The sequence below is a fragment of the Vulpes lagopus genome, chromosome 6 (genome assembly GCF_018345385.1).
Source record: "Vulpes lagopus strain Blue_001 chromosome 6, ASM1834538v1, whole genome shotgun sequence".
Classification (NCBI taxonomy): domain Eukaryota; kingdom Metazoa; phylum Chordata; class Mammalia; order Carnivora; family Canidae; genus Vulpes; species Vulpes lagopus.
Genome location: NC_054829.1, coordinates 949,620 through 1,065,368, shown reverse-complemented (window position 1 = coordinate 1,065,368; position 115,749 = coordinate 949,620). Strand labels below are relative to the sequence as shown.

Below are 115,749 nucleotides of genomic sequence, written 5' to 3'. Positions count from 1 at the left end.
GGAGCCCCGAGGCAGGCAGGAGCCGTCCCAGGCCTCGGTGCCCCCAGGGGGACACGCTTCTCCAGGCGAGCGGGCCGTCTGGCCACAGCAGAGGGATGCACGCCTCTGACAGCCACCCAGGGTAGGCATTTTCCAAAAGAAAGAGAAACCATTTCATTCTGTATAAAAAGCTACAAGCCTGGCTTTGGAAGGCTGACCCGCATATTTAAATTAGCTGCCAAATTTTCAATTCTCTACCTTGTAGTGGCCGCTAAATCCTTCGCTTGAAGATTTTGTTCCAGCTCCGGACAAAATCTTGCAGAGGCAGCCTCGGGCGATGCCCTCACGTGACTAGCGTTTTGCAGGCTGAAAAGACCAATTTATGGGGGCGATGATTCCTGCGTGGCGCCAACTTCCTCACTCCCAGGGACGGGAGGCCGTCCTGAGGGGTGGGCGGGGGCACGCAGCCCCCCTTTGCAGCAGGTGTCGGAGGGTCTGAGCGATGGTAAGGTGCTCTCTGTTTTGCACCCGTAACAGCCCCAGCATGGAGGGGCCCGCAGTGGTCTCAGCTCAACACACGAGGGAGACAAATCCCTAATCGATCCAGGTTGCTGGGCTCTTCCAAGTGCCCTGAAAAGCCGCCAGTTCTCTGGACGTTCACTTACCTGCACTCGGCCACCCCGCTCCGAGGCGCTGACCGGTGAGGGGAGCTGGACGGCCAGAGACATCCTTAGAGGGGATCCAGGGGAGCTGCCTTCGCCAGAGCCCAAACCGGGCGCCAGCCCAGGTCGGTCAGCAAGTGAGCGAGCGGTGGTGCAGCACACACCCACCTCACTCAGCAACGAAGGAACCTCGCCGAGGGGCTCAAAGTCGGCGCGCTGAGGGGCCCAACACGAACGCACACGTGCGTCTGCAGAGTGAGCTGCCCGCGTGCTGCGAGGCTCTAGGACAGCGGCTGCGCTGCAGGGAGGGGAGCGGAGCCAAGGCCTCCTGTGGCCACACAAGCCTATGCGCTTGTTGTCACGGACGCCACGGTCCCTCGCTCATCCGGGCACTGCTCCGGGAGCACATCCGTTTGACTTCGCCGTAACTAAATTACGCTGCAACTTAAGTTACTCACAGGGATGCAAGCGCAGCGACTGCCCAGCCCTGGGATGGCTGAGGTGGTCATTGCTCAAAACCTTAGGGCCCCGAGGCCACCCTGACCAGACACGGGCGAGAATGCACCTCCTGCCAGCCGTGTCCGCGGTGTCTCTCGGGCGGGGGAAGCGTGTTCCCTCCTCAACCTGGTGGGCGTTCCTTTCCACAACGTCCCACTTTCTGAGGTTAGGCCGCTCGGCACCTGCTTCACACTCAGCCTGACCCTGGGCGGCAAGTGTTCTCGGAGCATCCTCTGGCCTGGGCAGGGCGGGTGTCCTTACCTTGTTCCTCCACAGGCCCCTGTACTTCCCTTTCGGTGACATCTGTCCCAGCCGGGGGGAGGGACCCCGCTGGCTGTCCTCAACGCCGCTCCGAGAGCCCAGCGCAGAGCCCGGCATGTTACGGGCTGAACCGTGTCCGCCCCGGGGATTCCTGGATCACCTGATTCCCTGCACCTCCGAACGGGACTGTAGCTGGAGAGAAGCTTCTTTCTTAGCGTTGAGACAGAACTGACGTCCGGCACAGGCCCTGCTGGCACACGAACCACCGTGGGCACGGGGTGTTCGGGGCGACGAGCTGATGCACGCACAGTAGGATCTTTACCACCCGAGCTCGGCTAACACACGGCAGCCCATCTTCTGGCCGCCGCGGCTGCAGGGGCAGCAGCTGACACCTGCTCCCAGCACCTTCCAAGCGCAGGACCGTCAAGGGGGGGCTGCACAGATGGCCTCGGCCAGCACCGCCGATTCCCACCCCGATTCCCACCCCCATCCACCGCCACCCCCTCTGCTGCTTCTGGGAGCCTGACGACGTGAGGTGCCTCGGGTTAGCGGCACAGTCCAGCATCCGTCCTTCAGGCTCACCCCACGCAGCATCATGTCCCCGGCTTCCTGCGCGCTCCTGCAAATGCCGCGCTCCCCGGGTCGGCGGCCGCCCAGTAGGGCCGCAGGGTCCCTCGGCAGCCTGGACAGGGCCGCGCTGACCCGCTCGGTGCATTCGAGCCCGGGGGCCGGGGCCGCGCGGACCCCGCGGTGCCTCCCTCCCTCCCTCCCTCCGTGTCGCCAGCCTCAGCACCCGCCGCGACCCCGGCCGTGACCTCGGTCGTGACCCCGGCCGTGACCCCGGCCCGGGCGCTGCCGGCGGGTGGGCATGAGGCGCGCCGGCCCCCGACACCCACTCGGCCCCGCGTGCGTCCTCGGAGGCCCCGAAGCGGCTCCAAGCGCGGCCACGCGCCCCCAGAGAACGTCCCGAGCCCCGGACGACGAGGCCCACACCCCGCAGGGGCCGCCCTCCGCCGGCCGGAAGTGACGTCGCCGCCCCGGAAACGCGGCCGACCGGCCTGCCCACTTCCGCGAGGACGAGGAGCTCCTCCGACCTCGCATCTCCGAGAGCGCGGATCCTCCTCCCGCGCCGGCGGCTTGGACGAAGGCGGGGAACCAGTTTCAACCCTCGCGTCGGCTCCGCCCCGCGCCGAACCCCGAGCCGCCCCGCCCCTCCCGCGCCGCCCGCCGCGGCCCCGCCCACTCCACCGCGGCCTATCCCGCGGCGCGCTTTACGCAAGGCCCGCCCGCGGCGCGTAGGCCCCGCCTCCAACCTACGCTCGGCCAATCCCGCGCCGCGGCCCGCCCCCCGCCCTGGCCCCGCCCATTCCACCGCGGCCTATCCCGCGGCGCGCTTTACGCAATGCCCGCCCCCGGCGCGCCGGCCCCGCCTCCAAGCTACGCTCGGCCTATCCGGCGCCGCGCTCGAGCCCCGCCCCCGGCCTGCCAGTGCGGCGCACCCTCCGAGCCTCTCTCCCCACGCCGCTGCCTTCCGTGCGTCCCGCTCCGCGGTCGGACCCCGCCCCCGCCCAGGCCTTCGGCTTTTCCCGCGCAGCCGGGTCCCGCCCCCGTCCTCTCCCCCAGCCTATCCCGCGCCGCGCCGCCGCCGCGCTCCGCCCCCTTCCTCGCTGCCAGCCTATCCCGCGCCGCGCCGCGTTGGCGCGCGGCTGTGACGTCACGGGTGGCGGCGAGGCGCGCGGCGGAGCTGCGCCGCTCCGGGCCGGCGGCCATGCCCAAGCGGGGCTGTCCGTTCGCGGACGCGGCCCCCCTGCAGCTGAAGGTCCGCGTGGGTCAGAGGGAGCTGGGCCGCGGCGTGTGCGGCGAGCAGCACTCGCGGGAGGTCTTCGGTGAGTGCGGGGCGCCCTCCCGCCCGCCGGGGCCCGAGCCGGCGGCGTCGCCCCGGCCCCGCTGCAGGCCCCGGGGAGGGGGAGGGGGAGGCGGAGGCCCGGCGGGCGGGGGCTGCGGGGGCTGCGGGCGCCGGGCCGCGCCGGTGAGTACCCGGAGCTGCCCGAGGTGAGGCTCCCCTGCCGCCGCGCTTGTGGCTGCAGAGCGGGGCTCGGGGTCGCCCTCCCCCGCTGTCCCCGGCCCTCCCGTGCAGCCCTGGGTCGCAGACGAGGCTTTCTGAGCCCTCGAGTGATAAAGCTGAGCGCAGCCTGGGGCTGACCCGGTCAGGGCTGGCAGGCAGGCAGCTTACCTGCAAGCGGGGGACAGTCCGGCAGCCCTTTCCCGCTGCCTTGAGGTCCTGGGCGTTCCAGCCGGGCAGTCCCCCCGGGCCACTGCCGGGCCGCGGGATCCCAGGACAAGGTGAGGAGGAGCTGCGTGGGGCAGGGCCCACCAGCCGCCCATTTGAGTCACCGTCCACGACACACGCAGCCAACGGCTTCCAGGGCCTGTTGGGCCTGGCCTCGTGGGGAGGAGGCAGGAATCACAGAGCATTTGGGGGCTGGAGGTGGGCATTTGATCTTGTGAAAGCCCCCGATGGCGGACGTGTGGCGCGACGGAGAGCCTCTGCTGCTGGTGCCGAGCCACCAGTTCAGCTCTCAGGTGGGAGTGTCCCGGGCCCACAGGCGTCTGCAGAGCTCCAGGACCGCTTTGTCAGGAGCCGGTTTCTGTCGTGCTCTGTGGTAGGTGAAGGGGGTGCGCGCTGGCCGGGGCTGTAGGCCCAGCCCTGAGCCTCTGGTGTGAATGAGTGATCTGAAGCCCAGAGCGTCCTCTGTGCTATACACCAGCCGGCTTGCAGGGTGCCGGGCAGGAGAGAAACAGCAGTGACATGAGGCCACTTGTCGGGAAAACCGCATGGAAGGTCATGAGAGGGAGCCTGGGGAGGGCTGCGTGGTGCAGGATCATCCTGGCGGAGGTGGCCGCTGAGCCCGGGTAAGGAAGGGCGAGCAGACCCAGTGGTCCCCAGCTCACCAGGGAGCATCCTGGCCCGGGGCGGCTGGATGACAGCACGGTGGAGGCCTGGCCACGGCAGCTGGCAGGATGAGGGGGCAGTGCCAGGGCTTCCACGTCGCAGGGCTGTGAACACTGGGACTGATTTCTCTTCCTCAGAGAAAACCAAGCAACTCCTTTTTCGAGGGGCCCAGGCCTACATGGACCACTTGTGGGAGGAAGGCTGTGCCATTGTTGACCTGCCGGAGTCCCCAAAGCCTGGCCCCACAGAGGCCCTTCGGGTAGCCCGTGGGCAGATGCTGATTGGACCAGATGGCCGACTGACCAGGAGCCGAGCCCAGGCCTCTGAAGCTGGTGAGTGAGGCCAACAGCAGGCACTTGCCCAGCCATGCGCTAAGGGTGGATCTGAGCACTTGACTCCTGACACTGTCTGCCTGGGAGCTTCTCCTCCCCTCCCTGCAGGGGCAGGAGCTGGTGAGCACCAGGAGGCTCCCGACCTTAGGAGGTTCTAACCCCCACCCACCCCCAGCTGATATGCAAGCATGCAGGTTGTGAAGCAGCTTTTAGCTGGGGGATCAGGAGCCACTTGCAGCAAGACCCAGAGTCTCAGCTGGGTGGCTCCGCCGGTCCGGCGCCTGTGTGGTGTGCAGCTCAGACGACCACTTTTGTTGCTGGTTAAGAGCCATAGTCCCTGCTGTCCTCCTCCCCAGGGCCTGGACTGGGGCCCAGGAGCTCTGTTAACCAGTGATGCAGGGCCACACTTTGAGACACGGGTGCTGGATACACAAGACGGGGCCCACAAGAGTTCTCATACAAGCCACAGTGGGGAAGAACCGATCCTTCCAGTACCGACATTTGAATAGTGGGAATGGAAGGAGCGCTCAACCCAGAGTCACGGAACCAGCCCTGTAACATGCTCCCGGGCACTTGGGGTCTCCCTAGTGAACAAGGGTCTGTGAGCCGTGCTTTCTTGTAGGGTGTCAGGAGGACCCGCTTGCAGGGAGTCCGGTCGGGATGTCGGTGGCCCCACAGCCTCCAGCACTTCAGATTCCTGCAGGGCTGACGGATGGCGTTTCTTTCTTACAGACCCCTCCGGGGCAGCGACCAGAGCCTGTTCCTCATGTGTGCGAGCCGTGGACGGGAAGGCAGCGTGTGGCCAGTGTGAGCGTGCCCTCTGTGGGCGGTGTGTGCACGTCTGCTCCAGCTGCGGGGGCGTGGCCTGCGCCCTGTGTGCCCTTGTGGAGTAAGTGGTTGACTGTGGGGTGCCCGTGCAGGCACTTGAGCACCCCTGTGACATTGAGGCCTGGAGGTTGGGAGAGCGGATGCCTGGCACTGCCCCTGGGGACGCGGTGGTGCCGATAACTGCTTTGCCTGGTTTTAAGTTTTTCTGAAGACTGAGCTTTCGTCACGGAACTGCAGATCACGTAGACTGCCAGTTCTGCCTTGCTCATAGTTTTCTGTCTCAGTAACTTCGTGATCTGATCTTTCAGGCTCTGACGTAAGGACTGCGTCACATGGTTTTCTTGTTGGTCTGCTCGCCAGTGCAGGAAGCAGGGGTGGGGGTGGGGAGCAGGCGCAGGCCTGTATGTGTGTGCTGGGTGCGGGCTGTCTCGAGCCAGAACGGACGTCTGCTTAGTGTGTTACTTGAGTGCGCGTGTCTGCTTCCGCTGTCTGGATCCCGCACCTGCTTGAGAGGCACCAGGTACCATTCCCACCCCAGTGGCCACTTCTGGCGCCGGCTGGGAGTGTAAGACGAGGCCCCCACGCAGACTTGGAGCTGGTTGTGCAGACCTCACACTAGCTTAGTCATAGCAGCTAAAGCCAAATGTGGAAGGCAGAAGCCCACCTCAGGTGGGCCAGCCGGCAGAGCCTGGGAAAGCCAGGGGCGGGGTGGGTCCTGGGAACCCCTGCTGTCCTGTTTGGGTTGTATGTTGGCCAGTTATGCATGTGGAATACTCTTCCCTTTGCTTCTGCGAGCTTATTTTTACTTTCCTGTCTCCGTGCAGACTGAAGAGGGCTGGGCCCCCGTGCCTCGAGGCCATTTCCCTGGGGAGGGACCCAGTTGGGCAGCGTGCAGGTTTAGGGAGGAGTTCCTGGGCCCTCCCCCTCCCCCTCCGTGTGTGGCAGCCTTCCTCCTGTCCTGACGGTGTCCTCCTGGCCTTTATCTTCTGCTTCCTCTTCCCCAGCTACCTACAGAGTTCACCCTGTGATGGGGGAGGGAGTGTCCATTTCTTAGAGCTATGGCCGGGGGACGGGCTCCCTGCTCCAGGTCCCAGGGCTGAGGTGGCATCCCCAGGTTTAGAAGGCGGCCTGGGCCTGCTGCTCCCTCCCCTTCAGGGGCAGCCCCTTTGGGTCCTGGTATCCGGGGCCACAGAGCTGGGAGCTGTGCAAGGCTCTGCTTCCACTAACAAGTAGCCCTGCGGCCATCGGCGTCCTGCCCACAGCTGGTCGCCTGTGGCACGTCTGTGCTGTGGGCCACGGGCTTACCATCTCCCCTCCCCGCCTGGTAGCAAGCTGCGCTGCCTTTTTGATGGCGCATCTCAGACTGAGGCCTCTTTCCAATTTTCTTGTTTTTTCATGGTCTCTCCTGAGGACCCTCCTCTGCGATTTGCTGAACTACTGTGGTCCAGTAAATCCTAACTGGATGCCGGGAGGTTCCCGTGTGGGGGGCCACAGGTGGGCCGTCGGCTCTCAGTCCGGTAGGGCTGCTGTGACAGACAGCAGTGGGCGGTAACTTCGCGTGTGGGGTTAGGGCCCACCCGCCTGCGGTGTGGCCCTGGCTTAGCTAGCTCTGCCTGCGGCTCCCGGCTCCGTCCCCAGATACAGTCAAGGGACTGGGGTCAGCACCACAACATACCAATCCAGGCGGACACAACTGAGCCCCTAAAAGCCGTTTTCTCTCTTCCCTGTGACATTGCAGCTGTGGTGACGTTCACGAGTCGGTGCTCTGTGCCAGCTGCGCCATGTTCGAGGCCTGAGGGCTGGCCTTCCCGGATGGACTGCACCGGTGTCGATGCCGTAGAACTGTGGGGGGTGGGGGTCTGTTTTATATTTTGTACCGAGGGCAGAAGTGAATAAACCTTTTATATTTGGACAAGAGGACTCAGTTACCGGTTTGGGGGCGTGGCCTCTTGGAGCAGCGCCCCACAGGTGGTGTGCTGGCCCCCTGGGCTTCCTGTGAGGTGTATAGATGGGAAAAGGAAACGGGCATCCAGAGTCAGCTACTGCAGCCCCTCCAGCCAGTGATGACGAGAGAGCATTTGGATCCAGGCTTTCTGACGCTAGAATGCAGAACCATGGTGCCAGAGCAGCTGGGGCGGGACAGGATGTGATGTCCCACACTGCCCCTGAAATGCCACCACTACGTGCCCCCATCTGGGTGTCCACTTGGTTTTTCAGATGCCTGCGTGGCCTGGCTCCAGGTGACTGGACAGTCCCTGCTCTCCAGGGAGGGGTAGCCAGCTGCGCCATGTCCTCAATGCATTTGGGGCAGTGGCCTGAAGGGAGGGGAGTTAACAGGAGCAGCAGGGTGGCCAGGAAGACGGCAGAGGAAGCCAGGGGAGGTCACACAAGCAGCCTGTGGGTCTCCCTCTCCTGGTGCCTCCATCCTGGTCCCCACACATGGGGGTCCCCTGCAGGGCAGATATGTCCGGGGATAGTGGGGTATGATTCTTAGAGGACACAGGGTGGCAGGCTGGAGCAGGGCCCAGGCTGTGACTTGCTACTGTGGGTGAAGCATCAAAACCACCAAAGTTCAGATGGGAAGGGCCACACACAGAAGAGGCTGATGTGCCATCGGGGCAAGCTGCCCATCAGTCATCATAGGACCACCTCCTCTCGTCTGGCTTCCTGCAGAAGCCCTGGGACCTCTCTCCAGGCGTCACCTACAGGCCGTGGCCCAAATAAAGCACGTCACACTGGTCATCTGGGAAATGCAAATCAAAAGCGCAAGGAGACACCACCTCCCACCCATCAGGATGACCATTAGTAAGAAAACAAGGGTTGGCGAGGATGCCGAGAAGCTGGAAGCCTTGTGCACTGATGGGAGCGTAAGATGGTCTGACCACTGTGGAAAACAGTGTGGTGGTTCCTCAAAAAGTTAAAAATAGCAACCCTGTATGATGCAGCCACCCCTCCACTGTGTGTGTTTACCCAAAAGAACTGAGAAGGAACACGAGCAGACGTGTACACTCCCGTGCTCACTGCGGTGTGAGTCCCCGTGGCCAGAAGAGGGGAACAGCCTGTGTGTCCATCGACAGACCAGGGGGTCAGCAGACCAGCCTGTCTGGGCCGCAGGGGGGTATCCGGCCTCGGGGAAGGAGGCCCTGACCCCTGCTGTGGCCTGGATGGACTGTGAGCATGTGGGGCCCATGAGATGACCCGGGCATGGGAGGACCAATCCTGTGATCCCTCATGCTGTCCCCTCGCAGAGTCCGATTCATGGACACAGTAGGATGGGGGTGCACCAGGGGCTGCGGTGGGAGGTGGGGGGGTGGTCAGACCTTCACTGGGACAGTTTGGGAAGGTGGGTGGCGGTGGTGAGAGCCGCACAACAGCAACTTGCTGCATGTAGAGCCACTGAGCTGCACACTTAGAAATGGTTAAAGTCGGGTCAGGGCACAGCGGGTTATGCGGCCGACTCTTGGTTTGGCTCAGGTCGTGACCTCAGGGTCCTGGGATTGATTCCCATATAAGGGTCCACATTCAGCAGGGGGTCTGCTGGAGAGTCACTCTCTGCCCCACCCCCTGCTCACACACATGCATAGTCTCGCTCTCTAAAATAAGCAAATAAAAAATGTTTAAAAATTGCTTCTAAAGAGGCATGTGTCATTCTGCATAGTGACACATGTACCTATATTAAAAAAAAAAAAAAACCAAACAGTTGACTCTTGAAAGCAGAAGTAATAGGAGTTTAGTTTTGACATCTGTGGACACAGAGCTTGGAAATGGGAGTGTGCCCTGCCCTGTTGCTGTGCATGGGGCCCCAACGGCACTTGGAAGGCAGATGGAGAAATACGGGGTGTGCGCTGGGCATCCCAAAGCCACGGGGCTTGGGGGCCCTCAGAGCTGCTCAGCCGGGGGGCTGGATCCTTCCATGGACACGGAACGTCCGTGGGAAAACTGGTAAGCAAGCCAATAAAGGAGATAAGACGGATGTTTGGAAAAAGTCCTTTAATCCAAAGTCAGGCAGGAAAGATGAAAGGAGTGAGAACAAATGGGACCCAGAAGAGCAGCAAGAGGGTTCTTCGGCTCTGTCCCACCTCAGCCGCCTGCAGTGCGAGCAGCAGACCCAGCGCCTTGGTCAAGGATGACGTATGCAGACAAACCTGAGGGCTGATCAACTCCGTCCGTGCCCACGCATCCCCGGGCCCGCCGCCCCCCGAGAGCAGGCCCAGCCCGACGCCCCCAGCTCTGCGGGGCATGCCCCCGGCAGCGCACCCCACGTCGCCCGCAGCCCCCAGCTAGCCCAGGGGCTGAGCACCGCTTCCCACCCCCCACCCACGTCCCTCCTGAGGCTGCCCTGGGCCGGCAAGGCAGGTGGGGGTGGGCCAGGAGAGGTGGTGCGGCCTCACTGCCCCCACCTGAGGCCCCCACCCGCCTGCCGCCTGCACAGGCCTTGCCTGCTGGGACAAGCTGGGCCCCCGGGAGTTCCCTGAGGTGCCCATCTCCTTGCACCCCCTACTGCTCCCACCCACAAGTTCAGGGCGTTCACTCGTTCCTCAGCACCCCCCATGGGGTGCCATGTCCATGCCCTCGGCCTTGACACCTGTCCTGGGACCGATGGCGCCCCGCATCACCTGTGGGAAGAGGTGAGCCGCCTGGCAGCGGCTCCAGGCACCTCCCTCCTCCCCCCACACCTGCCACTTGTAGTCACTGTTTGCTCCAAGCTTGAGGCCCATGGAAGCATCTCACTGGATTTCCTCTTATTTCCTATGATGCACTTTTGCCTTTCCTCTTCACGGTGTTAAGTGTGTTAACACCTAAGTGTTAACCTAAAATGCAACGATCTCTTGTGTCTAATGTCTTGAGGAACTGCCGTAGCCTGCTCCCAGCAGCCGCACCACTTCACACCGCGGCGACGGAGCGCGGGGTCCGACGGGATGCCCGTTCCTCTTACCTCTGAAGCTCCCTGTACTATGTAACGTTTGTGTGTGTTTGTGGTTCTAAAAAAGCTGTGTGCCCCCGTGTCGGGGGGCTACGCCAGATGTGCCCCCAGCAGGAGGGGCAGCCACCCCACCTGGGATCACCTTGGAGTCCAGAGAGGGAGGGGCCCTCACCCCACCTCCAGGCCTATGCACCAGGACCTATAGACGTCCGGGCGTCCCGGCCACACCTGCAGGGGGAGTCCCCAGGTGAGGAAGCCAAGGCTCGCAGGCACTTGGACAGTTGGCTCTGCTCCGAGCAAGCGACCGCCGGGCATCCACCAGGTGGCGCCTGCAGCGCGTCCCACTGGGTTCCTGGGCCCCATCTGGGCCACCTGCACCCCTCTACCCGGCAGTCCCAGACCTGCTGCGTGGCCTCCCCCAGGCCTCCTGGACTGTACGGGGGTGACACGGCTGGGCGTGTGGACTGCCGGGGCATGTCCCCGCTGCGTGAGCCCTGCCACGGAGGGCCGTCTTCCCTCAGCGGGCTAGGCTGATCTGGGGGCGCCCCCCGACGCACCGGCCGCCTCACTCTTTACCCGCCACCCACCAAAACCAGCCACAAAGTTGAAAAGCAGTGTTTATTGAAGAATTCGGAGGGAAAGTCTCATAATAGTAAAAATAGTAAAGTTGAATGTAAAAAGCGCCCCCGTGCAGCACAACGTCGGGCCGCGAGGCGCGGAGGGTGCTCCGAAGGCCCCTCCGAAGGGCACTGGGCGCCCGGCGGGCCAGTGAAGCTGCTCCGGAGGACACGTGATACCTGGGACACCACCGAAGTGGGATGGCCCCAAAGGGACAAAAGGGAGGGAGGGGGGGCTTTCTTGTCACTAAGATTAACAAAACCCCACGATGCACGTGAATAGCATAATACACAGCAACGGATTGCAACGTCGTTCCTCTGCCTCTCGGGCGAGCCCGGCCTGGCCTGCCCCGGGAGGGGACCAGGCCAGCGTGCCATGGCCAGGCTGGGCCAGGACAGCCGGCGGGAGGGACGGGGGCCGCAGGTGCGTGGCTGCGCGAGTCCTCAGCCTTTTCCTACGTGAGGCTAATCGTTCTGAAGGCCAAGGCCGTGTCTGGAGACCCGGATGAAATAAATTAGAGAAGCGCGCAGGACCCTTCCTGGGGCCGCCGGTCTCCCCATCCCCGGGGGCGCGGCTCCTCCCAGCGCATCCGGGACTAACACGACATCCTAACGGTCCCGCCGGGCTTCCTCGCCGGCGCGGGGCAGCGCGGCGCGGCCAGCGGCCTTGGTCACGCCGTGCCGCTGGCCGAGTAGGAGAACTGCGGGAAGTGGGGCCTCCGCTCGCTGTCCTCGCCCTCCATGTTGTCACCTGCAGCCGGGCGGGCGGGAGGCGCGCTCAGACCCCGGGGGCACTGCCGGGCAGCGGGCGGAGGCGGCCCCAAGGCCCTCCCGGGGCAGCTGGGCGGGCTTCCCTGCTCACCTTGGTCGGGCGGCGTGATGGTGATCATCTGGGCCGTGAACTCCTCATCAAAATACCTGGTGTCCGTCTCCGACGTGACCTGAGGCTTGAAGGGCGGACTGAGCTGTGGGGGCGGTTAGGGGCGGCAGGTCAGGGGCTGAACTCTGCCCTGCCCCCGGGCCTGAGCTCTCCCCCTCCAGGAACCCCCGGGAACGGGGCTCTGGCAGGGAGACACACAGAGGGGGCGGCCCGGGCCCTGCACACGCGGCCCCCCCACTAGGGGCCCCCCGGGCCGGGCTCCCGGGTGCCCCGCAGCTGGCCCCGCAGCTGGCTGGCTCTGCAGGCCCAGGCCCCCGCGCAGAAGGCCACAAGTCCGTTCTCTTTTCTAGCTTTCATGACTTTCTGGTTCTCTGACGAGGTAGGAAGGAGATGAAGACGGACTCCACAGGCCAGGATGGGCTCCCAGCCCCATCCTCGGGTGCCATGCACACCCCTTCCTGACCAGAGAGCCACTGGCCCAGCTGCCAGGGGCTTCCACTCTGATCATTCATGATAGAGGGCCAGGCCCATCCCCACGGCCCCCTGACCCCCCACCAGGACCAGTGAGTAGTATTCCCGTGCAGTGGCTGGGGGGGACCCAAGAAGCAGCCAGTGCTGGGGTATGAGGTGCACGTGACATGCCCCAGGTCCACACAGGGCTCCCAGGGCCCTCCCTGCCCAACCTCCCACCAGGAGAGGAGGCCAGGCCTTTCTCTGCAGGAGCCCTCCAGGGCCTCGCCTGGCACAACGGGGAAGGGACAGTCCTGAGTGCGTGGCCTGGCTGGCCTCATTGGTGGCTCCAGGACAACAGCGCAGTTGGCTGAGTCAGGCTGCAGAGGTTGCGAGGGGAACTGTAGGGGACATGCCCGTGGGAGGGCCCCCCAAGCAAGCACTGCCCTGCAGTACTCCAGGCTGTCCCTCGTGAGCTAGCAGGGGTCAAGGTTGGGCAGCAGCTGGGCTGTCGGAGGGCAAGGCCCGGTGGTGGCAGACCTCAGGGCAGGGAAGTGGCTGGGAGCTGAACAGGGTGGGGGCGCCCCATCTCGCAGATGGGGCGGAGGAGAGGGGAGGGGAGGATGGAAACCAGGTGGGAGTCTATTTGGTGACAGGTGTGCAGCATGCCCTGGTACAGGCTTCCTGACCTGCTGGGCCACTGCGCCCCCCAAGTCCCTCAGAGGGCGAAGGACAGAGGGATGGGGGCAAGCAGCAGCTGCCTCGCTCCTGGGAGGCCTCCTGCATGCGCTAGGCAAGCGGGTGCTGTGCCCTGATCCCGCGTGCTCAGAGCGGCAGGACGGACTGTGCACGGGCAGCCTCAGGGACGGGGAAGCCTGAGGCCCAAAGCTGACAGGGCGCCGGGTTCGGGGAGTCCACGCCCCCACACTCCCTCTGGGGGTTGGACCGAGGGAGGGCCCTGCGGGAGGACCCTGTGCAGGGCGTGGGAGGAAATCCCACCGTGCAGACCCTGTAAGCCTGGAGAAGGGGGGAGAAGGGGGGAGATGCGCCAGGCCACCGCACGCACCTTCTTCTCGTACACGTCCTGCCACACGATGCTAGCGAAGAAGCGGTGCTGCATGATCTCCTTGGCGTCCTCTGAGCCCCCTCCGAGCCTGCGGAGGGACACGTCAGGTGCTGCCATGCCTGGCTCAGGGCTCGGGCCCCTCACCGGGCCCTCCTCCTGCTGGGGTCTCGGGGCAGCAGGGAGGACGGTGCAGGGGGCACGGGAGAGGGGAGCCGGTTTGAGGGTGATGGTCGGGGGCGAGGGATGGCATTGCCTCCCTGGGGGCTGTGGACAACACCAGGCCATGGGCCAGGCTCCTGCACGAGGAGGACACCGGGGAGGCAGGGCAGGGTCTTCCTGAGCAGGTGTGAGAGGCTGCGAGGTCCCCACCGGCCCTGGCCGAGGACGTCACACATCAGCCACCAGCGTGGCCCGGAGGCTGGCCCGCTGGCCCTGGGGGGCACGGGCACGGGGGTGGGGTGGCCCACCAGCCCCCTGCTGGCTCAGGGCCGCGGGCTCACCTCTGCTTGGGGTCCTTTTTGAGCAGCCCTGAGAGCAGGGACTTGGCCTCGGGGCTGAGCGTGCGCGGGAAGCGCAGCTCCTCCATGAGGATGAGCTCGAAGAGCTTCTCGTGGTCCTGGTTGTAGAAGGGCAGGCGGCCGCACAGCATCTCGTACATGACCACGCCCAGCCCCCACCAGTCCACCGCCCGGCCATAGTCGTTGTCCTCCAGCACCTGGGGACGCAGGGGCGCAGGTCACAAGCCGCCCAGGGGACGCGGGGGCCCAGGCCCCCTGGGGACGCGGCAGGTGCGCACCTCGGGGGCCAGGTACTCGGGCGTCCCGCAGAAGGTCTTCATGGTGGCTCCGTCCTTGATGCCTTCCTTGCACAGCCCGAAGTCCGTGATCTTGATGTGCCCGTCCTTGTCCAGCATGAGGTTCTCCAGCTGTGGGGGGGCGGGTCAGTGCCAGCCCACCCCCTGCGGCGCACCCCCCAGGCCGCTCCCGCCCGCCCACCTTGAGGTCGCGGTAGACCACGTTCTTCTCCGAGTGCAGGTAGTCCAGGGCCGACACGATCTCGGCGCCGTAGAAGCGCGCCCGGTCCTCGGGGAACACCCGCTCCCGGGACAGGTGGAAGAAGAGCTGCGGGACGAGGGCGTGAGGGTGTGCGGGCTGCGGGCCGAGACCCTGCCTCCCGGGCGGGGACCCCAGGGCTCGGGGCCAGCGCCACGCCCGCCGCGGCCACCCTACCTCGCCGCCGTTGGCGTACTCCATGACGAAGCAGAGGCGGTCGTGGGTCTGGAAGGAGTACTTCAGGGCCTGCGAGGAAGCAGAGCTGGTACGCGGCCCCCGGGCCCCGCAGGACGCCCCACGCCCACGGGCCGGTCTTGAATCTCAGCAGGTAGGGTCCCGGAAGCTGGCGATCCTGGGGACCGCGTGGAGGCTGCCCCCGGGCTCGGGGCCCAGCCCGGGACGGGGTACGGTCGGCAAGGGGAGGACACGCCTGGGGCAGAGCTTCCCGGCCGCCTGGCCGTACGGGGACCGAGTCGTCCCCACAAGTGACTGACCCCGGGTCTAGCCCAGCCGCCGGGGAGGAGCCCCATCCACGGAAAACACAGGACAGGCTGGTCTCTACCGGCCACAGGCTCGGGCAGCGGGGATAAGCTGTGCCCCGTGAGCCCTGTCCCCTTGGAGAACCTGCAGGAGGGGGTGCCACCGCCAGGGCGGGGGGGGGGGGCAGCGTGCACGGACCCCGGAGGCCCTGTCGAGCGCGGCAGGGTGCTGTGGTCGTGGGGGTGCGCTGAGGGGGAGGGAAGGACCCAGCTTGGACACGAGCAGCAGGAGCAAGGTGACACAAATCTGAGGCAAAGCCAGCATAAAGAACGAGTCCGGGCAAAAAAATGAGACCTTCTTCTAAAAATGTCGGTCACTTCTCCTAAGAAAACGTTTTAAGGAACAGAAACTTCAGAGAAGTACAGCCCCTTCCCTACTCTGCTCCTGCTTTGGATCAGGCGGTCCCCTGGGCTGAGGACACCCTGAGTAGGTGACGCGGCCTGGGAGGGGGGTCCCAGGGAGAGCCCGCCCGGGTGGGGGCAGAGCCCGGCCAGACCCTGCAGGTGAGCGCGGGCCCATCCACACCTTCCAGGAGCGGGCCGAGCCCTGGACGGCGCTAAGGCTAACGGCTTTCCGGACGCTCCTCCTGGGCCGAGGGCCCCCCAGGATGAGACCCTCCTGGCTCCAGCCTCAAGGGGGGAGCAGCCGGAAGGGGGCGTGCAGGGCAGGCACGGGGGCTTGGGGGCCTCCCAGGGCCTCGGGCAGAGCGGGGGGAGGAAGACCCCATTCCGTGCACGGGGGCACAAACCACCCCCGCCTCCCGGCATCCTCGCAGGTGTGCCCACCCTCGGCCAGGCACGCGGGGCTTCCGCGGACAGGCTGGTGGCAGGGAGCCCCCGGCCCAGAGCCTCACCCCCGCAGGCAGCCCGGCGCCTCCAGGACTCACCGTCAGGAAGGGGTGCCGAGAGTTCTGGAGAACACGGTTCTCCGTGAGCGTGTGGGCAACCTCGTCCTGGAAGACAGAGCCCGGTGAGCCCCGCCTGCCCCTGCCCGCCCCCACACCCCGGCCAGGCCCCGGCCCCGTGCCCCACCTTGGCCACAATGACCTCCTTCTTCAGGATCTTCATGGCGTAGTAGCGGCCCGTGGCCTTCTCCTTGACCAGGATCACCTTCCCAAACGTGCCCTTCCCCAGCAGCTTCAGGTACTCAAACTCGTTCATGGTCTGTGGGGCAGCGCCTGGGGTCAGGGGGGCCCGGGCCCCCCCACAATCCCGCATCCCAGCCCTACTCCTCCCACAGGGCTCCCGGTGGCCACAATGGGGCGGCCAGGCCCCTCCGAGCTGGGGAAGCGCCTCACCACACGGTGCTTGGGCTTGGCCAGGGACACCTCCATCTCCTCAGCCCCCGAGTTGTCACTGGGCGAGCCCGACCGGAAGTCCATCATCTCTTCCTCCTGCCTCTTGAGCCCGTCGGCCACTGTCTGGATGGCAGTCGTCCACTCCTCCCTGCAGGGCCGGCACGTGAGGCCCCGTGACCCCGGCCTGGACACGGGGGACAGCGAGGCCTGGCTCCCCACAGGGCGTGTGCCCTCCCCACCAGGGAGCAGAGGCCCCGGCACCCAGCCGCCCCGTGCATCCATCTCATACCGCTCCTCGGGTGTCTCCACGTGGAAGGTGCGCTCAATGACCGTGGTCCACTGCAGGCAACGGATGATGAAGGTGTTGGGCCTGGGCCGCTCAGTCTTCATCAGCTGACATTCTGGGGGCAGGGCTGGCAGGTGAGTCTGCACCCCCCCCCACAGGGCCCACCTGCCCCCGCCCCCGGGACCCCACCACCAGGTCATGCAAAGCCCTATCCCGTTCCCACTCCACGCCTTGGCTCCCCTGCTTGTAAAACCAGGGGTGGGACCCCTATTCCAGCCCTGACACTGTGCTTGCAGGCAGTGAGGTGCCCCCGCAGGGCTGGCTGAGGCTGGGTCACCTCGGCCCCATGCCATCCTCTCCCCGGGTCCTTCGGTCTCTGAGCCCATGCTGCATGCCAGGCAGCTCAACTGGCCGGAGGGACAGGAGGAGGGATGCCCCAGGGGCGGGACAGAGGAGGGAAAGCAGCTGGCCCCCGAGCAGGAACCCCCTGCCATTTCCCCAGCCATGACTCCCAGCCCCGCCCCCAAAGAAGGGCCAGTCCCAGGGCAAAGGCCTCTGGGGACTCACCCTTCAGAGATGTCACCTGTCCTGGGCAGGCAGCTGGAGAACATGACCCTCCCTGGAGGCTGCTCAGGCTGTACCCACCCCACACGATGGCATTCCCCCACCACCACCCGAGGCTGGGGATTCCAGGCGCATGGCAGGAACACGGAGACACATATCCAGAGCACGCACACACCTGGAGCATGCACACACCTGGAATGTGTGCACACCGGGAGCTCATACACAGCTGAAACACATGCACACTAAGGAGCTCAGAAGCATGCTCATGGCCGGAACAGGCACACACTTGGAGCAGGCACACAGCTGGGATGCGTGCACACCGGGGGCTCGCACACAGCTGGAACATGCACACGCCTGGAGCACACAGCTGAAATGTGTGCACACTGGGAGCTCACACAGCTGGAACTTGCACACGCCCGGAGCAGACGTACAGCTGGAATGTACGCACACTGGGAGCTCATACACAGCTGAAACGCGGGCACACCTGGAACACACGCACACTAGGAGTTCACGCACACTAGAAGCTCACACACAGTTGGAACGCACACACCAGGAGCACGCTCATGGCTGGAGCACGCACACACCAGGAGTGCACACACCTGGAGCGGGCACACACCAGGACCAGACACACAGCAAGAGCACAAACACACCAGGAGAATGCACACGCCTGGAGCAGGCACACAGCTGGAGCACGCACACAGCTGGAGCACGCACGCACCTGGAGCAGGCACACAGCTGGAGCACGCACACACCTGGAGCACGCACACACCTGGAGCAGGCACACAGCTGGAGCAGCCACACAGCTGGAGCACGCACACACGCCAGTAATGCATACACACCAGCAGCACAGGGGCTGTGGGGATGCAGAGGCCCCAAGAGGGGTGTGAGCCAGTCCGGGGTACCGCTGAGAAATTCTAGGGTGACGCTGGCCCAGTGTGTGTGAGGGCCCTAGCAACCTCAGGGGGCCCTGGCCGGGCTCGGCAGAGGTAAGGAGTGGTCTACCGGGGCTGGGCCTGGCCTATGTCAACATGGGGATGGGGGACAGAAAGCCTTGTGGCCTGTGTTCTCCATCCCGCACACCTACCTCCCACTCGCTCATCAGAGACCACCAGCTTTTCCCAGGACCTAGGCGCCTGGTGTCCGTCCCACCCTGGCTTCCTGTGCCCCCACCCCTGGAATCCATCCCCAAGGAGAAGCCCCTAGCCACAGAGGCCCCCACCCAGCCACCTCCCCGGCTTCAGGGCCCCATCCCCAGCCCCTCTGAATGGCGCCTGCCTCCCGAAAGCCTCTGCAGAGTCGCCCCCATCCCCCCTGCACTCTGCCCGCAGGGAACATTCCCCAGGGTCCCCACAGCCCTGCCAGCAAGGTGCCACCCACCCCAGCCAAGGAGGCACTGGGTGGAGCCCAGCCAGCCACCAGGCTGCAGGGACAGGGGTGCCTACCTCCTTGGTCTCCTGTCACCCTGGAGCCCCTACTCTATGGCTGCTCCGAGGAAGCCTGAAGACGCGGATGGGGTCAGGACTCAGTGGACCCAGGTCATGGTAAAGGTCCCCTGGGAGACCCCCAGGCGGGAGACTTACAGGGCAGGGGCTATGCTCCCCACCGGACAGAAGCCCTCGGGGGGGTACGCTGGCCATGCCCCTTGCCCCTACAGCACAGCACCGGCTACACCGAGAGGGTGGGCAGGACAGCCAAGGTCCAGGACCGCCCAGCTCTATGTCCCTGCCGCCCGCACGGAAGCCGTGAGTTCCTCCCCATCACCCCTGCCACCTCCCCGAGACTCTGGACCAGACCTGGGCCAGACGTGGGGGAGCTACAGGACCCCAGGCTCCCAGGCTGAATGACAGGGAAGGCAGAGGGACCCGGAGCGTGGAGATGTATAAAGGAGCCTAGGGTGGAGGCCAGACCCCCACAGCGGGCACCTCGTACCCCGGGTGGCATCCCAAGAGGGACCCAGAAGGTCTGTCAGTTCAGGAGCCCATCACTCAGCCTTCCCCCCACCGCTCCGGGCCGTGTCCCGGGTCAGCCCCGGGCGGCCCAGCTCCAAGCCCAGGTCACCCGAGCCCCACAGGTGGGGTCGCACCAGCTGTCCCCACCCCTGCAGGTACAGAGTAAGGCCACCGGAACGCAGAGTTTAGAGAAAGCACCAGGCTTTCCAGCATTGCAGGCTGCCCCAGGCCCCTTGCGTGGCACTGCCCCCCACAAACCACCACAGGGCCCAGGCCTCTGGGGGCTCCTCCTGGGGGACAGAGGCTCCTGGAAGCCGAGTGCCCCTCTCGCACTCTCGTCCTGCCTCCACACCCAGGGCCGTTGTGGACAGACCCCGGTGAGCTCCAGGTGGCGTCCAGCCCGCTGGCTGTCCCCAGGCTGTGCCCCTCGGCCAGGCCCTCGGACGCCAGAGCAAGCGGGCCCCGGGACAGGTCTGGGTGGCCCGTCTCGGAGCTCCCGGCAGCCAGAACCAGCCGCACGCTAGTTCCCACGGGGACTCAAAGCCAGCCCTGCCGCCCTGCCCTCCTGTCCAACCAGGGTGGCCCCCGCGCCCAGCGGTGCCCAGCTGCAGCCCGGGGAGGCCACACGCACTTACGTGCCACAGAGAAGTTGTTGAGGGGGGACTCTCGCTGCTCCACATCCTGGGGCCGCTCCTTGTAGCCGATGAACGTGCCGTCATTCTTGAGGAGGAAGTACCGGGGCCGCCAGGTTTTGATGTACTCCCCTGAGGACACGGCACGGTGAGGGGCCACGGCCGCCGGACCCTGCCCCGTCTGCCCACGGAAACCCCGCTCCTAGCACACGCACCCAGGACACGCTAACCCGAGGACGCTGCCCTCGCTGCCAGCAGGGCGGCCGGGGGTGCCGGCGTGGCAGGGCTAAGGGCTCCCCCCACCCACCTGGGTCCAGCCAGGCGGCGGCCCCCGGCCTGCAGGATGGAGCCTGGCTGTGGCATTGAGGGGACAGCGAGTGGGACTCAGGGCACCGTCTGCAGCCGCCCCCTGCCCCCCCCGGGCCGGGCACTGGGACAGTTGCCTCCCACCCTCCCCGCCACCGTGCACAGCGCGGGCATCACAGTGAAGCCAGGCCCAGGTGTCCGCGCGCTCCCCGGGCTGCGACCTGCCACCCTTGACCCCCACGCCCACGGATGGGCTACCCAGGTACACGGGGAAGTGCTCCCCAAGTTTCGCCACATCAGCCATAAACAGGCGTTCACACTTAAGAAGCAGAGCAGATGTCCTCAGCGATGTTCGAGCGACTGTCATTTTTCATACTGACACCCGGAAAAAAAATGTTTCATTTCCATTTTGCCGAGCAAGGAGTTTGCACAGCGACGAGAACTTACTAATTAGACAACTGCTTTATCGCAGGGGCCACCGGGCAGCAGGTGGGGGGAGGCCGGGTCCCCGCGGCAGGGGCGCCAGCACAGGCCTGCTCAGGGCCAGGCACCGGGGGTGGGGGGCTCCCTGCCTCCCTGCCCAGCGCCTCCACCACCCCAGTGGCCTCTGAGACCCAGCCCTGGCTCCACGACACCGGGTGGGGCCGGGGGTCACCCCAGCCCTACACGGCTGGCGCAGAGGGACCCGAGGGAGGGCAGCAACCCGCCCGGTACCTCTACCGGATCCGCCGAGCCCCCAAGCCCGCGACCGGTCGGCTGGGAAGGCTGGGGGGGCCTCGGGGGCCCGGGACCCGCCGCCGCCCGGCTCCCCCACACCCCTTCCCCACCAGCGCCGCGGGTGGGCGCGAGCGAGGAGGCTCCGGGCCGTGTGCAGCCCACCACCCGCGCGGGCCGGGCGCGCTCCCACCCGCCTGCGCGCAGTCTGGCGCTGTCGGCCCCTGATGGAGTGCCTCCCCTCCCGCCAGCTGCCGCTCCCCGGGACGCCGACGGGGCGGGGGAGTGACGAGCGCGGCGCCCGCGCCGCCCCGAAAATCCATCTTGACTCACCAACTGCCGCCGGCCCCCACCGCGCCCGGCACCGTGCCCCGTGCGTGCAGCCGGCACATGTGCGCCTGCTCAGCCGCACCCACACGCCGGCCGGGGCCTCAGTTTCCCCACGGGGTCCAGGATCCCTGGAACGGGGGTGCCGGTGCTACAGTACCCAGGACTCACCCGGCCACTTGGCTGCGCACCTGCAGCACTCCAGCAGCCTTCACCCCACCCCACTCCAGGGCCAGGAAGGTTCTGGAACCCAGAACTGGGGGATGGGGGCCGGGAGCAACGCTGGCAGGCACGAGGCTGAGCCCTCCACCAGCCCCAGACCCAGGGCATCAAGGGCGGCCACGGTCGGCCCCCAGCTGTCCCCCCGCCGTGCCCCATACAGCTGAGCCCCCCGAGGAGGAGCAGGGACCCCAGGGACGCTGGAGCCAAGGCTCTGAGACTCGCAGACCCCCTTCTGCCGGGCGGGGGGCCGAGGCGGTGCCAGATGCGCCCCGGGCTGGGGCTACGTGGGAACACATTCAGCCACATGTCGGGGACCCCAGAGCCCTCCCCCCAGCGCTGGGCTGACAAGGACGGAGGGAGTGGGGTACGCAGCCGCCCTGTGCCTGTCCACCGCTGTCCTCGGGGGCTGGGGCCGTGGGGTCGGGGCAGGGACACACACTCCAGCCTTCACTGTGGCAGCTGAGGACCACGGACGCCCGAGTGCCGTCAGGCCGCTGCTCCCGACGGGGGCCCCCGCCACTGCCTCGGGGAGACGCCTGCCCGCAGCCAGGCCACGACCCCCGAGGGCTCTCCGTCCACGGCGTCCACCACGTCCACCGCGTCCACCGCGTCCACCCCACACGGGGTCCCAGCACAGCCCCGGGACCAGCCTCCGGGGCACTCGGCACGGCTCACCCTGCACCCCCGCCACGGGCGAGGCGCCCCCCCGAGACAGTCTGCCCCTGGCCCCCGGCGGGCAGGCAGGGCGGGCGGCGTCTGGCTCCCCGCCCCGACTCGGCCCTGCAGCCCCACACCCGCCCTCGGAGGCCGCGTCCTGCCCGGCCAGCAGAGAGGACTCGGCGCCCCAGCTTCACCCCACGCCTGTCCACCCGCAGTAAGGGCTCCAGCTGCCCTGGCGGCGTGGAGTGGGGCGCACGCAGGCCCGCGGACCAGGGCTCCCCACGCCCTCCTGCCCCCCTCAGGGCCCCACAGCTCCGGCACGTGCCCCGCGTGTCCTCCACTATAGGGGCCCTTCAGACACTGCTCATCTCAGAGCCAGCGGATCCGGAGGCTGATCCGGATCCCTCTCCCCAGGGAGAGGCTGGGGACCCCAGAGGGAGGGGCTGCCTCGTAGGCAGCCCTGGCCTCCCGCAGCCCAAGTCACACTGACAGGGCTTGGGGACGGCACGGGCAGGGGCTGCGGGCCTGCGCCCTCCGGGCCACCCGGGCACGGGTCCCGAGCCGCACTACGGCCAGGGCAGCCCGGGCGGCAGCACACGGAGGGCTGGCACCCACGCGGGGGGCAGTCGGGGGTCGTGCCGCACGCTCAGCCCAGGCCTGACGCCCGAGAGTCCTCCACGCTGTGACCCGGCCCGTCACCCCTGGGCCCCGGCCCACTCAGCCGCCACGCCCCGAGCCCCGCGAACGTTCCCTCCCAGTCCCCAGTTTTTGGGGAAAGTGCTAGATAAACACTTTGCCGCAGCAGCGGTGGCGGTGGCAGGCGGCGGCTGGCGGGGTGCCAGGCGGCGCCGAGCTGTTTCTCCACAGCAAAGCGAGCCCCAGCAGGCCCGGGGAGCGGGCGCCAGCTGACAGCGGCGACCGTGCGGTCCCCTGCCGCCAACACATCCATCGTGGGCCGACAGCTGCCGGGCGCCCATTTACCTTCTCCAGCACAGTGAGCAAACGGCCCCGCTGACGGCAGCCCATCCATCGCCGCCCTCCAGGAAGGGGCGGGCACGGGTCATCTCGGGGGGCCCGGCCTGCCAGGCCTCTGCCGGTGCAGCAGCCGACACACCCCCACTCACGCGGCCCCGGGCCTGGCGGGGCGAATCACGCCAACCCGCCCCGTGACCCTGAGCCGTCCCGAGGGCAGCGTTTGTGGGGTCGGGCCCTGGCAGGGCACGAGCAGCCGCTGGAGGAGGGTATACGCTGCCCTCCCGGGGGGCCCGCCTGGCGGTGGGGGCTCCTTATGCCCCTGGCTCCCTGGGGAAACTGAGGACTCTCACGGTCACCGATGCTGAGCAGAGACCCGGTCCTGCGGGCCAGGCTGAGCTGCTCACGGGGCTTTGGCTCTGTCCCCACGCAGGCAGGCCCCCGAGTCACGGCCCGGTAGACACAGGCAGCCTCAGGAACACGGGAAGGCACTGGGGGCCGCCGGGCGCTCCCTCCTGCCCAGGACGGTGCCCCCCACCAACCTCCACATCGTCCAGACCCACTCCCGGGCACGGCCACCCGCCCATCACCCCAGCCGAGACGCCCCTCCAGCCGCCGTGTTCCCCGCGCACCCACCTCCTCCGTGGGCACCACCTACATCGGCACGCTGGCCAGAGGAGGGGCCGCCTGAGTCCAGCCCCTGGGACATGCCCACGAGGCGTGATCCCCTGGCCTGCGCCCTGGTCCGGGGGCCCCCGCCCACACCACAGGCTCACTGCTGGTGTCCTGCCCCCGCGGCCCGGAGACCCTCACCCACATCACGGCTCACTCGGCGCCCCCTCGGAGAGGCCACAGCCCCACTGCCCTGCGGCCAGCTGCTAGGCCCCTGCTCATCTCCCTGCGCGCCCCCGCCCCCTCCCAGTGTCCCCCAACGAGCCAGCCACGGGGTCACCCGCCTCACCCGCCCGCTCCAATGGACGTGCACCTGGTCCCACCGCAGAGGGGCTCAGGGAGGCTGGGTTGGGTGGGGGGTTCAGGGGCAGCCGCAGCCACTCCTCTGCCTCAATGAGCATCCTGGGGGCTGGGAGGGGAGTGGGCAGCCGCCAGGCTGTGGGTCCACCAGCTTCCCCCGTGTACGCCAGCCTCTTGGGCCACAGGCCTGGGGACGGGGGCTGCGGTCATGGGGCCCCCCTGGGGATCTGGGAACCACATCCAGAGTCCGGAGACGCCACCTCAAGCCCCCGGGTTGGCAGAAGCAGCACGGAGGAACCCCTCCCCTACAGGGCATCAAGTCTAACACCCCAAAACGCAGGCCGACTCCTGAAGGCTGGGGACACCTGACGGCGGGAGCAAGTATGGGCCCAGCCGCAGGGGATGCGCAGCTCCCGGAGCTGTCCTGGCTCGCCGCCCCCCACCCCACCGCGGCCTGGGACCCCAGGGACCTGGGCCAGCCGAGCACAGGAGCCCCGGGCCGGGGCCGCCCATGCCGAGCGACAGGAGCGGCGGGCACCAGGCCGCTGTGGGGAGCAGGCACAGAGCCCCCGCCATGGGCTCCGGTTACGGGGGGACCCTCGGGGGAGGCACACTGGCCCCGAGCCCGGCCGGGTGTGCCTGGGCAGGAGGGACGCCAGGGGCGGCCGAGCCAGGCCCACCCCGCACCGCTCCTCAGCACTTCTAGGAACCCGGCTCGCCTCTCCCGAGAGCTGGCAGCAGGTGGGGGTCTGGGTGCGGTGCTCCGGGCCGCCCCCCCGCATCCCCCCCGCCCCCCAGCCCGGGCCTCGCGCCCCTCCTGCATCAGTGCGCGGTGCTGCCCAGGGCCCGCTGCAGGGAGCACGGCCCACCAGTGCCCAGGCCCCTGCCCCGCCCCTGCTTGTGACCCCCCTCCCACCCCCTGCACGGAGCCCGCCCCCGCAGGGCAGCCCTGCTCAGACAGCACGCCACAGCACGGGCCCAGGCACCCAGGGCCGGCGGGCGGTGACCCCTCACCCCCCGAGCGAGCCACCCCAGCTTCCTCTTCTGTTGTTTGTTCTGCACGGAGAAGCCAACATGTTCACAAAACAGGAAACAGCCCCCAGTGGTGGTGGCCACGGCCACGGCCACACGCCAGGGCCAGCAGGCCCTGGAGCCCGGTTCCCGCCCCCAGGCCTGGCCCCCCTGCACCGAGCTGCCCTGGGGCAGCCCCGGGCCCCCCACCCCACCCCGCACGGCACCAGCCGCCTCACGGACCGGGGGCTGCCGGGACCGAAGCCACAGCCACCTCACCAGAGAAGCCGAGGAGGGGCAGCCCTGCCCTCCAGCCAGGCCACCGCGCCAGGGGAGTGGATCCCCGCTTGCTTCGGTGTCCTGCTGAGCCCCTCACCCCGGGGGGCGGCCAGCCCCCCCCCTCCAACAAACAACAGCTGACCCCAGGGCGGGATGTGCTCAAGTGTGTTCAACAGGCCCATCCGCTGGCGTGGGCTCGGCAAAGCTGCCACCCCCTCCGAGGGGAGCCAGGCTGCACCCTCCACGGTCCCCCGCACCCACACGGGGCCCGCAGGACAGGGACGGGGTAACGGACGGCGTCACCACTGTCCCCCACCTCAGAGCCACGTGGGGCACACAGGTAATGCCAGGGCCCCGGCAGGAAACAGGACCAGCCACAGCTGAGGGAGGGGCGGTGGGAGAAACACGGCCCGGGGAGCCCAGGCCCCACCAGGGCGCCCGGACCTGGAAAGGACTCGGGGCACCGCAGGGCGGGGACAGGCCAGGGCCAGGCCTGCTGACCCCCGGCCACACAGGTCCCGGGAGCAGCGGCGCCCGCACCCCCAGCGCAGCTCTCCCCCACCCCCCCACCCCGCCACCCTCAAGCCCAGCTCCCAGACTGGGGGCCGCAGGCCAGCCGAGCGGGCTCCCCGTGGGTCCCTCCTGGCCGATGGCCGGCCAGGGTCAGTGCAGGGGTGCCCGGGGCTCCCCGCCCAGGCCCAGAGCCCCCCTCCATCCGCCCAGCTCCTCACTGCCTTCCTCCCCTCTCCTGGTCCCCCGGGTCCTGCTGGCCTGACCCCCAGGAGAACCACAAGCCGGCTGGGCGGACGGTGCCCACGCTGTCCTGGGCTCCGAGACGGGGCCCGGGGGGCAGGGGAGCCCCAGAGCAGCTGCAGACACGCAGGCCGTGACCTTCGCGCAGGGTGGTCGGAAGACAAAACTGGACGCCGCAGGCCGCTGCCTATACCTACACCCTGGAGCACACGTGGGTTTTTAATTGTCAACCTTTAGAAATCAGGAGAATGCACATAAGGGAGCTTTGAGAATGCACATTTTTTGAGCAAAATGCCAAGCCCACCAGCCTCCAGCAGCCAGGCCTGGGCTCGGGTGTCTGCTTATCACTCGGCTAACGTGTGTCAGAACAGCCGCCTCTGCTCAGGAAGCCCACCCGGCTCTGGGGTCCCCGTCGGCCCTGCCTGCCGCCCACTCACCCGAGCCTTCAGCAGCTTGGGCTCACTCTCCCGGGGACCCGCTCCCCACTGGACACACGGGGACACTGAGGCCCGGAAGGCTTGCCTGGCCCCCGGAACGGGTCAGTGCAGGGCTCAAGCCCCGGCGTCCTCACCCAGGCCGGCCTCCCCGCTACCCACCACGAGGGCTCCAGCCCCGGCACGTGGCATCAGGTCACCCGGGAACAGCCCCAAAGTCACTCCCCACGGGGAGCTGGGATCCCCTCTCCTGGCCTGAGGCTGGGGCCTGGAGGCCGCTGAGGCTGGCTGCACCCTGACTGGAGGCCCCCCACAAGCCGCGTGACAAACGTCAGCAGGCCGTGCCCTGCCACCACTCCTATCGTTTACATGGGGAGACCAAGGCCCTGAAAGCTCAACAGATTTGCCCTGGGGTGGGGGGGGGGACAGTCACAAAGCAACCAAATCAGATTCAAACTCAGCTCTCCGGATGCCCCCTGGCCGGACACCCCACAGCCCCTTCAGAAGGCACACGCCCTGAGTAGCAACCGGAAAGGCACCCCTGCCCCAGCCCGGCTGGCAGGGGACGTCCCCGTGCCTGGCTCAGGGGCCCTGGGCAGCCCCGAGGCCCAGGACCTCCTGGGTCAGCCCTTCATCTAACAGTCGGTCAGCAAACGCTTATCAAGGATGAAGAGGCACCGGTCCCACGAAGGGGACTGTGGACACGTGCTGCTGCCGGGCCCGGGGCAGGTGAGGGGGAGGGCTGGCCAGGGGTCCTGGGGGGCCGAGGACGGAAGCGGGGGGCCGGGTTCTTAGGGGAAGCTAGGCGGAAGGGCTCCCCCGGACCGCAGGGCCCTGAGCGTCCTGGCCTCTGTCTGCAGTCCCCGTGCAGCGGCCACACAAGCTCTAGAAACACAGCTGACCACATCCCTGCCCCTGCGCCTCGAGCGCTCGGCAGCCCCAGCCCCTCCCTGCCCCTCCGCGCCTCCCCCCGCCGCTCCTGCGGCTCCCCGGCCTGCTCCGCTGGGGAGCCCCTGTGCACCCTCCAAAGCCCAGACACCTGCTTTTGCCACGCCCCCTGGCTGCTTCCCATGTCTGAGGATCCCCCTCCCCACAGCCCGTGGGACCCTGCGGTGGGGACGGGGCACCCTCCTGCCATCTGCTGCAGGACGCGCTCGAGGAGTGGCTGACTAGCCAGCTGGGGTCACCAGAGCCTGGGCAGGAACAGGTCCGGAGGAAGAGGAAGTGGGGTGGGGGCAGCTAATTCCCGCTCTGGGCCAGGAGGCAGTCACTCGCCAGGGGCACCTGGACGGGAGGCCTGTCCGTCCGCCGCTACCCATCCCGGAGCAACAGAGGGCCGCGGGCCCGGGGCCCCGTGGGTGCGGACAGGGGAGGCCGGGCAGGCGCGGGCCAGGCGGCTCGCTGCTCCAGCACATGCACCCCCCGGGGTGGTGCGGAGCCCCCCCAGCCCAGGCCCGAGGCGGGCAGCAGGCCAGGCGCAGCACCTCGGCCCTGGCCTCAGGAGCCCTCAGGCAGTGCCCCGGGCCGCCAGCGAGCCAGGCCTTGGACGCGCCCCAGTGTCCTCCCTGCCTTCCAGGAAAGCGGGCAGGGAGGTGGCGGTGGCTCTCCCGCCCTAGGGACCCGGCCAGGCAGCCACTACGCCAGCCCGGCCTCCCGAGGGGAGCCGGCCCCGGGAGCCCCTCCCCAGCCCCAAGCCCCGCGGGCACTGACCTCTCTTGTGCAGCCAACCCTCCTTCACGATGGCCACGTCGTTCATGGCGCCCTGCTCCAGCGGGCCGGGGCCACCCCAGCGCCCCTCGCTGGCCCCTCTCAGCAGGGTCTCCTCGAGCCCAGCCGGCGTACCCAGCCTCTGGAAGAATCAAGGGGCAGCGTGTGAGGTTGTGTCCACCCCTCCAGCCCCACGGTGAGGCTGGGAGGCCCTGCGCACCCAGGGTCTCCTTCAGCGTCCTCCCGCCCCCTCGCAGCCCTGAGCCACAGCCACCCCCCATGGCTCCCACCACGGCCCCCGACAGAGTCCAGGTTACTGGCCCTGCTCCCTGGGGCCGAGGCTGCAATCCCCCTGCCACCCCTCTCTGACCCCCAGGTCCCCAGGGTCTGCTGGCCCTCCTACAATCCCACTTCCCCCCGCCTGGCCACAGACCATTCCCCACCCCAGAGGCCCTCCCTAACCTGCCACCTCCTCCAGGCAGCCCCTCTGACTGCTCTGGTCTATGCTGCTTGGCCTCTCCAGGGCCCTGGTGAGTGCCCCTGAGCTCCCTGCCCACAGGCCGGGGTTCCTCCTTCTCGCCCCAAACTAGGAAAGAGGAGAAATTCAAACAGAACAAAGTAGGGCCAGGAGACCAGGCGGCTGGTGCAAATGAGAGCCCGGAGCCCTCCGGGGTGACATAAAATACCTCCCCCCAAGAAACCCCAAGCCCCTCCTAAACCACAGCACCCCTGCCGGTCTGAATCTGGTTCATTCATCCGACCAGCACGGACCAGGCATCTCTGGTTTCGCCAGGCTCAGCCCCGGGGACAAAGAGAGGTTCTGAGAAGCACCCAGTCCAGGCTGGTCACAGACCCATAATTACAGCATTCAGGAGGCAACAAATGGGGGGGTGCTCTAGACAAATGCAGAGGCCCTGGCACCCGCCCTGGCCCACCAGCAGCCTTCCCTGGAGCAGACACTTTGGCCATTGAACCTGAGGGGCCCTCCCCATCGCTCCCTGCTGGATGAACTCCTAGGCATCCCTCAGAACCCAGTTCACACCTTCACCCACTCTGTGCGTCCTGGGAAAGAGCACTCTTCCCAGGCGCAGTCCTCTTCCCAGGCGCAGTCCTCTGCGAGCCCTCCACGCGAGCACTGCCGAGGGCAGCCCGGGAGCCTCTCGACTCGGGGACCTCGGGCCCAGGACGCCGGGGACCTCCGCAGCGAGCCCAGCACGGCTCTTCCTACAGCTGTCTAGGCACCCTCTGGCCGCGCAGCTTCCCGGCCTCCTGGGGCAGGGTGGGGACCCCGAGGCGGCTGCTCGGAACCTGCGGTCTTAGGCTAAATGCAGAAGAGCGAGAAGCCCCCGCTGGCTGTGTGTACCGCCAGGCCGGGGAACACACTTTGCCCAGGGAGAAAGTGCCCAACGTGCCCCGCAGGCCACTGGCGGCCCAGCGCGCGAGCAAGACCTCCAAGGACAGGGCTCCGAGCCCCCGCGGCAGGCCGGCCCCTCTGGGGACACACGTGGGCGTGGCCCGGAGGCAGAGGCCTGGCCTGGACACCTCTGGAGGTCCCCCGCCCCCACCCTGGCCTACGTGGGGCTGACAGAGTCGGACAGCTGTCGGCCCGCGTGTAAAAATACATCTGTGCGGGCACAGGCTGGTGAGGCTGGGGCATCTGCAGAGACGCACGCGCGGGCCGGCGCGGGCAGCCTCGGGGCAGCCTGGGGCGCACTCGGGGCGCGCGGCCGCAGCGACGGGGTCCCCGCTTCCCGCGGCTTCCGGACCCGGGGCCTCCACCCCGAGGGCTGTTCGCGTCCTTACTATCTAGGGGTGGCTCACGGGGCGCTGCCTGCTCAGGGCCCCGGCCTCTGCCCCCAAACGCCGCCGTGGGACCGCGGGCTCAGCTGGCGCAGGGCAGGGACCCAGGCCCGCCCGGCGCCCCCGCCCTCCCCTCGCACCGGGGCGCGGGGCGCGGGGCGCGGGGCTCGGGGCACCCCCGGCCCCCAACCCCCGGACACCCGCCTCCGGGCCGGTGGGCGGCACCCCCAGGCCTCGGCTCAGGCGCAGGCTGCAGGCCCGCAGGGGCGCGGCCTTTGTGGGCCGCCGGGCACCTCGCCACCGCGCGCAACTTTTTGTCTCCGGGCAGCGGAGGGCTCGGCCGCGGGCCCCGCAAACTTGCCGCGGCCGCGCGCACCCCGCGAGCGCCCCGCGCCCCGCGCCCCGCGCCCCGCGCCGCCTCCAAGGTCAGGACGGAGGCGGGCGCACCCCCGCCGCCCCGGCCCGCCCCGGCGCTCCCCGCCAGGCCGCTCGGCCACTTCCTGCTCCGCTCCCCGCCCCCCGCCGCGCCCGGGCCGCCGCCGCCAACAAAGCGCCCGCGGGAGGAAGTCGGGCCGGGGCGCGGGCGGGGCACTCACCGGGCGCCTCCGGGCCGAGCGCGGGCCTAGCCGGGCCGCGGCCTCCGGCGCCCGCCGCTCCGCATCCCCGCGCGCCCGCCGGGCGGGGCCGGGCTGGAGGCCGCGGCGGGCGGGCGCTGGGCGGGCGGGGCTCCGCGCCGCCGGGCCCGGTGCTCGTGGCGGCCGCCGGCTCGCGTCCCCGGCTGCGCTGCTGCGCTGGTGCGCTGGGCCGCCCGCCCGCCCGCCGCGCTCTCCCGCCGCCGCCGCCGCCGCCGGCCCGCCCTCTCCCCGCCCCGCGCCGCCCCGCCCGGCCGCCCGCCCACATCCGCCTCCGCCGCCCGGGGCGCCCCCGGCGCGGCCGGGGCGAGGGCGCGGCGGCGGGAGCGCGCGGCAGGCGGCGGCCCAGGCTCCCCGCGGCCGCGTGCTGCCCGGCCCCAGTCTCCCGGCGCCGCCCGGTTCCGCCGCGGCCGGTGGGGCCATCCCGGGGCTCCTGCCCCGTGCGCGGGGGGAGGATGCTGGGGGGGGGGCGCAGCCGAGGTGACCCTCAAAGGCCCCTGCCCCCCCATGGGGCCTGGGACCCTGCTGCAATGGGCGCACGGGACAGGGCACAGGGGGGCTGCGGAGGGAGGGGCCCCAGGCCCGGGCTGCAGAGCCACCTTGCCCTGGGCACGACCCCCCATCCCTGGTCGGGCCTTCCCAGAGCTGCCCGTGGCCCCGAAGCAAGACACCGGCAGCTCTACAGGAGCAGATGGGGGCTTCCGACGATGACAGCGGGACAAGCAGGCCACAGGGACTGTGGGGCGGTGGGGGGCATCCACCAGGTAGGCGGCTTCCACCGCACACCTGGCGGGGGAGCCTGTCCTGCGCTGGGACAGGCACCCAGAGAAGGGCTGTCAGAGGGCAGCCCAGGCCCCAGCCTGCCGCCCCAGTGGGGCCCCGGCCTCCCCCCGTCCACTGGGCAGGGGTGGGCAGCAGAGGCGCGGGCGAGGCGGGAGGACACTGCAGATGACCCCTCCCCAGGCCCTGCTAGAGCCAGAGATTTCTCCAACAGCTGCCCCTCCCCCCATCCCCGAGGCCTCCAAGTCGTAGGGATCCTTCTGTGAAGGGAAAACTCCGTGAGTTACCCTCCTGGAGTCGGCCTGTGTTCTGCGGGGGAGAGGCCCATTTCTGTTCCTTATCCAGGGTCAGAGTTCAGCCCGGGGGGTATAGATACTTCATCTGGGTCAGAGGCAGGTGCAGCCCAGCTGAGCGGCCAGCAAAGCACCTACACCCAAAACTGGGGCTCCTGCCAGACTCCTTGGGGCTGAGGGACAGTCATAGTCCTTAGAGGACTCTCCCCTGCTCAGGGGGACACTCCTCCTCGCTCCCCACCAGATGTCCCGCATCTGTCCTTCCCTTACCCTGCAAACCTTCCCCCTGGCCCCCTGGGACTCCCACCTACCCACTGCTGCCCCAGGAAGGGTGTCCGTACCCGCCCCCCTGGCCACACACGCACGCTGTGGAGAAGGCGGAGGACAGGAAGAGAACGGGGTGGGGGTCGGTGGTGTCCGGCAGCCGCTGGGGAGGGGGGTCTGGGAGGGTGCCCTCTCATGGAAGATGTGGTGACTCCCCAGCCACTCCAGGGCCCAGTGGCCGCGAGAGGACAGGCGTCCTGGCCAGGAGGCCGCACCGCCGTAGTCCTACCGTCCTAAACCTCCGGCTCGTTGGCCGCCAGCCCGTCTCCAGGAGGCCCCCCTGCCGGCTCCGCACGGAGCTCCGGTGCCCACCAAGGGCCCAAGACGTGCCGGGAGCCCTGCGCCCGTTTCTGCGCCCCCTGTGTGCCTGTCCTCAGACCTCCCGGAGGGAGAGCAGAGCGCTCCCCTCCAGGACACCCCCTCTGCACCTCAGGGGGAATGGCAAGACGAGGCCCCACTCCTGTCTGCCCGCCCCGGCCCACGCTGGGGCCCCTGGGGATCCCTCGGCCAGATGTTTCCAACGAGAAGTGCTGCAGCAGGGCCCCGAGGAGGGTGGCTGCCTGCCCCTCCGGAGCTCCGCGGCCTCGGGCCTGTCACCTTCTGCAGCTGCCAGCCGTCGGGCTGCCTGGTCTCAGCAGCAGCTGGAGGGCGGGGCCCGAGGGCAGCTCCCAGGCCAGATGGCCGCCCGGCCAGCTGCGTCCAGGGAGGCTCCGCCTGCGGTGGCCTCCTGTCGTCCTCACGCCCAGGGACCTTGTGGGGCCAGAGAGGGGATCCAAGGGCTACGGAGGGGGGCACCTCCCGGTGCCATCTTCCCGGGGCTGCCTGGGACGGCTCCTCCTGGGCAGTGGGGGGTGGGACAGGGACACCCAACTCAGGGACATGACTTCCCACCTAGAGGCACAGGGGCCCCCTCTCCCCGCGGGGATGCCCCTCCTCTAGCTCACGCCCAGCTGGGCTGGCCTCTCAGCTCCCACAGGCAGCGTCCGAACCTGCTGCGGCCCCTCTCCACGCCCCACAGCCTCGGTCAGGGCCCCAAGGAGCACTTTGTCCCACCAGCCAGGCAGGACAGGCCAGGACACCCTGCCCGCCCCGGGGCCTCCCTCTGGGCTGCCTGGGGAGCTGTGCGCCCAGAGCCCCAGGAGGGCCGGCCTCCCTCCTCGCCTCCGCAGCCTCGGGGGCCCCATTGGGGAAGCAACCCTGGACAGGTAGGCCGAGGAGCAGCCAGGATTTGGCGGGTCGTCCGTCCCTCACGGAAGCCACCGCACTCACTCCAGAGGCGTGTTCTGAACCCCTGTTTGGTGCTGAGCCGCCTCGTCAGCGTCAAGGATAGGGCGGGAAAGCCACGAGGTGGCGTGGTCACTGGACACGGGGAGCGCTCTGGAGAAGGCCAAGGCCGCGGAAGGAGAAGGTGGGCTGGGGCGGCGCTCAGCTGGGGTGGTCGGGGAAGGCCACTGTCTGGGGGGACCCATGGGAACCCCGGGGACTGGGTGCCGGGCCCGACAGCTCTTCCTCCCACTTTGCAGATGAGGATCTCAAGGTTCCAGGGGGTCCTTGGGTGGTATGCAAGGTCGAGGGGGGGCAGGGGGCAGGCTGAGAGCCGGACAGGACCCCAGGGGGCAGTCCCACCAGGGTTCACCTGACCTGCCTGAATTCGGCTCCTCCTGCTGGGAGCCTGCTCCAGGGGGGCCGGGAGGGGGGCTGGCCCTCCTTGAGGTGGGGGGGAGGGGCCAGGGGTTGGGGTGGCCAGAGCGGATGCACCTTGGGAGCCAGGGCAGTCTCCATGGCCGAGTGCCCCGTGGGTTCAGGGTTCCAAGGGTGCTTGGATTTCCCAGATTTAGGGAAAGAAAACTGCAGGATGTCCAGTCAGATTTCAACTTCAAATGAATACGGAGTAATTTTTTAGCGTAAAAATGTGGCTTTCCTTGCCATAGACTTGAGGTACTAGCTCCGCTGGACTAGTCCTCAGATCTCCCCCCCCCCAGGATTTGAATAGGACCCCTGGGTGGCTCTGTCCCTCCCACCCCACAGGTGCCACTCCCTCCTCCTGAGGAGCGGGCTGGAGGCCTCCCCACTGATCCGCAACCTGGGGTCCCAGCCTTCGCAGTCCAGCCCCTCCGCCAGCACCTCCTCCACCCTAGTCCAGGCCTCTTTCCACCTGCCACCCACCCCTGGCTGGGTTTCCTCTTCCCGAACCCCTTCTCCATCTGTGGGGCTGCGGGGCGGTGCCGGTGGGATCTCAGGAGACCATCAGGATTCGAATCCTGATTCAGGGACGTACTGCCTGCTGGTGGCCTGCTGCGTGGCCGCCGACCTAACTAACCTCCCCCATCACGCCAGTGCCATCACCAGAGCACCGGGCTAGCCGGGCTGCCGTGAAGGGGAGCTGCGCAGCGGGGCGAGGTGCTCCATCAGGGCAGCCCCTTTAGAACATTCCCCTGGGAAGAGACCGCCAGAGACCGCCCGGCCCGCAGTACGTCCCACCCCTGGGGCCCCAACTTCTTCAAAATCTTCGCTTTCTATTTCACTCAGGTTATTTCCGTCTCCCCGCAGACCAGGTGTACCCTGACACCTTTGGGGCTGCTCTTGCACCTTGTCCCCAGGATGCCAACTCTGCAGTCCACAGGGTCTCCCCCTTCCTAAACACTTTTGTGCCTGCGCTGGACCCTCGGGCACTCGGGACTCCTCCGTCCAGGTGTGTGGCACCGACTCCGCTGGGTCTGCTGACAGGTACCCTGTGCCCGGGGCCCTGGGACACGCAGCTCAGGGCGCCTGCCCCCCCCCACCGCAGGCCTTGCACTAGGGCTCCCCTGATAGGGTGGGGACCCCAGTGCTCGGAAGAAGGTACCAAATGAGCCGCATTCAAAAACAGGCTTTGAAAGAAGAAGGGGGTGTCACGCGTGCAAAATTTAGGCCCCCCTCCGGGTGTCGCCTCCTTCGTCCCACGGCCAGCGCCCCGCCAGGTGCGCCCTCGGGTCACAGCCCCGGGGGCCCGCGGAGGAGCGGGGCCTCGGACGCGGTTGCCTCGCCGAGGGGCGCCGCGGGGTCCCGTGGGGGGCCCGACAGGCGGGCGCAGGCGGCAAACATCGCGAGAGGCCCCGTCCCCTCCCCGCCGCGCCCTCGCCCCTCCCGGCCCGGTGCCCCAGCTGGCGGCTGCCGGGCCCCGCTGGGCGGGGCGGGGCGGGGCGGGCCGGGAAGGGGCGCGGGTGACCTCAGCGGTTCCGCCGCTCCGGGAAGGCGCTCGGCCCGCCCCCTCCAGCCCCCGCCCCCGCCCCCGCCCCCGCCCCGAGTTTCGCTCTCTCCGGGGCGGGGCGGGGCGGGGCGGGCGCGCGGGCGCTGTCTGCCCGGCCAAGTTGGAGCGCGCCCCGCCCGCGCCCTCCCCGCCGGGGCTCGCCGCCCGGAGCCCGCGCACCGGGGGGCCGCGGGGAGGGCGCGCACCGGGGGGCCGCGGGGAGGGCGCGCACCGGGGGGCCGCGGGGAGGGCGCGCACCGGGGCTGCGGCGGCGGCGAGGTGAGCGCGGGGGGCGGGCGCCGGCTCCCCCCGCCCCGCTCCCGCTCCCGCTCCCGCTCCCCGCGGCCGCGCTGCCATAAATGGGGCCGGCGGCGGCGGCGGCGGCGGCGGCGGCGGCGTCGGGGGGCGCGGCGGGCGGGCGGGCGGGCGGGCGGGCCCGGAGTGAAGTTCAGCGGCGGCCCGGGGGGCGCGCGCGGCTCGCGCCCCGCCCCGCGGCCGGCGGCGTCCGTTGGCCGCGGGGCAGGTGCGGGGGCGCGCGGCGGGGAGCGCGGGCTGCGCGGACGCCCCGTCTGCGCCCGCCCGGCGGCGGCATGGAGGTCCCGGGGCACGGCGCGCGGCTGCTCGTCCGCCTGCGGCAGCAGCGCCTGCAGGGCTTCCTGTGCGACTGCACCGTGCTGGTGGGCGCCGCGCGCTTCCCGGCCCACCGCGCCGTGCTGGCCGCCTGCAGCGTCTGCTTCCACCTCTTCTACAGGGACCGGCCCGCCGGCGGCCGCGACGCGGTGCGGCTCAACGGCGACGTGGTCACGGCGCCCGCCTTCGGCCGCCTGCTGGACTTCATGTACGAGGGCCGCCTGGAGCTGCGCGGGCTGCCGGTGGAGGACGTCCTGGCCGCCGCCAGCTACCTGCACATGTACGACGTCGTCAAGGTGTGCCGCGGCCGGCTCCGGGACGGGGGGCGCGCGCCGCCGCGGGCGCAGGGGCAGGGGCCGGGGCCGGGGCCGGGGCCGGGGCCGGGGCAGGGGCAGGGGCAGCCGCAGCCGCCGCCGCCGCCGCCAGCCCGCGCCCCGCGCCCCCAGCCCGCGCGCTCCCCGGAGCCCCGCGCCCCCGCCCCCGCCCCCGCCCCCGCCGCCGGGCCGCGCGCCCTCCCTCCGCGAGCGCCGGGCCGCCCCCCCTGGCCGGCCCCCGGGGACCCGGACGCGGCCCTGGACCTGTCGCTGAAGCCCGGCCCGCGGCGGGAGCCCGGCCGCCCCCCGCGCGCCCTCCAGACCCCCGCGTGCGGCCCGCTGCCCCGGGGCAAGGAGTCGCGGGGCTCGCGGTCGGACGCGGAGGACGCCGGCGGCCCCCCGCAGCCCCCCTGCGCGCGCGCGGGCGAGCGCGGGGCCGGGGCCCCGGGGGCGCGGCGGGGCGGCGCGGCGGGCGGCGCGGAGGCGGCGGCGGCGGCGGCGGGGCGCGGGGCCCCGTGCGTGTGCCCGCTGTGCAGCAAGCTGTTGCCCGGCGCGCACGTGCTGCAGGCGCACCTGAGCGCGCACTTCCGCGAGCGGGAGGGCCCCCGGGCGCGGCCGTCCCCCGACGGCGCGGCGCCCACCTGCCCGCTCTGCGGCAAGACCTTCTCGTGCGCCTACACGCTGAAGAGGCACGAGCGCACGCACTCGGGCGAGAAGCCCTACACCTGCGCGCAGTGCGGCAAGGCCTTCCAGTACTCGCACAACCTGAGCCGCCACGCCGTGGTGCACACGCGCGAGAAGCCGCACGCCTGCCGCTGGTGCGAGCGCCGCTTCACGCAGTCCGGGGACCTCTACCGCCACGTCCGCAAGTTCCACTGCGGCCTGGTCACGTCCCTGCTGCTGTGACCTGCCCCGAGGCAGGGCGGGGCCGCCCAGGTGGAACCTCGGGGTGGAGGCCGCGGGATGGGAGCTGGGGAGCGGGAGGCGCCCCTGTGCCGCGCTCCCAGCACCGCGGGCGGGCGCGGGCGGCGGCTCAGAGCCGGGGTCACCCTCCTCCTGCCTCGCTCCTCCCCCACCCGCCGGAGGACTCCTGCTCCCAGCTGTGCCCTGACCGTGAGCACTGTCTTCCTCTCCATCCCTCCAGCCACTGTCCCCTCTGTCACCTCCAGGGGGTGTCCCGAGGGCCCTGAGCCCCCCGCCCAGGCTCCTTGGCTTCAGAACGCGCTGTTGTCCTCCCACGGGGGCCTTTCCTGACCACCTCCCTGACTCACTCGGGCCTTCCCTTGTGAGCCTGGCACCGTGCTTGGTAGGGAAGGCACACATCGCAGAAGCTGTCAGCCTGTCCCAAAAAGGGCACTCGGGTGGAACAGGCCGCTCCTGGTGGGTGGCAGCAGGAGCATCCCCGGAAGCCCTGGGCGCGGGGAGCGCAGGCGGGCCGGCAGGGCGCAGAGGCAGAACCAGAACCAGCAGGAAGCTGAGTGGCTCTTGAGTTCCAGGTGCTGGCGTGGGACGTGGGTCCCCCAGGGCTCGGATCCTGACCACACTTCAATTCCGTCAGTGAGAGGAAGTCGCAATTTGGAGATGATTCTCTTCAGACGCGGAGAGCTTCCCCTCCCCGAGGTTGCCAGATGTCTGCCCGCAGGCGTCGGGCCGATGGGCCGTGCTGCCTCCCTGCCTGAGCACAGGGTCCGGGTGCCTCTGAGCACCCCAGGCAGGGGGTGGGGGGGCTTGGGTCTCGCAGGCTGCTACTGGGCTGCTGTGGGCCTCACCCTGACGTCACTGGTTTGCCTGCCTCCCTGCTGCGGGTCATTTCCAGATGCTGCTCTCTACTCCGGCGATGCTTACGGGCTTTCCCTTCCCTCCAGCGGGGCTGGGTGACAGCAGCCATCCAGCAAGCTGGCGATCAGCTCCTGCCAGCCTGGGGTCACAGCCCCCCCCGCTATCACCCACAGCTCCTGGAAGGGACTGATCTCTGCATTTGCAGTTGGTGGCCGTCACCCAGCAGATCTTGCTGCCACAATCTCTGTGATTAAGACAAGGGAGAGGGCAGGCGGGGGCTTGTCCCAGCTCCTGGGGGTCTTGCCGGCGACAGAGCCCCCCGGACTCCTGGTATCCACCAACTGGAGGCACTGAGGACAGAGTCCAGCCCAGTTTAAGTTATTTTCTCGTCTCCTGGCAACACTTGATGTCATATTTATTTGTCTGCCTGGTCTGGAGTGGAATGACCGGCGGCCTCACAGCAGGTGCACAGAAGGGGCTGGCTCCCTGCGCGCCCTCGGCTCCCCTGCCGTGTGGGCAGCCCACCCTCGTGGCAGGGCCTCTCCTGGTGCGTGGGGCTCAGAGGCCCTGGACTGGCTGCAGACCAGAGAGCGCCGGGCAGGGGATGCCCTGGTGCTCGGCCCACACCTCTGGAAGGGCTGCTGGTACCTCGCACTCAGTGTCCTGTACTCCGTGGCCAGGTGTTCCCGTGTGTGCGTGCGTGTGTGTGTGTGTGTGTGTGTGTGTGTCCGTGTGTCCAGCGAATGCCGAGGCCGAGCCATGCCCACCGCCCCAGCGGGCAGCAGGGAGACGTGGCGGCGGCCCTGGTTTTCCCCGGGGGTTCCATGGGGAACTCTCCCGTCCTGACTTATCAACACTGGATTCATTGTCTTCTGCAGTTACTGTGAAGTTAATATAAAGGGAAGTGGTTAGTTTTTAACTTGAGAACCCACACAGTCCAGAAGAAATCTCTATTTATGTATTTAACGCACACAGTGCGTGGGCACGCGTGGTAGAGGCGCGGAGATGCAGCCCGAGGGGAGCCTGCCGTGCGGGGTCCTCGGGGCCGGCCCGCCCCGTGCCCACGGCCTGGGCTGGGCAGCTCCCGGGGACCCGGGGACACCTGCTTGTGCTTAGCGCTCGGCGGGCGGTTCTGTTTGCAGGCGCCCGCCTGCCGTGGCAGTCTGGAAGGGACTGCTGTCTTCCTGTGCTCACATCATCCTCTTCATGACAGTGCTAATAAAGTCCGCCCCAGGTGGAGGTGGCCGGGATTATTCCTGGGGACAGGAGTGTGTGCCTCTCCAAGCGTGTGCGGGAAGTGTGGGCACCGCTGGGGGCAGGGGAGGGTCCCAGGTGGGAGGCAGCCACTCTGGGGCCCATGTCTCAGGTGGCATCGCCTGCTGTGTCCTGTGGGGGGGGCGGGTAGGGCAGGGCTCTGGACAGGTGACACACCCCGTTTCTTCAGGCTGCCCTCCCTGCCCTGGGGGGTGCAGGATGCAGGCTGAGACCTGGTGAGGTGGGCAAGGCTCAGAGGGGACGTGGCCCTCCTGGCCCAGCCCTCGCATGGGGACATGAAGCTGGTGGCCCTCTGGGCACTCCCTTGAGCTGTGCCTTTTTCACCTGGTCATGGCCAAAGTGTCCTCCAGAAGAGCCAAAGCAGACCGAAGGGCAAGCCAAGGGGTCCCCAAAGGTGGTGCTAAAAAGGCTGCCACGCTTGGGGCTATACTTTGAGGCCTTGACTCGTCCTGACCCCAATGCAGGTCACTGCTTCTGGAAGGTCGCGCCCGGCACCTCCCCTCCCCCACGCAGCCTGCCTCCCACTGAGCCTTCCTCCTGGACCAGGGCCACTGTCCTGCAGGGAGACCCTGTCGTGTTCCCAGTTGGGCCTGTGACTCAGCCTTCTCAGAACCAGGGGAGGAGGCTGTTGCCATGCCAACCAGGCAGGGGAGGAGGGCACCGAGAGGCCCCCTTGGGGGAGGGCTGAGCTGGGACGGGGCTTCCCGGGGCTCCTCAGCCGCCCAGCACACTCAGCTCCCTGCCCCCTCCATCACCCAAGCCATCAGCCCTGTTGCTCGAGGGCTGGAGCCATCCGGCCAGACCCACTGGCTGGATGGTAAACTGAGGCGCGTGGAAGGGCCTGGGGCCTCCTCCTCCCTCCTATCCCCCTGCCCCGCCAGCACTATCTCTACAGTAGATCCCCACAGAAAGTGACCCTAAAATCTGGGCCAACTTTCAAGTGGGGGAGGACCTAGTGCTTGGCCGCCTGCACGCTGACAAGCGGTGGGGAAGGGGTGCGCCGAGCCGGCGCCCGTTCCCCCTTCCCCTGCGGGCCCGCTTCCCGATGTTTCCGTCCCACCGCACCTCCTTTGTCCATATCGAAGGGAAAGTGGGTCTGGGCGTCCCATGCCCACCTGACCTCCCCAACACCGTGGGCAGCAGCCCTCCTTTGCCTGTCACAGAACCCTGCGGGGAGGGCCACCGGGTGCTCGTCCTCGTCCCTGTCCCCAGGGCATTTCCGTCCCTCAGTCTTCTCACGTGTCAGACGGGAATCACGGCTCAGCACTGCAGAGGGGCGTCGGGGTCGCGCCCGGTGGGCACACGGGGGCAGCGGCCACTAGGTGCTGGCCAGCGCTGCCGCCGCGGATGATGGCAAGGATGACACAGCTGGGTCCCCGTGGGCCGTCCCCAGCCCAGAGGGGCACCCGGGGCAGAGGGCCTTGGCAAGCGGGCCCCAAAGAGCAAGCCGAGCTCGTCCTGGGGGTGCTGGATGTGCTGGCTTTCGAGGACCAGTGCCGGTCCCATTGGGGCCTGGGCTTCCTCGTGGAGTCACCAGCCCTGGTCGTCCCCGCTGCGTGCCCCTGCAGCTGTCCCGGCGGAGCCCCCTGCAGGGTTCTCCACGCACACACGCACGCAGGGCTGTGGGAGGACTACGGGGACAGCTGGCCGGGCCCTGGGGCGGGCGGGGTGGGAGGCTGTGTCCAGGCACGCACATCGCGTCCCCCGGCTCCAGCCTGGCCGCCACTGGCCCTGCAGACCTGGTGGGTCTGGGGCATCCCCGGAAATCTAGGGGCGCGGGGACTCCCTGAGTGGAGCCAAATGGCTTTGTTTTCAGCAATTTGAACGGAAGCCTGTGTGCGGGGAAACCCACCGTGGGGGAGTCCGGTGCGCACTGGCCGCAGCTCACAGCGCAGGCGGTTACACCCCCGACGTTCCAGGGGCTGGACGTGTGAGACCCAGGTGCTGCAGGGCTGCTCCTGGGGCCTCCCCGGGCGTGTAGACAGCCGTCCTCTCTGTGTCCGTGTCCTGATCACCGCTCCTCTAAGGACACCAGTCCTAGTGCACTAGGGTCACCCTGGGAACCTCATTTTAACTTGATCACCCCTCTAAAGACCCGACTTCCAAATACAGTCACACTTCAAGGTGCTGGGGGGTGAGGCCTCCGACACAAATTCTGGAGAGAGACACTCCAACCCCTGACAATCAACCCCTGGGGCTCAGAGGGACCCGGAGGCCCAGGTCTGAGCCAGCCACTGCAGTTTTCTCGTCGGTGAGGTTTTCGGAGGATCCAGCTCGCCCTCCAGGGCGCCGGGCAACCCACGGGCCGCTGGGCGCAGCTGCCTGCCGTCTCCCGGGGCCAGAGCCACAGCTCGGGGAGGACTGCCCTCGATGGGCCCGAGCCCGTCCTGCCCACACCTTCACGGGGCCCACACTGGAGTCTCACCCCCCAGCCTGGGTCGCACAACAGCCGCACCCGCCCTGGAACCCCAGGGCCAGCCCCTGTACCGCAGCACAAGCTCCGTGTCCCCGTCTGCCTGACGGAGCAGCTTCTCTGTCACGAGTCTTGGCCCGCCCGTGTCTGGAACCGCCGGCGTGGCCACCTCACCATGTCTGGCCCCTTCCCTCTACCCGGCTCCCCTGCCCAGGCCTCGGTCTTCGGCGGCCTCTAACTCCCCGGGGACTCAAGCCTGAGTGGCCGCAGCCGCCCCCGACGCTGCGCAACCCGCAGGGAAGGATGGCGCGTCCGCTGAGCGCGTGCCCCCATCCTAGCCGAGTGCGGGACGCACCGCCCGCGGCACAGCCCAAGTGTTTGCCAGGCGGCGTGCAGGCCTGCAGAGCCAGGGGGGCCGGGCCCGCCTCAGAAGCTCCCGAGGCCCCGGGCGGACCAGTAGCCACGAGGGGCACCGCGGTGGGGCTCAGTCCGCGCCCATTCTGAAACCCAAAGCCCGACGCCCCGGGGCACGGGTGGGATGTGGTGCCCTGGACCCTCACACCACCGGCGGGAACTCAGGAACCGCACGCCACGTGGAGAAAGGAGGCCGGTTCCCGGGGAAGCGAAACATGCACCTGTCACGGGACCTGACGCTTCCACTTCCACCCAGAGGGATCATCGGGGGAGACGAGACGTGCGCCCCCACAGGACCTTCCCCAGGGGTCCCTGGTAGTGATAGCCAGGGTACCGGAGAGCTACCGGCAGCCCGAACGCACCCCTTGCAGAAGCCTCACCCCCCCCTCGGGACGCCATGTGACAATGAAGGGGGGAGCTGGTGAAACGACGAGGACGAAGGTCCCTGTTCTGCTGGAGAGCCAGCAGGCGGGAGGGGCTGCAGTGCCACCTGCATGAAGCCCCGGGGCCGGCGAGGAGCGTCCACCGGAAAGATCAGATATTCGGATATTCGAACGGGGATCAACTGGGGATGCAAGGGGACTCTTGGGGGCCGGTGGGCAGTTCTTGAGGTTTACAGGGTGGGATGCCACGTAGCTGCCAAAATGTACCCAATTTTACCGTGCATTTTGATGTATGTACATTTAAAACACCCGATAAAACGGCGAAAGGGCCGGAACAGAAGAGCGGGACGGGACGCGAGCCGCTGTGGGGGCGGGCCTGGGCGCGGGGAGCCTGTTGCTCCCACTACCGGCAGCGAGAAACTTCCCGTAATAAAATGCTTAGAGACACCATGCTGCAGGCTGGCGACAATGGCAGCTTGGTCACACCCTTCATCCGTGAGGCCATGGGGCGGCGGTGCCGGGACCCGAGCCCGGACCCGAGCCCGGCGGCCCTGAGCTGGCGCCCGTCTGATTCGGAGGGCACGACGGCCGCACGACGGCCTGCACCTGGCAGGTCCAGGGGTCCGTCCCACAGAGAAGCTCGGGCATGTGCGCGACGACGCGTCAGGCTGTCGTTCAACGCGGCAAAACGTCGGTGAGGGCTTGTGACCAGCGGCAGGGGACCAAGCGGAGCGGCCGCCGTGCGGGTGTGGACGGGGCGCCACTGGCCACCGTGTCCCTGGGCCACTGCTGAGAGCCACTTACAACGTCCCCCGGAGGCCCGCAGGTGCGCCCTCCCTCCAGGGACAGGGGAGGTGGGGAGACCTTGTTTTTGTTTGTTTAAAGATTTTATTTATTTATTCATGAGAGACACACAGAGAGAGGCAGAGACACAGGCAGAGGGAGAAGCAGGCTCCATGCAGGGAGCCCGATGCGGGACTCAATCTCAGGACCCTGGGGTCATGCCCTGGGCTGAAGGTGGCGCTAAACCGCTGAGCCACCCAGGCCGCTGGAGACCTTGATTTGTTTTTGTTTTTGTATTTTAGGTTTTCCAAGCGAACATTTTTTAATTGTTTTAAAAGATTTTATTTATTCATGAGAGACACACACAGAGAGAGAAAGAGGCAGATGCGGGACTGGATCCCCGGACCCTGGCATGACACCCTGAGCTGAAGGCAGACGCTCAACTGCTGAGCCACCCAGGCGTCCCCTGGTTTTATTTCGAACCACATGACAGGTCATCAGTCCCCAACGTACAGGAGTCGGGTTAAACGTGGAACCCTCACCCCTTCCATTGTCACACGGCTGCCTGAGCCCGCAAACGTCTCCCCTCCCTTGCTCCCTCCGTGGCGCCGTCCTTAAAAGCCAGACACCGGAGCTGCTTCCTCCGGCGCGTGCCCCGTGCCGCCCCACGCGCCCCTGCCTTGGGCTCCCGCTCCTACTCATTTCTTGGGTGTCCCCCAGTGTTCCCAGAGAGGCGTCACACCGGAGGAGCCGTTCTCAACGGTGTTTTTCCCTGAAAACAGAGGGTAGAGATCTTCCCGGGGCAGCACATACGCTTCCCCAACGCCGAAACTTGTAAGAAGGGCCACGCCGTGTCGCATCATGTGGTTGTCAGCACCTGATCTGGCGTGGACACCTGGATGGTTTCCAGAGGTTTTAAAATTTATTTTATTTATTCTTGAGACACACAGAGCGCGGTTTCCAGGGTTTTGCTGTTCTAAGCGGTGCTCTGGCCAGTAGCCGTGGTGGTGCAGGCTGGGCACGGCGAGGCATCAGGCACCCGTTCTGGGCAGGTGGACGTACTTGCAGTCCCGACAGACGCCCGGTCACCGGCACAGCGGCGTCCTCACCTCCCTGGCCGCGTGCCAACCACAGTGAGTTCCCACCCTGTGCGTGATTTTTTCCCAAATCTAGTAGGTAAGGAGTTGCAACTCCGTGCGACTTTGATGTGCGAGGCTCCTACTGCGGGAGACCCCGCCCCACGGCTCTTTTGTACTTCGTTGGGCCCGCGCCTGGCTCACGTCTTGCGTCCCTTTTCCCAGTGGGCATCTCCACTCCCAACGTCAAAGGAGTCGCCAATTCTTTGGGCTCAGATGGGCAGCAGCAGCATGTGTGAGCGTGGCACGGCTCCACCCCCGCCGGCACTCGTGACCCTGCACACGCTCCCAGTCATGCCTCGGCTTGTGACCTGTGCCTCCCACCGCCCTCCTACGGTCTCCTGCGGCCCCACTACTCCCGCTGCACCCAGCCCAGTGGTGACACACTCTGCTGTCCGGCGGGGCTGGCCGCTCCATCCTCTTCTTTTTTCAGTTTCCTTGACCACGTTTTGCTTGTTCGTTTTCCGTGGACTCCAGAATCCGCTCCCCTGGTTCGGGTGGGGGGGAAGCTCTTTACCCCGCGACTCCCCCATGGCTGCTCCCGATGGTGCGCTGCTCCTGCTGCCCACACTCCGTGCGTCTCCCTGCCTCGTGCTCTGCTTCACCTGTCCCACCTCACACACTGGCACCACTGCCACTGCCTGTCCCTTATCCAGTCTCATCCTTTCCTTGTGACAAATGCCATTTCTTTTAAAAACGTATTTATTATTTTTTTTTAGAGATTTTATTTATTTGTTCATGAGACAGAGAGAGAGGCAGAGACATGGGCAGAGGAAGAAGCAGGCTCCGTGCAGGGAGCCCAATGTGGGACTCGATCCCAGGACCCCGGGGTCATGCCCTGGGCTGAAGTTGGTGCTAAACCGCTGGGCCCGGGGATCCCTGGGTGGCTCAGCAGTTTGGCGCCTGCCTTTGGCCCAGGGCGCAATCCTGGAGACCCGGGATCGAATCCCATGTCGGGCTCCCGGTGCATGGAGCCTGCTTCTCCCTCTGCCTGTGTCTCTGCCCCTCTCTCTCTCTCTCTATCATAAATAAATAAAAATTTAAAAATAAATAAATAAATAAACCGCTGGGCCCCCCGGGGCTGCCCAAACATATTTATTTTGGAGAGAGTGTGTGCAAGCGGGCAGGGGCAGGGGCAGGGCAGGGGGAGTCCTGAAGCCACCTGCACCCTGGGCGTGAAGCCCCATGTGGGGCTTGGTCCCCGGCCCGAGATCTGGCCGCAGCTGAACCAAGTGTCGGAGGCCCGGCTGCCCCCGGCTGCCCCCCCCCCGGCTGCCCCCCGGCGCCCCCAGCAGGTGCCTCCTCTTGCAGGTGCCTCCTGGACGGATGCCCTGGACCCGCCGCGAGGCCCGTCCCCCGAGCCGCAGCGAGGCCCAGACCTCCCGAGCCGCGGCTCTCCCCGGCCGCCCCCTCCAGCGGCCCAGCCCGGGCGCCCGTCCCCTTCCTCGGCGCCCCCGCACGGGGCTCTGCGCGCCTCCTCCCGCCCCGCCAGCCCCGGGCCCGCCAGTCCCCGTCCCCGCCGCGGCCCGACCTCCGGGCACCCCGCCGCTCCTCCCGGGGCAGCACATCCCGGCCTGGCCTCCCTCTGGCCCCCACGCCCCGCACCCGGCTCCTCCCCAGGGTGTGCGGACCCCGCTGCGCCCAGGGCCAGGGCCGCCCCCGCCTTCCTGCCTGCGGCTTCCTCGGGGCGGGGCTGCAGCCTGGGCCTGGAGGGCGGAGGGGTCCCGGGTCCGGGCTCTGGGGCTCGGAGGACTGGGGGCCACAGTCCGGGGCTGCGGGGTCCGGGGCCGAGCGCTGGGGATGCAGAGTCGGGGGCGTGGGGTCCGCAGCGTGGGGGGCGAGTTGGGGGTGCGGGGTCCAGGGCGTGCGGTCCGCGGTCTGGGGTCGGGAGCCCCGCCCCGCCCCGCCCCGCCCCCTCCTCGGGAGCCCCGCCCCGCCCCCTCCTCGGGAGCCCCGCCCCCTGCCCCCACCGGGCCCCGCCCCCGCCGCAGCCCACCCGGAAGCGCCGGCCTTGCCGCGCATGCTCGCCCCGCCCCCCGCGCGCTCCCCCGTCACGTGGGCAGCGTGGGCCGCGCCCGGAAGTCAGTCCCCCGGGAAACGCGAACTGCGCGGCCGCGGGTTCCGCCCCGGGCGCTCGGCCGTCGGGGGGCGCGGGGGCGCGGCGCGGCCGTGGGCGGAGCCGCCTTCCCACCCCGCGGGAGGCCGGGGCGCTGCTCCCTGCGCACGCGGCTGCCGGGGCGGAGCGCGGGGTCCCGGCCGGGGGTCACCGCAGCCCCCACCCCCGCGGCCCCAGAGCTCCAGGCCCGGCACCGCCCGCGCTGCGTGGCCGCGTCGTGTGTCCCGGGTCCCGCCGAGCCCCTGCGCACCCCGAGCGGCGGGGCCCTGACTCGGCCGGTTCCCAGCAGGCCCCGCGGCGAGCAGGTGACAGGCCCGGAGCCCCCCCCCGCGGAGCGCATCACCCCGCGCCCTCCCCGGTGACCCCCAGTCCGCGGGGCCGGGCGGCGGGGCAGGAGGCAGGGTCGCCGGGCAGCCCCGGGCCCCACCCCGCCAGCCCGTCCAGCACCGCGGGGTGCGGGGGCCCCGGAAGCGCAGAGTCACCGGGTCTGGAAAACCGGTAAAAGTGGAGAAAATAGACGCGGACGTGGGGCGCAGAGCGCGGGGAGCAGGCAAAGAGGCGCGACACGAACCCACGCTCCAGCGGCCAAGACCGCGGGTGCTCAGGGCCCGGCGGCCCAGACCATGATCCCGGGGCCTGGGATCGAGTCCTGCTCACCGGGGTCTGCTTCCCGCCCCGCCCTCCCCGTCCGCTCCCGGGCTCTGTCCCCGGCTGCTTCTCAGATGAGTAGAACAAAGGACAACGGAGTTTGAACGTCAGGGACCCGCGGTCCGGCCGAGCCCGACCCGCCCTAGCCCGGTGCCTGTGCATGGAGCCGCGCCGGTGTCGCATGTGCCTGTACCTACCCACACCTTTTTTTTTTCTCCTGAGAGATGAACTCAGAAGCGTGCGCATCCGGGGCGTACAGCCGAGGGGTTCTCTGCGTCTGGACCCCGGTGAGGACTGAGGCCTGGAGAGCTGTGGGTGCAGAGGTTCCACCAGCGCCAAAGCAGACGGCTGGGCAGGGACGGCCGGGCCTGTTCCCACCCCACCCCACCCCCGGCTCCTGCCTGTGACTCCCACGGCCTCCCCCCATGCAGATCCCGCTGGCCAAGGAGCCAGACCATGTGACGTTCTGAGCCAGTGGTCTGGGGTGGGGGGAGACACAGCACCCGTCCAGGGCACACCCCTGAGCGCCGCGTGCACACCTGTCCTTCGCTGGAACGTGATGCTCGTACCCAAGGAGAAAGAAATGAAGTCAGAGAGGAGGGTCGGCGTAGGCCGTGCTTCCAGCTGAGCTCCAGGTCGTGCGTTAGCCCCAGTAATCCTCGTCTTAGGAAGCAGAGGGAAGGAGAAGGTAAGAGGCCGGTGAACCTCAGGACATGCATCGCCGCTACCAGACTCACCCCAGCATCGCTGAGCGCCGGGCTAGGGCACCAATGGGAGTCTCCACTGCACGTGGCCCATCCTGCACCCCTAACTTTGAGGGACCACGACCCAGAAGAAGGAGGTAATCGCTGGTCCCACAGCGGCTCCACCTCACTCCTCCTCGGCCCCAGGGGCTGGAGTGTGTGAGCGCCGGGACCACGCCTCTGCCTGGGTTCAGCTGCCTTGAGTCACGGGTAGGGCCCGCAGGGAGGACTAGCGGCGCGGTGGTGCTTACACTGGCTATGACACGGCTACTTGTAACGAGCCGGGTTATTTTGCTGCCTGACCCTGTGCACTGTGCCTGAGTCTGAGATGTAACACAGGCAGGAAAGGTGGGATCGGATGGGGCACACGGGGTTTACCCCCCCCACCCCGCCCCACGAGCTGAGATGCCTCCAAACAGCAGGCATAGCTGGATGACCGGACGGGCTGAGAACGGGTGGTGGTGGAGGATGGAAGGATGGACGGACACGTGGATGGACCGAGATTGGTTGATGGATGCGTGCACAGTTTGGATGGAAGTGTGCACGGGTGTTCAGGGGCAGGTGCGTGGATGGGTGCCTGGGGGTGGACGCGTAGGAGAAGATGAACAGATGGAGGGAGGGATGTCGCCTGAGAACTCTGGAAGGTTTGGAAACTCCGCCTGCGTCCGTGGAACCCTGACTCAGTGTCCCGTCCTGCGTGCTGGGGGTGCAGGAGGGAGGGAGCCTTTCTCCTGGGCGAGGTCAGGGGGCCGTGGCCGGCGTGGAGCAGAGGCAGGAACGGGGTGAGGTATGCTCTGGGGCCTGGTCCCGGGGTGCTGGGGGGTTAATAACGGCAGGTGGCAGATTCCTGTGGCCCAATAGAGAAGAAAGGAAGTCTTTGGGGTGCCAGATGCTGACGGTGTGAGGTCGTGGCGGCGATGGCCTGGCTGGCTTGAGCAGAGGCTGGAGGAGATTCAGGCCGAGCCTGTTGGGGTGCGGAGGTGCAGCGAGCTGGCCAGTATGTCTGGAGCTGGAGGAGGAAGGCGAGGGGGGCAGGGGACAGGAGAGGCTGCGGCCACTGGAGACATTTCGACTTTGGCCTTGAGTGAGTGGGAGCCACTGAACCGTTGGGTCCCTGAGTGCGAAGCTCAGACTTGGCTTCTGGCCGCATCTTCCTCGCTGCCGTGTGCAAAGCCGAAGGAGCGGGGCCGGGGAGGGGGCTGCAGTAGTGCAAGACGGTAGTGCAGGGGGCGGGCCAGGGGACTGGGGCGAGATGCCAAGGCAGGAGGACCTTGGTTCTTGTGCTCAGGCTGCGTGGGCGCTGCCCCTGGGAGGGTGGCCACGCAGCTCGCTCAACCAGGCCCTGCCGGGTAGGGTCGAGTGCTCTGCGGTTCCCAGTGAGGGCTCCTGGGGGAGAGGTTTGGTCCACTTGGAAAGCTGTGGGACTGGGTCAGCCAGGGGGCGGCTGGGGGACGGGGTCCTCAGTCATCCTCAGGTCCGGGGGAGCCCTGTACCCTTGCTCTGCGGCAGCGTGGAACCAGGTGTCTGCGGGGAGAGACCCCCTTCCTGCAGGAGCTCGGGGCTGCTTGGCAGCCGGGACGTTCCCAGCCTCCCGCGGCCCTCAGGATTGGGGGCTCTCTGCATCTGGGATTGGGGGGCTTCCGGCCTCCTCGCAGCATCCTGGGACCTCCGGGGAGGCCTCGGGCCTCGTCCCCGCGACCAGCGCGCCATCTGGCGGCCCGCGCAGGACCCGCCTGTCCCAGGGATGCGCTGCGGGTCCGCGCAAACGTCCTCCGCACCGAGCGGCTGCAGACAGCGCCCTCCGCCCTCCCAGTGCAGCTGGCGCAGGTGGAGGTTGGGGTCCCGCCCCGCGGGGTGGGGACTGGGGAGACCCGGCCCTGCCCGGAGACCCGGCCGCGGGGGCTCCCAGGAGAAGGGCAGGCACGGGGGCTTTAGGCGAGGCTTAGGCAGGTGGCTCTGCAGGCAGGGGCGGGGGGGGCGCACTGGTCGGGGCAGGCAAGGCCTGGAATCCCCCCACCACCTCCACCAAGTAGGCGGTAACAGCCTTGCTGGGCTGCCAGTGTGGACGGGAGGCGGAGAGGCCGGTGGCCAGGGCCGGGATCTTATGGACAGGGACGGAGGGGGATGGGGGGCACCAGGGTGGTGACCTGGGCTCTGACCCGGCGCTGGGGGAGGAGAGAGCCGTGGGTGGGTCCTGGGAGTTGAGGGGGGGCCAGCACAGGCCTGGGTATTGAGGTTATGGGGGCCCGTGAGGGTGGGGGGGGCCAGGGGGTCGGTGGGAGAGAAGTGGGCCCTGGAGAGGTGGTCTCGGTGGAGGAAGCAGCCGAGGGTCCCAGAGCCCACCGGGGGTCTCTGAGCAGCTTGGGGGCAGCAGTCCCATTAGGGTGGGAGCTGGAGGGGCTCCAGGACCCCCAGGACCGCGGAGGGTCCACACCCAGCTGCCCTCTGCCCCGCAGTCCTGTCCCTCTGCTCAGTTCTCCCCTACGGTCACTGCAGCCTGTCCCCGAAGCTGCTCCATCTGGGGCCTCTGGAGGGGGCCCCTCTGTGGGAACCCAGTCTACGTGCCTAGGATGCTGTCTCGGGGTGCCCTCAGGTGCCCTCAGAATCCCTCCTGGGATGCAGATCACCGCCTGCATCCTCCCCGGGGACCCAGCAAGCTGACCGGCTGCCCAGGGCCGGTGATCACAGGGCTTGCTGCCCCTCCCTGGGCCCTGGCGGGAGAGGTTTGGGGACGCGGAGGAGGGGAGAGAAGGGGCCACCAGGGCTCAGGGGCGGCCGGGCCAGGATGAGCTCCGCTTACACACCGCCTCCCCGCCGCCCCTTCACCCCGACCTGTGATGGGGGGTGGGGGGCGGCGCTCCTGGCCGCGCCCCCCGGATAAAGTGATTATGTTTGTCTAAACAGGGTTCAAGCGGATTTCACGTGTGTGTTTTAAACTTACACGAGTGGCACCGTGTTCAGAATCACGCTGCTTCTGTACTTCCCGTTTGCCTCGAGGTGTGCCTGACACACGGTGCGGAGCCCGGAGCTAGGCGTGCAGTAGGTGGCCCTGCGGACTCCCAGTGCACGGGCGCAGCGGGCTCCCTTGTGTCCACTCGGGGGCGCCCCGACCTGGACCGCACACACCGGCTCTGAGCGGTTTGGAGCTTCATCCAAGGGACTCGGGCCGCACGCTCTCTTCCGCATCTCGCTTGCTTTCACTTAGGAAGATGTGCTCGGGATGCATCCATGGTTGGATGGAGCAATAGTGTTTTGGTTTTTTTTTAAGATTTTATTTATTTATTTGAGAGAAAGAGAGCGAGCGGAGGGGAGGGGCAGAGGGAGAGGAGGGGAATCTCCAGCTGACGCCCCGCTGAGCACAGAGCCTGATGCGGGGATCGATCTCTCGCCCCTGAGATGGTGACCTGAGCCGAAACCAGGAGCCAGCTGACCGAGCCCCCCAAGCACCCCTCGTGAGATACTGCTTGTAGGCAAAGCCTGTAATTCTCACTTTTCATTCTTTTTAAAAATGTAAAAAATTGAGATAGGATTCACCTACCATAAAATTCACCCTTTCGGAGGGTACAGCTTAGGGGCTGTTAGTGTTCACAGGGTTGTGCCAACATCATCCATCACCATCATCTAACTTCGGAGCGTTTCGTCACCCCAAAGAGAAACCCGGTCCCCATGTGCAGTCCCTCCCCCTCCGCACGGGCCGCCCCAGCTCTGCTCTGTGTCCCCGGACTTAACCTTTCATGTAAATGGAGTCACACAACAGGTGGCCTGTGGCGACTGGCTCCTTTCACGGAGCACGACGATTTGGGGACCGTCCACGCGGCAGCCGGCGCCAGTGCCTCGTTCCTTGTCATGACTGAGTATGTTCGCCGCGGAGGGACCGCACGTTGTTCATGCGCTCAGCTGCGGGCGGGCATGGGCTGGTTGTCCTCCGGGTCATCGTGACTGCTGCCACCGTGGACACACATGCACGTGCTTGTGCGGACGTATGTTTTTCAGTCTCGTGACCAGGTGTCTGGAAGCTGAATCTCTGGATCACACGGGAGCTGCCAGGCCTAAATTGCTGAGGGACTGGCAAAGTGTCTCCAAAACGCCTGCACCGTGTGCTTTCCCAGCAGTGACATACGAGGGCCCCTGGGTCCACATCCTCACCGACACTTGTTACTGGGTGTCTTTGGATGACAGCCATGCCAGTAGGGGTGAAATGGCATCGCCTTGCGATTTATTTATTCATTCATTCATTCATTCATTCATTCATTCATTCATCTATTTATTTATTTAAAGCTTTCATTTATTTATTCATGAGAACACACAGAGAGAGGCAGAGACACAGGCAGAGGGAGAAGCAGGCTCCATGCAGGGAGCCCGACGTGGGACTTGGTCCCGGGACCCCATACACTTAGGGGTCCCAGGAGGTCACGCCCTGAGCCAAAGGCAGATGCTCAACCGCTGAGTCACGCAGGCGTCCCATTCTGTGTTTTCTTCTTAGGGTTTTATGGCTCTAGTCTGTACGCTTAGGTCTGTGACTTTTTTTTTCTTTAAGAGAGAGGAAGAGAGAGAGCACAAGCGGTGGGGGAGGGGCAGAGCGAGAGGAGAGAGACTCCCCAGCAGGCTCCACGCCCAACACGGAGCCCGGTGCGGGGCTTGATCTCATGACCCTGAGTTGGTGACCTGAGCTGAAACCAAGAGTCAGATGCTTAACGGACTGAGCCCCCACAGGTGCCCTTAAGATACATTTTGAGGGATCCCTGGGTGGCGCAGCGGTTTGGCGCCTGCCTTTGGCCCAGGGCACGATCCTGGAGACCCGGGATCGAATCCCACGTCGGGCTCCTGGTGCATGGAGCCTGCTTCTCCCTCTGCCTGTGTCTCTGCCTCTCTCTCTCTGTGACTATCATAAATAAATAAGAAAAAAAAAAAAAGATTAAAAAAAAATTCAGCCATTTGAAAAAAAAATCTACAAATTAAAAAAAAAAAAAAGATACATTTTGAGGTAATTTTGAACATATTGGGAGACAGTGGTTCAAGTTCACTCCTTTGGTGCAGAACCTCAGTTGCCCTGGCGGCACTCGCTGAGGACCGCTCTCGTCCCACTTCTTGGCGCTCTCGCTGGAAATCAGTTCAGGATAAATGTCTGGGTTCACGTCTGGACTCTCGGTTCTGCTCTGGGGGTCCGGTCTGCGCATCGTCACGCCGGTGCCACACTGTCTGAATTACTGTCGCTTTGCATACATCTTGAAATCAGAAAGTGTGACTTCCCTTTGTGCGTTTTAAAGATTGGTTATTTGGGGGTCTTTTGCATTTCCACGAGAATTTTAGGATCAACTTGACTGTTTCTCCACATCTTCGCCAATATTTGTGGTTTTCCATTTCTAAATCATAGTCATCCTGGTGGGTGCGTAGTGATGACTTATTGTGGTTTCACTGGCATTTCCCTAGTGACTAATGATGTTGAGCATCTTTTCATGTGCTCATTGGCCATCTGTGTGTCTTCTTTGAGAAATGTTTGTTTAAATATTTTGCTTTTTTGGGGGCAGCCCCGGTGGCGCAGCGGTTTAGCGCCGCCTGCAGCCCAGGGCGTGATCCTGGAGACCCTAGACCGAGTCTCATGTCGGGCTCCCTGCACGGAGCCTGCTTCTCCCTTTGCCTGTGTCTCTGCCTCTCTCTCTCTCTGCATCTCTAGGAATAAATAAATAAATAAATCTTTAAAAAAATAAATATTTTGCTTTAAAAAAAAAAAAGCAGGCTCCATACTCAGCATGGAGCGCAACATTGGGCTTGAACTCATGACCCTGAGATCAAGACCCAAGCTGAGATCCAGAATCGGATGTTCAACCAACTGAGCCACCTGGGTCCCCCTCTTTTGCTTATTTTTCAGTTGTCTTTTTAGTTTTGTTTTGTTGCTGTTGTCAAGTTGTAGGAGTTCTTTATATATTCTGAATATTAATCTCTTATCTGATGTAGGATTTGCAAATACTTTGTCCCATTATGTGGATTGCCTTGTCCTTTGATTTAGAAGGTTTTCTAATTTTTTTTTAAATTTTTTAATTTATTTATGATAGTCACAGAGAGAGAGAGAGAGAGGCAGAGACACAGGCAGAGGGAGAAGCAGGCTCCATGCACCGGGAGCCCGACGTGGGATTCGATCCCGGGTCTCCAGGATCGCGCCCTGGGCCAAAGGCAGGCGCTAAACCGCTGCACCACCCAGGGATCCTGGTTTTCTAATTTTTTAAAAAAGATTTTATTTATTTATTCATGAGAGGCACAGAGAGAGAGGCAGGGACACAGGCAGAGGGGGAAGCACGCTCTGCGCAGGGAGCCCGATGCGGGACTCGATCCCGGGACTCCAGGATCACGACCTGAGCCAAAGGCAGACACTTAACCGCTGAGCCACCCAGGCATCCCTTTACCCCATATTTTATTCTGAACTTAATAGCATTAGTTCTTACGTTTAGGTCTTCGATTTATTTTGAGCCAATTAATTAATTAATTATTTAAAAAATAAGCTCTATGCCCAATGCGGGGCTTGAACTCATGACCCCAAGATCCAGAGTCACATGCTGAGCCAGCCAGGGGCCCCATGAGTTAATTTTTGATTATGACATGAGGTGAGGGTCCAACGTCATTCTTTTGCTTGTCAGTGGCCGGTTTTCCCAGCACCATTTGCTGAAGAGACTGTCCTTTCCCCACTGAGTGGTCTTGGCACCTTCGTCAAAAACCGAGAGGCCTACGTGTGCAGGTTTGTTTCTGGGCTCTCTGTCCTATTCCGTTGGTCTCTACACCCATCCTCGTGCCAGGGCTATACTGTTCTAATCACTGTAGCTTTGCAGTAAGTTTCGAAGTCAGGAAGTGTGAGTTCTCCGACTTTATTTTTTTTCAAGACCGCGGGGGCTACTTCGGGCCCCTTGCAATTCCACGTGCATTTGAGGATTGGCCTTCCTATTTCTGTGGGGGAGGCTTCTGGAAGCTTCATGGAGACAGTGATGATTGCTTTGGGTAGTACTGACCCTGAACAATGTTGAGTCTTTTTTTTTTTTTTTTAATGTTGAGTCTTCTGATCAGTGGGCACAGGTGTCTGTTTATGCAGGTCCTCTGAAATTCCTTTCAGCCATGCTTTATAGTTCTCAGCATTCAAGGCTTTCGCCAACTTGGGTAGATTTATTCTTAAATAGTTAATCCTTTTTTTTTCTTTCTACCAACTTGATGGACTTATTCCTAAATATTTAATTCTTTTTTTTTCTTTCTTTCTTTCTCTATCTCTCTCTCTCTTTTTATTTTTATTTTTAATTTTTGAGAGAGAGTGTGCATGCACGTGGGAGGGGGGTGGTGCTGGTGGTAGTGGAGGGGGGCGAGGCAGAGGGAGAGGGAGAGAGAATCCTGAGCAGACGCCCTGCTGCGCTCAGAGCCCCAAGTGGGCTCCATCTCACGCCCCGGGATCGTGACCTGTGCGGTAAGGGAGAGTCAGACGCGGAACGGCCTGAGCCAGCCAGTCAATATTTAAAAATAAATATTTAATTTGTTGAGATGCTGTTGAGGATGGAACTGCTTTCTTAATTTCTTTTTGTCTCTTGAATTATTTTTTTTTGATCTTAGCACTTGCTACTGCCTAACATTTAAATACATTTTTTGTCTCTCTCTCTCTCTCTTTTTTTTTTTACTAGAATAAAACTTCCATAAGGGCTGGAGCTTTGATTTGTTTACTGCCATAGTCTTGGATCTTAAAACAGTGTCCCGCACACAGTTCCGCACGTAACTGTTGAGTGCACGAATGGCCAGAGGACGTGTCTGCCTAGGTTGGCGTTCGCTCTACTGACCAGAGTTTTCCCCCTTGTGCCACCGTGAAGGCCGCTACACGAGGCGTCGGTCAACATGCTCCGTGCAATGGAGGTTTTATTTTTATGGCAGAAATTCTCAATCGGGGGAGTGATACCTATTTGTCTTTTTGATGTTATTTGTGGTTGACAGGCTGCTTTGCGAGGCGCCTCCACCAGCCTGAAGGTCCCTGACCCCTCCACCCCAGAACCACGAGGCACTAGCCCCCGTCCAGGGTCTGGCGGCCTAAGGGTGGAGGCCTGTGTCACTGGTGCTGTACTGGGCATCTCCCCAACAGGGAGTGAATGCATGTGTGTAGTGGCCACTTGTCTTTGTCTTCCCTGAATTGTTTATTTATACCTTTGTCCATCTTTCTTTCTTTTTTTTTTTTTTTTTTTTAGATTTTATTTACTTATTCACAGAGAGAGGCAGAGACACAGGCAGAGGAAGAAGCAGGCTCCATGCAGGGAGCCTGATGTGGACTCGATCCCGGGACCTTGCGATAGTGACCTGAGCCAGAGGCAGACGCTCAACCGCCGAGCCACCCAGGTGTCCCTTCCTTCCTTCCTTCCTTCCTTCCTTCCTTCCTTCCTTCCTTCCTTTCTTTCTTTCTTTCTTTCTTTCTTTCTTTCTTTTCTTTCTTTCTTCTTTCTCTTTCTTTTCTTTCTTTCTTTCTTTCTTTCTTTCTTTCTTTCTTTCTTCTTTCTCTTTCTTTTCTTTCTTTCTTTCTTTCTTTCTTCTTTCTTCTTTCTTTCTTCTTTCTTTTTCTTTCTTTTGTTTTCAGGTGTCCCTTTCTTAAAAAAGTTCTTAAAAATCATTTCTTGGGGGCAAATGGCTGGCTCAGTCAGAAGAGTATGCATCTCTTGATCTCAGGGTTGTGAGTTCGAATCCCACACCAGTTAAGCGATGACTTAAACAAATAAAACTTTAAAAAAATGGTTTCTTTTCACTTTCCCAAAGCCTTTTCTGTATTATAGATATTCATCATTTGTCTGTTGTCTGCTTTACAAATATATGTATTTTTTCCAAAGTTACCATATTTTAAAAAGTAATCTCTACCTCTAATGTGGGGCTTGAACTCACAGCCCTGAGATCAAGAGTCCCAACTCCACTGACTGAGCCAGCCGGGTGCCCCCCCCCCCATTTATCACTTTTTTTTTCATTTACCATTTTTATATTGAACTTGTTTACTGTTTCCTGTTCTATACAAAATGCAGTATTTCCATGGAGCAAATAATGTCTACCTTTCTTTTATAGTTTTAGGGGACCTTGCTTGGATTAACATGTTTTTTTCAACCTGAGTTACATATATGCTGATCTCTTTTCTTTCCCCTCCAATTTTTCAATTTCTATATTTAATGATTTAGTCAATCTGGTTTTGCCACTGACACGCTATGGGAGATTTTCCTACGGATGGTTGTCTCGTGCCGACACCACTTACAGAGCAGCCGGGCCTTTCCCCCTGAAGCCACCTTCCTCTGCTGTCCTGGCTGAAATTCACCTGTAGATTGGTGACGATTTCTAGAATTTCCACTCTGGTCCGGGGATTTGTCTGTCTATTCCTAAAACAGTTCCACATTTACTGGGTTATAGTAGCGTTAGAGGTTGGCCTAGTATCTGGGAAGGCAGACTGTCCTTTGCCCTTTTGCATCTTTTATACTTTATCCCCTTTTGCTCTTTTCTCAGCTATTGTGGGCATTTACTTGCATGCATCTTTTTTTTTAAGATTTTATTTATTTTTAAGATTTTATTTATTCATGAGAGATAGAGATAGAGAGAGAGGCAGAGACACAGGAGGAGGGAGAAGCAGGCTCCACGCTGGGAGCCTGACGTGGGACTCGATCCCGGGACTCCAGGATCGCGCCCTGGGCCAAAGGCAGGCGCTAAACCGCTGAGCCATCCAGGGATCCCCAGATTTTCTAGTTTAAAATCTCATTACTGGAATAGAAAAAAAGGGCACCTGGGTAGCTCAGTGGTTGAGTGTCTGCCTTCAACTCAGGGCGTGATCCTGGGGTCCTGGATCGAGTCCCGCGTTGGGCTCCCGGCATGGAGCCTGGTTCTCCCTCTGCCTGTGTCTCTGCCTCTCTCTCTCTCTCTCTCTCTCTCTCTGTCATGAATAAATAAATAAAATCTTTTAAGAAAATAAATAAAAGACAGATCATTCCATATGCTTCTCTTCTTGCCAATTCACCAGATTATTCGATTAATCCCAGTAGTTTTTACTAGAGTGTCTCAGGTTGTCCAGGTAGTCAAGCATCTCATCCTCCCATCGAGGTGGCTTTGTAATTTGCAATATTTATGCTAATTACCCTACTGCCATCTATATTCATAAGTGGGATGGCTATCTTCTTTTTCTTGTACCATCTGTTACCAGCGGGCTGAGGGGAGGCGGAGGCCCGCCTTTCCCTGTGGAATGGAATAGGGTCAGTACTGCTCCTCCTGCATTTTTCCAGCCTCCTTTGCTCACCACCTGCTGTGGTCCCCGCAGGACAAGCCGTCTGCTCCCTGCCCACCCAGGGTGCTTCGGGGGGAGGTGAGACTGGTCCCTGCTCGCCTGGATCCAAGAGTCCTGAGTGGGACGGCCTGGCCCTTTCGCTGATGCCTCCCTCAGCCTGGGGTGTGAATGTGAGCCCCCAGTCGTAGGCCTGAAGGCTGAGAAGGGGAAGCCTAGAGCCCCCTGCGCAGGGCCGTGAGGAGCCAGGCCGGTGCAGCTGTTGGGTGCACTGTCACCTACCCCAGTGCCCACCCCCCTTAGTGCAGGTGGTATGTGCCACCCCCAGGGATAAGGCAAGGCCAGGGCTTCCCAGAAGCAGGCATACAGTGGTGCTCAGTCTTCGAAGTGTCCCTCCCTCCTGAGCCGGCCCTCTCGGGCTCTCCTGTGCCTCCCTGCCACGCTCCCACGGAGTCCATCATCCTGCCCACCATCCGCACCTGTCAGGCTCCCCATCCTGAGAAACCAGTGAAGCCAGTGACATCCTGCCCCTCCCACCTTCCTGGCCATCTCCACCTCGTCCCGGCCTGCCCCCACACCTCCCTGACTTCCTTGGCCCCCGCGGTGGGCTGTCTGGAACCTCCTGCTGCCCCCCCTTGCTCTCTGCAGTCTGTGGTCTTTGGCTCTTCTGAGCTACCCAGGCTGGGCCAGGGGTGCCCACGACGCGGCATAGCGGGCACGTTCCTGGAACCTCTGTCCTTGGTGCATCGGGGCAGAGCTGGCGGGGTCCCCGTTGGGAGAGTCAGGGGCTCACAGCCGGGTAGGGCTCTGGGAGTCCAGCCTGAGCAGACTGGGCCGTGGCCTTGGCGCAGAGCTTTCAGGAGGGTTCCCTGACACCTCAGCTCTCTGCCACCACGGGGATGCTGCGGTGCCCCCTCCCCTGGTGACACCCCGGTGCCTTCATGCCTGTTCACACCCCAGTTCTCCCCCCAACTCCAGGGAAAAGCAACCAGCTGAAAAGGATGAGCATGTTGGCTTTGGGACCCGGGTTTCCCTGTGGCTTTGGAAAGTCAGAAGAAGGTGACAGTTGTCCCTGGGGCCCCTCCGAGGTAGAAGGGGCTGCGTGGTTCTTGGCCCCTCTCTTATAGGAAAAGAAAGCACATATCTAAAACCTCATCTGGGACGCCTGGGTGGCTCAGTGGTTGAACATCTACCTTCCGCTCGGATCCTGATTCCTGGGGTCCCGGGATCGAGTCCCACATCGGGCTCCCCACAGGGACCCTGCTTCTCCCTCTCCTGTGTGTCTGCCTCTCTCTCTGTCTCTCATGAATAAATAAATAAAATCTTTAAAAAAAAAACACAAAAATCTCATCTGTCCCCCTTCTGGGGCCAGTTCACAGCTCGCCCCTCCCCTAGCCCCCAACTTAGGTGGCCCGGGGCTCCTCTTGGCTCCTGTGCTTGCCAACCCTGCCAGGCGGGGGCTCTTTCTGGCCCCTCCCGCCCCCTCCTTCCTTCGTCCCGGCCGCTGGCGCAGGGGCACCACGTCCAGCCTTCCTGATGGCAGGGTAAGGAAACTGAGTCCCAGAGAAGCCACGGGACTCCTCGCTGCAAACCACAAGCTGCTGGGTGGAGCACGAGTGCCTCCGGGACGGCAGGACCTGCGTCTGCGCTCCAGGCTGGACGGCCGCTCCTCTGTCCCTCTGTGTTCGGGGGCGGGGGGGCGGCCCGGCCTCCAGGGTAGCTCTGTGAGCTCAGGCCCCTTCCCCGCGCCTCTATTTCTGGCCGTGGGTTGGTCCGGCGGAGAGGTCTCTGTTGCCGCAGGTCAGGACACCGGGTCGGGACACCGGCTCACAGCGCAGTGGGTGCAGAGGGGACGTTGTGGCGCCCGGAGTCTGGGTGGGAAGGCGAAGGCGGTGACCCAGCGGCGGGACCCGCAGCCCCGGCCTCGGCCCTCCTCATCCAGCCAGGCAGGCCCTCAGGGGTTTAACGGGGGTGGATGCAGTGTGACACGCGTGTGACAGCACGGCACGTCCAGGGCAGAGCCAGGCGGGTGGGCAAGTGCCCCGCGGGAGGGGCCTTCTGCCAGGACAAGGGTGGGGGTGGCAGAGGGGTGACCCCGGCACTCACAGACTGGGGACGGGGCTGGAGGGGAGAGGCTCCCGCAGGCCCGAAGGCCACGGGGAGTTAGGTTGTGCTGCGGGGCCGCCGCTGTCTGCCGGGCAGGGACGGGGCCAGAGCCCAGGCCACCCTGGGCCCCGGGATCCGGGGGAAGAGCCCCTCACCTCGGGAATGTTCTCTGGCGAGCTGGGGGGCTCGGAGGCCACGAAGGGGGGCTGTGGTCTTCTGCAGAAGGCCGGGCTCCTCCTTCCCCACCCAGAGACCCCTCTTCCTGAGGCTGCCTCCCTCCCACACGCCCCATGCCCCTTGCCCACAGCCCTGCAGTGGCCGCCTCTCACCCCACCCTGCCCGGAGCGAGGGCTCCCTGATGCCGGGACGCCCCTGTCGGTAGGGTGTCCCCGCAGCAGACCCCGAGGTGAAGGCCAGCGTGTGCGGTGAGGGAGGTGGGGCGGGGGGGTGGGCGGCCCCGGTGGGCCACGGGAACCCCTCTACCTGCACGGCTGTGCCACGGAGCTGGGGACTAGCCTCCCAGGAGCAGGGGCGGCGGGGGGCCCCTTCGGGAGCCGCTGACAGCCTCTCCTCCAGGGGGAGTCCACGGCTAACCGGCCATGGGACTTAGCCATCGAGCTCTTAATTGCAGTTACTTGATTTTTTTTCATTTTTAAAGATTTTATTTATTTACTCATGAGAGACACAGAGAGAGAGAGAGAGAGAGAGAGAGAGAGAGAGAGAGGCGGAGACACAGGCAGAGGGAGAAGCAGGCTCCACGCAGGGAGCCCGACGCGGGACTCGATCCCGGGACTGCAGGATCACGCCCTGGGCCGAAGGCGGCGCTAAACCGCTGAGCCACCCGGGCTGCCCTACTATGTGCTTTTCAATGAAGCTTTTAGACTTGTTGTAGGCAGGTTTGTCCAGTATTTGCTATTCATCACAGCTCGAAGCAGAAGTTTTTGCTTTGTGCTGAGACTTTACTTTTGGGTGCATGGAGTTTCATGATTGTGATTAAAAATTAAATGGTCTAGGGACTCCTGGGTGACTCAGCAGTTGAGCATCTTGCCTTCGGCTCAGGGCATGATCCCGGGGTTCTGGGATCGAGTCCTGCATCAGGCTGCCCGCATAGAGCCTGCTTCTCCCTCTGCCTGTGTCTCTGCCTCTCTCTGTGTCTCTCATGAATAAATAAATAAAATTTAAAAAAATAAAATAAAAAAATAAAAATTAAATGGTGCAATAAACTATAATGAGTGCCATACATTTGACGGGGAGATGGTAAAATCAACCTACTAGATGACTTCCTGTAAGAAATTATTAAAATTATATACGTATTGTGTTTTAACTGTATAACAGAATAATGAGAGAAGTAGGTTGCATTCATTTTAGGTAAGAAACATATTAAGAAAGAAAACATGTCAAGATAGAGTATTTTTCTTTTTTTTTTTCCTCCTTATACACTTGGACCTGAGAGCAAAACCCTTCATCAGGATTGTCTGACTCCCCTGGTACGTGGTTTCTCCGTGGGAATCTTGGACTCCGCTCAGCACTAGCACAATTCCAGAATAGTCGGAAAACTCCGGTTTATCTACTGCAAAGGAGAGCAGCAGGCACGCGTACATCTTGTTCTGATACTTGGGAGTTGGGCCTTTCGGTTCTGCCTGCGTCTGGGAGGCTGCAATCACTTATCTTCACTTGGAAGCACTTGGATTTCTGCCTCATTTGATTTGGGTCCAGTGTGAGGCCACAAAACCTCGCTACGTTTTGTTCAGTACTGCCCTGTTGGAGCCATAGAACCAGGAAAACAGTGTGCGTGGCCTACGTGTTCGGGATACAGCCAACACCCACGGGCTTTGTGATGTGTGTTGAAATGGTAGAGCAGGATGCCTGATTTGGGGCAGGAAGCACGCAGAGCTGGCAGGTGCTGCTAGGACAGGGCCCGAGGAGGTGCGGCCCCAGGCCCCGGGAGTGGGGTGGGCTCACAGGGACGTCATGCCTAACGACATCCACATCTGCTGGTGTGATGCATTTTAAGAACATGTCGGCTTCCATTAGAAGTTTAAAACTGAAAAAAAAAAAAAAACTGTACAAAGAGGGGATCCCTGGTGGCTCAGCGGTTTAGCGTCTGCCTTCAGCACAGCGTGATCCTGGGGTTCCGGGATCGAGTCCCATATTGGGCTCCCTGTATGGAGCCTGCTTCTCCCCCTGCCTGTGTCTCTGCCTCTCTCTCTCTCTGTGTGTCTCTCATGGATGAATAAATAAAATCTTTTTTTTTTAATTTATTCATTTATTTTTTTAATAAAATCTTTAAAAAGAAAAACTGTACAAAGAACCCCTGTGCATGCGTCAAAATACACAAATCAATGTAGAGTGTCAAAATAAACATAAGTATCTAAAGCGTATAAAAGTAAAATGTAAATCTGAGACATGGAACCAAAAATTCCGTCATGTGAATCACGATAGAAAGGCATTTTGCTTAATTAAAAAGTGACATTTCAGTATCTTAAGAAGTCTTTGATGAGAGCCGCAGCGGAAGCCTTCTCTGCCACCGTTCAGTAAGGGATGAGATGGGGCCTTCCGGACTATAGGACTGTAGAGGGGACGTGGGCTATCCCACAGCGCCCTGCACCTGCCACGGGAGGCCTGAGCTGCAGCAGGTGAGCAGCCCTCCTTGGTCCGGGACGGCCGCCCTGAGAGGACCCTGCTGCCTTGTCTGTAGGGGAGCTGCAGGGCTGTGCGCAAGTGTCGGGGTGTGATGAGCCCGGGCTCTCAGCAGATGGGCTCTGCGCCCCACCCTGACGGCGCACGAGAGCAACGGGGCCTCCTGACGGGACCTTCTCCTAGCTCCTCACTGTCCTACTCTGTCCTATAGCCAGGAGCATGGGGGGGAGGGGCAGTGGGGACAAGGGTGTGGGGGGACAGTGGGACATGGATGCTGCCTTCACCTGTGGGTGACCTGCGCGGGGTCATGTCTGGGAGCGGTGCCAGCAGATTCTTTATTTTTAATTTTTTTTAACATTTATTTATTTATTTATTCATGAGAGACACAGAAGGGAGAGAAGCAGGCTCCATGCAGGGAGCCCGACATGGGACTCGATCCCCGGACTCCAGGGTCACGCCCTGAGCCATAGGCAGGCACTCAACTGCTGAGCTGCCCAGGCGTCCCTTTTTTTCTTCTTTAAAGATTTTATTTATTTATTCATGAGAGACAGAGAGACAGAGAGACAGAGAGAGAGAGAGAGAGAGGCAGAGACACAGGCAGAGGGAGAAGGTCCCAGATACACTGTCCTTATGGAAGGAGGCTCCGAGAGGGCCTCGTGGACACCACCGCACAGCCCGCCCCCCCCCCACCCCTTGGGTGTACCAGTCCTGGGGCTCATGCCATTCTGCTCCAGCCCAGCGCCCCGCTGCTCCCAAGCTGGACCCGGGAGGGCGGGTGGGTGCCCCCCCAGCACAGTGGTCTCAGCTGGCGTGAATAATTAAACGTGGACTCAATGCAGCTCAGGCTTCCGGCCCGGCCTCCTGCCGCGTGCAGATAATTACCTTCAGCCCTGAGGCCGAGTCCAGAGGACTGGTGTCTAGGAGGCCAGCAAGCCTGGGTTGTGGGGGGAGTGGGGGGGCTCCAGGCCTCTGTGGCGAGCGAGGCCAGTGTGGAGGCTCTGCCGGGGTCATCGTCTCCAGTCCCCGAGCATGGCCGCTGTCCCAGTGCTCAGGCCACAGGCAAGCCCAGAGGGTTCCCTAGCTGGGGGCCCGTGAGCCCAGGGCCTGCAGACAAGCGTGGCCCCTGTCCCCTCCCGGGCCAGACAGGTCCATGCAGACCGGGCAGCCACACGGTGGATGCAAACAAGGAGGTGCCCCTGGCCCCACCTCCGGGGGACCCAGCGCCTGGCTACAGCTGACCTTTGGCTTCTGGTCACCGGCAGGGATGTGCCAGGCCCAGCCGAGACAGACCGCTGGGCAGGGAAGAGCCGGTGGGGTCCGTCTGCTAGGTGTGTGTCGGCACCCCTGTGTCATAAGCTATGCAAAAATCCAAAGGCAAGGGGAGGGATGGTCACAGTTCCAGGACCCCTGACGCCACCACCCTCTCGAGGAAGACAAGGCAGCTGGGCTGACCGAGGTCCAGCTCATGAGGGCTCGACCACACTCCACTCCCGGAGCGTGGGCTATGAGGCCCAGGAGGAGGCCGGTCCAGTCCCCACCTCACCTGCAGGCTGCAGAGCCTGATGGCTTCAAAGGGCCACGGGGCCCTGGCTGGGGACAGGCAACCCTGTTTCATCTCTGACATCCCCGAGCGGAGGCCGTCTCCTCGCTCCACCTAAAGCTCGGGGCAGGCCTGACCACGAAGCTCCTGGGAGCTGCTGGGTGCTCCCTCGACTCTGCCACATTCTGCACGGCAGAGTCTCTTCCCTAAAGAATACAGCACGTTTTGTCATTTTTTTTTTTTTTTTAAGATTTTACTTATTTACTCATGAGAGACACAGAGAGAGGCAGAGAGAGAGGCAGAGGGAGAAGCAGGCTCCCTGGGACTCGATCCCAAGATCCTGGGGTCACGCGCTGAGCCCAAGGCAGATGCTCAACCACTGAGCCACCAGGCGCCCCGTGTTTTGTCATCTTTAAAGGGCTTCCTGGTTTAAAAAACGTCGAGCCGAGCCACAGGTAAGTGGTGGAAACCAGGCCTCTCGGCCCCCTGCTCCCACGTGCCGAGGCCACCACTGGACCAGACAGTGTTGAGTCAGAGGGGCTGCGGGGTCACTTCAAGGATCAAAGAGAAGGCTCCGCGCGGCCCAGGATGCTGCTGTGCCCAAGGCTGCTCACTCAGGGGTGCCCTTGCACGGACACACGCTCAGGCTGTCTCTAGCTCTGCTGGCAGGAGCAAGGTGGGGATGGGAATCACGGCTGGGTGCAGGCTCGTGGGTGTTCCCGCGGGACGGACCCCAGCAGGGCCCAGGGCTGGCCAGACACCTGCTGTCCTGGGGCTGACGGGCCCTGGCTCCCCACCCCAACCGCACCCTCCCACTCAGGGAAGTGGGGAAGTAACTGGGCGTAACTGGGCGCGCCTGTCTCTCCATCCCCTCCCCTCCTGACCCGCTTCAAGACTTCCTCAGTGTCCCTGCAGGGGGAGAGGACCGCCTCCGGGGAGCGGGGAGCGGGGAGCGCGCACTTGCACCTCTCGGATGATGAGTGAAGTTCAGCGCTTTTCGGCAAATACTATTCCTGGTTCCCTCTGCACGTGTCCAGGCTGCTGGACACTCCCTCCCCTCACTACTTTACGGAGTTCTGGGTTGGTTAGGGGAGCCCTGGGTTAGGGGAGCCGGCCCATGGCTGAGCGCATGCCTTACCGAGCCCCCCCCGCCCCCCCATGTTAGGTATCCCTGGGCCGAAAAGGTTGTATCTATGCAAAATGTTGCAATTTGTAATTTAATCCATTTATAAACTCTCCCGTTTAATGCCTCTGCATTTGTGTCACGCTGAGAAAAGCCTTCCTCATCCGGAGGCTATCAAGGTCTCCTGTGTTTTCTTGGAACGCTTTTGTGGGGTCTTTCTTCTTCTTCTTATGTTTCTGGACCACAAGGATTTTATTATGGAGATAGGAGTCCAACGCTTTTCTTGCAGATGGCTGCCAGTTGTCCCAATACGCTTAATTAAATACTGACCTTTTCCTCATGGATTGTAAATGCCAAATAATCAAATGCTAAATGGCGACACAAACCTCTGATCTGTGTGGCCAGTGAACTGCCCCTAACGAAATGTTCCGGTTGGTTCTAAGAGAGAGTCTGCCCTCCAGCACAACTAGAGCCTTCTGTTACAGAATTTTACAGGATTTTCTGCGGCTTTTTTCTTTTTTTGTTGTGGTAAATATATATGACATAAAATTTACCATCTGACCCATTTTTACGGGTACGGTTCAGTGGCATTCAGTACATCCACATCACTGCGCAAGCACCACCACCGCCCTTTTCCTGAACCTTTTTCATCTCCCCAAACTGAAACTCTGTCCACTGAACACTCCCCGCCCCATCCCTCCACCCCCAGTAGGGATGGGTCCCCTTTTGCTCCTCCATCTGTCCATCAAGGGGCACCGGGCGCTGCCACCTCTTGGCTGCCGTGAGTAATGCTACTGAGCATAGAGACAGACGTCTGTCCCTGTCCCCGCTTTCAGCTCTTGGGTGAACACTCAGATGTGGAATGGCTGGATCATATAATAATTCTATTTTTAAGTTTTCAAAGAACTGCCACACTGTTCCCCGGAGCGGTTGTACCATTTTATATTCCCCCCGACAGTGCACAGGGCTCCAATTTCTTCACATCCTTGCCAGTACTTATTTTATCTGTCTGTTTATCTATCTACCTACATTTCTTTTTTTTTTTTTTTCTACCTACATTTCTTGATAGTAACGATCCTAATGGGTGTGGGAGGTTTTGCGCCGCCCTAGAAGGGATGGTGTTGAGCCCCTTTCCATGTGCCGTGGCTGTCTGCGCATCTTCTTTGGGAACACGTCCGGTTCAGCACTTTTAGTCTATTTATTCTTTTTATTTTTTATTTTTTTTTTTATTTTTTTTTAATTTTTTTAAATATATATATATTTTTAGATTTTATTTATTTATTCATGAGAGACACACAGGGAAAGAAAGAGAGAGGCAGAGACACAGGCAGAGGGAGAAGCAGGCTCCCTGTGGGGAGCCGGATGTGGAACTCGATCCTGGGACCCCGGGGTCATGGCCCGGGCTAAGGCAGGGGCTCAACCGCTGAGCCCCCTGGGTGGCCCTATTTTTTTTGAAAGATTTATTCATTTGAGGGAGAGAGAACAGGGGGAGGCATGGAGGGAGAGGGAGAAGCAGACTCCTCGCTGAGCATAGAGCCTGAGGACAAGGACGCAGGGCCCGATCCCACCACCCTGAGATCAGGACCGGAGCCAAAAACAAGAGTCGGAGGCTCAACCGACTGAGCCACCCGGGCGCCCCTCAGCCTGTTTATTCTTGTACCTTTACTCGCCACGTGAACTTTAGAACTCGTTTATGCAGTTGTAAAAAAAAATATCTTGTAGCTACTTCTACTGGGTTGTATTCAGTGTACAGATCAGTTTGGGGGGGCTGTGGCCCCACTTGCCCTGTTTTCCTTTCCGTCGCTCCTCTGTGGGTTCCTGGCTGGTGCGCCTCATTCTTTCCAGCCCTTCCCTGTGGCTCTAGGTCTTCCCCCATACCTCATGGCGCCTAGAGCTGCTCCCCAGTTCTGTCCTGGCCTCCCAGATGTTACTGGACGGCTCACCTGCTTGTCCTCCGGGTCCTCACCCCGTGTCAAACTCTCAGCGGCTGGCCCCTGCACACCTGGTCACCTGTTTCCCAGGGACAGCAGGCTGTCCAGGTCACTGCTGGGAACCGTACTTGCCTCCCCTCTCCCTCTGCTTGGAAGAAGTCAGGATCCTGGCAGGAAAAAGACACAAAGAGAGAAAAGGACTTTTATTTAGGGCCATTTACCAAGGTGGGTGAAGCTCTGGGTGAGGGCTGGCCCCAGAGCCCTGACAGGGTAGGAAAGGGCCACTGGGCAAGGGCTGGGGCCTCAGGGAGAGGCTTGGTCTGCGTCCAGCAGGTAGTTGGGGAAATTCCCCAACCTCTGGGCTGGAGGCCAAACTCACCCGGAAGCCCGGTGGGGGATGGGGCCACTAGTGTAGTCGGGAGCTCAGGGCAGGGTGTAGGGGGGCAAGCCGGGAATGCCCAGGCCAACCTCTTCCCTCTCCTCAGTCTCCACCTTGTCCAGCCCAGGGCGTCTGGCTGGATACCTGACCCTCCCCGCCCCCGCCCCCTCTCCCGGGCACCCAGAGCTCTCTAATACCCTGGTCGGGGCAGGTCTTGGCTGGCATCAAACCCTCCTGCGGCGCCACGTTGTCCTTGGGATGGAGTCCAAGCGTCTTGATCCCCCCTGCAGGTCCCTCCCCGGGCCTGCCCGCCCGCCCCCTCAAGCCCGCTCCCACGGGGGCCCGGCTGCCCGAGCTGGCACAGGGGGCCTCGGGCTGCCAGGCTCAGCGGCTCCCAGGCCTTCCCTCCACTGCGCACCCGGCCCTGGGCCAGGCCTTCCCCACACCTGGGAGGCATCGCTCCGCCAGGCGTCACCCACGCTGCCCCCGCCCCAGCTTAGTCCCTCCCCCTCCCAGTCCCGGTCCCCGAGCCCTAACCCCGGGAGGGGTGAGCACCGCGGGTCCCGCCCCACCCCGCCCCTCGCCCCTCGCCCCCCACCCCGGGCCTCTGGGACTCCCCCCTTACCCCAAGCTCCCCCTCACTCGGGCGGGCGGGGCTCAAGGTTAGGGGCTGGGGAAGGCTCCCGAGTCCGAGTCCGGTTAAGCGATAACCCGCAGGCCCAGGGCCAGGGCGCGGGGGCAGCTCCCGGACCTAGGTTCTAGGTTCGTCCCCGCAAGCGGGGGCGGGTCCCCCAGCCGAGGCCCTGGCGGGGCGAGGCCGGGAGGGGACGGGGGGGGGGGGGACGGGATGGGGGGAGGGGACGGGGGGGGACGGGATGGGGGAGGGGACGGGGGGGACGGGATGGGGGGAGGGGACGGGGGGAGGCGGCTCGGGCGGGGTGGGAGCCAGTATGGGGGGCGACCCCGACCCGACAGCCAGGGAGGTGTGGGGGGAGGGCGGGGGCGGCCAGGCGGGAGGGGGCTCCCGCGGGGAGGGAGCTAGCATGGGGGGGCGGGCCGGGGGACCCAGACCCCGACGGCGAGGGGGCCTGGGGGCGGGGCGGGGGCTCCGGCGCGGAGGGACCCCGACCCGGGCGGCGTGCACCTGGCGGCGGGGCGCGCCCTAACCTGGCTTCCGGGGGCGGGGCGCGGGGCGGGGCGGGGCGGGGCGGGGCGGGGCGGCGCGGGGCGGCGCGGGGCGGGGCGGGGCGGGGCGGGCGCCCGCAGACGTCAGGGACCCGCGCGCCAGGCCGGGGCCGCCGCTCGCCGTGGGCTCGGCCGGGGCTGCCGCGAGCGTGCTGGCCGCGCCGGGCATGTCCTAGGCGGCGGCCCCGCCCAGCGCTCGGCCGGCGGGCGGGAGGGCCGGGGCCGGGGCCGGGCCGAGCGGGGCCGCGCCGGGCCGGGCGAGCCGCAGGTAAGAGCGCGCCCCGCGCCCCGCGCCCCGCGCCCCGCGCCCCGCGCCCGCCGGGGCCTCCTGCGCCCGCACCTGCGCCTGCGGGGCCGCGCGGGGGGCGGGCGGGGCGCGGGCCGTCGCGGCCGGACAAAGACGTGGGCCGCGGCGCACCTGGCCGGGAGGGTCCCCGCCGCCGGGAGGGGCCGGGGCGCGGGTTGGCGGCCCGCGGGGGGGCGCAGGCCGGGCGCCGGCGGATCCAGAGGGCGCCCCCGCCCCGCGGCCCCCCGCGGCCTCCCGCCGCCCTGTCGCCGCCGCCCCTGCCTCCCGGCTCGGCCGGGCCCGGCCTCCGCTGCGGTGCCCCCGCCGCCGGCCCTGCCCCATCCGCCCCGCGGCTCCCCCCTCCCGCTCCCCCTCCCTCGGGCCGGGGCGCGCGGGGGCAGCTTGGGGCGTCGCAGCTTCCCCTGGCAGCGCCGGCCCAGGCGGTGGGAACAGCCCAGCTCGCGGCCGAGCCGCTCGGGAAGGGCTGCTGGTGGCGGCGGGCCCGGCCCTGGCAGCGCGCAGAGCCGGCTCGGGCCTGGGCCTCCGCAAGCTGCAAGGCGGCGCCCTCCGCCGGGTGGGGTCGCGGCCCGTGGGGGGTGGCAGGTGACGGAGGGGGGTGGGGGCTGGGAAGCGCTGATGGGGCCCGAGCCGGGCCCAGGCCTCCCCTCCCCCACCGCCGGGAGGAGGGGCCTTGGAGGAGGTTGGGGCTGCGGAGGCCTCCGGAGCCCTGCGGGGGGGGGGGGGGGCAGGTCCCCACCCCCTCGGCCTCCAGGGCCCCGCGCTCCGGGTGGACTCAGGCCGCGCCTGGGGCTCCGGGGAGGGGGTTCCGGCCGCGCTGTCCTGGGGCGCCGGGGCGGGGCTTTCCTGGTGTTCCCACCTGCTTGCCCCAGGTGCCCTGTGGGTGTGCTGAGGGCTCCGCGGGCACTTGGACCTTCATGGACCGCGTCCTGGTGGTGGCCTCGCCCACCGCCCGCCCGGGAGGGGGCTGGGGCTGGGCCTCTGGGCGCGGTACCGCAGGGACTGGGGATCCCCCCACTGCTCCCGCTGTCACTTCTCTCCCTCATCGTCTGACCTCCCTCTGTGCCCTGTCCTCGGAGTCCATTGTGACCCCAGGACCTCCCCGGCTGGCCACCGCACCCACCCACGCCCTTGCACCATGTGCTCTGCCCAGTGCTCCGTGCCCGGCGTCTTTGAAGTTGTTCATGACTTATAGGCGAGGCGGCCACGTTTTCATTTTGTGCTGAGCCTCCCGGAGATGAGGCAGGTCCTGGAACTACCCTTTGGCTCCAGCACACGCCCAGGACTCCCCGAGCCTTGTGACCCCCCCACATCTGCACCGGTGACTTCCTCTGCTTGCAGCAGTCCCCAGATGTTGACAAGCCCGCTTCCATCCATCTGCTTCCTCTCCTGCTCCCGCTCCTGGTGGGCATTGCTCAGATGATGCCTTCCCCAGGAGCCTTCCCAGACACCCCCCCCCCACCCCGTCCCATCCCCCCACACCCACTGCTTCATTTTTCCTCTGGGACACTCACACCTTCTCAGAGCCTCTCACCTTTGCTGTCTGCCTCCCCAGCTGGCGGGAAGGCGGGTGATGCAGGTCACTGGGGGCTCAGAGCCCAGGGCACCCCTTGGCACACAGGCAGTGCTCGGGGTGGGATCTATCCTGTGTGTGTGTGTGTGTGTTTGTGCAGAGAAGAGTGGCCAGGACTCTTGTGGGCAGTGCTCTGGGTACGCATGGAGGCCCTGTGCACACGTGTGTCCTGTGAGCATGTGCATGTTTGGTGCCCTTGCACCTGTGCTGCTGGAGCCACACAGCTCTGCCCTGGGTGAGCGGGGCGCCTATGTGAGAGCGTGGGCAGGCTGGCTGCCCCAGAGCCTGGTGTCGGGGTGGCATGGGCCCTTGCTGTCACTCAGATTGCCCCCACCGTGCCTCGCCAGCTACCATGGCGCTTGCCTGCCCATCTTGACCATATCCAGCCCCTCCTACCTCTCCTTCACTGATGCCCCGGAGCCTGATGCCCCCGTTACCTGGTGCTGTCCTGGCCTGGGGACCCCTGCGGGATGGCCACGGTGGCCACGCGGGAGTGTTGGGTCTCCTGTAAACGATCGCTGTATTGACAGCTCAGAGTTCCTGTCTTCAGCTGTCCCCCCACCCCCTGGTCCTCCTGCCGGGCCCACCCCAGAGCGTCTGGTGGGGGAAATAGGTCCTCTGATTCAGAGTTTGTGTCCAGGGCAGGGTCAGGCCCTGTACACCTGGCATTGTGGGGACCCTGATGGGCCATGGCGAGTCCCACTCGAGAGCTGTTCTTGGTTGGGTCATGAGGACGTGTGCGGCTCCACACGTGGACAGTGTGGCCGTGCCTCATGGACTCAACGCCGGGTACCTGGGTTGGGGGGACAGAGCACAAGGGAGGGCCAGGAGAACTTAGCTGGGGAAGGCATCCACAGGGGCAGGCGCACTCCAGGGAGGGCGGTGGCCTCGTGCGGCTGGGCCCAGCGTCTCCAGTGGCTGCCACGGGGGTGCTTGGACGTCAGGGGGCGGATCTGCGCTGGGCCTTTCGCGTCCAGGGGCTGGGACCCAGGAAGGGAAGCCTGCTCTGACGCCTCCTTCCCCTCAGGGCCAGACGGGCCTTGCCAGCGCCAAGATGAGTGTCACCTCCTGGTTCCTGGTGAGCAGCAGCGGCACCCGCCACCGGCTCCCGCGAGAGCTCATCTTCGTGGGGCGTGATGAGTGTGAGCTCATGCTGCAGGTGAGTGTGAGCATCTCTGGGGCAGAGAAGGCAGGGGCGGGCCCAGGGCAGGACAGCGCCCGTCCTCCCTGCTGCAGGAGCCTGCTGAGAGCCCCGGAGGCAGCCTAGTGCTGCGCGCCTCCGCCTGGGCCTCCGCCTGGGCCTCCGCCTCGCCTGGGACCCACGGGGGGCGAGTGCAGGCCTGCGTGTGTGCTCACAGACCAGTCCCGCCTCCGCGTGTCGGAGGTTGTTCAGGCTTCTGTCAGGTTCTCAGGGCGTCGGGGACCCACCTTTGGAAGGTGCTGGAAAGTGGACCTATCTGTGGTTTTGTTGTCTGGGGCCCCCCTGGGCCATGGCAGACTGGGGAACCGTGAGGCCCACTCTGGCCGTCAGAGCTGTCCGAGGGGAGGCTGGCGCCCCTTGAGGCACCCAGGTAGAAAAGGGTGGTGGCGCCAGCACCCCGTGCACTTGGCAAGCAGGACCTTCAAGCCCTGGTCTCAGAGTCTGGGTCTGGCTGTTTGGGAACGAGGACGGAGGGGAGGTGGACTGACCCTACAGGGTTCCCCTTAGTTCAGCCGTCCTTTGCGCTGTTCCCCATGGGGGTGATCCAGCCGGGCCTCCTGCAGCCCTGGCCCCTGCCCCCACGCTCACGCCCCCCATTATGGGACCCCCAGAAGGAGACACGTGTCCTGGGTGCAGGGTGAGGCCTCGCTCAGGCCCTGGTTCCCTGTGCCAGCCGGGCTGCTACTGCCCACTCCTAGGACACGAGGGGCTCGGGCTGCAGACGGGGGGCTCGGGCCCCTCACACGCAGATGGCAGATGTCGTCTGTCTCCCTCTCCTGAGGGCGAGGCTGTCCCTGTCTGGATCCCCTGGCTTCTCTGCAAAGGTCCTCAGACTTGGTTGACTAGACCGGCCAAGCCCCCGCATCTGTCTGCTTGCTGGGCCGCCTGGTGTCTGTGGCTTGGCACAACCTGTCCCCTTATTTCTCTTCCCGCCGTTGGACGCTGGAGAGGCCGCGTCAGGGACTGTCCGGGGACGGGCAGGTGTCTCTGTGAAGCCCGGGGTGTATCTCTGAGGCCTGTTGGGCACCTCCTTGGCCACCACTCAGGTTTGCCGGTTCTGGGAAGCAGTGGCCTGAGGACAGGGGAACGGCAGGCGGGTGGCGCCAGTCAGACTTCTTCACGCCGTCAAAACGTCCCTCTTCCTCTTCCGTTGTCGCCTGGCATGAAGTAGTCTTGATTTATTAAAGACCGTTTACAAATATGAAGAGCCCCCAGAGCACACGGTCCACACGGAGCAGGTGCAGGCTGCGGGGTGCACCCCTGGCCCCCCGAGCGGCCCAGGTGAGGCCTGGATGCGGCCAGCTGCTCCCTCATGGTGTCGTGTAACATGACCCCCGTTCTCTGCCATTGGAAGCAGATCTGAAAGTGTGCTGGGTCCCTGACCCCTGGCAAGGTGCTGTGGCTGTGAGGCATGTTGATGGCTTCTCCGGTCTCCCTAGGGTGGCCAGGAGGACCTCTTGGAGGAGGCGGCACTTGACAGGGGCCCGCAGATCCTGGAACGCTGTGGGTGCCCGGGGCCCAGCGTGCGTGGTCTTCCCGCCCCGTCCTGCCCTTCCTGCTCTGCCCCCCGCACCAGGCCCTCACTCTGCTTGCCGCCCTTCGCAGGTGCCGGTGGAGAGGCCTCTGGCTCGGGAGGCAGGGGTCAGGGCGCTCAGCGAGTTTGGGTCCAGTTCCTGGTTCTGGTTCGTCGGTGGTGGAGCCTTGAGCGGAGCAGGAGCAGCAGGGGCTTCTCAGCCCTTCATGCGGGGCAGCCCTTGGCTCGGCTGCACCCGTGTTCCTGCCCTGGCTGTCCTCCAGCAGTTGGGGAAACTGAGGCCCCAGGAGATCGTGCGGGTGTAGAGCGAGCACCAGGGTGCTGTCCAGCCCCTGCAGCCTCCCCCTCTGGGCCCTGAGCGTACTGGGCAGTCCCCCCCTGCGTCTCCTGGAGGTCCTGTCACACCCTTGCCTTGGATTCCACATCTGCTCAGGTGGCTCACACGGTGTCCTCGCCTGTCCTGTCCCCAGCCTCCAGCTCCCTGTGCCCAAGCTCTGTGCTACCGAGCAAAACCCATCAGCCCCTGCCTCTGCAGCAGGGTCCCCGCCAGCGGTCCACGGACGAGGCCTGACTTTCCCTCTCCCTTACCTGTGCTTGGGCATCCCCTGGTGGCGCTGCTGCTACACCCCGGGTCGGGGACACACGCCAGTGGATCCCGGCCTCGTCCTACAGCTGCGTCATCGCAGCCCCTCTGCCCGGCGCCCTCCCCTGCGCGTCCTCACCAGCCCGCTCCTCCTCACCCCCTCCCTGCCTCGTGCTCCCGGAGGGCCCGGGCCTCCCCTCTGCGGGGTCCGTGCTTCATACCCGTGTTGTCACGCAGCAGTTGTGATGGAGCACCGCACTGTCCTGCCACCGGGAGGGCCACGCAGAGACCCTGCCCCCGGGGTCACCTCGCCAGGGGTGGGGCCGACCACACACATGTGAGCAGGGACCTGATGATTCCCCGGGGAGAAGGTGAAGGAGGTGGTGCTGGGAATGGGATGGGGGACGAGGGGCCGATTGGACACTCAGGAGAACAAGGGGCCTGGGGGGCCCGCAGGGTTGAGGCCGGGGAGCAGAGGCCTGTCCAGGGGGCCCATGCCACGAATTAGGCAAGAGGGGCTGTGGCTTGGACCTCAGGGGGCAGAGGGAGTGTGGGGGGCATCCTGGAGGCAGAGCTGGCCAGCCTGGCCCCATGCCCCCCACACTCTCCAGCAGCCACCGTATCCCGTGCAGTGCCAGCCTGGCCCCGAGCTGGTGCCCCGCCGGGGTGCTGGACGCTGCACGTGCACGTGGGTGCAGGCCCAGGTCTGCCGGGTGCAGAGCCGAGGCCGCCTGCCGTGGGTCTTGCCCTGGGGGGGCGGCACTCAGGGGCACGGCGGGTGCCTGTGCATGTGTGTGTGCGCCCGCGTGCCATTGTGTGCTTGTGCACAGATGCCTGCCCTGCGACTGCCCAGTTCGCCCCGTAGGAGCGTATGGCAGCCGGGCTCCGTCTGGAGACCCCCACCCCGAGAGGGCAGGCGGGGAGTGCCCTGGGCGCTCGCAGCCCCGCCAGGGCGATGTTGGGGTGCGCTGGCAGGAGGCTGTGCCCAGAGCCCCGGGTTCTGGCCGCTGCCAGGATCAGGCTGTTCCGGGCAGGGCCCAATTTCCACACAGGGACACATAAAGTTTGGAAACATTTAGACCTTTTGGAAACAATTAGACCTTTTCCCAAAAATCTATGTTGGGAGCTTCTCAGGGCCCTTTTATTAGCCTGTTTCACAGTATTTCCCATCACGCGTGGCACAGCTGCTTTCTGCAGGGCCTGGTTTGTATCCTGTTTTTTTTTTTTTTAAGATTTTATTTATTTATTCACGAGAGACAGAAAGAGAGAGGCAGACACCCAGGCAGAGGGGGAAGCAGGTTTCCCACAGGAGCCCGATGTGGGACTCGATCCCAGGAGCCAGGATCACGCCCTGGGCTGAGGCAGACGCTCACCCGCTGAACCACCGGGCGTCCCCTGGTTTGTGTCCCGTTAAGTCTCTGATCCAGGACAAGGGGCTGCTCTGCCTTCTGTGCTGGGCTGCGCGGCCTCCGAGGTGTGGATCTGGGGCCGGCTGCTGGCTCGGGGCCCGGCCCTGGGAGGGTGGCTTCTGGAGCTGGGCCCCTCTGCCTGTTCCCCACCGGGCCTGGTGCTACCTGCAGCCTGGGAGGGAGCTTTGCAGGAGACGTGCCTGGTGCTGGAGCCCCAGCTGTGGGTGGAGGGTAGGCCTGGGGACTAGATGGGGCAGTCCAGGCTCTGGGTGCAAATGTTGGGGGGCACTGCAGGGTCCAAGGAGCCAGAAGGCAGGGAAGGGTGGTGAGGCGGGTGGGAAGGTGGGCACAGGGAGGGTGGCAGTCCTGGGCAAAGGACCCAGGTCCAAGAATGGGCATGGCATCTCCAGAGCCCACAGGGAGGTCTGGCCAGAGGACAGGGCAGGGCAGGGAGGAGGTCTGGAGAGGCCTCCGGGCCTGTGGCTCATGGACGAGGCCAGCCTTTCCTCCCGGGCTGGCCGGGGGCCTCAGAAGTTTCTGCAGAGGAACGATGGGCTGGACCGAGGGCTGGGAGGATGGGAGAAAGGGGGCCGCAGGGGGTGATATGTTGCGGAGAGGGGCTGGTGGGTGCCTGGGGCAAGGGGCTGTGTGGCAGCAGCCGGACGCTCGGCTGCTGGCATTCCTAGGGGAAGGCTGCAGGGCCAGGGGGGCGGGGAGGGGGGTCTGGTTTGGCCTGGCCAGGATTGAGCTGCCCAGAAGGTGCTAGGGTGTGTCCAGGGGCTGGAGGTCTGAGGCTTGGGGAGAGAAGAGAATTGTTCAGCCTGGGAGGTCAGCCCGGAGGCCCCTGGAGGGGGTTACTCGTTGGCAGAGGTGGCGTCCGAGCCTGAGGGATGGCGCGCCCTCCTGCTGCCCGCCCGGGCCGCCTTGGGCCAGCCTGTGTCACCCCGCGTGCTGGTGTGGAGCTGGCAAGAGCCCCGTGGCCACCCCTTCCCAGGCCTGCAGCACCCCCGAGCGCTGATACCTGGTGGCAAGGAGGCCAGGGCCCGCCCTCAGACAAGGCTGAGGTGGGTAGCTGGGCTGTTCTCGAGAAAGGGTGCAGAACCCCAGAGCCCTCACCAGTTCTCTCAGCTGCCGGGCTGGACTGTAGGAGTCGCGGTCGCGGACTCACAAGGGCGCCCAGAGGGGTGGTTCACTGGCTTGGGGGGAGACGAGCCCGAGGGCTCAGGCTCCCCCACGTGGCTGCTGGTTCTTGCCAACCCCACTGCAGCCAGGAGACCGAGGCCCAGGTAAGGGATGCCGGGGGCCCCAGCAAGCCCTGCACCCCCACCCCCACCTGTGCCAGGTGGTGGGCCTGCCGTACAGGGTCACCCTTTGGGGGTAGGTGAGCACTGGGTGGAGCCACACCTGGCACAGGCAGGGGAGTCTGATGGAGGAGGGGGTGCCTGGCATCCAGGCAAGAGGCTGTGGCTGGAGTGGCCAGGAGCTGTCTGACCGTGAGCGCCAGCTTTGGGTGAGGAGTTCGGGATGGGGGCAGAGGTGAGGTCTGGGGGGAGAGGCAGTAGGTCTCACGGTTGGACACGGGTCAGATACCCACTGCTGTGGGAGCAGATGAGTTGGCACCAGGACCCCCACCAGGCTATCCTGGGGGCTTCGTAGGGCAGATGCTTGCAGCGGGCTGTGCTGCTGACCCGTGCTTCCCTGGCTCCCTTGGGCAGCACTGGGGCACATGGCCCAGGGGTGGCCTCTGTGTCAGGGAGGCTCCGGCTGGCCCCACTGACCGCTCTACCCACTGGATCGCCCCTGCACCTCTGCTTCCTTCCAGAGGACTGAAGGTCCACGCAGGATGAGGTATGGGTCCTGCGTCCCATTCCCTCCTCGTGCCACTCCCCCAGCTCCCCCACTGCGGCAGCATCCCTGTGGGCCCAGCTGGCCACCTGGGGAGTGCAGGCAGGGCTGGAGCATGTTGCCTACTGCTTGGGCTGAGGGCCACAGCCCCTACAAGCCCTGCCAGCTGCGGGCTGCCCTCCAGGGCACCTGGCACATCGGCCAAGCTGAGTGACCCGGGGCGGGGCAGGGCTAGGCCACAGCCTGTGCTCACACCCACTGCAACCTTGCTGTGCCCTAGGGGTGTCTAGGCCTTGGGAGGGTGCTGGGGCCTCCCCTGGAAACCAGGGAGCAAGAGTGCTGTGTGGAGGGCTGGCTGCCTGGGGGAGGGAGGGTCTGGGCACACAGCTGTGAGAACTGAGAGCCCTGGTGGTATGGTGATGCAGGGACTCAGGTGTTGGGCCACCCTCTCGCGGGTTAGGGGCCATCCTGTCCCTCGCCGTGGAGAGCTGGTGTGCAGCCCTGTCCCCATGCATGTGACCTGGAGGTAGGTCTGGGTGTCCTGTGGAGGCCCTGTCTGGCAGGACCACAGGGTCCCATACTGTCATCTTGGCAGGTCTGGATCTAGGTTGGCCATTTCTGCTGGCCTCTCCAGGGCCTGGTCCCCAGGCCTGTGTCTCCTTAGGTGGCGGAAGAGGGATGCAGGGGCCACCCAGGGATGCCCAGGGCCTCCAGCAGAGTGGATGTGGGGTGGGCAGTGGTGCTGTGCTCTGTGCCAAGACCGCGGGCCTCGTGGCTGCGCTGGCCATGCCTGAGCAAACAGTGTGACCCCATGAGCCCGTCCCTGCCTCTGCACCACGAGCCTGGCAGTGGAGAGGTGTGGTGGGGACTTGCGTGTGCTCTTCTCCTGACTGAGGGGGCGGGGTGCGTCCTGGGAGCCGTCCTGGGAGGTCTGGTGGCCAGGGAAAGTTGGAAGTGTTCAGCTCTTATCTGTGCGCACTAGCACGTGTGCGCGCACGCTTGCACGTGGGCGGCAGGGTGTGCTTAGGACATGTGTGAGCCCTGTGCATGCAGGCACATAGCTGTAGGGTCTGAGACCCATCCTGCATGTGTGTGGCCATCGCTTGGAGAGGCTGTGCCCCTGAGGGGCTGCCCAGGAGTGGGGGGGCCTCTCCCTGAGCCCCCAGCCTCTCCAGCCCCCCGTGGTCTCTGCCTGCCCCCACCCGCCCTTGGGAGTGAGCAGCATGTCCCAGATGAGCAGAGGTTCTCAGGCCTGCCCCGGCTGACCCAGGGATCTGGCCCACGGGTGCCACAGAGGGCTGCACAGAAGAGGAGGGGCTTGGGTGGCAGTGGGGCAGGAGCACCTGCCCTTGGCATCTCAGCAAGTCCCTGTGGCCTGTTCCAGCGGCTGAGACAGCTGGTGCAGTCAAGCCTGGGTGGGCTGTCCGGGTGTGGGGGCGCGGGCTGGGCGCTGCGGGCTCCCAGGCCCGGGTGGCCAGTGTTGGCATTGCCGGGCGGTGGAGGAGGGGGCTCCTGTGGGGGGCTCCTGTGGGGGGCTCCTCCGCCTCCTGGGCCTCACCTCGCCAGGAAGGCCAGCTGACGGCCGTCTGTGTGTCCCCAGTCCCGCAGCGTGGACAAGCAGCATGCCGTCATCAACTACGACCAGGACAGGGACGAGCACTGGGTGAAGGACCTGGGAAGCTTGAATGGGGTGAGTGCCAGAGGTGCTGGTGCTGCCCCGCCCCCTGTGCTGGCCCCACCCCCTTCAGGGCCCCGCCCGCTCCACGTCTCTATTCTCTGTGCCGGCCCCGCCCCTTCAGGGCCCCGCCCCTTGCTGGCTCCACCCTCTCCTGGACCCGCCCCTTGCTGGCCCCGCCCCCTCCACCACATCTCCATTCCGCGTGCCGGCCCCGCCCCCTCCAGGACCCCGCCCCAGGCCCCGCCCCTTGCTGGCCCCGCCCCTCTCACGACCTTTCTGTCTCCCTCCCTCTCCTGCGGGCCCCGCCCTCCCTTCGTGGTGTCCCCCTTCAGAACACCCTGCCCCCCATAGTAGCCCCGCCTGTGTTCCTCACCCCAGCTTCTTCCCCTACCCTGCCCCCCACATCATGACCTACTCCCCCGCCTTGGCCCCGCCCCTCCTCGTGACCTCCTCCCTGTGCTGGCCTCCCCCCTCTCGGCTCCCCCTGCAGCTCTGCCCACCTGCTCTGGTCCTTTCCCCTCGGGGACCGCATCCCTCTGCTCTGTCCCCACCTGGCCTCCTCCCGGATCTCGTGCTCAGGTGGGGAAGCCACCTTCAGGTGCAGTGGCCCCATGGCCTCCTTGGGAGGGCTTCCCGCAGGGCAGGGTTGTTCTGGGGGGAGGGCCCTAGGGTGTGCAGGGGAGGCGCGCCTCCTGCGGACTGGGATACCCTGTCCTGGGGGATGCGGGACCCCTGAGCAGGGGGGTCCAGTGTGGCCGTGCTCGGGTCTGCCTGCTGCCCTGTCCCGCCCAGCTTGGGCCACCTGCCGTCTCCATCCCGAGCTGCCTCCACTCGGGGCCTCCGGGCGGCATCTGTCCCCCCAGCACCTCCTCTGTGGGCCCTCCTGTCAGATGCAGTAGCCCGACCTGAGTGGGGCTGCGGGGGCAGTGAGTGCCCGTGTTGCCCATCCCTGCACACCACGGCCCTGGCCCGGGACGCCGCCCTGCGCACCCACCTCCTGCTCGGCTCCCGGGACCCTCCTCTGTCCTGTCCCCAGTCCTCCACGCTTCTGGTTTCTTCCGCCAAACTCTGGCACAGTGGCCCTGCCTGAGCCACATCTGTCTTCCCGCTGTCACCCGGGCTGCCGCAGAGGCCTCCGGCGTGTTGGGCGCTCACACATCTGGCCACAGCGTGGTGTCGGTGGCCAGTTAGAGCCCCTGGTGCAGGGAAGAGGATCTCTGGGGAGCGGGCATCACCTAGCCCAGCCAGCCCTGCCGCAGGGCCACTGCCACCCCAGGGTCCTGGAGTGCTGGGCGAGTCCAGTCCTTCAGCGGCTGCCTGTCCTTCCTGTGGTCCCTTCAGGGTGTGAGGCTGGGTGCACGTGCATCAGAGGGACAGTGCCTGGCCCAGAGCAGCTTGGAGGGAGGGGGACCCCAGAGCCGTTGCCCTGCCCGCTGCTGGCCTGGCCCTCTCACCCGTCTCCCCCCCAGACGTTCGTGAATGATGTGCGCATCCCGGACCAGAAGTACATCACGCTGAAGCTCCATGACGTCATCCGATTCGGCTACGATATCCTTTCCTGGCAGTGGTGGGGGCCTCAGTGGGCGCAGCAGGGGCCCGCCGGTGTGAGAGGGTAGCGGGCATGACCCCAGGCGGGGCTCCAGCCCCTGTTCCCCCGACAGAAGCCCCCCATCACAGGCACCTGCTTCCTGCCTCCTGGTCTGAGCTCACACAGGACTTCAGGAAAAGTGAGCCCTCCCTGGGACCCAGGGTCCCCAGTGACCTGGGGGCTGCCCGGATGTGGCATTCTGTGCCTCCGCCCCAAGGAGCATGCTTCCCCTGGGCCCCCACACGCATGGCAGGAGCGTGTCCTCTTCTCTGCCTGCCTCGGCTGCCACTTGTGGGCCCAGCCACCATCTGAAGCCCCCCCAACGCCTAGAACCTGGGGAGGCCAGGGCTGAGGGGTGGTTTGGGGTGGGAGCTGGGGCCCCGCCTGGCTCCCGGCACATCCCCTGCCTGCCCTGCCCTGTCCTGCCCTTGCGGTGAGGGGCTAAAGGGCACATTCATGCGCGTGTGTGCTGCTTGTCCGAGCAGGTGCAGTGTGGACACACGCTAGGTGCACAGGGGGGTGTGGGGGGCAGCGCGGTCCCCCCGGGCCTCCCCTCTCCGTCTGACCCGATCGGGAGCTGTCTGGTCTCTCCCTGCGGAGAAGGCCCGCCCCACGTGACCCCATGCCCCCGTCCAAAGACCGTCCTGGCTCTTCTGCTCCGGGTTCGCCTTAACTCGCTGTCACATTCCAACATGTACGTACTGGAGCGTGTGCAGCACCGGGTCCCCGAGGAGGCGCTCAGGGTCAGTGCCCGCACTCAGCCCAGGGCCTCGCGGCCCCGCACCCCGCCGCCCCGCCCCGCCCGGCGCTCCCATATCTCTTGGCTGCCTCGGCCTGGCTGTGGTGCCATGAGTCAGCCTGGCCCGGCCTGTCCTGCAGGATGGCCCGGTCTAGCAGGTGGGGAAGATGGTCGCTCCCCGCCCTCCCCGGCCGTCGCGGCTGGCGGGCGTGGAGAGGAGCCTGCGGTACCTGGCTGGGGGCGGGGAGGACCGCGGCGAGGCTATCACAGGTGGTAGCCGGGAACGGGCAGGAGGGGAAGCCTCTGGGGACAGCCCTGGGGGGACTCCTGGGTGATGAGTGCCTTCGGGTACTCCCCGTTGGGGCTTGAGGGACCTGGGTCGGGGGCCATGGTGGGAGGCCATGGTCCGCTCTGGCTCGTTTGGTGGGAGTCATGGAGCATCGACCTGGGGCCACTGCCCAGAGCTTTGCCCAGGAACCCTGCGTGGAACCCTGCGTGGGGGAGACTAGCCTTGGCCCCGAGCTGTGGGCAGCACGGGCAGTGTGGACGGCCTGCCCAGAGTCGCAGGGCCAGTGTGACCCTGGCCCTGACAGCTGCAGAGCTCAGCCAGGTGGGGCCGCTGCACGCACACGCCCTCACACGTGTGCACACACAGGCACACGCACAGACCTACACGGTGTGCCCACATAGACCACTGCTGCCCGCCTCTCGTGGCCCCTGAGCTGCTGACCCCATGGCCTGGGGCCTGTCCCCACCCCTGTGTCTCCTGAGTGGGGGTTATGAACCACCTTCAATAGCTGCTGCCCACTCCAGGCTCCTTCCTGGAAGCTTTGTGTTCTGAGGACCCCCCACCCCAGGCTGGGGCAAGCACCCCTGGCTTTGAGCCTCAGGATGTCACCTCCACGGGAGTCATGAAGGAGACCTCCTGGCGTGAGGGGCAGTGCAGGCCGTCTCTGGACCAAGAGGGAGGCAGGCTGCCCTGGGTGTCCTCCTGGAGTGGGCCCTGCCCTCACCCCTGCCTCGCTGCCCACAGCACGAGAAGTATACCAGCCAGCTGCAGGTGAGCATCAAGGGCCCGGCACCCAGGAAGGGCGAAGCGCTGCCCCAGCACCCCCCGTACTGCGAGTCCTTGGGTCCCAGGCCAGAGAGGGGGGACCGGAGGCCAGGAACAGGTAGGGCGGCATGGCATGGGGCCTGGGAGGGAGGTGCACACGGGCCTGCCCCCCACGGGCCTCCCTGCGGCTCCCCGCGACCTGCCTCATCTGGGTCATGCTCCCCTCCCAGCACAGCCCCTCCACCCGCCAGCCTCCTGGGCTCATGACATCCCGGCGGGCACAGCACAAAGCTGCCCTTGGGTGAGCTCAGGCACCCATGCACCCCACACCTCCGCACCCAAGACACACCCACCTGTGCGCACTGCACCCCTGGGACCCGTGTGGTCCGGTCAGCCTGCGGGGGGCCCAGGCTTCAGGGTCGTCCCTCTGTGAGTTGAGTCGTTTACAGACCCTGGAAAGGGACCCGCCCTGGCTGTGGACTCTGCTGTCCTCCTGTCCTTCTGGCAGGCGGGCTCTGGGGGCAGAGGGCTCAGGCAGGGCTGGGGGGTCGCCTGCCTCAGGATGGGGCTGCTGAGGACTGTCTGCCCCAGGTGCGCCTCCTCCACAGGGAGGCCTGGGCGGGGCTGGGGACAGCGAGGGTCACAGACTCACAGTGGTCGCTCGCCACAGATGTGGAAACGGGCCTCAGGGTGATGAGGCTGGAGCCCTGGGGCAGGGGGGCCTGGGCTGAGGTGGGAGGTGAGGCCAGGGCCCCTCCAGGACCCAGGGCTTCCCCAGCCCCGGGTCTCCCCTCCTGGTCTGCGTTGGGGCCACAGCGACCCAGGGTCAAACGCTCTCCTTGTGCAGAGGCAGCGGCCTACCGCACCCCCCTGTACGGGCAGCCCTCCTGGTGGGGAGAAGATGATGGTGGCACCCCGCCCGAGGAGCGGCGCCAGGAGGAGCCCTACGCAGGTGGGTCCCAGAGGTCGCTAGAGCTCCTGAAGGCGGCCTGGCCTGGAAATGCCCGCTCTGGGGGAGACCGAGCGGACAGTCCTGGCGGGGCGGGTGGGCGGGCGTTGCCACCTGGGGGCCCCCAAGGACATGTTCCTCCCTCCCCCCAGAGCGGCCCAAGGAGCTGGCGCAGCAGGACGGGGAGCTCCCCGCGACGATGGGGGGCTTCCGGGCCTCGGTGGAGCCTCAGAGCTACTCATTCAGGCGGGAGCCCAGTTACTTTGAGATCCCCACGAAGGAGGCCCCGCCGCCGCCGCCACGGCCCCCCGAGGGGCCGGCGCAGGAGGCGCCCACCAAGGAAGGGGAGCCGGGCGGGGCGGCCCCCGTAGTGCAGAGCCACGCCTCCTTCACCATCGAGTTTGACGACTGCAGCCCCGGCAAGGTGAAGATCAAGGACCACGTGACCAAGTTCTCCCTGCGCCAGAGGCGGCCGCCCGGCAAGGAGGCCGCACCTGCGGAGGCCGTGTCTGCGGAGACCAAGGTGGCCGACTGGCTGGTGCAGAATGACCCGAGCCTGCTGTGCCGGGCCGGCCCCGGCGACGACCGTCACAGCACCAAGAGCGACCTGCCGGTCCACACCCGCACCCTGAAGGGTGAGTGCCGGGCTGGCGGGCCCAGCGGGGGGCTCCGGACCTGCCGCGGGGCGTCCCCACCGGCCTCAGTGCTTGCCCGCTGGCGGTTCCTTGCTGAAGACCTGCCTCCGCGACGGGGCAGTCCCTCGTGTTCCCCTCGCTCATCTTGGCCACACGTGGTGGCTTCCGTGGGATGGGCGCTGTGTCCCCAGCCACACGTGACAGCTTGGGCATGGGGTGAAGAGCCCCCCACCCCCCAGATCGCTGCATCCTTTCCCTCGGCCTGATGAGTTGCCGTTCCCCCACCCCCAGGCCACAAGCATGAGGACGGCACCCAGAGCGACTCGGAGGACCCCGCGGCCAAGGCGGCGGCGGTGGTGGCGGCCGGGGTCCCTGCGGAGGGCGGCGGGGCGCAGGTGCGGCTGCAGAGGCAAATGAAGCGAGATCCCCAGGAGCTGCTGCACAACCAGCAGGCCTTTGTCATCGAGTTCTTTGACCAGGACACGCCGCGCAAGAAGCGCTCCCAGTCCTTCACGCACACCCCTCCCGGGGATCCCAAGGCCGACAAGCGCCGAGGCCCCGGGCCGGCTGACAAAGACCGCTCGGGCGTCCCTGCCCCGGCGCGGGGCACGGGCGGCAGCTCAGGGCCACAGCGGGCCAGCTCGCTCAAGCGGGAGAGGACAGAGGAGCGGCTGGGGGGGCCCTCGCCCACCCCCCGGGGCTCCGCGCGGCCCTTCGGCAGTGTGGGACGCCGCTCCCGTCTGGCCCAGGACTTCATGGCGCAGTGCCTGCGGGAGGGCTCCCCGGCCGCCCGGCCCGGCCCTGACAAGGCACCCCCAGCATCACCGGCCCCCGAGACACCCCGTGGGGCCAGCCCCGTGGCCCCGGCGACCCCACCACCACCCCCCGCCGACCCCCAGCTGACCAAGGCGCGCAAACAGGACGAGGACGACAGCCTGAGTGATGCAGGGACCTACACCATCGAGACAGAGGTGCAGGACCCGGAGGTGGAGGAGGCCCGCCAGATGATCGACCAGGTCAGCACGGCAGGGCGGTGGGGGCCGGGCCGGGGGTGGGCCGGCACTGACCCGGGGGCTGGCCATCCCTCTTGGCAGGTCTTTGGGGTACTCGAGTCTCCTGAGCTCTCCAGGGTGTCCTCCGCCACCTTCCGTCCCGTCATCAGAGGGGACAGAGACGAGGCCGGCGACGGGGTAGCCCAGCGAATGGCCCTACTGCAGGAGTTTGCCTCCCGGTCAGCGGGCATGGCCCCCCAGGGGGAGCTCCAGGTACCTGGGATGACGCTGCCTGGGGAGGGGCGGGGGCCCCCGCATGGGGGCCTGTGTGAGCTCGGAGGTCTCACCTGTGTCGGATTCCAGGCCCCAGAGGAGGCTGGGTCCAACCTGCTGGGTAGCGTGTCCTGGCAGGTGGGCTGGGGCCCCTGCGTGGAGGGCTCAAGTGCGGGCCCAGAGGCCCCAAGTCAGGCTGGGCCCCTGGGTGTGTCCCGTGTACCCACAGGCAGGGCTGCGCTGAGTCACAGCGGCTGGCCTGTGAGCCCCTGAACTGGGCTCAGGTTAGGTAGTTGTGTCGGGGGCAAACGCAGGAGCGCATCGGGGTTTCCTGGCTGCGTCCATGGGGGAGTGCGCCACGGGTACAGAGATGGCATGGGTAGGGCCAGGTGTCAGGCGAGCTGCTGTGGCTGCCCGGGCGCCTCCTGCCCCCCCTGCGGGAGACACACGCTTGCCCTTTGCTCTGCAGGGCCTCACGGTGCCGGGCTCTCCCGGGAGTCAGAAGTGGGTGTCCCGCTGGGCTAGCCTGGCCGACAGCTACTCGGACCCAGGCCTGGCAGGTGAGTGGTTCAGGCTCAGCGGTGGGGTGGGGCTGGGGCTGGGGGTGGGCTCAGGCGTTTTACTGGACCTGCAGGCGCGAGCGTGCCGGCCGAGTCTGGCGGAGGGCCAGGCGTCCCGTAGGCACCCGGGGCCCGCAGCCAGCGACCGCTCCCTACCAGGCTGCCCTTGTCTTTGCAGAGGAGAGCCCTGGGCGCAGAGCCGGAGAGCTCGAGGGGACCCTGCCCGTGCGCCAGCGACGGCTGCTTCCACAGCTACCCAGCGACCGCGCAGACAGCCCTGGGGGCCCCGAGGCCACCAGGAGGAGCGGCCCCGGGCCACCGGAGCCAGGCAGTGAGCAGGCCGGCTGCTTCTTGGGCCAGGAGGACTTGGAGCCTGACAGCCTCAGCGATGCCAGCGGGTCGGACGGTGGGCGGGGCTCCGAGCGGGGTGGGGGCCCGCAAGAGGAGAGACGCCGGAGCCCCCAGGAGGGACTGGCATGGACAAAGGGCCGGCGCTCGCCGAGGGCCCCTGGAGAGCCAGCCCCCACCTCTTTCTTCATTGGGGACCAGAACGGGGAGACGGCCTTCCCCAGGAAACCCGTGGCTCCAGGGGAGGTGGAGGGCCTGGGGCGGGTGGCCCAGGCCAGCCCCCCGGCGAGGGACAGCCTCTCCGTCGGCACCAGCGGGAGGATGGTGATCCAGCTGCGGACAGGGCGGTCCCCGGAGCCCGAGAGCCCCGCCCTGGCCTTGGTCCGGCAGGACAGCTTCAGCAAGGAGCCGGCTGGCGGCCCCCCAGCGCACGGCCAGCTGCCGCACATCTCCAGCCACCCCCTCCTGCAGGACCTGGCTGCCGCCCGGGCCTCGCGCATGGACCTGCACCCCCAGGACACCCACCTGATCCTGAAGGAGACAGAGACGGCCCTGGCCGCCCTGGAGGCCCGGCTGCTGTCCAGATCCGCGGAGGAGGCAGAGGGCCCCACGGCCAGTGCCCCCAGGCCGCCGGAGGACTCGCTGTCCGGGGACTCTGACGTGGACACGGCCAGCACTGTCAGTCTGCTCAGCGGGAAGAACGGGCCCAGCCCAACCAGCCCGCAGCCCGCGGGACCGCAGAGGGACAAGCCGCCGTCCCCGCAGGCGGCACAGGACCCGGGGGGTGTCGCCTTGAACAGCGCCCGTGAGCGGCTCTCGGACAAGCAGCGGCGCCCGCTGGGCCCGAGCGACGTGGGCCGTGCGGAGCCGGGGAGGCGCCTGGCCGTGCGGCGTGGCCCCGGGCCCCGGGGCTCCTCGGACTGGCCTGACGACGATCGGGGCTGTGGCCTGGCGCCCCCGCCTGGCGCCGACGCGGTCACCTCTGACCACGAGGCCCCCGGGGCCGCTGGGGCGGGGAGGCCAGGCCCTCGGCGGAAAGCCGCCGCCCCGCCGCCACCGCCAGCTGCCCGGGAGGAGCAGAGCCGCGGCCCCGCCGGCTCCCAGAAGGCCCAGCAGGTGCTGACCCGCTCCAACAGCCTGTCCACCCCGCGGCCCACGCGGGCCTCCCGGCTGAGACGGGCCCGGCTGGGGGAGGCCTCGGACACGGAGGCTGCCGACGGGGAGCGGGGCCCCCCAGCCACCCCGGAGCCGGCGGGGCGGCCCGCCCCCGAGCAGGCCAAGAAGCTGTCGCGCCTGGACATCCTGGCCATGCCCCGGAAGCGGGCCGGCTCCTTCACAGGGCCCAGCGACTCCGAGGCGGCCCCCGCGCGGCCTGGCTTCTCCGGCCGCAGCGTCGAGCTGTACTGCTCGGGCCGCAAGCCCGTCATGGCCGAGGCTCGGGCCGCCGCCAAGAAGGCCGCCAGCGCCACCGCGGTCCCCCGCCAGCCCTTTAGCAGGGCGCGCCCGGGCAGTGCCCGATACTCGTCACCCAGTGAGTGCCGGGAGCAGGCGGGTGGCCCCGGGCCCAGGCAGCCGGGGCGGAGGGTGCGCAGCTTCCCCGTTACATAGGCGGGCCCGTCTCCACGGACGCACACACGAACCGTGTGCATGTGACCATCCTCGGGGAGCCAGGATGGAGGGCTCCGCGGCTGCGCGCCAGGCCTCGCGCTTGGGGTGCTCTGCCCTCGGCTGCCCTGCCAGGGCGTGCGGGATGCCGTGGCGGGGGAGGGCTGTGTCCACCCCCCACACCCCCAGGCAGAGGCCCCGTGCAGCCTGTGGCCTGTGCACGTGCGTGGCCAGCAGGGACAGTGCTGTGGCCGCCGGTGCTTCGCTGCTGCCCCGGGGGGCTGCGTGTGTGTGTGTGTGTGTGTGTGTGTGTGTGTGTGTGTGCACGTGCGCTCAGCCAGGCCGGTCGCCCGAGTGAGCTGAACGTAGGCTCTGCTGGCCCAGCTCCTCAGGGCTCCTGAGGCTGCCGGGGTGGGGCCCCCCCTGCCTCCTGGGTCTGCTAGGGGCGCCGAGTGCTGAGGGGCAGGGTCCGCTGGAGGCAGGGATGGGCGGGGACGGTGGTGGCAGGCTGAGGACCGCTGCTGGGTGGGAGCCCGCTGCCCCTCCGCCGCTTTTTTGGCTGCGTGTGTTTGCTGCAACCGCGGGGCCCCAGAGCAGGGTGGGTGAGGAGCTGGGTCCGAGGGGCAGGCGGGCAAGGGAGGGGGCTGCGGGGGCCGAGCTCAGCCACCCTCAGGTCCCACCCAGGCCTGGGGCCGGTCCACGTGGGGAGGGCTGCCCTGATTTGGGGCATCTCTGGGTGTAACGCTGCCCTGCCACCACGCCTGCCACCTCCCATCTGATGGGTACAGACCGTCCCCGTGGCCTCTGCCCACAGGCCGACCAGCCCCAGGCCCATGGAAATGCCAGGCTGCCCCTGCCCCCCGCCTCTGGGCCGCTGGTGGCCTCCAGGCCCTGGAGCTCTGCAGCTGCTGGCGCTTCAGCTAAAGGGCCTCTAGGCATGGGTGGGGGGCCGCCGGCAGCGTGGCTTTGCGCAGCGCTGGGCCCTTGCCTGGGACCCCGGGGCTGCCACGGGGTGCTGAGCTGCCGCTCTGTTCTGTTCTTGCTTCTGGAACCGATTCGCGCTCCCAGGCACGCGCCGCCGGCAGCAGGGCTCGGATTGCACGTCCACGTCCGAGGAGGAGTACGGCTCCCACCACGGCTCCCCCAAACACACACGCTCCCATGCCTCTACAGCCACGCAGACCCCGCGGGCTGGCGGCTCTGGCCGCGTGCGACCCCGGGCGCCTGGCCTCCGGGACACGGATGACGAGGAGGAAGACCCTGACCCCTACGGCTTTATCGTGCAGACGGCGGAGATCGCCGAGATCGCCAGGTGAGCGGCGCAAGCGGAGCCGCTGAGCGGGCCGCGCCTCCCTTAGGGCCAGAGCGCCCCTTGGGCCGGGACTGGGCTGGAGGCTCTGTCCGCCTGAGCTCTGCTTGTCGGGGGGTGGATGCGGTTATTGGGGGCTTGGATCCTGGGTGAGCGGATGGGTCCCGGGTGCGTGGATGGGTACTGGGTGGGTGGAGGGGTCCCGGGTGCGTGGATGGGTACTGGGTGCGTGGATGGGTACCAGGTGCGTAGATAGATCCTGGGTGGACGGATGGGTCCCAGGTAAGCAGTTGGGTCCTAGGAGGGCAGATGGGTACCAGGTGCGTAGATGGATCCTGGGTGGGTGGATGGGTCCCGGATGCGTGGATGGATATCAGGTGGGGGGGCAGGTGGATGGAGGCAGATCTCAGAAGAGTGCGGGTCCTCTGGTATGAGGGAGAAGTGTATTATTTTTGTTAAAGATCATGTCTCTCGCGTGGTCGTTCCCTGGGTCAGCTCCAGGCCAGGAGCTGGGAGGCTGGTGCAGAGGCGGTGGGACTAGAGGGCAGTGTTTGGCTGAGCAGGGCTCAGTGCCATGGTGGTTGGGCTCTGCGGGGCTCGTGCAGGAGCAGGAGTCCGGGGCTTTAGGGTGAACGGTGGGTGTTTGGTGCTGAGGCTGCTGAGCTCCTAGAAAGAGGTGACCAGAGGCAGGTGGTTCCTGGGCAAATGGCCCGTGGGGATGCAGGCACAGAGAGGACACAGGCCACGGTGGCTCAAGGTTGAGCAGGAAGGGCCTGCGGGGCATGAGAGGGGCCAGGGATGGCGGCTCCCAGGACATGGAGGGCGGGCAGCGGCTGACGATGGGGCGGACGGCCGAGGTGGGCTCCTCAGAGGTGAGGGGCGTGCGGGGGCGGGGGTGGGCGGCCCCTGTGGGCCTCGGGGCCTCTGCTTCCCGAGTGGGCAAGCTTGGGCATCCTGCCCGGCTAGGGGCTGGCACTAAGGCAGGGGTGCACGCCCATGTGGCATCACTGTGAGTTTGAGGGGTGTTCTGTGTTTCTCAGTGTAGGGAGAGTGGGTGCAGTTGGAGGACCCCCATCTCGAGGGGTCTAGGTCAGCCATGCTGGGGGTAGGGGGCGGCTGGAACAGTCTCCAGCCGTGCTCGGCATTTCTGGGAGGGACTGAGCGCAGTGACCGTGCCAGGCAGGGGTGCAGGTGCCGTTCAGGGTGGACAGGCCCTCAGGGCCGGCTGGGAGGCGCCCTGGGCAGTGCTGGGACGATGGAGGCCGGAGGTCAGGGCCTTGTGGGCCTCGGAGGCCCCGTTGCTGGGGCAACTGCAGGCATCCATGTGCCGAGGAAGCTTCCAGGTGGAGCTCGTAACCCCTGTCGAGTGAAGGAGGTGGTGGTGCACAGTGACAGGGGACTCCGGTACCCCAGCCTGGGCCGAGGACTCAGGTGACACAGGACAGGCTGGCTGTGGGACCTCTGTGCCTGCCCGCCCTTCCTGCCTGGCCCCAGCCCCACCCCTGCCACTCTTCCTGGGGCCTCCCTTCGGGGCCCTGTGAGGTCTGGCATTGCCAGTGGCCGGGTGGGCGCAGTTGGGGTCAGGCTGGAGGCTGCACACCCCTGACCCCTAACCCTCACCCAGCACCTGCCTCCTGGGCAGGACGCCTGCCTGCACTTGCGAGGAGAGGTTGGCCCGGGGAGGGATGCATCAGGCCGCTGCTCCCCGACCTCCCCAACACGGGCCCTCGGCCCAGGGGGACCCGACAGGACCTGCCTTCTTTCCTGCGGGCTGCAGGCTGAGCCAGACGCTGGTGAAGGACGTGGCCATCCTCGCCCGGGAGATCCACGATGTGGCTGGGGACGGTGACTCGCTGGGCTCACCGGGGCCCGCCCGCAGCCCCTCTCTCAGCAACATGCCCAGCACCCCTGCTTCGACCATCTCTGCCCGTGAGGAGGTGAGCCCGGCCGCCACCCTGCTGAGGTCTGGCCCACCCCCGGCCTTCAGGCAGCTCCTTGCACAGGCAGTCTCAGCCAGGGGCACTCGCCGAGGCCGTGTGTCCTGTGCTCGGCTCCCCACACGGCCACCCCAGAGCACAGGATCCAGGACCCCCTGTGTTTGGGGGTAGGGGCATCCCGGGGCCCGAGTCTGCTCAGTCCCCCTACTGTCACGGCAGGGGAGGGACATGGTCTGCCCCTGTGGGTGGATGCCCCCTGCCCCCAGGAGGGCTGACACCACCCTGCCCCTGTCTACAGCTGGTGCAACGCATCCCCGAGGCCAGCCTCAACTTCCAGAAGGTGCCACCTGGCTCCCTGAGCTCTCGAGATGTGGACCAGAACATGAACGACCGCTGTGAGGACCCCCTCGCCAGCAAGATGCGTCCCCGGAGCCGCGAGGAGGCAGGTCACCCCACCTACCCCGCAGAAAGCTGGCCTGGCTGCGCGCACAGGGCCCTCCAGGCTGGGCGTTGGGGTGCACCAGGGAGCAGGGCCTTCCGGGGGGTCCCAGGTGCCACGCCAACGCCTGGTCCTTGCAGGTGATCTTTGACAACCTGATGCTGAACCCAGTGTCCCAGCTGTCTCACGCCATCCGGGAGAACACGGAGCACCTCGCGGAGAAGATGAAGTGCGTGGGGCCCCCGGGCTCTGCAGGCCGGTGGGAGCTGCCCCGCCAGCCTCCCCTCAGACGCAGACGCTAACATGCGCCCAAAGCCAGGACCGCCCAGGGGGTGCTCATGCGCACGCGCGCACCTGGGCCTGGCAGCCGGCCCCCCTGCGCCCACCCCAGAGCCCCCGGGACGACCCCAGTACTCCCCACGTCAGGCCCAGAGAGGGAGACTCTGCTTCTGGCCAGCCCACTCCTGCCCCGGGCCTCTGTTCCCCCGTGGGCACGGATGGGGAGGGGTGGGGGCAGCGGGCTGGGTGCGCTTGTGTAGGTTCCAACCTCCCTGTCCTGTTTGCTGCCCCCCTCGGTGGCAGGATCCTCTTTCAGAACACAGGGCGAGCCTGGGAGGAGCTAGAAGCCAGAATCAACTCGGAGAACGAGGTGCCCATCCTGAAGACGTCCAACAAGGTGAGGGCCGCCCCCGCCGCCACCAAACAGCCTCCTGGCTGCAGGGAGTGGGGGGGTCCCGTGGCGGTCCTGCTCCATGCACCCCCTCCCGCCCACTTCCAGGAGATCAGCTCCATCCTGAAAGAACTGAGACGCGTGCAGAAGCAGCTGGAAGGTGGGTATGGCCGGTGCTGCTCGCCGTGGCGCCCGCAGAGGGAGGCCGGGTGGGTGTGGGAGGCAGGGCAGGACCCGCCGGCCGGCCTGACCCTGCACCCCCCGCAGTCATCAACGCCATCGTGGACCCCAGCGGGAACCTGGACCTGCTGACCGGGAACCGTGGCTCCGGGGGCTCGGCCCAGCTTGGGAAGGGCCGGCCGGCTGCCCAGAGTCCGTCCTCGCCCCCCTTGGCCCTGCCTCTGAGGAGCTTCCCGCAGCGGGGCACCTGCGGGTCCCCTGGCCTCCCGGACCCCGCCTTCCTCCCCGACTTCCTCCCCGACGCAGAGAGGTTCCTGATCTAGGCGCGGGCCGGGGCGGCCTCCCCGTGGCCCCGGGTCTGGCGCCTCCAGCCTCTCTGTCGGCCGCTGCGGCCCCTCCCGGCTGCGGACGGGTCGCCACAGAGACCCGCCACGTGCCAGGACCCCGTGGGCAGGGCCTCCGTGCCCAGACTCCCTCCCTCGCTCCCGGCCAGCACCCCAGCAGGACGGCCCAGCCCCTGTCGGGGCCACTGCCGAGGGCTGGCGTCACAGGTGTGTACCCCGCGTCCTCTCCACTGCTGTTATTTCTGTCTGTAGCTCTTAAGGAAAGGCTGGTCTGTGCCACGGCAGCAGCCCCCGGGCCTGGAAGGCCCTCCTCCCGCCTCTCGCGCTGGGGTGCGTGCTCACCTGTCCCTCCCTGGGTGCTGGCCCGGGCCAGGCAGGGGAAGAGGGGCTGGGCCAGGGGTGGGGGGCGTCATTCAGTGCCAAACACGGAGCCGGGAGGGGCCCTGAAGCCCCAGGACTCGAGGGCTCGGTGCGCCTGGCCAGGGCCCTCCAGCGGCCTCTGCCACCTGGGCCCGGGCTGTGGCCCGTGGAGACGTTTGGGGCCGGAACCCCAGTACTTCAAGCCTTTGGTGCCAATGCAATTGCCAAACCTGCTGAGTGTGCAGGCTGCTGCCACACTGGCTGTGCACACGGGCACACACATGCCAGACACGCGCCCACGCCCAGGCACGCGTCCACACCGTGGGGCAGGTCTTCCCAGCGAGGGCTGCGGGGCATCTGCACTTGGCTTCCTGCGGCTTTAGGCTGGAGGGGGGCAGCGAGCACTGGACCGCAGGGGCTGGGAACCAGGCTTCCGGCAGCTCCCTGGGCTGCACCCCTCCCCCAGCCCCCGTACCCCCTGACGCTGTGGGCATTACGTGGGTGCCTGCAGCCAGCTCTGAGCCCTGCAGGCTGCTGTGTTCCTGGTCCCGTGGGGGGTGGAGGGCAGGGAGAGGCCCCCAGGGACAGTTTTGCCTTCTCAGGGTTCTTTAAGCTGGGAACATGCCGGGTGGGCGGGGCACGCCTCCCCGGGGCCGGGGCAAGAGGAGGCTGCTTCTGGGGCCTCTAAGCCAAAGAGCCCGTGGGCTGGGGCAGGTGGGGGCGGGGCTGGCCCACCCCGGCCGCTCGGGGGTCGCTCCGCACCGTGCCCGGCGCCTGTGTGAGTGGCGATTGCGGGATGGGGCCCGGGGGCCAGTGGGTGTGAGTCCGGGCCGCCACGGGTGATGCGTGTGTCCGTGTTTACATTTAGCTGACTTGGAGTTGCGTGCATGGGTCCTGTCCCCCCACCGCCCCCGTGATGTTTACGTATGTGTGTGAGTGGGGACGGGGTTCCTGCCGGGACCCCGCCCCCCGGGCCTGCTGTGTCCACACGGAGGAGGCCTCCTGCATGCCCCGCACAGTCCCCTCCAGCCTGTCCCCTGGAGACCAACAGTGGCCATTCTCATCCACACGCACCCTCAGTGATCGCTGTACACTTTTTTTTATTCACAAATTCCCGTTCCTCCCCCTCCAGCCTTTGACTCGGGATCGGTAACTTATTTGTCTGGCTTCTTGGAGGTACTTCGTATGTTTGTCCTGGGTGGTCTTATGGATGTCTTTCAGAAAATGGTTATTTTATATGAGTTGTCATGGAATTTGTTCTAATAAATCATTCTATCACATGGCGAGCCCCGGCGCCTGTTGCCTCGGCCTCTTTTCTCCACCCGAGGTGTCTGAGTGGGGGCCCCTGGCCCTGTGCTCTGGGTCGCCGCCGCCTGGAAAACCCGATTTGACCCGAGACCAGGGATGCTGCAGTGCGGAGACGCTGCCACCAGGGAGCAGCGTAGGCGAGAAAGAAAACCCGGGAAATTTCAGGTGTTTCCTCCTCAAAAAGGAGTTATTAAAAAAAAAAAAAGAAAAAAACCGGCTATTTTATTCTAGCCACTGAAGGGTATGGCGACCAGAAGCACGCTCAGGGAGGCCGCTCAGGGAGGCCGTCCTGGGACAGGCAGCCGCGGGGGCGGCAGGGGTACGGGCACCGAGTGCCGAGCTCCAGCCTCAGATGCCTTCACGCTTTTCCCGGCTTTGGAGCATCTCTGACTTCGCACCGCGACCGTGGTGACGTCACACCGCCGAGCGCCTAGAGCGCCTAAATACCTATCTCTAGGTATTTTTCTTGCCTCTTGCCTTTTCTTCAGACCCGGGGGGGGAGGTCACATCCCCCAACTCTGGCCGCAGGGAGGACCTAGGGGAGGTGGACGATGGGGCTGGAGCAAGCATTGACCCGCCGTCAGCCCTCTGGCTGGCTGCCACCGACCCTGCTCACCAGGTCACTCGACCTGGCTCAGGAGTCACCAGTGTCCCAGCTGTTCCCACGCCAGCTCTGTTCCCCACACGTGCATATTTTTTTTAAAAACTTTTTTTTTAACTTTTATTTATTTATGATAGTCACAGAGAGAGAGAGAGAGAGGCGGAGACACAGGCAGAGGGAGAAGCAGGCTCCATGCACTGTGAGCCCGATGTGGGATTCGATCCCGGGTCTCCAGGATCGCGCCCTGGGCCGAAGACAGGCGCCAAACCGCTGCGCCACCCAGGGATCCTCACACGTGCATATTACACCTGCAGTAAGAATTCAGAGCAGTGAAGAGCAATAGGGAAAATGACTGTATTAACACAGAATTGTCGGGGCGCCGAGATTGCTCATCACATCCTCTGGCTTCCGCGCTCTCGTTCCGGCCCGTCGAGAGGGTTCCTTCCTTCACTCTCTCATGCTGGGTCCTGTGGGGTCCCATCAGTTTTTTTTTTTTTTAAGATTTTTTTATTTATTCATGAGAGACACACACAGAGAGAGGCAGAGACACAGGCAGAGGGAGAAGTAGGGTCCATGCAGGGAGCCTGACGCGGGACTCGATCCCGGGTCTCCAGGATCGCGCCCTGGGCCGAAGGCGGCGCTAAACCGCTGCGCCACCCGGGCTGCCCTCATCAATTTTATTATCCTCTCCATAGAGCCAGCTGTTTGGTCTTGATTTTTCTCTATGACACATTTGTTTTCTGTTTCGTTAATTTTGCTGTTATTCTTCGATTTATGTTTATTCGTTGGTTTTCGCCCCTCTCTTCCCCGTCTGAAGGTTGCTTTCTTCCTTTCTTCCTTTACGTGTGAGATGGATAATCCTTGATTTCCAGCTTTCCTTCTTTTCTGATACACAGATGTAAGGCTACGAATGTCCTTCCAAATATAACTTTAGCTGACCTCATAAAGCTGGATACGTTGTATCTTCATTATCACTTGGGTGAAAAAAATTTTAGTATTCATTATGATTTCTTCCTTGGCCCTGAGTTATTAGATATGTGTTGCTAAATTACCAAACATTTGAAAATTTTCCAGTTATTATTTTTTACATTAGTCTATATATTTATTGGTTTTGTTTTTACATTTTTAAAATTTAAATTCAATTTGTCAGGCAGCCCCGGCAGCTCAGCGGTTTAGCGCCGCCTGCAGCCCAGGGTGTGATCCTGGGGTCCCGGGATCGAGTCCCACGTCGGGCTCCCTGCATGGAGCCTGCTTCTCTCTCTGCCTCTCTCTCTCTCTCTCTCTCTCTCTGTGTGTGTGTCTCTCGTGAATAGATAAATAAAATATTTTTTAAAAAATAAATTCAATTTGTCAAAATATAACACCGAGTGTTCATCCCATCACATGCTCTCCTCACAGGTATTCTTCCATAATTCACTTCCATCCTACTTCCACTGTGGTCAGAATATATACTTTAAATTATTTCAATCATTGGAAAGGCATAGAGTGTGCTTTTTTACCCAGAATATGGACAATTGTGATAAATGCTTCATGTGCCTTTGAAAAGAATATGTTTACGTCCATTTTAAGAAAGATTTTACTTAGATCAAGCGCAAGCACAAGGCAAGCGAGAGAGGGAGAGGGAGAAGCAGGGTCCCCACTGAGCAGGAGCCCGACAGGGGCTCAATCCCAGAACTCTGAGATCATGACTTGAGCCAGTTTTTCTTTATGTGTTTTGAAACTATGTTATTCGGTGCATATAATTTAGAATTGTTACATTCCTGGCTGATGGGCCCTTTTATCCTCGCGACATCTTCTTTATCTCTAGGTATTTTTCTTGCCTTAAAGTCTACTCTCTATGATATTAGTATAGCTGTGCTAGCTTTTTTCTGGTTAGTGTTATAGCATATTTTTCATCCTTTTACTTAAACTTTTGTAGATTTTATCTTATAAAATTCAGTAAGACCATATATATTTTTTACTTGGAGTATTTTTAGTACATTTACTGTAATTATTGGTGTATTTAACTTTGAATCTTCTGTACTATGTCTGGTACTTGTTCTGTTTTTCTTTCCTTTTTTCCTTAGGATTAATAAAGCATTATTTAAAAAAAAAAAGATTTTACTTATTCATGAGAGACACAGAGAGAGAGAGAGAGGCTGAGACCCAGGCAGAGGGAGAAGCAGGCTCCATGCAGGGAGCCCGATGTGGGACTCGATCCCGGGACTCCAGGATCACGCCCTGGGCTGAAGGCAGGCACTAAACCACTGCGCCACCAGGGCTGCCCTAGTATTCTTTGTCTTATTATTCCATATTTCCCCATTTGCTTGTTAGTAATACTTTCATTATACTCTTAGTGGTCACCCTAACAATTATCAAATTCATCCTTCAGTTATTATGGTCTAATGTAAATTGTTTTTCCTAATTCCTGGCAATTACAAAATAATTCGCAATTCTAAAATTCAATTATAGGGCAGCCCAGTGGCGCAGAGTTTAGCGCCGCCTGCAGCCCAGGGTGTGATCCTGGAGACCTGGGATCGAGTCCCACGTCAGGCTCCCTGCATGGAGCCTGCTTCTCCCTCTGCCTGTGTCTCTGCCTCTGTGTGTGTGTGTGTGTGTGTGTGTGTGTGTGTCTCTATGAATAAATAAGTAAAATAAGTAAAAATCTTAAAAAAAAAAAATTCTGGTAGCCCTGGTGGCTCAGCGGTTTAGCGCGGCCTTCAGCCCAGGGCCTGACCCTGGAGACCCTGGATCAAGTCCCATGTCGGGCTCCCTGCATGGAGCCTGCTTCTCCCTCTGCCTGTGTCTCTGCCTCTCTCTCTCTGTGTCTTTCATGAATAAGTAAATAAAATCTTTTAAAAAATAAAATAAAATTCAATTATATGGATGCCTGGGTGGCTCAGCAGTTGAGCATCTGCCTTTGGCTCAGGTCCTGATCCTGGGGTCCTGGGATCGAGTCTCTCATCAGGTTCCCTGTGAGTAACCTGCTTCTTCCTCTGTCTATGTCTCTGCCTTTCTCTCTGTGTCTCTCACAAATAAATAAAATCTTAAAAAATAAAAAAATAAAATCCAATTATAAAATTTCTCTCTCACTTAGGGTCTAATGTAAGTTTACAGTTTTAGCACTTCCTAGACCATGTAAAGACCTTCCAACACTTTAAATCTGATTGCCTCTTGCACCTTTGTGCTATCATGATCAGGCATTTTAATTCTGCAAATGTTGTAAACCCCACAACGAACTATTTTATTACTTTCTGTTGTCAACATGCCCTAAATGTATTGACATATTTCATCTCTGGTACCCTCTTCTTTCACTCTGCATTTCTATGTTTCCATCTGGAATCATTTTCCAGCAGATCGTCACTGAGTTTATTTTCGGTATAGGTTTGCTGCAAGAAAACCTCTCAATGTCTTGAGTAGGGGGTGTCTGGAAATGTTTTTATTTTGCCTTTTCCTTTCACTTGGTAGATTGATACAGTATTCTAAGTTGGCAGTCACTGTTTTTTGGCACTTAAAATATATCGTTCCATTGTCTCCTGGATCTCAGTGCTTCCACAGAGCAGTCAGAAGTGTTATTGTTGCCTTTCTAAATGATGTCCTTTTTTCTGGCTGTTTTAGATTTTCTCTTTGTTTTTAGTTTTCCAGTGGCTTTACTATAATAAGGAGCATCTTTGTACTCATCTGTGTTGAGGTTTGTAGCTGTTCTAAAAGTGGTGTTGTCCAGCTTTCACTAGTTTGGGAGTTTGGGGAGAGCCTTGTCTCCTTGCTCTTCAGACACAATTCTGTCCCATTCCCAACTTTTCCGTGCTGGGACTCCATTTATACATGTGTTAAACCTTCGTGTATGTCCCATGTGTCTCTCATGCTGTTTTCTGTGTTTTCTATGCATTTTCTTCCTGTGTCCCATCTTTTATTCTCCAGTGACTGACATTACAGCTCACTAGGCCTCCCTCAGCCTTGTCCAATTGGCCGTCAACCCATGCATTGCATTCTTTTTTAAGATTTTATTTATTTATTCATGAGAGACACACAGAGCGAGAGAGAGAAGCAGAGACACAGGCAGAGGGAGAAGCAGGCTCCATGCAGGGAGCCCGATGTGGGACTTGATCCAGGGTCTCCAGGATCAGGCCCTGGGCCGAAGGCAGGTGCTAAACCACTGAGTCACCCAGGGATCCCCCCATTGCATTCTTTATTGTATTTTTAGTTCCAGGATTTCTTTGACTTAAAAAAATATTTCAGAGACACCTGGGTGGCTCAGTGGTTGAGCATCTGCCTTTGGCTCAGGGCATGATCCTGTGGGATCGAGTCCCACATCAGGCTCCCCGTGGGGAGCCTGCTTCTCCCTCTGCCTGTGTCTCTGACTCTCTCTCTCTGTGTCTCATGAATAAATAAAAATGTTTTTTAAAAACTTAATTTCTCTAAGTGAAAATTTCCATCTTGTCATTTGTTGTTCTGAGCATAGTCATCACAGCTATTTCAAAGCTTGTTTGAGCCCCAATACCTGGATCCTTGTTTCTGCTCTTGGCTCAATGGTTTGACGTCTGGTGACTCTTGACTTATTTTTCAAAATTTTTTAGAGCTTTTATTTGTCTATCTGACAGATAAGTGTAGGAGCAGGGAGAGGGGCAGAAGGAGAAGCAGACTCCCCGCTGAGCAGGGAGCCTGACATGGGGCTCCAGCCCAGGACCCTGGGATCATGACCCAAGACGAAGGCAGATTCTTCACCAACTGAGCCACCCAGGTGCCTCTGGTGACTCTTGGTTTAAAGCGACTGACATTGAGAATGGAGAAGAACAGAGCTAGCCTGGATTAAGCCATATTTCAACAGAGAGGATCACCCAGCAGGGATAGGTCCCTTCAATGCAGCCAGGGACTGAGCTTTAGACACGATGGGGCTTGTTCTACCTCTTGTGTCTTGTCTGCCCATCCTTGTAGGGCTCTGCTCTCCTGGAGTCCGCAAGAGCCCCACCTGCGAGTCAGGTGGGCTTACCAACACCCTCCTCCTTTGAAAGAGAGTCTGACCTCAATTTTGTGTCCCCAGAACCATATTATGGAGCTTTGTTTAGGTTTTCGGCCACTCTGCTCAGCCTCCTGTTCCTGCACAGCGCACAAGTTGGCAAGTGCCCCGCTGTCCGCTCTGCTCTCTTTCTCCACAGCGCCTCGACCCCTCCAGTCCTAGAGGCCCTGGACCACGGGAATGCCCGCGTGTTCCTCTCCGGCTTCGTGAGCCTGCCAAAACTGCTCTGTCTGCTTGCCTGGCTTCTCAGCCTCTCACACTTCTGCTTCATCTCTGCCAACCGGAACAGCTACAATTGTTGGCTGAAAATAAAATTGAAACCAGATGCAAATGTGAGATTTTGGTAAAGAAAGGGAAGTGCCCGGTACTAGACGTGCAGCAGGAGCTGGGTGCTGGGAGCTGGAGTATGGAGCCCGCGGGGGCAGCTACAGGCCCAGAAACCTCCTCATGGCTGAGCACTCGCGGTTTCTGTCCACACTCGCCCAGTAAGAGCGGAGGTGAAATTAGGAATCCTGCGCAGAGCCGAGTGTCCCAAGGCTGGTCGCACAGGGCAAGGGGTCAGAGCACCCCACCCAGTGCCTGGTGACAGGGCAGGGAAGCTCCTCTGCTGCCTGGCTCTGGGCAGGAGAAAAAAATCTGAGGTAAGAAGTGGGAACCTCAGGAACGCAGAGCAGCCGGTAAACAGCCAGAGATGCAGCTGGGTGGCCCGACGTCAGCCAGACCCGAAGGTTGAGGCTAAGACGTGCCGCTGTGGAAGGAGGGTCTGTGGTGTGGGGTGTGGATGTGAAGGCTCCGTGCACACCTAACCCGAGTTCCACACTGAGGGTCGGAAAGTAGGCAGGGGCCGTCTCCAACGAGATAACGGCTGAGAATGTTCTAGAAATGATTGCAGGCACAAATCCTCCAATTTAAGAGCTCCGAGCCCCAAGGGGGAGGGCGGTGGATGAGAACCGGCCTCACCTGGACACAGCTACGCTGAAACACGGAGGACCCGAGATAAAGAGCAAACCTTCAGAGGAGACAGAGCTAGGAGAGCAGCAGGTGGACGGACGCGCGTCCCCCCCGGAGAGCCGTCGGGGGCAGGGCCCTTCAGGCGCCAGGAGAGAATCGTCACCCGGCGAAACCGTCGTTCCGAGTGACGGGGGAGAGACGTTTTCCACCGATGACGCCTGCAGCTTTACTGCTCTTCAGGAAGGAGCGGAGCTCCGCAGACTGGGCACACGAGCGGGTGCAGAGGCTGGTAACTATGCGGCAGATCCCCGTGGCCGTGACGGTGGCTGGGACCCGTCACCCCCCACCAAAGGTGGGGCTGGCACCCTGGAGAGGAATAAACGGAATCCCCAAGGCAGTTGGAGCCAAGTTCCTTTCGTTGTTCAGAAGCGCGGGCAGAGCGGTTAGCGGCGGCCCCTGAAGTGCGGGGACCCCTGAGATGCCCGGTGCTGGCCACGGGCAGGAAGGGGGGGCTCGCTTCCAGCCACGCGGGATGACGGCTCCGCCGAGCAAGATGTGCCTGAAGGATGAGAGCGCGGGCCAACGCTTTGCGGGACTCCGCGGAGCACGCCTCGGCTGGGGCTGCGGTGGCTGACGCCGGCTTGGCCGGTCCGCCCGGCGCTGGGGGTCTGCCAGATGCTGGGGGGTCTCCCCGATGCTGGGGTGTCTCCCAACACTGGGGGGTCCGCCAGATGCTGGGGGGTCTGCCCGATGCTGGGGTTCTGCCTGATACTGGGGGGTCTCCCCGACACTGGGGGATCCCCGTCGCTGGGTGTGTGTGAGCCTGTTGAGGGCTATTCTCCTCTGCTCCGGGGCCAAAAGGCCCACGAATGAACTCAAAGAAGCCTGTTTGTGTCCACTCATGCTTTGGATAAGACACCACTCGAAACAAACTGTGTTGTGTGAAGGGGGTGGGTAGATGTGGGTGGAGGCGGGTGACAGCTCCTGGGGCGGGCCCATGTGCACCGCAGACCCTTAGCCGCCCCCGGGAGGTGGCCTCCGCGTAGACCCCTGGAGCCCTCAGGGAGTCCCACCGCGGGGGACACGGCCTCAGGCTGCTCCCGCCCAGCTCCCCTTCCCGCAGGCAGCAGAGCCAGGCAGTGCCCCCTGCTGCCCGCTCCACCCGTGGCCAGGTGCTGTGCCGCCTGGGGGGGCCTGGGGGAACCGTGGGGTAATGAACCTTCAAACTTCCCCACCTGTGGGGGCTCCCGCCAGCCTCACCTGCAGGAATAGGATTGAAGCAGCAAGTCGGACTGCACCCTTGAAGATGTGAGAGGATCCGGGCCCCTGGGTGGCCCTGCCAGGGGGGCCCCAGCCGGGCGATGGTCTCCGCATGAAGGGGACCTTCTGGGCCTTGGGACTCCGTACTCTGCTCCTTTCCTCGGCCTAACTCAGAGGCATTGAGCCAGCATCCTTCTAAGTTCTAGGAAGAAGGGATGAAGAGTCGTCGAGGCCGCCGGGTGTGCCAGGGGCTCAGAGGGACCCCGTGCCCACGCCTGGATTCAGGCCTTCCAGCCTCCGGTCGGTAGAGCAGGAGACTTGTTTTCTTAAGATTTTATTTATTTATTCATGAGAGACACACAGAGAGAGGCAGAGACACAGGCGGAGGGAGAAGCAGGCTCCATGCGGGAAGCCTGACGCGGGACCCGATCCCTGGACCTGGGATCACGCCCTGGGCTGAAGGCAGATCCTCGCCTCTGAGCCACCCAGGTGCCCTGAGCATGAGATTCTTGATCTCGGGGTTGTGAGTTCCAGCCCTGCGTTGGGGTAGAGATGGCTTCAATAAGTGAACTTTAAAGGGGATCCCTGGGTGGCTCAGCGGTTCAGCGCCTGCCTTTGGCTCAGGGCGTGATACTGGAGTCCCGGGATTGAGTCCCGCATCGGGCTCCCGGCATGGAGCCTGCTTCTCCCTCCTCCTGTGTCTCTGCCTCTCTCTCTCTCTATCATAAATAAATCTTAAAAAAATAAAAATAAAAAAAATGAAAAAAAAAAAAAGGAAACTGCACCTGGCTACACCCTGTAACACTGAAGAATGCCACGGACAAGGAGAATATTTAAAAACCAACCACAGGGGACCCCTGGGTGGCGCAGCGGTTTGGCGCCTGCCTTTGGCCCAGGGCGCAATCCTGGAGACCCGGGATCGAATCCCACGTCGGGCTCCCGGTGCATGGAGCCTGCTTCTCCCTCTGCCTGTGTCTCTGCCTCTCTCTCTCTCTCTCTCTGTGTGTGTGTGTGACTATCATAAATAAATAAAAATTAAAAAAAAAAAACCAACCACAGAAGAAAGAAATGCCTTAGAAAGGAATGAGGAAAAAAAAAAAAAAAGAAAAGAAAGGAATGAGGGCAGGTGTCTCAGCAATAACAGAGCCCTAAGGACCTCGGGATTCCAGGGAAAACAACTGTCTGTCAAGAATCCTGTGGCTGGGGATCCCTGGGTGGCACAGCGGTTTAGCGCCTGCCTTTGGCCCAGGGCGTGATCCTGGAGACCCGGGATCGAATCCCACGTCGGGCTCCCTGCATGGAGCCTGCTTCTCCCTCTGCCTGTGTCTCTGCCTCTCTCTCTCTCTGTGTGACCATCATAAAAAAAAAAAAAAAAGAATCCTGTGGCTGGAAAGTTGTCCTTCAGTAACGGAGGGAAATTAGAGACATTTGCATGTCGCTAAGGACTGAGCGTCCCTCAGCACATTCCCACTAAAGGAAAAAACTGGCGGCCAAGAATGTTATAAGCAGCGGAATTCCTATTAGGTGGGTTGTAGAGGACGTGTTTCAGGAGGCAGGACGCTGGGTGGGTCTGGAATAAGAGAAGGAAGGCTGCGCAGACAGAGATGCAAGCAGATCAGTCTCACACAGCCTGACTGGAAAAACTGATGATAGATGTGTAATGTATGGGGTTTAAAATCATAACATGAAAAAAAAATAAAATAGAATCATAACATGACAAGACAGGACAAACGTGAGAGACAACATACACTGCAGATCATCGGAGGTCGTGCCGAGGTACCCGAAGGTCCTTGCGTCACCCAGGAGAGGGAAAGATGTTAAACATGTCCCTGCCTCCTTACGGGTGCAGGGGAGAAAGGCAAAGACAAGCTAGCGACAGCGCTGGGGACGCGGAGGTGAGTGCCTCAACACAACAAAAGAGTATTTATTGTGAAAAAAAAAAAAAGAATATTTATTGTGGACGTAAAACGTGCAGTGGGTCCGAGTGGCCCTTTGGGGAAACCGTCCTTCAGGTGGGAAGCTGGTGCCCCCCGCTTCTGCGTCCATAGGAGCCCAGGACGCGGCAGGAGGAAGCGATGGAGGCCCCTTGACCAGACGTCTCCACTCGCAGTGCGTGGGTCGGAACGTGCCCTGGGGCCACCACATGGACCACGGACGGCCAGGAAGGATGACCCTGTCTGCTCACGGAAAGGATAAGGGGGGTGTGGGTGGGCATTGGAACCAGACCACCAAGACAGGGGATAGCTGGACCGGGAGGGGAAAACCGGAGAAAACTCAGGGGACCCGGGAGAGGCGCACAGAACCGTACGATGTGGGCCAAACACACAATATAAGGAATGAAAAATGAATAACAATGTTGCGGTTATCACAATAAATGTAAATAGACTAAACTCAGCTGGAACAGGCAGAGATGGTCGGGTTAGATATGTTTTAAATTCCAACTCTGGGGGCGCCGCTCAGGTGGTGAAGCGTCTGCCTTGGGCTCAGGTCACCATCCTGGGGTCCTGGGAGCGGGTCCCGCATCGGGCTCCCTGCTCAGTGGGGGAGTCGGCTTCTCCCTCTGCCCCTCCCCTCACTCGTGCCCTCTCACGCGTGTCTGCTCTCTCTCTCAAATCAATAAATAAGATCTTAAAAAAAAAATAAATTCCAGCTCTGTTACTTAGGAGACACAGATCTGAAGAGCAGACACATACCAACCTAAGGGAGAAGGATATTTTTAAAAGTCATGTGAGTGTTCGTCGAGGCACAGCGGGCGTAGGGAAATTAAAGTCAGACAACGCAGGTTTTAAGACAGGAGCTGTTATTAGGGAAAGTGAGGGTCGTGCACGGTAGCACGTGGTTTAGTCGGGGGGGTAAAGAGACACCTGGCGTGCGGCCCTCCCTGCAGGAGGCAAGCATCCGCCCACAGACCAGCACAGACCTCCCAGCGACTCCGGGGCCAGGGAGACAAAATGTTAATAAATGATTTATAAGGGGCGCGGGGGTGGCAAGACTTCACGTTCAAGTCATTGCTATTCCTTGGAGCACCTGAGATTTCTACTAGGAATTATCAACATTCCAGTAATTCTTTTCAGATGCCCTTAAGGTCTGGGTATGATTAGGACGCCTGGGTGGGTCAGTGGTTGAGCACCTGCCTTCAGCCCAGGGCCTGACCCTGGAGACCCTGGATCAAGTCCCACGTCGGGCTCCCTGCATGGGGCCTGCCTCTCCCTCTGCCTGTGTCTCTGCCTCTCTCTGTGTCTCTATGAATAAATAAATAAAATCTTTAAAAAAAAAAAAGACTGACTTTAGAACACGGTGCTTGCTGTTTACATCCTTGGTCAGACATAATCGTGAGAAAGACCTTGCAGAGAAATCTTAAATTCCAATTTGTAGTGTCATTGTTTGTAGTGGCGTTAGGACTGTTACTCTGGAGGACGCCGTTCAACCATGAGATAAAGGGGATCCCGCCCCCCGTTGGACCTGGAGGGTGCACTGTGCAGGGAGCTGAGTCACGCAGCCTGGGAGGCACCCAGGTGTGGAGTCTGCAAAACCTGAACTCGTGGACAGACCCGGGCATGGCGGGGGCGGGGGAGTGGGGACACACGTTGGGCGTCCGGGGATCCCTGGGCGGGGGCCTGGCAGCGCAGGGCCGTGTGCTAGGAGGTGGCCAGGACGGCATGTCTTCCCCGTCCTCGCCGTGACGAACAGCACTGGATCCGGAGGTGACAGGTGCCACCCGAACCCATCGTGGTGGGCATTTTGCAGCATCTCCAAGTATCGACCGTGATGTCGTCGCTGGAAACGGACGTGCACATGGCAGGTGGGTCGCGATAAAACAGCGGGGCTGGGGGGTGGGGGAGTGGATAATAAAGTTAAAAAGCAAGAGAAGCAAGATAGCCCTTGCCACGTTTCAGCTGAGCTGGAACCTTCTTTCGGAAGGCGTCGGCCGCACGGGCACCAGCGGGTGCAGGTCGGTAAGGATCCGGGCGCCGGCAAGGCAGCGAGCGCGTTGTACTAACAAGCAGACTTAGCGTCACTAGTGGGGGAGCTGAGATCCAGCGGAACCCGTGGCTGTCGGGGCAGCCCCCCCCCCGGCCGCACCCCTGCCAGGACGAGCCGCCCCCGCCTCACTCACAGGGCCGGGGTAGCAGGAAGAGGAGCCGAGACTCCGCAGGGAGGGAGGAGGTCAGGCCGGGAGGGTGGAGCCCCTGCCACGGGACTCGTGCCCTTAGGAAGGAGCCCGCAGCCCTTCGCCTCGGGAGGACGGCACCAGACCGTGACTGGCCATATCAAGGCACCACCGACTGTCAGGGCTGGTACCGGTGTTGCGACCCTGGCGGGAAGGTATTCGTTAAATCCTGATGCCCGAGCGGGAGTGCCCCGTGGGACTTCCAGGATGTCTCCTCTGGGACGTCCCTTATGCTCCTAGGAACACGGAGGTGACGGCTGAACTCCAGCAGCCGTTGTGGGCCCTCGAGGCTACAGGCCAACCCTAGGGATTGGGAGCTGGGATTCCCTAGGAGTGGCCTGGAGGACCTGGCACCCCATGGCCGTGGAGCCCACAGCGCTAGGCCACCAGCCCCTAAACCTGGTTAGTGTGACAGAGAAATGAACAATCTCGCTCCAGCCGGGCCTCCTTGGGTCTGTGGGGGCGCACCGGGCCTAACCCACACCCGGGCCTGCGCTGGAGAACGCCTCCGCCTGGGCCGTGGGGCCGGGGGAGAGAATCTGGAGGTGAACGTGCCCAGGCCTACGCTCCCGCTGGCCCACCGGGCTCCAGATGTGTGTCGGGGGAGCAGAAGGAGGTGCTCGGGGCTAAGAGGAAGTGGCAGAAGGGGAAGCAGCAGGCTGCAGAGAGGAGGCAGGTGGGCTCGGGCGGAGGCAGCCTGCCCGACCGGGAGCTGCAGTCTGCGGCTGCAGCGAGATGGACGCCAAGGCACGACCCCCCGAGGTGAGTCCAGGGGGCCCAGCGCAGGGGCAGAGCCAGCCCGAAGGCCGGGGAAGCCGGCTGCCAGCACCCCGGGCCCAGGGGCCCGCAGAGCCTCCGCGGGGCCTGCCGACCACCGTCCCTCCTCCGGTCTGCGCAGCAGGGACCACCGGGCCGGGAGCCTCCCCTCGAGCTGACAGCGGCACCCCACGCTCTGCAGGCAGGAAGTGCCACACCTGCCATGACCTCTGATGGCTGGGGGCCCACGGCTGCCCCACCGGGTCCCCCAGCCTGCCACAGCTCTGAGACACGATCCCTAGTGGGCCACCCTCTCCCCACCGCGGCCCCCCAGCCCAGGGACATGGGCTCCCCAGTGCTGCAGTGAGTGAGCGGGTCTGCAGCCAGGGCGGCCGGCCTCCCGGGCCCCCGTGCTGTTCCCAGCGGCCGAGAGAGGAGAGGATGTTCCCGGGCCTCGGTGGTCGGGGAGGTGCTAGGACAGCTCCAAGTCCCAGTGGGGCTGCAGGGCTCTCACCTGCCCTCTGCGGGGGACGTCTGGGTCTGGGGGACGGGCGCCTTTCCCCTGTGGTGCAGCAGGGGAGCGGCCAGTCCCAGGAGGCCCTGGTGCCCCCACTTCACACCCACTGCCTCTCTTGAGGGTCAGCGAGGGCCTGATGAACCCATGGAGGGGGTGGTGAGGCGGGGCGGCCCCCCGAGCCTGGCTCTGCCCGGTGCAGGAGCACCTTGAGGCCCTGAGGCCTTGCTCTGGTCCTTGTTCTGGCTTCTGAGGCCCCCACCGTCCTATAATGTTCTGGCTGAGGACAGACACAGCCCCTCCAGCCTCCCTCTTCCACCCCGAGGCAGGCCAGAGTGTCCCACGGGAGGGAGGACAGTCCTAGAGCAAAGCCCAGGGGCCTGGACACTAACCACGGAGCCCACGAGGCCAGCTGACAGCCTGGCTACACGTGCCTGGCCTAGGCTGCCCACGAGGCCTGCAGTGTGGCCCCGGGCCCCGAGGCCCCTCCCCACCACGGCCCAGGCCTGTGGACATCTGGACAGTGCATGGCTAGCCAGGTGACCCAGTCCCTGCATAGGGGGGCGTGCTGAACTCGGGGGCGCCCGGCTTGTGGTGGCATCAGAGGCCACGGCGGGGAGGGTCCAGCAGCGGCCCAGCCCACCTAGCTCCCCGGTCTTTCTGGGAGTAGCTGCCCTGGGGGGACATGTCCCGGCGGGTGACAGAGTCCTGCTGTGCGGGGGGAACCCCCACACGGTGCCACGGGGTCCTCACTCAGTTCCCCTGACCCCCTGGGACAGCAGTGAAGGGCCCCAAGTCAGCCGCCCCACGCCCTCCCAGCCATGGGAAGGGTGGGGTGCTACCCGGGTCCCAGGAGGGCCTGCAGAGAGCGGGGCCGGGGCCCGGCCCTGGGAAGGGAAGCGGCGACTTACAGGCCCATCCGCTGAAAGCAGAAATGGCTCCGGGCCTCGCCACACGCGTGGCTGAAAGAAGGAAGCGAGATTCAGACACGCAGACGCCCCCGGGGAGGGAGACGGAGAGGGGGGAGCAGCCCGAGGGCCAGGTGGGTCAGAGGCACAGATGGGGACACACGTACACACATGTGCACGCACATGCGCACCCATGCACACACGTACATGCACATGTACATACGCACACACCTGCATGCACACATGTACACATGTGCACACGCAAGGCCCACGTGGGGTCATACATACACACAGGCACGCACATGCCTACACATGCACACATGTGCATGCACAACCTGCCTGCATGCACACACACGTGCACATGCACACACAAGGCACAGGTGGGGTCATGCGTACACACGTGTGCGTGCACATACACACGCCTGCACGCACGCACACACGCACACACCCATACACCAGCCTCAGGCTCCGGGCAGAGGGCCCCACCCGCAGCAGAGGGAAGCCTGGCACTGGCCTCACAGCCCAGGCACCACCTCGGCAGCAGGCTCTGCGGGGTCCCGGCCCAGGCGGGGCTGGGCTGCGGGTGACGCCCGGTCGCCCCGTCATGTGCTGAGGCCTCCACAGAGAGCGTCGGGGCCCCTGCCTGGCCGCTCCACATGCCCCACAGCCTGCAGGACAGAGATGCCGGCGCGGGGGACCCGGGGGCAGGTGGGCAGAGCGGCGACAACGACAGCAGCCAGACCGGTGGGCTGCCCTCGCCTGCCCACGTCCCTGCTCAGGGGGAGCCGAGGGACGGCCCCAGGCCACCCGAGCCCCCCGACATGGGCAGGTTGGGCTCTGCTCAGTCCACCCTGCCCTCGCCCTGCTGCAGGCCTGGTCCCCTCGGGGAGCCAGGGACAGTCTCTGTCAGCACTGGAGGGGCCGCGTCAGCCCACCCCGAAGTAGGGCGCACCCGTGGCGTCCAGGGGCCCCGTGGTGACGCCTTCTCCAGTTGCAGGTGCTGGGAATGCTGGCCACGCTGTGGCTCGGCGCCATGGCTCTTGCCTACGTCCTGTGGCAGGTGCACCTTCCTCCCACCTGCGGCCAGGTGTGCCCCGAGGAAGGGCCCAGCAGGTCCAGGGGCCACGGGGCCAGCCGGGCCTGGGAGCCCCCGAGAGGGGAGGCCCTGAAGCCGCCGCAGGACTCCTGCCGGTGAGTGAGCCCGCGATGCAAGGATGGGGGGGGCGGGGGCGGCTCTCAGCGCTGCGCCTCTGGGTGCCTCCCGCTGTCCCCCCGTGGGAGGACACAGGCCTCTGTCGCCTCCTGGAAGATGCAGCTGCTGGTCCAGCCCTTCCTCGGGCTCAGCTTGGGCCGCCTCCAAGGGCCTGCCCCCCAGTAAATCTCCGCTCGGAGCCACAGCTCCCCAGGCTCCCAGGCTCTCCAAGGCGGTGCCTGGGATTGGCCCTAACCCGCCCTGCTCCCTCCTGGCTGTTGCCGCCCCCCGCCGGCTTGCTGGGCTCAGGCCTGCCCTGTCCAGTCTATTTGGGCCCCACCCCACGCACCCTCGGCCTGGGCTCGGGCCCCATGTTGGCAGTGAGCCCCCCGGTTTGGCCAGCGGGGACGGAACGGGTGATGCAGGCAGGTTGGTGGCACCTGGGCTCCGCTCAGGCCCCATGTGCCCCTTCTGCAGGCTTGTCCTCGTGGAGAGCATCCCCCAGGACCTGCCCTCTGCAGCCGGCAGCCCGTCTGCCCAGCCCCTGGCCCAGGCCTGGCTGCAGCTGCTGGACGCCGCCCAGGAGAGCATCCACGTGGCCTCCTTCTACTGGTCCCTCACGGGGGCTGACATCGGGGTCAACGACTCGTCTTCCCAGCTGGTATGCCCGGGCCTCCCCACGCCGCTCGGAGGCTGCAGGCCGTCCCGCCCGGCCGGGTGCCAGGGCACAGCTCCCTGCCTCTGCGTGGGGTGGGGGGGGCAGGGTGGCCTCCCGGGAGAGGTCTGGGCTCTTCCTAGCGGGCAGGGAGTCACCCCTCACGGCTGGCCCGGCCTCACAGGGGGAGGCCCTTCTGCGGAAGCTGGAGCAGCTGCTGGACAAGAACATCTCCCTGGTGGTGGCTACCAGCAGCCGGTCGCTGGCCAAGAAGTCCACGGACCTGCAGGTCCTGGCGGCCCGAGGTAGGTGCCCGGCTGTCCTGGGCGCCTCTGCCCCGGGGGTAAGCATGTGCCTCCGGACAGGGACAGGGACAGGGACGAGCAGAGCAGGGTGGCCTGGGGGAGGCGGGGAAAGGCTCCCCGTGCTTCCCTACTTCCCCGGGACGGAGGGACCCAGGGCGGCATGCTGGGGTCAGCTTCCCCCGGGGCCGGGGCTGGTTCCAGGGAGCCCGAGGGCCGTATTCCACGGGGCAGAGCCTGGCGTGGCCTTGGGTCCCCCCTGAGCCCCGCTGCTTAGACCTGCGGGTGGGCTCAGGCTGGGAGCTCAGCCGGGGAGCAGTCCTTGCGGACCCGGGCTCCGGAGCCGGGCTGCCCGGGGGGATCTGGGGCCAGTCGGGGCGTCAGGGCCTGCGTTTCCCTGCCCGTCAAGTGGGGACGATGATGGCATGAGCCCAGCAGCACTGCCGTGAGGGTCGTCGGCCCGAGATCAGGCTCGGTCCGTGAAGGCGACCCTGACACGAGCCAGTGGACCCCGGGGTCCTGAACTCTCGCCAGGTGCGCAGGTGCGCTACGTGCCCATGGAGAAGCTCACCGGCGGTGTTCTGCACTCCAAATTCTGGGTCGTGGACGGGCGGCACATCTACCTGGGCAGTGCCAACATGGACTGGCGGTCCCTGACGCAGGTGAGTGCCGAGCCCCGGGAAGGGAGGCGCACCCGGCCCCGTCCCCGCCCGCGCCCCCGGGGGCTGGGCCTGGCGTCCCGTGCAGCTTTGGGGCCTTCACCCGGTGGCACTGGTTACGGAATCACGCACGGCTGTCGCGCCCGCCCCGTGGAACGTCACGTCAACCCCGTAGACGGACGTCCCAGTGTCTTTATCCGGGGAAACCTGCCCACTGCACAGCACCATCCCTTTAGGAGAAGCAACGCGATAAAAACCAGCTCAAGGACCGAGGCAGGAAAGGCAGCCAGACAGGGACGCAAAGAAGGAATTTTCTGGCTTTCTGGGGCTTTTGTGCATTTTCTATCTTTTCACAAACACGTGTCTCTGTGCTCATTGGAAGACAATGTTGAAGGCCGGCGGGGCACCCCGGGCCCCCACCTCCCAGCTCCGCGGAGCACCTGTCCGCTGTGACTCCTGCGGGAGACGCAGTGCCGGGCCGGTGGGGGTGTGGGGGGCTGCGCTCTGCCCGGGGGGTGGGGGGGTCACACAGCCGCTGCCCCGTCCCTGCAGGTGAAGGAGCTCGGCGCCGTCATCTACAACTGCAGCCACCTGGCCCTCGACCTGGAGAAGACCTTCCAGACCTACTGGGTGCTGGGGGCGCCAAAGGCCGTCCTCCCCAAAGCCTGGCCTCACAACTTCTGGTCCCACATCAACCGCTTCCAGCCCCTCCGGGGCCGCTTCGACGGGGTGCCCACCACGGCCTACCTCTCCGTAAGAGGGGCTGAGGGGCCGTCATGCCCCGGCTCTCCCGGCTGCACGGGCCCTCGGGGAACCCGTCCTGCCGCAGTGCCCGTCGGGGCCTCCGGGCAGTGGCTGGGGAGCCAGCGCCCAGGACGGGGCCGTGGTCCCCTGGCGAGCGGCAGGCTGGCGTGGGGGAGGACGCGGCCATGGCCCCCCGGGGGACGGGGCTGGCAGGGCATCCTGCGGCCCGGGGCGGGGAGTCTCCAAGCTGCCCGGTGGGGCCGAGGTGGCTTCAGCTGGGGGCCAGGAAGCCGGGGAGGGCCGGCTCAGCCAGTGGCTCTGCCCTCGGGGAAGGAAGGGCCAAGCGCCTCCGCCGGCGCCGGCAGCAGACGGCCCTCCAGCTGCCCCGCTGGCTGGTCAGGGCCCCGCACCGCGGGGGGCGCTCCTCCACCGGGCCCCGCTGAGCCCCCTCGTTCCGGGAAGTCCCACCAGCCAGGAGTGGGGGCGGGGGGCGGGGGAGGGACCAGTTTAGGCCCCCTCCTCCCTGCCCTGCTCTCCAGGTGGCGTCTCTTGCCTTCCCCCGGCTCCCAAACGCTGGAGGGTGGGCACCCGGTAGGGCCGCAGTCAGGGGGCGCTCGGTGCCCTCAGTGACCGCTGCCCGTGAACAGGCGTCGCCGCCGGCGCTGTGCCCGCACGGCCGCACCAGGGACCTGGAAGCGCTGCTGGCGGTGATGGGGGGCGCCCAGGACTTCATCTACGCCTCGGTGATGGAGTACTTCCCCACCACGCGCTTCGTCCACCCCGCCAGGTGCGTGTGGGGCGGGGGGGGCGGCCCGCCCTGCTGCTGGGGGCCCCGCCCGCCCCCTGTCCCGCCGAGAGCCCGCCCCCCGCGGCTGCAGGCCCGGGGACCCTGAGCCTCCGTCCCGCAGGTACTGGCCGGTGCTGGACACGGCGCTGCGGGCGGCGGCCTTCAACAGGGGTGTGCGCGTGCGCCTGCTGGTCAGCTGCTGGCCCCACACGGACCCCAGCATGTTCCCCAGCCTGCGGTCCCTGCAGGCCTTCAGCAACCCCGCGGCCGGCGTCTCGGTGGATGTGGTGAGGACCCGCTCCCAGGGCCGGCTGGGGGAGGGCCCTCCCCGCTTTCCCACACGCTCCCCCCTCTCTGTTCCCCCAAGAAAGTCTTCATCGTGCCCGGGAGGAATCACACCAACATCCCGTTCAGCAGAGTGAACCACAGCAAGTTCGTGGTCACGGAGAAGGCGGCCTACGTAGGTGAGCAGCCGCGGGCGGCGGGCTCAGGCCTGCGGCCCGGACCCTGGAGTCTTGGAGGGGGCCCAGCAAGTGCGCACAACCCCAGAGGCCTCATAAACCCCCAGGACCGGGACGTGAGCCCGAGTGGAGGCCAGGCTGGGGTGCGGAAGGGGACGCTGCCCTCACAGGCCGCAGGGACCCCTCAGGGCCCAGGGCAGCCGAGGGGGATTGGGATCTCCAGCGGGGCTCTAGGGACCAGGCCAGCAGCGCAGCCCCTACCCGGGCCCACGGGGAGGGCGGCAAGGCCTGAGCACTGGGTTTTCAGGCCTCCGTCCCAGGATGGTGCAGATGGAGCCCCACGCGTGAAGAGCTCATCACCCCCCTGCGACCAAGGGGCTGCCCCGGCTGCAGCGTCGAGCTGCCGCTGTGCCCCCTCTGTCCCCAGAGCACGACGGGGCCGCACGGCTGCCCTGCAGAGGGGCCGCGTGAGCCCAGTCATCCAGGGACTCTCTCCCATCTCCGCCCCCAGGCACCTCCAACTGGTCGGAAGATTACTTCAGCAGCACGTCGGGGGTGAGCCTGGTGGTCAGCCAGAGGCCGCCCGGCGCCCGGCCAGGGGTGCGCACCGTGCAGGAGCAGCTGCGCCGCCTGTTTGAACGGGACTGGGATTCCCAGTACGCCGTGGGCCTGGACGGGCAAGCCCAGGGCCAGGACTGTGCTTGGCAGGGCTGAGGTCCAGCTCCGCGCCCGCCCCAGCCCCACGGCTCCCGGTGGACGCTGCTTCCCCCCCCCCCCCCGCCCCGCACCTCCGCACCTGTCCTCGTCGGGGCTCCGAGCGGCCCATCCTGCCAGCCCTGCTCGGGGCCAGGACTTCCCGACCCCTGGCAGGTGGAGACTGCTTCCTCGCCCTCAGCTCTCCACACCAGCCTCTCTTAAACCCCACCTCCTCCAGAGAGCCCTCCGGGATGCTCCTCCCTGACCCACAGAGCCACCGTACCCACCCACAAAGGGGGGCCTCAGAATACAGACGCACCTCCCTGCCTCTCTGTGTGAGTCCCGCGTGGGCTGCAGGCCCCCCAGCCCCAGCTTGGAGCTCAGCACCCCTGACCGTGTGCGGGGCCCATGTCCGCACGGCTGCTGGGCGCGGCTGCTCTGCCTGTCTGACAGTGTCCAGTGGCCACCCGCAGGGACCCAGCCCGGTGGGGACGCGTCCTGGAGAGGGGAGGGTGTGCAGGGCTGCTGCACGGCCCCTGGGACCTCGTGGTGGGCCTGGTGGGTAGTGGGCAGCGCTGTGGGCACGGGATACCGCGCCCAGAGGGGAGGCAGCGCAGGGGTCCTGATGGGGGCCCACCTCGGGGAGCTTCCTCCTCCTCCTCCTGCGGCAGCGCCGGGGAGCAAACCCAGGTGGGGCAGCGGAGTGAGGCTCCCGGGTGTCCCACCGCCGCCCAGCTACCCAGCGTCCCCCTCTCCGCGGCTGCGGCGCTCGCTCGGCAGACCCCAGCGCGGCCTGCCCCTCCCCTGCCAGGCCCGGGGCTCCTGCTCACCCGCCCCGAGGAGAATGGCTGCTCCCAGCTGTGGGGGCAGCAGCAAGAGCTGGGCAGTGAGCCCCCGCCCGCGGCTGGAGGGGAGGGTCACCCGAGGTAGGGGGTGTGGGATCCCCTGGAGAACGGGCAGTTCATGAGCGAGGACAGGAGGAAGCCGCGGGGCGTTTGTCATGCGAGGCTGTGGGTGTCCTGCGAACCCCGGTGGGGGTCAGCCTCCTCCTCCTCCTCCGGAGCTCCAGTCGAGGCCCGAGCTCCCGGGCCTTGGTGCCCGAGGCAGGGGCCACAGTCTTCCCACGCGGCGTCCGTTCCCTGCATGACTTTTCCACACGTGATGGCGTTGCCACACATCGCGGCCGACGACAGCGCACGATACGACCTCCCGGCCCCTAGGGACCCGCTCCTCTGGGGCCTGTGCTCAGTGCCCCGCAGGCTGCAGTGGGGGTGTGAGTGGGGCTGGGGTCTCATCACCTGTCCCACCAGCTCCGTTCGGCCCTCGCAGGCCGGGTGACCCAGGGCTGCTTGTCCCGCTGGGCCCCCCTCTGTGCCCTGGCACACGGGCTTCTCTGCAGGACCTGCCACGGCCGAGGAGCTTGCTTCATCAGCCAGCGAGGACGCCGCGACAGACGTCCGTCACATAATCACGGAAGGACGCGTGTCACCTTTGTGTACTCTATTGCTTACAAGCAGAGATGGGCTGTGCCCGCTCCCGAGGGGACGGGATCACACGGCGTGGGCTCCAGGGGGCAGGGGCAGGAGGGCCACGTCAGTCTGTCCACCGCGGCCACAGAAGGAGCCACGTGGAGGCATCCTGGGGGGGGGGGCTCTTGAGCCTCATCAAGCTGGGTCTCCCGCTGTGGAGCAGGCCTCCCGG

General features: G+C 64.8%; 5 protein-coding genes and 1 long non-coding RNA gene across 12 annotated transcripts; 5 read left to right on the top strand and 1 right to left on the bottom strand.

Moving 5' to 3' along the window:
• The first annotated feature begins 3,110 nt into the window (after positions 1–3,110).
• On the top strand, positions 3,111–7,425 carry SIVA1 (SIVA1 apoptosis inducing factor). Its single transcript, XM_041757967.1, has 4 exons — positions 3,111–3,286; positions 4,491–4,685; positions 5,418–5,574; positions 7,252–7,425. The coding sequence occupies exons 1-4, from the start codon at positions 3,169–3,171 to the stop codon at positions 7,307–7,309; spliced, it is 528 nt and encodes a 175-aa protein (XP_041613901.1). The 5' UTR covers positions 3,111–3,168; the 3' UTR covers positions 7,310–7,425.
• A 3,616-nt stretch (positions 7,426–11,041) lies between these two features.
• Positions 11,042–30,724, bottom strand: AKT1 (AKT serine/threonine kinase 1). 2 transcript variants are annotated; one of them, XM_041759269.1, is made up of 15 exons: positions 30,524–30,541; positions 28,590–28,713; positions 28,131–28,269; positions 19,774–19,902; positions 16,629–16,740; positions 16,340–16,487; positions 16,074–16,205; positions 15,929–15,994; positions 14,680–14,748; positions 14,446–14,571; positions 14,247–14,375; positions 13,951–14,165; positions 13,451–13,538; positions 11,917–12,019; positions 11,042–11,805 (listed from the first exon to the last, which is right to left on the bottom strand). In XM_041759269.1, the coding sequence occupies exons 3-15, from the start codon at positions 28,174–28,176 to the stop codon at positions 11,726–11,728; spliced, it is 1,443 nt and encodes a 480-aa protein (XP_041615203.1). In that variant the 5' UTR covers positions 28,177–28,269; positions 28,590–28,713; positions 30,524–30,541; the 3' UTR covers positions 11,042–11,725. The 2 variants fall into 2 exon arrangements, with proteins under 2 accessions (XP_041615203.1, XP_041615202.1); XM_041759268.1 differs by lacking the exon at positions 28,590–28,713 and having other exon boundaries at positions 30,524–30,724.
• A 4,964-nt stretch (positions 30,725–35,688) lies between these two features.
• On the top strand, positions 35,689–42,890 carry ZBTB42 (zinc finger and BTB domain containing 42). Its single transcript, XM_041760211.1, has one exon. It carries the CDS (start codon positions 35,776–35,778, stop codon positions 37,033–37,035), a length of 1,260 nt encoding a protein of 419 aa, XP_041616145.1. The 5' UTR covers positions 35,689–35,775; the 3' UTR covers positions 37,036–42,890.
• Positions 42,891–46,436: 3,546 nt separating this feature from the next.
• LOC121492412 lies at positions 46,437–56,085 on the top strand. 2 transcript variants are annotated; one of them, XR_005988228.1, is made up of 4 exons: positions 46,437–47,764; positions 54,452–54,549; positions 55,472–55,697; positions 56,024–56,085. It is a non-coding gene; the product is annotated as an uncharacterized LOC121492412 (long non-coding RNA). The 2 variants fall into 2 exon arrangements; XR_005988227.1 differs by lacking the exon at positions 56,024–56,085 and having other exon boundaries at positions 55,472–56,015.
• A 13,000-nt stretch (positions 56,086–69,085) lies between these two features.
• Positions 69,086–94,367, top strand: CEP170B (centrosomal protein 170B). Of its 3 annotated transcripts, none has more exons than XM_041759047.1 (19): positions 69,086–69,246; positions 71,883–72,014; positions 79,028–79,117; positions 80,575–80,653; positions 81,378–81,436; positions 82,466–82,604; positions 83,334–83,438; positions 83,588–84,070; positions 84,362–85,086; positions 85,165–85,335; positions 85,805–85,895; positions 86,074–87,774; positions 88,917–89,160; positions 90,935–91,094; positions 91,393–91,536; positions 91,674–91,762; positions 92,116–92,209; positions 92,312–92,363; positions 92,471–94,367. In XM_041759047.1, exons 2-19 carry the CDS (start codon positions 71,910–71,912, stop codon positions 92,704–92,706), a joined length of 4,767 nt encoding a protein of 1,588 aa, XP_041614981.1. In that variant the 5' UTR covers positions 69,086–69,246; positions 71,883–71,909; the 3' UTR covers positions 92,707–94,367. The 3 variants fall into 3 exon arrangements, with proteins under 3 accessions (XP_041614981.1, XP_041614982.1, XP_041614983.1); XM_041759048.1 differs by lacking the exon at positions 69,086–69,246 and adding an exon at positions 69,956–70,686; XM_041759049.1 differs by lacking the exon at positions 69,086–69,246 and adding an exon at positions 77,298–77,430 and having other exon boundaries at positions 71,893–72,014.
• Positions 94,368–107,023: 12,656 nt separating this feature from the next.
• PLD4 (phospholipase D family member 4) lies at positions 107,024–114,361 on the top strand. 3 transcript variants are annotated; one of them, XM_041759277.1, is made up of 10 exons: positions 107,024–107,136; positions 109,544–109,743; positions 110,222–110,405; positions 110,584–110,704; positions 111,236–111,363; positions 111,913–112,113; positions 112,752–112,891; positions 113,013–113,178; positions 113,259–113,355; positions 113,864–114,361. In XM_041759277.1, exons 1-10 carry the CDS (start codon positions 107,110–107,112, stop codon positions 114,064–114,066), a joined length of 1,467 nt encoding a protein of 488 aa, XP_041615211.1. In that variant the 5' UTR covers positions 107,024–107,109; the 3' UTR covers positions 114,067–114,361. The 3 variants fall into 3 exon arrangements, with proteins under 3 accessions (XP_041615211.1, XP_041615212.1, XP_041615213.1); XM_041759278.1 differs by having other exon boundaries at positions 107,033–107,136; positions 109,550–109,743; XM_041759279.1 differs by having other exon boundaries at positions 107,045–107,136; positions 109,613–109,743.
• The last annotated feature ends 1,388 nt before the right edge of the window (positions 114,362–115,749 follow it).

Bases quoted from the DNA above. Each gene is read 5' to 3' on its own strand.
- PLD4 (XM_041759277.1), top strand. From the start codon at position 107,110: ATGGACGCCAAGGCACGACCCCCCGAG. The intron at 111,364-111,912 runs GTGAGTGCCGAG...CCGTCCCTGCAG, and splicing joins ACTGGCGGTCCCTGACGCAG to GTGAAGGAGCTCGGCGCCGT. The intron at 113,356-113,863 runs GTGAGCAGCCGC...CTCCGCCCCCAG, and splicing joins GGAGAAGGCGGCCTACGTAG to GCACCTCCAACTGGTCGGAA.
- SIVA1 (XM_041757967.1), top strand. From the start codon at position 3,169: ATGCCCAAGCGGGGCTGTCCGTTCGCGGACGCGGCCCCCCTGCAGCTG. The intron at 3,287-4,490 runs GTGAGTGCGGGG...TCTCTTCCTCAG, and splicing joins GCACTCGCGGGAGGTCTTCG to AGAAAACCAAGCAACTCCTT. The intron at 4,686-5,417 runs GTGAGTGAGGCC...TCTTTCTTACAG, and splicing joins AGCCCAGGCCTCTGAAGCTG to ACCCCTCCGGGGCAGCGACC.
- CEP170B (XM_041759047.1), top strand. From the start codon at position 71,910: ATGAGTGTCACCTCCTGGTTCCTGGTGAGCAGCAGCGGCACCCGCCAC. The intron at 91,095-91,392 runs GTGAGCCCGGCC...CCCTGTCTACAG, and splicing joins CCATCTCTGCCCGTGAGGAG to CTGGTGCAACGCATCCCCGA. The intron at 92,210-92,311 runs GTGAGGGCCGCC...GCCCACTTCCAG, and splicing joins TCCTGAAGACGTCCAACAAG to GAGATCAGCTCCATCCTGAA.
- AKT1 (XM_041759268.1), bottom strand. From the start codon at position 28,176: ATGAACGACGTGGCCATCGTGAAGGAGGGTTGGCTGCACAAGAGAG. The intron at 16,206-16,339 runs GTGAGGCGCTTC...GCTGCCCCACAG, and splicing joins CCAAGCCCAAGCACCGTGTG to ACCATGAACGAGTTTGAGTA. The intron at 11,806-11,916 runs GTGAGCAGGGAA...GCCCGGCTGCAG, and splicing joins CATCACGCCGCCCGACCAAG to GTGACAACATGGAGGGCGAG.
- ZBTB42 (XM_041760211.1), top strand. From the start codon at position 35,776: ATGGAGGTCCCGGGGCACGGCGCGCGGCTGCTCGTCCGCCTGCGGCAG.